Source organism: Thamnophis sirtalis, unplaced genomic scaffold (genome assembly GCF_051295495.1).
Source record: "Thamnophis sirtalis isolate CommonGarterSnake01/CBP01778 unplaced genomic scaffold, rThaSir2_p1.2 scaffold_3, whole genome shotgun sequence".
Taxonomy (NCBI): domain Eukaryota; kingdom Metazoa; phylum Chordata; class Lepidosauria; order Squamata; family Natricidae; genus Thamnophis; species Thamnophis sirtalis.
In genome coordinates this window covers 167198801-167342979 of record NW_028261383.1, presented here as the reverse complement: position 1 = coordinate 167342979, position 144179 = coordinate 167198801, and the positions used below count along the sequence as shown (strand labels likewise).

Below are 144179 nucleotides of genomic sequence, written 5' to 3'. Positions count from 1 at the left end.
CCTATGAGAAAGCTACCCCACATTACAGCTAAGGGACGTGTTCTGAATTCTCCTTTTTAGTTTATGCCTGTTTCTATTTTTGCATCTCTGGCCAAAAGCTATTAGGAACCTCCGGTCTTTGGCACTTAAATTCATTAAGCATAAAGGGTAAGAGCCACTCTACATTTTCAGGGCAGTCACGTGGCACAATCCAGTTGGAAGGGTACCATTTAAGAAGTCCACAAGTGGAACAACGGCACCCTTAAATGCTTCCTGGGCTGATGGTACACTGATGAAAGAAATGTCCTTCTGGGTTCAGCTCCAAGTGGGGAAAAAGACACTGGAGACATGGAGGCTGCTTGGAAAGATGGTTTATTGGTGGACAGGACCACATGGCTTGAGCCCTGAACAGAAAAGGTGATCACATGCTTCAATGTTGATGGAGAAGAAGAGAAGGGCGGAGGGAGGCGCTTGCTAGGCTCTTTATAACCTGTTCAGTCCCACCTCTCTGTTTCCTGTTCCTGTGTAAGAAATGTATTCTGATTGGTTGTCAGACTCCCATGGGCCCATGCAGGGGCAACTCTCTAGGCTGCGTTTTGAATCCAGGTTTGGCTGAGTTCTCAGATGCCATGTGGTCAGTGGGGGCCAATATTATCATGTTTTCCTGTAGCTGAGGTGGAGAAGTCTTTATTATGTAAAGTGGACTAGATTGGCCTTCTTAATGGCCCATTAACAAAGTGGGGATGGGCAGGAAGCTACAGGCAGCTATTCTGTCTTTTAAAACCTGTTTCTTTCTTTTCACATCCAGAGAAATATTCTGCCTTTTCAATATTTCCTAGGATATTTCATTTTTCTGGGAGAGGGCTGGGTGATAACTTCCTACAACACGGTATTCTTCAAGTCTTCTCATTGTCAGCTGAGTAGTGATTTAAGAGCTTTTTCTCTAGCCTCAATTAAAAAAAAAGTCAGCTTTGCTAATCATTCCGGAGATCTAGGCTGCAAAAATCCCACAATCACAGAAAACAGCAAAAGAGATACAAAGAACCCTATCGCTCACTGCAAATAAAACTGTGGGCAGAATGGAACCAACCAAAACTTCTCTGTTTTCCTGTTTTATAGCCCCCATGTTAGTCATTCCTGATCCTGGCCTTAGGACTTTTCCCAATGATTTTAAAATGCCCATTTCAGATTTTAAACGGTGTATCCACCCATGGAGAATGCTGATATGGCAAGGCTGCTCAAAAATGTTTCCTACCACATGGTCATTCTTCAGCAGCTTGATTTGATTTGATTAATTTTGATTTGATTTGATTTAATGAATTTATAGGCCGCCCAATCCCGAAGGACTCCGGGCGGCTTACAGAAAATAAAATTTAAAAAGTGAAGAGTTAAAAGAACGGAGGAAAACAGATTAAAAAACCACATCATGGACCCAGTCTAATCGGGGCTGGACCTCGGTCATGAGGTCAACAGCCCCAGGCCTGCCGGAATAGCCAGGTTTTGATAGCCTTTCGGAAGGCCATGAGAGTGGGTAGGGTCCGGATCTCTGGGGGTAGTTCATTCCATAGGGTCGGAGCAGCTACAGAGAAGGCCCTCCCCCAGGGAGCCGCCTGCCGACATTGTCTGGCTGACGGCACCTGGAGAAGGCCCACCCTGTGCGATCTTATTGGCCGTTGGGAGGTGTGCGGCAGAAGACGGTCTCGCAGATATCCGGGTCCTAGGCCATGTAGGGCTTTAAAGGTAATGACCAGCACTTTGAATCGCGCTCGGAGACCAATAGGGAGCCAGTGCAGCTCGCGGAGGATAGGTGTAATGTGGGTGTATCTTGGTACACCCAGTATCGCTCGCGCAGCTGCATTCTGGACTAGTTGTAGTCTCCGAACACTTTTCCGGGGCAGCCCCACGTAGAGCGCATTACAGTAGTCAAGTCTTGAGGTGACGAGGGCGTGAGTGACCGTTTGAAGTGCCTCCCGATCCAAATAGGGCCGCAACTGGTGCACCAGGCGAACCTGGGCAAAGGCCCCCCTGGTCACAGCCGACAAGTGATGTTCTAACATCAGCTGCGGATCCAGGAGCTTCCCTACCAGCCCCTCCCTCCGTGAACTCACCATCCCCGGCCACCTCCTGAATCTTAGAAGCTGTTGACTTGCAGCTCTTCTTACTGCTGGTGGTGCAGACGGAGGAAGTGGAGCTAATGCGCTGCTTCTTTGAGGCCTGGGGCTGCTGCTGCTTCACAGAAGCCTGAGGGGGAACCCCACAGCTACTGCTACAGGAGGCAAGGCGGAGAGGGACCTTCCCCTGTTGGGAAGACAAGCAGGCCGTAGTACTGCTGGCAATTGAAGGAGGAAGTTCTGCAACAAAATTGAAAAGAGGGCAGTGGTGGGTTTCAAAAAATTTTCGAACCTACTCTGTGGGTGTGGCCTCCTTTATGGGAGTGGCTTGCCGGCCATGTGACCTGGTGGGAGTGGCTTGCCGGCCATGTGTTTTCTCTCTCTCTCTCTCTTTCCTTCCTTTTGTCTCTCTGTCCCCTTTTCCTTTTCTTCTTTCATCTCTCTCTCTCTCTTTTCTTTTTTCTTTCTTTCTTTCTTTCTTTCTTTCTTTCTTTCTTTCTTTCTTTCTTTCTTTCTTTCTTTCTTCCTTCCTTCCTTCCTTCCTTCCTTCCTTTCTTTCTCTTTCTCTCTGTGAGTCTCTCTGTCTCTCTCTCTCTGTGTGTGTGAGTGGTGGGTTTCAAAAATTTTTGGAGCCTCTTCTGTAGGTGTGGCCTGCTTTCCGGGTCCACTGGTGGAACCTCTTCTAACCGGTTCGGTAGATTTGACGAACCGGTTCTACCGAACTGGTGTGAACTGGTAGGAACCCACCTCTGAAAGAGGGGTAGAGGTGCAGGGATGGCATCTGACCAATTTGTTATTCAGCTCATGGCAGAATAGCAGCTCAAACAGCAATTTCTTTTCTGTGGTTAAGAATAACTTTCTTGAGAAGTGGGGGGAAAATTTATAAACTTCCTTCCAAGCCCTTACTTACCTGGCAGGGGAGACACCATGATCACGATCACTTCCAAGCCCTGGTTCCAATCTCTACTTCAACCACTCTGATCAAAGTGACCATTCATATTTTTAAACAAAAAGTGAATTAATTCATGTCACCTGCTAATAATTACAACTAAGTTTAAATCAACATTTCAGGGAGTTGTGGGTTCAACACATCCCTTGTTGGGAAAGTATTTTATTTTATTTTTCTTTGCAAAAATCTATTAGCCGCCCATCTTACCTCCAGGTAATTCTGGGAGGCTTACAGTATTCTTTCACCACCAATGAGTAGTAGAGCCACTGCTCCTAGGATCCATTCAGAAGTTGGTAATAAAAGTAAAAAAGAAGAGAGAAATCCTCAAACACACAGGGACTAGTCAATTCAACCATGCTTAATTTAAATTTATATTAAACCAACTTTTGCAGGGCATTGCTTGGCACATCATAGAAAGGCCAAGTGGATCCTCTTGTCCCCAAACAACTTTGCCTATTGATGCTTTAAACAGGCATCATATATATATATAGATGAGCAATATAAATAGTGGTTGAAGAAAACATCTTGGAAACATTGATGTAGATCCAAAGTCGAAACCTCTGTACCTAAGCTTGGATCAATATGTATAGACTCCATAAATAATTGACAATCACAGTGGATTAAAGACCATTACAAAAGACCAATATAACTAAGAAGTCTATTTTGGGTTCTGCTTATTAGCTAACATTATTGATGTACTCCTTTTTTGCTCTTGTCCATACCATTTGAAAGGAAGAAGGACCAAATTTTCACTGGAGTTACACTCCTTAAACAAATAAATCTGGTTTTCAAGGAAAGATATATTCTCTAATGCTTTTTCATGCTCTGATCACTGAAAGCAGAAATAGCTACATCTCTCCTTTCATACAGACGTACGGATGTGGCTTTATTTGAGGAGAGGCAGAGTTCAATAATATCTATGCTACAGTCTTATATATACACTTAGCAAGAAACAGATCCCCTTGAATTAAATGAATTATTTCCAAAAAGACTATGTACAGAATTAGGACTGTGGGAAAGGAAACATTTACTGTGTGTGTTAGATCATGTAATTAGATCTCAAAACTATTTAGGTGCTTTTCATTGTAATATACCACAAGCAATCATAAAAAATGCTCTAGAATTGCACTGCAGTTTGGTAATTTACATTAGAGACACAACTTTGAAATTTACAGGGGAAGAGAAGGAAAGGGAAGGGGAAGGGGAAGGAACTCTGGGCAGTTGGTTTGTGTCCTCTTACTACTTATTTAGGCTCTTTTCAATTAAAAATTATATGAAATAAAGAAACATATGAAAAGATACTAAGGCAGCCCTGGCAGAGGACCTGCTATGAAGAGGGCTGTCTGACCTACAGAGCAACTGAAATTGACTACCTCTGGGTCACCACCAGAGGTGGGTTCCTACCAGTTTGCACCTATTCGGTAGAACCGGTTTGTCAAATCTACCGAACCGGTTAGAAGAGGTTCCACCAGTGGACCCGGAAAGCAGGCCACTCCTACAGAAGAGGTTCCAAATTTTTTTGAAACCCACCACTGGTCCTTGGATATGGTTATTCTACACTATCATGCTCATATTTATAAAACTCAGTGCCTCTTTAAGCGCTGCCTTGTCTCGCAGCCGGGGCCGCTCCGGGCCGCCGGCCGCTGGCACACGCTCCTGCGAGAGCCTCTGCGCAACGCCGGGAGGCCGCAGAGAAGCTTCGCTCTGCTTCTCACCCAGCCTTCCCCCAGAGGTGATCTGGGACTTCCAGCAGCGGAGCCTGGAGAAGCAGGCCGGGACAGCGGGCGGGCGGCAGCATCAGGGGCGGCGGGGCACTTTGCATCGCGGGAGCCGCCAAGCGCCCAGGTCTGCAGCAAAGAGCGAGCCTCCTCCTTCTCCCCCACTCCTCTCTCTTCTGAAGCACGCCCTCCGAAATAACCCGCCCAACGTAAGCGTGCTCAAGAAGACATGATTCGCTGCTTCCAGATCAGGAGGCGGGAGAATTAGTGCCTCTTTTGCATCTGAACTTTTTTGCCTTTTAACTCTTTCTTAACTTTTAGAAGGCGAAAAATTCCTTATGGAAAGGAGGCCCCGAGTTCTCTCGCCTCCTGCTTTGGTTAACACTAAGCAGACGCCAAGCCACTGTGACCTGGAATCTGGTAGCGACTATCTTGGCTTTAATTATTTAAAAAAATATATTTAAATTTCTTTCTTTTTCCTGAGGAGACTGGTGAGGCTCCGCCTCCCTTGCCTCTAGTGACTGCACGTCCCTGGTTCATGGAAACAGAGTGGTTTAAAACAGAATGGGAGAAATGACAGTAATGATGGGAACTCAGGAAATGAAATAGAAATGGCCAGGCTAAAGAATGAGAGAGAAATGGTTGAGGTAGAGGTTAGGTAATTCCCAGAAGGGGATCGGTATGCACAATATTCCTCTGAACGCACTACTTATTGCCCACCTGCATTCATAGTCAAAGCAACAGTTGGCAAAGCATTATGAATTTTATGCACCTTGACAATGTGGTAAGATGGTATCAACTTAAGGGAGAAAATGGTAGATGTCTGAAGATGTCTGGAGAGGGGGATCGAGGCTGTGAATGGGACCCCTTCTCCTCCTTTCTGCTGCTGCCCGCCCGCCCACCACCGAATAATTCTTCCTCACCGAGCATGTCCGGCTGCTGTGGGGAAGGCTGCTCCTACGAGATCCTCAGCCGGAGGACCAAATTTGGGGAGAGCCAGCAGGCTCACTTGGGCACTCCGTGCAGAGGCTGCTGCCATTGAGGTGCTCCTTCCGCGCCCTCCAAAATAACCCACCCAACGTAAGTGTGCCTTCCTCGTGGCTCCTCTTGACCAACAAACGATTTCTTTTTCCACAGTCGCTCAACTGCAAGGCATGATTTGCTGCTCCCAGATCAGGTGGCGGGAGAATCACGTGCCTCCTTTGCATACAGAATTTTTCGCTTTTTAACCCTTGCTTAACTCTTAAAAGGCGAAACATTCCTTATGCAAAGGAGGCCCATAGTTCTCTCGCCTCCCCCTACAGTTAACACTAAGCAGATTCAAAGTCACTATGACTTAGAGTCTGGCAGCAATTACCTTGGCCTTTTTTAATTATTTTAAAAATTCTTTCCTTTTCCTCATGAGACTGGTGAGGCCCCGGCTCCCCTGCCTCCAGTGACTGCACGTCCCTGTTTGAAGCCAGTCTCACGTATGGGCTGGGAATGGAAGTGAAGCGAATGTGATGAAAACAAGGCAGAGACTGAAGCAGATATACTTGCCTGAGCTTTGTTAAGGTGCAAGTGAGGACAGGGCACAAGCTCTCAGGAGAAAGTATACGCATTTTCTCCAAAGCAATATCGCAAGGGATTATGCCTCACACAACCTATAGAACCTTTCGGATATAACCTTGAAGAAGGAATGCAAGGGTGGCTACCTAAATATTAGCTCAGCTCTGGAAAAGAAAGATTGAGAACGAAATTCCAAAGGGCCCTGCCTTGATTCCTTTTGTATAACAGGAGAAAGAGAGAAGCTCTGTCAGGCTCTCAAGAGGCTGTTATTATACCTTGCGGCTATAAAGTAGAGTTCTACTAGTCCTTGTGGAGTATGTTTCCTGACCTGGTATATCTCAAGGGACTGACTCTACTATCCCGTGCACAACAAGGCTGAGATAGATCTCAAGCTGTGGCTAACCCTTAGTAGGACTAATGTGTTCTTCTAGTATAATTTAGCCCAGAGAATGCAAGCCTCTTGGTCTTTATTTCTACAGAAACTAAGGGACTCTGAAATAAATTTTAAAAAATGATGAGGGAACGAGTCCTGTTAATTGCAGCTAAGCCAGGGCAAAGCAACGTTGATGCTTAGTCATGCAATTAATAATATTTTTGAACGATAAGAAGAGAGGAGTGACTACTGCAGAGGTGGGTTCCTACCAGTTCGCACCTATTCGGCAGAACCGGTTCGTCAAATCTACCAAACCGGTTAGAAGAGGTTCCACCAGTGGACCCGGAAAGCAGGCCACACCTACAGAAGAGGTTCCAAGAATTTTTGAAACCCACCCCTGGTCCTTGGATATGATTATTCTACACTATCATGCTCATATTTATAAAACTCAGTGCCTCTGGGAAAGGTAAGGATGACTACTGCGTTTGTGGTGCAATCAGGACATTGCGTGTGTTGGAGTTGTTTTAACGCAAACCAAAGATGCCTTTTAAAAAACAAGTTTACATCATATTCTTATGCATGCCAGTGCTGTGTGTGAGGTAATTTAAGGTGGGTCTGACAAGTGTCATCGGCATCTTCATATCCGGTCACATGGGCGGCAAGCCACTCCCATCCAGTCACATGGGTGGCAAGCCGCTCCCACAAAGGAGGCCACACCCACAGAGTAGTTTCGAACAATTTTTGAAACCCCACCACTGGACTACTGGAATGGCACTGTGACAGGACAAGTGTTTAAGCCAATGTATCAATAAAGGAGAACATTTGGAGCTCAGGGTTGAAATGAGAGGTCCTTGATGCTCTCTGAGCTTGGTTGCTTTCTTGCAGACATTTCACTACCCAAACTAGGCAACATTATCAGTGCTAATAAGGAGTGAGGTTTATTCTCTGAGAGCACTGCTGATGTTACATTGTTTGGGTAATGAAACATCTTGCAAGAAAATACCCAAACTCAGAGAGCATTAAGGACTCTCCATTAAGTCAGTGTTTCTTCACCTTGGAGACTTTAACATCTGTGGACTTCAACTTCCAGAATTTCTCAGCCAACTTCCCCCCCCCCCCCCCCCACATCAAATCTGGATTTCTCCATTTTAGCAGAGATGCGCTACATGTCTCCAAGAACAGCAGCTTGTGGAAGAAGACTGATGGATTCTGAGAACAACATGAGGGCCCAGAGCCTCTAAATAATGGGGTGAAAAACTGGTTCCACTACAAATGCGCGCACAACAAAAGCGCGCCTGACTAAACCGCGGTGACAAAACCGTGCGATGAATGAGCGACTAATTAGCCCTAAAGCGCGCCGACAGAAGCGCGCCAACAGAAGCGCGCTGTAACGGAACCCTAAACCTAACCCTAAACCTAACCCTAAACCTAACCCTAACCCTAAACCTTACCTTAAATTAAAATCGCGCTGTTGTCGGCGCGCTGTTGTCGGCGCGCTGTTGTCGGCACGCTTTTGACATCGCGGTTTTAGCGCCGCGGTGTTGTCGGCATGCTTATGACGTTCGCGCTTTTGTCGGGTCACGGAAAAACTGATATTTGCTTGTCAGTTTTCAGCTCTTCCACACCACCCTGGGTTTTTTTTTTAAGGTGAATTTTATTTGCATTTCTTTCAGACGGGCTGTGATAATGGAAATAAACCAGAAGAAAAAGATGACACAATGTCCCCCCGGGGCCTCCCATTTCTGATTTTGCAAATGCCCTTGGGAAGTCCTTGTTTGTCCAGTCCTTCATGTCCCTGCCCTGAGGCCCAGCACAGACCGTATCTTTATGCCACAGCGCTTCCTTTTCCAAGGGAGAGATATCAGGAATGAAGCCTGCCAGGAAGCCATGTCATCTGAAGCAAAGCCAACTGATGCCAGCCATGGGCAAATCTTTTGTGTGAATGACAGACCAGTCTGGCTTATGGGGGACAGTAGATCAAGATGCACAATTGGATGGCTTGCTTTGATATTCAATGAGAGGAATGTATATGAGATTTTCACCTTCAGAGAAGGATGTTCACCACTCAGAGAGGACCCGCAATCTGGGCGTCCTCCTGGATACACGGCTTAGTTTAGAAGAACACCTGACGGCCGTGACCAGGGGGGCCTTTTACCAGGTCCGCCTGGTACGTCAGCTGCACCCCTTCGTGGATCGGGATGCTCTGTGCACAGTCACTCATGCCCTCGTCCTTTCTTGCCTGGACTATTGTAATGCTCTCTACATGGGGCTGCCCTTGAAGAGCACCCGGAAGCTTCAACTGGTCCAGAATGCAGCTGCGCGGGTTATCATGGGGGCACCTAGGTGCTCCCATGTTACACCCCTTTTAGGCGGCCTGCACTGGTTGCCGGTTGTCTTCCGGGTGCGATTCAAGGTACTAATTATGACCTTTAAAGCGCTCCATGGCTTAGGCCCAGGGTATCTGCGAGACCACCTACTGCCACCGGTAGCCTCCCATCGTCCAGTGCGATCCCACAGAGTTGGCCTCCTCAGGGTGCTGTCGGCCAGACAGTGTCGGCTAGGGGGAGAGCCTTCTCTGTGGGAGCGCCTTCCCTCTGGAATGAGCTGCCCCCGGAGCTTCGTATAATCCCCGACCTCCGGTCCTTCCGACGCACCCTAAAAAGTTGGCTTTTCCAGCAAGCCAGCCTGGCCTGAACAAAAGAAAATAAATTATTGATCACTGTTAATTTTAATTCGATTTTTTAAAAAACTGTCATTGTCAATTTTAATTGGGTTTGGGATATTCCATTTAATATTTTTTTAAACTCTTGTATTATGTGTTTCTTTTAATGTTGTACACCGCCCTGAGTCCTTGGGAGAATGGCGGCATATAAATCTAATAAACCTAAACCTAAACCTTTGATATCCCAGCCAATCCAACCATCCTATTTGAAAAGTACAACTCAGACTGAAGTATTCCCATGCAAGGGGGTTGAATGGCTCCTAGGTCAGATTGATTTATATTCCCAAATCATTGTCCCTCTTTGGCAGTTGAGCTATTTTCAGTTTCAGTTTTCAGTTTGCCGCCCTTTTCCCTGGGGGGACTCAGGGCGGCTCACAGTTCAAAGGGGGGGGGGAGGGCAAACAATTTACAACATAAAGACACAACATCATTTAAGAACTCAACAGTCATACAATTCGAGTAGGGGTTAGAGTCTTTAACCCCAGGCCTGCTGGGATAGCCAGATTTTAAGGGCGGTGTGGAAGGTCTGGAGGGTGGTGAGGGTCCGGATCTCCACGGGGAGTTCGTTCCAGAGGGTCGGAGCAGCCACCGAGAAGGCTCTCCTCCGGGTAGTTGCCAGTCTACACTGGCTGGTTGATGGAATTTGGAGGAGGCCTAATCTATGCGATCTTATCGGTCTAGTGGAGGTAATTGGCAGGAGGCGGTCTCTCAAGTACCCAGATCCAATACCATGAAGGGCTTTGTAGGTGACAAGTAGCACCTTGAAGCGCACCCGGAGATCAACAGGCAGCCAGTGCAGCTTGCAGAGGATAGGTGTTACGTGGGTGAATCGAGGTGCACCCACGATCGCTCGCGCGGCCGCATTCTGGACCAGCTGAAGTCGCCGAATGCTCTTCAAGGGCAGCCCCATGTAGAGCACATTGCAGTACTCCAGCCTAGAGGTCACAAGGGCACGAGTGACTGTTGTGAGGGCCTCCCGGTTCAGGTAGGGACGCAACTGGTGCACCAGGCGAACCTGGGCAAATGCCCCCCTGGTTACAGCTGACAAATGGTGTTCAAAAGTCAGCTGAGGATCCAGGAGGACTCCCAAGTTGCGAACCCTATCTGAGGGGCGTACAATTTGACCCCCCAGCCTGAGAGATGGAACACTTGGCCAATTCGTGGGAGGGAAGCACAACAGCCACTTGGTCTTTTCTTTTCAACTACAATGCAGGAGACTTTCGAAGCCGCTTTTCATCTGGAAATGCTGGACCTTGTGGGGGCTGTGGGAGGCTCTGTTGGTACTGGATTCTGGAAGGAATGCTTGCCTCACTCCTCCTCCTGATTCCTGAGCTCCAACTGCCCTACCTGGGCATTAAAGGGGAATCCTGGCTCAACAGCATTGCATCTTCTCAGTAGCCCAGAGTAAGGGGAGCAGGTGTGAAATTGACAAGATTCTATACTGTGTTCGGTCCCCTTTTAGCTGCTATAGACCAGTGATTTCAGCTCCCTGTTCTTTTGTGAGACAGGGAAGTATGAAGTATGTTCATGTGGAAGTTCCTTTATTTGTACTCTCTAGCTAGCAACTATCCTTGGGAGTATTTTTCTATACTAGTATACTATTCATTCAAAACCTGCCATATCGAAGCATTGCCTAAACACCAAAATTGTCATTTGTGATGACAATTACATGTCATACATGTCATAATAAAAGCTGCATTAACAAACAGAATGAATTAGAAATTAAAAGTCAATTTAAGGGACATTTAGCAAATATTTTAATTCATCTTAATTAAGACTGCAGGATTGTTTATAGAGAATAATGTCCTAGTAAAAATCTCATCAAGTGACAAATAATTACTTTAAATCTCCAAATCACTTATCATAAATTGGGTTCAGTGGATTCTGTAATCTGTAAGAAATGTATAGTTAAAAATAGCTGTGTAACATGGGCGTAATATTCTTCACAGCAGATTAACAACAGATTCCACCTCCCTCTAAATTGTGCTTTTGACCTCCGCATCTTTTAATTGGGCCATGGTATTTGGTTGTGTATAGTATTTTATTTATGTTTGTACAGGTTTTTTTTTATGATTATAAACTGCCCAGAGTTATCCTGAGGAATTGATGGGCAGCCAATATATATATATATATACATTTTCTCCCGCGTAAAATTGGAGATGTCTTGGCGACGTTTCGACGAAGTCTCATTCGTCATCTTCAGGCTTCTTCAGGCTTGATGCTTCCAGGAGCAAAGACATCTCCAATTTTACGTGGGAGAAAACCCGAATAACTAGAGAACTACATACTAACACCCGCGAAAACCTCAGAAAACGTATATATATATATATATATATATATATATATATATATATATATATATATATATATATATATATATATATATATATATATATATATCTATATCTATATCTATATCTATATCTATATCTATATCATCTATATCTATATCTATATCTATATCTATATCATCTATATCTATATCTATATCTATATCTATATCTATATCTATATCTATATCTATATCTATCTATCTATCTATATCTATATCTATATCTATCTATATCTATATCTATATCTATATCTATATCTATATCTATATATATATATATATATATATATATATAGATATACACATACATACACACACACAAACACACACACACACACACACATACTATATTGCCAAAAGTATTCGCCCACCTGCCTTTACTCGCATATGAACTTACTGTATGTGACATTCCATTCCTAATCCATAGGATTTAATATGATGTCAGTCCATCCTTGGCAGCTATAACAGCTTCAACTCTTCTGGGAAGTCTGTCCACAAGGTTCAGGAGTGCATTTATGGGAATTTTTGACCATTCTTCCAGAAGCGCATTTGTGAGGTCACACACTGATGTTGGGCGAGTTTACGTGGCCTACCACTTCGTGGCTGAGTTGCTGTCGTTCTGAAACACTTCCGCGTTCTTATAATACAGCTGACAGTTGACTGTGGAATATTTAGGGGCGAGGAAATTCCACCACTCCTATCACAGTTCCACGCCCGGAATTCACTGAACTCCTGAGAGCCACCCATTCTTTCACAAATGTTTGCAAAAACAGTCTGCATGCCTAGGTACTTGATTTTATACACCCGTGGCCATGGAAGTGATTGGAACACCTGATTCTGATTATTTGGATGGGTGAGCGAATACTTTTGGCAATAAAGTGTATATATTTACAATTAATTAATTAATTCCTAGCTAGCTAGCCTTAGTGGACCAATGTAGATGTCAGTCTGATTCCAACTCATGTGTTCTGTACAGCAATAAAACTGTTTCTTGAAAAACCAATTCATTTTAAAACGCCCATGTTCACTGGGGATTATAGCAGCTGTAAACCAATGCATCAGGACTACCTTTAATCCATGAGTATATCTCTCAATATCTGCCAACTTGATGTACTGTGATCTTTTGATAACATAGTTACCAGTGAAAGATCAGTTAAAGCACAGAGGCACTAGATAGTAGTACCCGTTCAACCTTAGCCATTGTCAAATAAAGCTAAGCAGAGTCAGTTCAGGTTACTATTTGAATGGGACACCAACCCTAGAATTGTTAGTTAAGCTGAAAAAAATCCAGCCTGGAAGAGGCAGTGGCCGACCATTTCCATATTATGAATTCAACTGAAGATAATTATTATTTTTTTTATAAGCATGTATATATTAACAATATGAAAAACAACTGAGACAGTGACATGTAAGGTAGAACTCTGGGGTATTATTGATAAAGGCAATACATCTGACATAAAAATCCCAGTAACAGAAGAAGCAAGTAAAATCTTACGTTTTGAAAAACACTAGCATGATTGCCAAAATGTCCAGAGAAATGCAGATGCCTTTACTTGGTGCCAAGAGGACTGTGGTGCCAGGCAAGCCTTTTGGGGAAGGGTGCTTTGCGTGATATGCCACCCCCCACCCCGCAATCCAGAGCATCACAAATCTACCTGCCCAGCTATGCCAACTGAAAAGCTCCACCTACACTAAGTCCTTCCCTTCTCCTCCCTTTTTTTTTTTTTTGTGCCTTCAAGTCAATCTTGATTCCTGGCAACTGTCTGGACAAGTCGCTGTATTTTGCTTGCCGAGATTTTAGAAGTGGGTTGCCATTGCCTGCTTTCCCGGGCTGAGAGGGAGTGTGTGGCCCAAAGTCACCCAGGTGGTTTTGTGCCTAAGGAAAGTGGGGCTACGGGCTCTTCCTTTTGGTATCTGGATGCCTTAACTCCTTTTGGCATCCGGATACCAAAAGGAAGAGCCCGTAACCCCACTTTCCTTAGGCACAAAACCACCTGGGTGACTTTGGGCCCCAACATTTTAGCAATAATAGCAATAGCAATAGCAGTTAGACTTATATACCGCTTCATAGGGCTTTCAGCCCTCTCTAAGCAGTTTACAGAGTCAGCATATTGCCCCCAACAACAATCCGGGTCCTCATTTTACCCACCTCGGAAGGATGGAAGGCTGAGTCAACCTTGAGCCGGTGAGATTTGAACAGCCAAATTGCAGAACTGCAGTCAGCTGAAGTAGCCTGCAGTGCTGCATTTAACCACTGCGCCATCTCGGCTCATAACATTTTTCTATGAGGGAGTATTAAACATTTGCCTGTGGAGAAAATGATGAGAAATAGAAATATATTACTTGGGCGATCCAGACCGTTTTTGCGCGACCCAGAAGGCTGTTATTGCTTAGTGTTGCCAGACTCACTCACCTGAATCAGGAGCGACCTGAATGGCACCCACTGTGTCCTTTATGGGTTCTGTATGGCTTCTGTCAATCCTGTCCAATACAAGGGAGTTCATGGCTGACATCTGGGAAATAAAAATGTGGAGCAGAAGAGAAGAACGCATTCAGAGGTGGGTTCCTACCAGTTCGCACCTATTCGGTAGAACCGGTTCGTCAAATCTCCCAAACCGGTTAGAAGAGGTTCCACCAGTGGACCCGGAAAGCAGGCCACACCTACAGAAGAGGTTCCAAAAATTTTTGAAACCCACCACTGGAGGAGAGAGAGAGAGAGAGAGAGAGAGAGAGAGAGAGACAGACAGACACGGAGAGAGAATCACATAGAGAGACATAGAGGGAGGGAGGGAGGGAGGGAGGGAGGGAGAGGCAAAGACACACACACACACACATAGACAGACTCACACAGAGAGAGAAAGAGAAAGGAAGGAAGGAAGGAAGGAAGGAAGGAAGGAAGGAAGGAAGGAAGGAAGGAAGGAAGGAAGGAAGGAAGGAAGGAAAGAAAGAAAGAAGAAAGAAAGAAAAAGTGAGAGAGAGATGAAGAAAAAAAAGAAAAAAGGGACAGAGAGACAAAAGGAAGGAAAGAGAGAGAGAGAGAGAGAGAGAACACATGGCCGGCAAGCCACTCCCACCAGGTCACATGGCCGGTAAGCCACTCCCACAAAGGAGGCCACACCCACAGAGTAGGTTCAAAAATTTTTTGAAACCCACCACTGAACGCATTGCATTACATTTAAGTTTGAACCATCCTGGGAAGGGATACAAAATAAAATGTCTCCCTTTGCAAAACTAATCTGATTGTCTGCCAAGGGAAAGATCAGTTGTTCCTGAAAGAAGAGGGAAGCAGGGGAAACAAAGGGGGTCTTTTTTTTTCTGGCCAGATTCCCAAATCTGACCTGAGATCAGAAAAGAAATCGGTGTATTTATACAACCCATTGAGTGGTAATTTAGACTGCAACCTACAAAGGAGCTCTCTGCTGGATTCAAATGCGCGACCTACTTCGCCATTAAAATGGACTATAACATTTGACAGTTGTGTGCAACTGGAAGCTGGGCCTGGTACAAATTAAAGGATGAAGCCAGGGTCCCCTGGGTTGCTGCTGCTGTTTCCTGAGTTTTCATCACACTCCTAACCAGCCCTGTCAGTTCAAAGCCCTTGGCGGGAGGGGGAAACAGGAAACAACAGGTCCATTAACCTCCCACCCCCGCTGGGGCTAAAATAACAGGAGGAGGCAACACAGCAGGAACAAAAGCGTCAAGAAGGCTGGACCCCTGGGTTTGGGGCACAGAGAACCACCTAGTTTTAGCAGGCAGGAGCAGAGGATAGTAGGGAGAACGAAGCCATTTGTACCGCCATCCCTTTTTCTTTTTCGTGGCAGGTCTGGGTCTTAAGAATTGATGTCTGATAGGCGGAAATTCAGGGCCAGCATTTTCTACAATATTGCGGAGAGAGGAAAAGCATCTGTGCTAAATGTTTGCTTACTGTTTTCATTTTAAAGTCCAATTTTGAATTTAGAGGGAAACAGGCAATCAAGTCTATTCTCTATCTATTCTAGTTAAATCCCTCATGCTTACTTCTCCCACAAACTCTTGTTTCCTAAAAGTGTTTATTTTTTTATGGTTTAGGCCTATTTCCAGATGATGCGGGGTTAACATTTCCACTGTTACTTTAAAAAGCTTCGCTGGTTATCACCTTTAAAGCCCTACATGGCCTAGGACCCGGATATCTACGAGACCGTCTTCTGCCGCATACCTCCCTAAGACCAATAAGATCGCACAGGATGGGCCTTCTCCAGGTGCCATCAGCTGGACAATGCTGGCTGGTGACGCCTCGGAGTAGGGCCTTCTCTGTTGCTGCTCCGGCCCTATGGAATGAGCTACCCCCAGAGATCCAGACCCTATCCACTCTCATGGCCTTCCGTAAAGCTATCAAAACCTGGCTTTTCCGGCAGGCCTGGGGGTCTTGACCTCTTGATTGAGGTCCAGCCCCGCTTAGACTGGGTGCATGTTGTGTTTCTTTTAATTTTGTTGTGTCTTATTGTTTTAATCCCTTTTTAATATTTCTTATTTCTATAAGCCGCCCGGAGTCCTCCGGGATTGGGCAGCCTATAAATTCAATAAATGGAAATGGAAATGGAAATTTTTGAAGACCAACTTGAAAAAAGCTTGTCTACAGGTAGTGAAAGACCCAGAGGTGGTATTCAGCGGGTTCTGAACAGTTCTGGGGAACCGGTAGTGGAAATTTTGAGTAGTTTGGGGAACCGGTAAATACCACCTCTGACTGGCCCCGCCCCATCTATTCTCTGCCTCCAGAGTCCCAGCCGATTGGGAGGAAATGGGGTTTTTGCAGTAATCTTCCCCTGGAGTGGGGAGGGAATGGAGATTTTACAGGATCCTTCCCCTGCCGCACCCATCAAGCAATGCCCACAGAACCGGTAGTAAAAATTTTTTTGAAAGAGCCACTCACTTTCTGAATTGTACTAAGAGGCAACTAAATTAAATGTAAAACAAGTGTTGTTTGCTGAATGTTTGTGTCCGAATTAGCCATTTTAATGTCTTCCATACCTTGACATATTTTGCATGATAGACAACAAAGAATTACTGTTTCAATCAAAGACTAGTATACAGTGACATAACCCTGTTAATATAAGGATTACAGATGTTTCAATAGTAAATGAAACATAACATTACAAACATAATGATTAAAACATTGCAGCTCTTAATGTATAAGTAAAAATTATTGCAGCATTACTAAGCTAGATAAAATGCAGTCTGTAATCTATAAGGATGTAAAACAGTTAATTACGACAAGAATAAAATTGTTAAACTGTCTAAGGCATTTCAAAAAATCAACATCAGTGTAATTCTAAGTAATATAATCTTTAATTCTAATCATTATACTCTAACGCATATAATAAAAATAAATGTATAGTCCTCTTTTACTTTTGGTCTGGCTTGTTCCTATTACTCAGTTTTTATTCATTATGACACACATTCACTATACTAGTCACCATGGAATTAGGAGAGATGGTGACGGCTGAAATAACATTTACCAATTAGCCAATGCCCTTTAAATTTGCAACGTTGTGGATTCTCATTGGTTATATTCAGATAGTCAAGTTGGAGCCATTTAGAATAAAACACAAAGTAAATCTCTAAATTTAGGAAGAAAGATGCAAAAAGAAAAGCAAAATGAGCAAAAAACTAAAAAAACCAACAACACAGAAGTGCTCCTCATTTATCAAAGACTGGGTCTAAAGTTTCAGTCTTTCTTCTAGTCTAGAACTGCATATCACACATCCTGTATATTTTTTTCCCCTGTTCTACTGCAAATCCTTTAAAAGGGGAAATCATATGTTAGGATCCACTTCTCAGCTAACATGAAATAGAAATGCATAATTGCGTGCCACTACAACATGCAAGCATTCCAACTTATATCAACATGTAAAAAAAAGCCAGAACGTTTCTTTTTTAAATAGCTGCTAGATGAACTGTTGCATATAAAAGGGCAGGATGCAAGCATTTTGAAAAATAGGCAACAGGCATTGCATATCTGTTGTGTATATGCACATCCACACATCCACTCCCACCTCCCACAAACCTCTGTCCTAGTGAGATCCCAATGTACCTGTTAAGGCAAGCAATTCACAGCTGCAGGTTCTCTTCAGAATTCCAGGATGCTTTGACCAGGCTCCCTGATTTACAAGCTGTGAACCTTTGCCGTTTGGGAGAAACTCTGTTCAATCTGCTTCATCCATCAGGGTCTGGCTGATGCTCCAATTTCTCTGTCGTCATCACATCCTGATTGTAGCTCAGCATGGTGGTTGGGGAGGAAAAACAAATATCGGGTCATAAAAAGTAGCCACTCCCATCCCTCTGCCTTACTATTGGGCTGGGCAGGGGTCCAGGGGAATGGACAGGAAACCCTTTTTATCTCTGCAAAATTCCACCAGACTGGAAAGTGTTCCACCTCCTCCTCACCAAGATGTATATTTTTTCATGTTATAGAATAGTTACATCTTGTTCCAAAATGAACATTTTACGGGCAGTCCTCAACTTACGACCACAATTGAGCCCAAAAGTTATGTTGCTAAGTGAGAGACTTAAGTGACTCACTTTTCCCCATTTTACGACCTTTCTTGCCGCAGTTGTTAAATTAGTAGCATGGTTATTCAGTGACTCTTGCTTCCCCATTGACTTTGCTTGTTAAAAAGTCCACAAAAGGTGATCACATGACCCTGGGACACAGCAACTGTCATAAACATGAGTCAGTTGCCAAGCATCTGAATTTTGATCACATGACCCTCAGAATGCTGCTATGGTTGAAAGCAGAGGTGGGTTACTCCCGGTTCAGCCCGGATCAGCCAAATTGGTAGTAGCAGCAGCAGGAGGCCCATCCACCTGGACGCTTCTACGCATGCGCAGAAGCATCGTGCGTGCACACGAGCGCGCGCACATGCACAAGCGAAACGATAGTAAAAAAAAAAGGACAACCACTGGTTGCAAGTGTGAAAAAACAGTCGTAAGTTACTTTTTTCAGTGATGTTACAACTTTGAATGGTCACTTAAGTGAACTGTTGTAAGTCTAGAATTCCCTGTATACCTTTGTTGTCTTAAATTGATTGTTGTCCCAAGCCCAATTCTTTTGCATGATTGTATAAAGTAGGGAAATTGTTCTTTCTTCGCATGATTTCTTGCCCCACATCACATTCAAGTGTTTTGGTTTTATTCTCCAGAATCATGTGTTAGAGAGGGGCAGGCATAAATGTTGAATGAATGAGTTAAGCAAATGTATAAATGAATGAGCAAATGAATGAATATCCAACTTTAATTCATTCTCTGTTTCTCAATTTGCTCTAAAGATCAAGACACTTCAGAAAGGAGAGCTGGACCTTGAAAATGCCAATCAGCTGTCAAAAGGCAGAGAGCCCAAATGATCAGGGAAATGAATAGTTATTGCCTTCTCCAGATTTTAAATTTCCATTTATATTACAGTAGTTACTGATATATATATATATATATATATATATATATATATATATATATATATATATATATATATATATATATATATATATATATATATATATAATTATATTTGTTATATTTATGCTGATAAATAAACAAAGGGAGACTAGTATAGATCTATTTCAAGCTATTTAGCTCTCATCAGCTAGCCATACCCAAGTTTTTGGGAATCGAACCATACTTGGGTATGGCTAGCTGATGAGAGCTAAATAGCTTGAAATAGATCTATACTAGTCTCCCTTTATTTATTTATCAGCATAAATATAACAAATGTAACAAAAAAGGCAACAGTAAAAAAAATATTGGGTTTCTGTCTGGATGGTCTCTTGTGACGAGCCTAATGACAGAGAGTGGAAGTGTGACCTTCCTCCCATACTTGGGCATACCAGGGGTTGTGACTTTAAGTATATAATTATATATATATATAATTACACATTACATAAGCCTGTATTTTAACTTCTTATTGTTTTATTAGACGATTTTTTTCCCCCACAGCTTTCATCCAAACCGAAATCCTACTGAAATCCTATGGTTTGTACAAACTACTCTGCACAATGGAGTTTCTTACCTCATCTTTAATCTTTCCTTCATGTAACAAACCAGAGCCAATAAGATTGTCAGATGAACCTTACATGGGCACTGCCAATAAGATGCCACCCTTCACCGAGTAGAGGATATCATGACCTCATCTGAGGACAACTCTTCAAAGGATGAGAGTATACACCAGAGGTGGTTTCCTACCAGTTCGCACCAGTTTGGTAGAACCGGTTCGTCAAATCTACTGAACCGGTTAGAAGAGGTTCCACCAGAAAGCAGGCCACACCTACAGAAGAGGTTCCAAAAATTTTTGAAACCCACCACTGACACACACAGACACGCACACACACAGACCACACACACAGAGACAGACAGACTCACACAGAGAGAGAAAGAAAAAGAGAAAGAAAGGAAGAAAGAAATAAAAAAAGAAAAAGTGAGAGAGAAATGAAAGGAAAAAGGGACAGAGAGACAAAAGGAAGGAAAGAGAGGGAGAGAGAAAACACATGGTTGGCAAGCCACTCCCACCAGGTCACATGGCCAGAAAGCCACTCCCACAAAGGGGGCCACACCCACAGAATAGGTTTGAATTTTTTTTGAAACCCACCATTGGTATACACTCTACACTAGTTGAACCAGGTCTTAGCACAAGACTTGGCTCAGAATTGTTCCCCACAATGAGGGCAACAACACAACTGCTGGATTGACTGTTGGTTTTTTTTTGGGGGGGGGGATTTAATTCTGTTGAAGTGAACCCAGGTATTAAGTGATTTTGCTGTTAAATGAAACTTAAGGAGACAAGCTGAATAAGAATATGGCTGCACCTTCTAGTGTAAAACTCTCTGAGAGTTTTTTATTACCGGAAGTTATAGCTGTTATAGGTTATACTTGAAGTTTGATCTTCAAAAAGGGATGGATCTTTCATTACCTAATCTTTCCTCCCAGACTTACAGAGTTGAAGGCCAACTTAGAAGGAAATGCAATAAGGTCACTCATAAATGTTGTTTTTTAAGCTACAATAGATACAATATAAATATTATTTCTTGTTTATTTATTTATATTAAGAACGTCAATATACAGCCTTAGTTCTAGGTTGGGGAAATGTCCTAGCAATGAGAACAATAGACCAGTGGAAACACTTGCCTTCAGAAATTGCAGGTGCTTTACAAATGGAGGCTTTTAAAAAGAGACTGGACAGTCATTTGCCTGAAATGGTATAGGGTCTCCTGCTTGAAGGTGAGACTAGAAGACTTCCAAAGTCTCTTCAAAGCCTATTAATCTGTTCAGTTAATCACAAATCAAAAGAAAATAGAAGAAGAAGAAAAACCAAATTCAGAAAAGAAAAAACAAAGTTAATAAATATATAACCTCCTCCTTTTCAATAGTTACATTATTGTCTGTCCCCTCATCTTTCTTAATCTTCAAATCCATAAACCATTAAATCATATTTTTCTTCTCTCAATAAAAAGTCCATATAAGGTTTCCAGTCTTTCAAAAAGAAGTTTTTGTGGTTGTTCTCTGACAAAACAGGTCAGTTTTGCCATTTCCCACATTCTGATATTTTCACCATCTAATCTTCCACCGTAGGAATTTCATTATTTTTCCATATAAAAGAACTACTTAGAATCTGTTACCCTACCATTTAACAAGAAGTGCTTTTCAGGTGACATCCAAATCTATGCAAAACCATTCACAAAAAAGTAACAACTGGATTCTTTTATATAAACTAACAAAACCTGCCCCTAGCAGATATTTAGATCCATTTATCTGAGTAGGTTATATGAAAAGAAAGGGCTTGACGGTGTATTCTGACACATTTGCAATTTTTGGAAAAATAATTCTATATGCCTATCCCATATTGGGACTGCAGGGGATAAAAGTGCAGTGGGTTTTTGTGAGTTATATCATCTTGGTCCACTGCTTATCCCGCACTCTGTTGCAGTATACGTGTAGGCATGCATAGCTGTGCTGGAACATGTATACAATAGAAGTAATGATTAACCATATAATTAGATCAGTAAAACAAACTGTTTAACTCTTAACACTAAGTAGATCAGTAATCACAGACTCTTAACTATGAGCGTTGATTAAATCAGGGGTTACAACTGATTAACTCTCAAACATTAATTAAGGATTAGAAGTTTGCATGATGATAAAAGATTTATTGACTATGAGTATTCTTTAAGTCTACATGGAAGTAAATGAGTTACCATATACCATAGACTTGTACAACTATGATTGGTCCACATAGACCATGTGAATCCACCCTTTCCTTATGTATGCTCAATAAAAGAGGCCTCCGGACTCTGTTCCGTGTCGGCCCATCCCGAGAGAGACCTGCCTCCGAGTCTTCTTTCATCATTGGCTTCATGGGCGACCCGCGGAGAAATCGCAGCACTCCCAATGTTTCTTATACTAATTTATATAAGTACAACCTTTGATGTTGACAAGCACTTATATCTTCAAGATTATATATATATATATATATATATATATATATATATATATATATGCTGATAAAACAGTGTTTTGGCTCCAAATCTCACAATACGTTCTCTAACTGTCATTAAGAAACCCAGTTTCAACACCATCATGACAACATGGAGCTAACACTTCCTTTTTCAATAAGATCTGTGTAAGAATAAATGAAAATGTTTGTGGGCTAACGATGTATGTTTTCCTCTTCATTCCCCATACAAGTCTGTTTTTCTTGCACTGCATCAACCTTGAGACTAATCCTCTATAATCTGAACAAATTTGCATACTGCTCAGAATACTTCACAAACGGTGATGAGTCAAACATTCTGATTATTATTTATTATCTACAAGAGCCTGCTCTTTAGAATATGTTCTAACATTGCGCTGTCAGACTAGCCATTAGGTCTCTTAAATGATCTGATGGAGCATGCCTCAGCCAGGCAGCAAAAGATTAATGGAAGATCCATAATTATGCAATGAAGTAAAGCAGAATAACAGAATAATAACAGAATAGCAGAGCTGGAAGGAACCTTGGAGGTCTTTTAGTCCAACCCCCTGCTCAGGCAGGAAATCCTATATCATTTCAGACAAATGGTTATTCAATCTCTTTTTTAAAACTTCTGGTGTTAGAGCATTCACAAGTTCTGGAGGCAAATTGTTCCACTGATTAATTGTTCTGTCAGGAAATTTCTCCTCAGTTCTAGGTTGCTTCTCTCCTTGATTAGCTTCCATCCATTGCTTCTTGTCCTGCCCTCAGGTGCTTTGGGGAATAGCTTGACTCTCTCTCTGTGGTAACCCCTGAAATATTGGAACACTGCTATCACGTCACCCCTAACCCTTCTTTTCATTAAACTAGACATACCCAATTCCAGCAACCATTCTTCATATAATTAAGCCTCCAGTCCCCTGATCATCTTTGTTGCTCTTCTCTGCACTCTTTCTAGAGTCTCAACATTTGGTTTCTATCGCGGCGGCCAAAACTGGATGCAATATTCAAGCATATGCATTTAATGCAAAATATTTAATTTCTAATATATTCCCAGGTAGGACTCAGTATCTGTTACATTTGTAATCCAGTTATATGCTCCAAGATCATGTGATAGTAACATTAGTATAGTAAGCCAATGCTCCTCCCTAGCAGATTCCTAGACTTTCAATATTTTCCACTGCTGAATTGAAATTTTCTACACCTTTTATGAAGTCCGCACATCTTAAAGTTGCCAAGGTTGAGAGATTTCGGTTTCAAGGTGTTCCCAACTTCCACCCCAGACCTGGACTTCTGAATCATATTTTGCCCTTTGAGAATATGGTTCTCTGCACAGCCTTCAACATTATGCTGGCATTTGGTGTGCCCATTACTAGTCCCTATACAGCCTCAGTTCCTCCCATCATTATAGTTCCCTGACTTCCCTCCAAGACAAGAGAAAGGCATGCAGATTTTATACACCTCAAGAATATCCTGGTATGCTGTCAAAAATGAGTTAGAAATACTACTATAGTCCAGAATGCAGCCGCACAAGCAATACTGGGTGTGCCAAGGTACACCCACATCACACCTATCCTCCGCGAGCTGCACTGGCTACCCATTGGTCTCCGAACATGATTCAAGGTGCTGGTTATCACCTTTAAAGCCCTACATGGCTTAGGACCTGGGTACCTACGAGACCGTCTCCTGCCACATACCTCCCTTAGACCAATAAGATCACACAGGGTGGGCCTTCTCCGGGTGCCTTCAGCAGGACAATGCCGGCTGGCGGCGCCTAGGAGTAGGGCCTTCTCTGTTGCCGCTCCGGCCATATGGAATGAGCTGCCCCCTGAGATCCGGGCCCTCCCACTCTCATGGCCTTTCGCAAAGCCATTAAAACCTGGCTTTTCCGGCAGGCCTTCTGATTGGGTGTTTGTTGCGTTCTTTTTTAACTTTTTGTGTCCTATTGTTTTTAAGTTTTTAAATTCTTTTTATTCTGTAAGCCGCCCGGAGTCCTTCGGGATTGGGGGGCATAGAAACCTAATAAATTCAATTCAAATTCAAATTAACACTGGAACAGCTGAGGAGGACTTACTGAGAGGAAGGCAATGTCATCGGGAAGGACAAAGCAAGGGAAATGATGTTTTCAGGGCACAGGGAAAAACTCTTACATGTCCATCGAAGGGAAAGTGTGCTTTTTTTTAAAAAAGTTGGAAATTTTAGATCATACATAAAATAAGCTGCTACAGATCACCAGCTATGTGCCAGCATTGGGCCATGCTCTTTCAGTATATATTAAAAAGTTTAGTGGGTTCTCACGTCCCCACCCGCAATGATAAAACTGCTTTCTTTTTTCGAGGGATAGTCTAGGGCAGTGGTGGGTTCCGGATCCCGATATGGTGCAACGAGGCCAGGCGGTGGGCAGCCACCACATGAAGGGGCACAGCACACGTGCACTTATGCGCATGCGTACTTACTGCCTGTGATGCTCCGTGCACATGCACATAAGCCCCAAAGAGGTTCCACAAATCTACAGTGCCATTTAGAACCGGTTCCAGCTACCTCCCCCCGCCCGTCCGCACATCATCATGATGAAGAGCGAGAGGAGGAATTCTGGGAGTTGAAGTCCACAAGTCTTAAAGCTGTCAAGTTTGAACACCCCTGGGGTTTTTTTTCCCTAAAGGGTTAGGGGTGGAAGGGTCTTGTAACTTGACAGCTTTAAGACTTGCGTGCTTCAAATGCCAGAGTTTCTGAGCCAACATTTTGGTTGCTAAGCAAGAGCGTTGTTAAGTGAGTTTCACCACATTTTACAAGTTGGCCACGCCCACCCAGTCACATGGCTGGCAAACCACTCCCACTTGGTTACATGGCCAGCAAGCCACTCCCACCCAGTCACATGGCTGGCAAGCCACTCCCACAAAGCAGGCCACACCTACAGAAGAGGTTCTAAAAAAAATTGAAACCCACCACTGGTATCCTCATACTATTTGTTTGTCAGCTGTCAACTGTCGAGTATTGGGGAATGGACATGAGGTTCTGGGCGAGCCAGTGCTTGGAAAAGTGGGAAGGATGGGGTGCCCTGTTTGTAGGCTGCCCCTGAGGGTTTGAACCTGGGCTTGGAGAAGAAAAGCCCCTGGTAAGAGTCGCAGAGCATCAGGAGAAGCCTCAGAGTTACTTCTCTTAAGGGTCCCTGAAGCATTGCCAGGAGCGCAGGGAGAGAATGTCAACTCCACTGCGAGCGAGTCTAGGACACTCCCATCATGCACCGTGCCTCTCCTGCCATTGTCCTCCCTCGATTGGTAAATGACTCATTTTGTCTCCATGGCGATGGATGCTGCAGAAAGCAAGATTGCAATAAGCGCATGGGGAAACGAGCGGGGGGGGGGGGGAGGACAAAGAAAGCACCAGGCTCAAGGGCGTATGCTTGAGATGATGATGATGACAAAGCAAGATCCCGTCTCTGGGTTTTTTCACGACTCCATCTTCAGCCCCCCTTCACCACCCCCTCCCCGGCACCATCTGTTGCCACCCTTCAATATTATAGTGAAGCTTTTTTCACTTTATAAAAGAAGCAATGAATGAGGTTGGAGACGGATATTTTTTAAAGCAGATTTTGAAATATATGTTTAGTTAAAAAAAATAAAATCTATGGGCCTTTTCACACTGGGTTTTAGTACGGAGTTGGCAAAATACGACCCTGGCATGGAACTTACTGTCCCCGGGCTGGCTGGCCATCCCTCTCCTGCCCCAGTCACCACAGTTTCCCTATTACCCTCCAAGGTCATAGGGGATCAAAGCTAACAGATGTGACACATCTGGAGGCTGCCCTTGGACAGCAGCAGCAGCCTGAGGGAGAAAATACAACTTTAACATTGATACCGCTGAGGATAACCGTAGGCCGTTCCAGCATGAGACTGACAAAGTCGACATTATGGGAACCTGGCAAGAAAAAGATTTTATTTATTTATTTAATTTATTATTAAAATTTATATGCCACCCAATCCCGAAGGACTCTGGGATGTTGCTAAGGGCATGTGGGTGGTCTGGTGAACTGCAAGTGGGCAATGTGGATTGCGTTTAAGTATTGATCCACCTTTCCAGCTTCTTCTTAATCAAAAGAGACATATTCATGTTACGAGACAGAGGTAGAACAGCAGGGTAGAGGTTAAGATGATGGACAGCAAAGGGGATTCGAATGTAGGACTTCATCCCCAGCCACAAATGCTCTTTGGGATAATTCTTCTTTGTCAGCCTAGCCTACTGTACTTCACAAGGTTGTTGCTGGGGGAAATAGGAGACAGGGTGGAACTGGAGCCCTTGAAAAGGGAGGATATAAATCTGATAAACCACTCAACAGATTGATTTGCAAGGTTCCAGTTCAAATATGATTACAGTCATGCTGGTCTAGAAATAATATTCTTTATAAACATGCACCTTTATCATGGATGATCTTTACTTCAGCTGTATCTTCACTAGAAAATATATTTACTAGAAATTTAGTTAATGATCTTTATTATAGAGTATATACAGTATATATAAATGCACCCTGGCTCTCTCTGTAATCTACTTTTAATCCTTTCCTATCTGCAAGCTTTCTGTGATTTGTTTCTCTTCAATCCAGCAATTTATCTGCATTAAGGTACAAATTGCTACGTGGAATGAGTTGTACCTCGACTTTTTCATCACAGCAAGCACACAAAGCTAAGCAATTTCTGGAGATTCAAATGATTATTTGCAGGCAGAAATAATCATTCTGTTTGTAGCCCACTCCCAGCCATCCATATGCCCCCTCTCTTTGCACACCTTTAGAATCTCTTTAAACATTGGGGTTTTCCCTAGAGCTGAAGCTAGAAGTTTTGGGGTTCCCTTCAAGGGACCTTGAAATATGTTGTTTCCCCTGATGCCAAATTGGTATTTTATATTGTGCTTTGTATTATTTTATGCAATAAGTTGTTAATCTTATGAAGTCAGTCATTCTGAAGCTGGACTGATTAGAAATTTGCCAGATAAATAAATATAAAGCAACCAAAGGAAGACCTTACAAGAACAAGACAATTGTATTTCTTTACAGAAACACTAAGCTATTTTTTATCTAGTCAAGGATTCAATCCAAATGAAAAGTTCTCCGGTTCTACATGCCAGTAAGAGCCAAATCCCAAGTCGCAATAGGGCTGCCCCAGGATATTTGCTAGCCAAATTAGGACCAAAATGCTCCAACTCTGAATTTCCCATTTCTGATCTGAATAGCCTGACACACAAACTTCTCTCCAAGACAGCATCCTGCATATATATCTGTGGCCAGCAGATTAATTAATACAGAGAATGGGAGCAAAATATACTGTCAAGTATCTAGCGCACACTATTCTGCCCTTTCCATCTCATCTCATCTTCTGATTTATCAATATGTAGTCCTCAATTTACAACCACGATTGAGCCCAAAATTTCTGTTGTTAAGAGACACAGTTGTTAAGTGAGCATTTGCTTCCTTTTATGACCTGTCTTGCCACAGTTGTTAAGTAAATCACTGCCATTGATACGTTAGTGACCCGATTGTTAAATGAATCGGGCTTCCCCATTGACTTTGTTTGTCAGAAGGTTGCAAAAGGTGATCACGTGACCTTGGGGCACAGCAACGGTCATAAGTACGAACCAGTTGCCAAGCATCTGAATTTTGATCACATGACCCTGGGGATGCTGCTGTGGTCGTAACTAGAGGTGGTATTCAGCCACCGAACCGGTAGTGGAAATGGGGGGTAGACCTGCCCACCCACCCCGGCTCTATGCTGTGCTATTTAGGCATGTTTTCAAGCCAAAGTGCATGCATGGAAGGCTGAGCACATGTGAGCGAATAGCAACAGCAATAGCAATAGCAGTTAGACTTATATACCGCTTCATAGGGCTTTCAGCCCTCTCTAAGCGGTTTACAGAGTCAGCATATCGCCCCCACAATCTGGGTCCTCATTTTACCCACCTCGGAAGGATGGAAGGCTGAGTCAACCCTGAGCCGGTGGGATTTGAACCGCTGAACTGCTGAACTAGCAGTCAGCTGAAGTGGCCTGCAGTACTGCACTCTACCCACTGCGCCACCTCGGCTCGAAGTTAGCACGCGCATACGCACTCCCACATTTGCAAACCAGAAGGGAAGGGAATACCACCCCTGGCTGTAACTGTGAAAAATGGTCATCATCAGATACTTTTTTCAGTGCCATCATAACTCTGAATGAACTGTTGTAAGTGGAGGACTACCTGTATATCATTAATACATAAATATTACCAAAATAATGACACGCTATATGCTACATTTTATAAATGAATCTGCTTCAAACTGAGACTTTTCTGCTTGGTGCTTAATTCCTGGGTTGGCCTGATATGAAAGCTTCTATATCCTGGTAAAGTAAGGAGCAAAGCATTATATATTTGCTTCCCAAGCAGAAGATGATCCTGCTTTCATCATTTTGTATTGAAATTGGGTGATTCAGGCAGAATGAATAGGTTGTCAATTATTGTCTGCTATTTCTTGCTTTCTCTGTGACCCATATAGCAACATCCATTTAGAGCAATCAGAAAACTAACCACAAATGGAAATGAAATCAACAGATACGGATTATTTTTTTATGGGCTATGCAGCAAACCGAGCAGTGGTTTAAACATGAATGCTCTTGATATTTCAATCCAATTTTCCCAAGCTGATGCCCTTCAGACATGCTAGAGTATAGGTTGCATCATTTCCCGCCAACATTACCAGTATTACTGGGAGATTATGGTTATTGATGCTTATCACATCTGAAGGGCATTACAATTGCATTGGCTACAATTCTTAGTGAAATAAAGGCAGAATTAGGATAATATATTTGGAAGGCACTGATCTATATTAAGACTAAGCACTTCTGATGTAAAGTGAACTTAATCGGAAACTGAAAATCTACAAGCTGTTCACTTTTCAGTTATTAGTTCATTCATAAATATTGTTTATTTAGCAATATGTTGAGAAAGAGATTATCATTGAGGCTTGCCTATGGAACAGTATAAGAAGTAACTGTAGTGTGAACTGAATCCTTTCGTTTCCCCCCCCCCCGCCCCCAATATGGGGAAATGCAAGGGCCTCTGAACCAACATATAAAACGGGAAACCAATTAATACCAACATTAATGGAATAATTGCAACATTCTGTGTTTAGAAATACTGTAGGACACAGGATGGGAGAGTCAGTTTTCTTTCATGCTCTGTTTCTCTTTTTTTATGTAGGTGGAAAAATATTTTCCATTTTAAAAAAAACAAAAAAAAAACAAGCCCTGCCTATCATCAAGAGAGATGGAGAGAACTTGGATCCATAATTTGCGGGTAAAATAGAGTTTGCCCTAGCACAATGTGAAATAAAAGTCATTTCCTGGATCTTTGATGACATAGATAGGGCCTGCTTTAGGAAGGACCTCCTGTCTCCCATAGTATTTGCCCACCCAATTTGAACTGGGTTCCTTTGATTGAACAATGCTATCAAAGGAGACAACAGAAGCGTGCCTTTTTTGTTGTTGCAGTGCCTGCTTCTGGAATGAAGTTTGCCCCAAGATCAGGATGGACCATACCAATTTTGAGTAGTTCGGAAAACTGGTAAATACCACCTCTGACTGGCCCCGCCCCCAAGTCCCAGCTGATCAGGAGGAAATGGGGATTTTGCAGTAACCTTCCCCTGCCACGCCCACCAAGCCACGTCCACAGAACCAGTAGTAAAAAAAAATTGAATCCCACCACTGGACCACGTCCTTCTGGAGGGCTTTGAAGACCTTTGATGAAAAGTCCCTTTGAGTTGTGTGTGTTTTTTCATTCTGGTCAGTGCATCCATCCTTTATTCCATAGTTTAGATAGATAGATAGATAGATAGATAGATAGATAGATAGATAGATAGATAGATAGATAGATAGATAGATAGATAGATAGATAGATAGATGATAGATAGATATATATAGATATATATAGATATATATATATATATATATATATATATATAGATAGATAGATAGATAGATAGATAGATAGATAGAGATATAGAGATATAGAGATATATGCTTAGTGGTTAATACAACTGCCTAATATGTAATACAGCACAGGTTCAAATCCCAGTAAGGGTATGGCTAGCTGATGAGAGCTAAATAGCTTGAAATAGATCTATACTAGTCTCCTTTTATTTATTTATCAGCTCAAATACAACACAAATGTAACAAAGGCAACAGTAAAAATATTGGCTTTCTGTCCGGATGGTCTCTTGTGATGAGCCGATAGACAGAGAAAGGAAGCAGTATGCCTCCTCCCATATTCGGGCATACCAGGGGTTGTGACACTAAATACATACCTATTTCCCTGGCTCAGCTGATAAAGGAGGAGAACCTTGTGGCTTAGTGGTTAACACAACTGCCTAATATGTAATACAGCACAGGTTCAAATCCCAGTAAGGGTATGGCTAGCTGATGAGAGCTAAATAGCTTGAAATAGATCTATACTAGTCTCCCTTTATTTATTTATCAGCTCAAATACAATATGTATATGTATATGTATATATTTCTAGTTTTCCATTCTTTTTACTTGCGAACTGTCAATTTTTGGTATCCAAGGGGTACAATGAATGAATGAATGAATGAATCTAGCTCAATAGAAGAAAGATACCATTGGCTGAACAATTTAAGGTAGAAAGTGGAAGCAGGACTTGTATGTATGTAAAAGACTTACATTTTAGTGCCATGGCGGCTTAATTCCAAAAAGGGATTGGATGATCTTCAACCTATTGCTAAACAACAATTCAAATTCCTATTTCTTAAGGTAGCTGAGGCTGCCGGTTGATTCAGCCATATCTGGAGTTCATAAGTTCCCCATTTGAGATGCATTACAATCATTTAAATTAACTTATTGAGAAGGAAGAAGGCAAGGAAAAGTTAAATTCAACCTTATGATTACAACCACTGGCTTTTAATAGTGTCATGGATGGTTAGAGTGCAAGGATAGAAGAGAATTAGGAACACAGATTCAAGCCTCCTCTCATTTATAAAGTTCATTGGGTAGTGTTGGTCTGTCTTAATTTCTTAGCTTAAGATGAGCGTGGATAGGGAGATGTCTCAATTTTTTTTTTGCAGTAAATATTACAGTTGTTATAAACGCAGCTTGTAATTTTTCTCTGGCCTCTTCATTTCTCTTTCCCAATTCCCTGACTTTTCTCGAAGGCAATGAGTGATGAGACAGACCAACAGATTTTTATTTTTTTTTGGTGCTACCCTTACATGATGCCAGAAGAAAGAAGGAAATGCTATTTTAACTCCAGCACAGCTAAGGACGACTTCAGCCTTTCTCACCCATGAACTGGGGGATGAGATGAAGTGGTGAATTGCCTGGGGACAAAACTCACATTATCAGCACTTGCCTGTAGTAGCGAGCGGGGAAAAAGGCCTCAAGCAGCCACCCACGCCAGACTGTTCAGTGGGAAAGGAGTGCACTCTGCACGTGCCCAGGAACAGTGCTTTCTAGATGGCAAGCAGGGAAAAAGGCCTCAAGGCAGATTGCTCAGTGGGAAAGGAGTGCACTCTGCACGCGCCCAGGAACAGTGCTTTCTAGATGGCAAAGCAGGGAAAAAGGCCTCAAGGCAGATTGCTCAGTGGGAAAGGCGTGCACTCTGCACATGCCCAGGAACAGTGCTTTCTAGATGGCAAGCAGGGAAAAAGGCCTCAAGGCAGATTGTTCAGTGGGAAAGGCGTGCACTCTGCACGTGCCCAGGAACAGTGCTTTCTAGATGGCAAGCAGGGAAAAAGGCCTCAAGGCAGATTGTTCAGTGGGAAAGGAGTGCACTCTGCACGTGCCCAGGAACAGTGCTTTCTAGATGGCAAGCAGGGGAAAAGGCCTCAAGGCAGATTGCTCAGTGGGAAAGGAGTGCACTCTGCACATGCCCAGGAACAGTGCTTTCTAGATGGCAAGCAGGGAAAAAGGCCTCAAGGCAGATTGCTCAGTGGGAAAGGAGTGCACTCTGCACGTGCTCAGAGTTCCAAGAGAAAGATACAGACCACCACCCGGCTCCTTACCTTCCCGCCTCCATCTGCCTGCCCGCTGCTGGGGGGAAACTGAGTAATGGGTGTGGGCGGAGCCAAAGCCGGCGGGGCGGGGCGATTGGGTGGAGCCGCTGGCACTTGTCTAGCGCGGTCCGCTGGGCTGGTTGCACACCGCGCTCGGCTCCGTCGTTCGCTTGCTGTCGCCGCCGCCGCCATCCGGGCAGCCTCTACCTCCCGAAGGGACTCGGGAGCGATGGGCCCGGCGCTGCTGCTCGCGCTGCTTTCGAGCCTCGGAGCCGCCAAGGTAGGTAGGAGATGCGAACTCAAAACGCGTTGACTTGAGTCCGACGCGCAGGCTGGCCGTGTGAAACGCGATTGCGCTGAGCTATGCATTTATCTGCGCTCAAGGGAGCCAAAGATAGAAGGGGGAATTGTTTCCCCGGCAAGTAGCCCCTACTTTGGCGGTAGGCTAACGGGTGATTTCTCTTTTGTTTCCCTCCCTCATTGGGGGGGGGGGGGCTTAGTAATCGTCCCTAGTTTGCGGCTTGGCTTCCTTACTTGAGTCGCCTGTCAGCCTCTTTGTGGCGCATCTGTATTCCTGCTTCTCCTAACACGCTTCTGTCCAGATTCCCAGGATTCGATCTGGGGGATTGAGCGTAGCAAAATAAAGTGGAGCAATGCTGGAGGGTCTGTTAAACCACATAGTCCCCAATTCAGAGCTGGGCTCATCAGAAAGTCTCAACCAAGGGAGACTTCCACGTTGTGATGGGTGACTGAAGTCCTGATTTTTCGGAGGAAGCAGGAATTATGGAAGACCAGACGCCAGTCTACATACAAGATATGTCTAATACTTCTCTTCGAGCCATTTCAAACTGCGAAGGACATCTAGCTGCCCCTTCTGTGTATGAGTGTGTGTGTGCGCGCCTGGACCTTTGTCGTAGGAAAGTATAAAGCACCGTGAATCATAAATGTCTGTTTTTCACCCACCTACCCGGTGAAGTCACTGGTTGTGCAAGGGATTCACACATGTGCCTGTGGGAAGCCGCTGGGTTATGTTTCACAGGGCTTCCGAGTGTGGGGTACTTGCGGGTGGGAGGGCAAGCAAAGTTTACCAATTATCTGTGTGGCTGTGCCAGGATTGAACTGTGTGTGGGGGGGGAGGGAGGAGGGTGTTTGCAAAACAATGGTGCAAAGCACTCTCATATGTGCAAAAAAAGGGTGAGCCTTTATTTATGAATGTATTTGACTTCTAGAGTTGCCCATCTTAACAAGTGACTCTTAATTGGGCGTTAAAGGGGGCAAATTGTGAATACATCCGACTTTTATAGAAGGGGCGTGACAGGCGACTATGTAAAAAGCATTGTGTCTATAAGACCAATGGGTGCGTATATTTCCCTGATAAGGGTAAGGTATCCAGGCGTGTTAATAGAAATAGGCGTGTTGTTTTTTCAAAAAAGGTGCAGCATGGAATACATATGTGTGATGGAGGAGCAAAGAGACATGTTCTGCGATGCCGTCATGGATGCTTTATGTAAGCACCGAGTCCCTTGCCACCATCCCTCCTCTTGGCGTCATGACTGATTCATCTTCGCCTTGGATTGGGGTGGGGTGGGGGGGGAAACCAGAGCGGCTGAAAGCAAAGGCAGATTGCTGAGTGGTAGCAAAACATCAGCTTGATGCGTGGAAGGCTGGCTTTTACCCTGAAAGGTCAGGACCACGTTTGATTTAACCATGCAATCCTTTGACGCGTTGATTTAACCCAAGGTTTCCTAATTTTCCCTCCTGCCGGCGGGTGGGTGACTAAACCCTGCAGGAGGACTGCAGAGCCTCCTTGGCGTCCTCACAGATTTCTACATGATTCTCCGCAGAGATGCCTGGCTGTCCTTTTGTGGGAAAAGGACTTCCTTCCCCGTTCCCCCAGATGCTCTCTGCCCGGCTTTTCTTTTCATCCCTGCTGGGCTGAGGCTCAGGTTAATTTTTCCGATTTTAAAAAAAATTGACAGCTCTTTAGATGCAAATAGCTCAATGGATCAGGACATTTCTTTTATTTTCAAAGGTCTTGGAGGGTTTGTCGTGACTTTGGAAGAATCTAATCAGACTTAACTCTACAGAAAACTGGGCCACTGGATACAGAGAGGAAGATGATAAATGGGAAGGATAATAATCAGAGGCTGAGAGGAGAGTGTGTTTTTCATAGATCATCTTGATATTGTTTGAGTGGAATCAGGCTGTGTTTCTACAGAGTTTACATGTGTTTGTGGCCATGTGTTTTGTGTGTGTGTGTGTGTGTAGAGAGAGAGAGAGAGAGAGAGAGAACAAATGGTTAATAAGATTAAGCTCCTTCTCTCTCCCTTTCTCTCTTATTGTATTTGTATTTTTTAAAGTCTTGATAACATCAGTAGAACTTCAGTTATAGGGTTGTTTATAAATTGTATAATAAATAGACAATACACCTCTGTCAGTGACGGCCAGTCTTCATCATGATGACCAATTAAAAATGATTACAAAAATTAGCGTTTGCCATAGAAATACTTACATTACTAAAGCACTGAAAAATAGCTTTTGTTTTGCATTTCTGTGACTATATGTTAATATGTGCAGTCATTTCTCTGATTGTAAGTCACTACAAACGTTAGAATAAGCCAACTATTATCTATTATGCATGAGATTGATTTTGAGGTGTCTGTATGTTTAGTTATGTTTCTGTCCATCCATCCTTCTGTTCATTTATTTAAAATTAAATAAATGTGGTTCCTTTTTCCAGTGATTACTTGCAAGTCCTCCTGCTGGGTCCAACTGCTAGCTCTTGGTCTAACCTACTTCAAGAGAATAAAATAACAGTGGAATCTCATGCCATTTTAAGCTCCCTGGAGAAGGATAGAATTAAAATTCATGTGTATATATAACAAAGATAAAAAAAAATAGCGATTTATTTCAACAAGCAAATTAAATGCTCTTCTCTGGCAAAATCAATAAGATTTAAAATGCTTTCCTGCGATCAGATTGAAGCTTGCCTTTATTTTTAATTACACTTCTTGTGTGCTGAGCTACTTATGCTCAGTATATGATGGGGATGTTTTCTGCTGTTTTATATTGATGTGTAGTGAATCCATTGCCAAAGACCCAGCTCCGAGTCCACAGCAGGAATGATCTAATTATCTCCCTCCCTGCCTGGCCCCAGCCTGATTGCTGCCTGTCCATATTTATTCACTTCCTGTCAATCATCTTCCCTGTTTTTTGCAGCCTCTGCCCACCACAGGTAGCTCTCATGGAGGGATGAATCACAACCTGCCAGGGGGGGTCCGGCGGGTGCGCCGTGAGCTTCAGGGGGCACCATATGAGGCCGTGGAGAACGCCTTGGCCAATGAAGTTTATTACCCGGAACTGGTTCAGCTGGCTGCCCTTGAAAGGGCCCTGTCGACTCCGGGTAGCCAGCTACAAGAAGATCACTTTGCCCAAGCTTTGGAACGAGCGTTGGCTTCTTCCGGGAACCAGCTGGCGGATGAGCGAATGGCCCAGGCCCTTGAAAGAGCGGTGTCCCCACCTAACAACCAGTTCCAGCCAGACAAGCACCTGGCCCGTGCTTTGCAGCGCCTCCTTCAGGATGGGCATCGCCGGGACCAGGAATCTGTCTACCTGGCGAATCTGCTGAGGCTGTGGGATGAAGCCAAGGGGGCAACCTTGTACCCCGAGTACGATGAGACTGGCTTGGCAGGTGGCTCCTCTCCACCCAGAGCACTGCCGAATCGTTATTGGGCCCCCGAAGGAGGATTCGAACCCCAAGAAGAGCTGGGCGCAGAGGAGGAAGCTGCTGGAGAGGTGGACCCTGAGATGCTGAGGTAGCCAAGAGATGAGGAAAAAAAAAATCAGGGTTTGCTTTGAATAAGGATTTAACTCTCCACTGTTCAGAATGCGGTCATTGAGCTGTAGAACATAGAGTAGGATGTGCCTCTGAGCATGTGTCAATTCATTTTCCACTGTTGAGTAAAGTCAGGCCACTCTCATACCTTAATTGAATCAAACTTTTAAAAAGAAAACAAAATGGTTGATAATCTCTCAGGGAGTAGTTCACAAAGGAAGCATAAACGAAACGAAAAGAATATTTTCACATTTGCAGCTCTTCCTCCTGCACTGAGAACCATCCACTCTCTGGAATAAATGCTTAAGAGAGGGAGTGGCTGCAGAGGGAAGAAAGGAGGAGTACTGTAATTCTTCTCCCACCCTGCATTCTTAGAAAATTTTCCTGATAATAATAATTACGATAATCATTATTTCATCAATAGAAAGGTACTTTGAACCAATAGGATATATTTTATTTTATTTATTTATTAAAACATTTATATCGCTGCCCAACTCATACACAGTGACTCCGGGCAGCGTACAACATTTTAAAAAAAAACCCGTTCAATTATGATTGCATTCAGATTTATTATTTTTTGCTTAGACCGGTGACGATTTGCTTTTGACGGGTAAATCTCCAGTCTGGGTTAGTTTAGGAAGCCTAGTTTGTCCCATGATTTTCTCTGCAGCAAAAGATTTTGTGTGATCTTCTGGGGCAAAGGGATGGCAAGGAGCTGCAGTTAAGGCTCAAGCCATGTTTTGTGAGAGCTGGCCCAATACAACTGGTCGTCTTGTGCTAAAAGAGCCGAGGTGGCGCAGTGGTTAAATGCAGCACTGCAGGCTACTTCAGCTGATTGCAGTTCTGCAGTTCGGCTGTTCAAATCTCACCGGCTCAGGGTTGACTCAGCCTTCCATCCTTCCGAGGTGGGTGAAATGAGGACCCGGATTGTTGTTGGGGGCAATATGCTGACTCTGTAAACCGCTTAGAGGGGGCTGAAAGCCCTATGAAGCGGTATATAAGTCTAACTGCTATTGCTATTGCTATTGGTGCCCCGAAGTTGGAAAAGACTTCCTTCTTCATACGGCCATCAGGAATGTAACAATCTCTCCAGAGGAAAATCAGTGGGCAGTGAGTTCATGGGTCAAACTGTATGTGGGATCTTCAGGGAGCAGCCCTTCTCAATTTCCGCTCACAATAAAGGTATCACTGACGAGCTGGCCGAGTTACCCCTTTGCACACATTCAGACATTTCCATCCATGCTGGTCCTCTCCATTATGCAGCTCCAGCTACATTGCAGACAACCACACCATACTAATGGGGAGGTGTCTCTTCACTGATGGCACCAGTGTGATTTGGAGAAGGGAAGGCTTGGTGCCCAGCGAACCCATGTTCGGTTCTCTGTCTGAATGCATCAGCTTAACGGGGAAAGGACCTATGCCCCCAGTCCTCAGTGCACATGTAGATTTTTCCTGGATTCTGTTCTTGGGAAGGAAAGAGTTGGGATCTGTGTCTTCTTTTTCATGGGGAATTGTAACAAGCTAGTGAAAGGGAGCCGAGGTGGCGCAGTGGTTAGAGTGCAGTACTGCAGCCACTTCAACTGACTGCTAGCTGCAGTTCGGCGGTTCAAATCTCACCGGCTCAAGGTTGACTCAGCCTTCCATCCTTCCGAGGTGGGTAAAATGAGGACCCAGACTGTGGGGGGCGATATGCTGACTCTGTAAACCGCTTAGAGAGGGCTGAAAGCCCTACGAAGCAGTATATAAGTCTAACTGCTATTGCTATTGCTAAGGGAGGTGGGAAACCTTCTAATGCATTAAGCGTTTTGCTTGGCTCAGAATGAAGTGTGAACGTGGCTGTTGTAGTATGCAAGCCATGGTTTAAGAATATGCAGCAGCCCAGCCATCAAAGCCCTTTTAATAAAAGCCATGTTTCATAAATCATAGCTTAGTATGAACTGAGTCTTCAAGTCAATACCTGCAAAAGATGCTTGCGGATTAAAATGGTGGCATGAGTGGAGTGGTAAGCCCCCCAATTCTACCTTTCTCTGTCCTTTTCAGGTATCTGATTGGCAGGATCCTGTCGGGAGCAAGCAACCTGCCTTCACAGCGCCTCCCACTGGCCCCCCGGCGCCTGCGTCGTGCCATTTTTGATGGAGGAGACCTCCCGGACCCCCCCAATCTTCTGCGGGTCAAGCGTCTTGGTGGGGAGAGTGGGGACGAGCTGCAGCGAGTCAAGCGGACGGAAGGAGAAGGGGTGGGTGGGAGACGGAGTATGAGTGGGGGCACCCAGAGGCTTCGGTATCTCTCTGAGTAACGAGAATTGGTTTCTGTGAAAAGAAACGCTGGGAAGCCACCTCACTGACGAGCCCCCCCTTTGAATGTCAATGGACTGTGAGCGACACCTTGTGTTCTTTCCTGCCTCTGTCCTACCTGTGACCCCAAAATACTGGGAAAGAAGGGGGATAACCTTGGACTGGGATCCCCAAATCCCAATTATGTTCTATAAAGTGTGTGAAGGGGAGGGTCACTGTTCTCTTCACTGACCTTCTCAGTGCGCTGATGGAAAGGTCTTTTCAGCTAAGGAGATGGCTTTTCACCGATGGCTAGTAGTTCCTACTTCCCTCCAAAGCCAGAGCTAGGTATCACCGGCCTCATCCTTCTCACATCTTGGCTTTTTTTTTTTTTTTTAAAGTGGCTTAAACAAATTTCCAGCTCCCCCCACCCAACTTCCAACTGCCTTAATATTCCTCCTTCATTAATGGGTGCCACCACAAAACCACGGTAGACAAAAGCGCGCTCGATGAAAGCGCGTACGTGACGTCATCACAGCGCGACGAAAACATCGCGCTGTGAGCGGTAAATTTAAAATTAAAGCGAAAACCTTACCCTAACCCCCCCAAACCTCACCCTAAACCTAACCTTAACCTAACCCTAAACCTAACCCTAAACCTAAACCTAACCCTTAACCTAACGCTAAACCTAACGCTAACCCTTAACCTAACACTAAACCTAACCCTAACGCTTAACGTAACCCTAAACCTAACCCTAACCCTAACCCTAAACCTAAACCTAACCCTTACCTTTATGTGAATCGGCTTGCTTTAATTTAATTTTAATTTCAATTTAATTTATTTTTAATTTTTTTCGTCCCGCTGCTGATGACGTCAAGTACGCGCTTTCGTCGAGCGCGGTTTTGTCTACCGCGGTTTTGACGGGTCACGCATTAATGCTGCCTCTCACCCCTTCCTCCCTTTTTCCACCTGCTTGTTTCTGTCTGGTTTGTAAGATCCCGTGTGTTCAAACCTCGTTGGCCTACATAAAAAAGTTGCCCTTGCTGATTTGTTGCCATGTTCGATCATGCTTGTGGCGAGAGTTTTCGTGTTGATTAATTACTGAATAAAAAGTCCCACCAGGTATTTTATTGTAGCAGTGGTCTTGTTTGTGTTGTCCTGTGGAAAATCTTTGGGGAACCTTGGATGTGGCCCTCCGAACTCCTCCAGAATTTGCCATGAAATTCTAACTTATAGAATGATGACGACATGCATGGGGAGGCATCATATTTCTTATATTTAGTTAATTAATCTTCAAATGTTTTGGTTTCAGCTGGCCCCCCACCTTTCTGCTCAAAAGGTCAAGAGTAACTAAGTTTGAAAGAAGTTGGGCATCCAGAACTGGGTGAAGATAGACTGTTACTTTTAACTCCATTCTGGGGCTCTAACTCCACCAGTATTAAAAATAAGTTGATAGATCCAGACAGTAAATCTAATCAAATTGTCAACCTAAAAGTTACTTCCATGTTTTAGGTTTTACGGACACCCCTGTTTATTGGGCTCTTCAATGAAGAAAAGCCACAGAATAAAACAAAAATCCTTACACTACAATTTGATCAGTGGTGGGTTTCAAAAATTTTTTGAACCTACTCTGTGGGTGTGGCCTCCTTTGTGGGAGTGGCTTGCCGGCCATGTGACCTGGTGGGAGTGGCTTGCCGGCCATGTCTGTCTTTCTTTCTTTCTTTCTTTCTTTCTTTCTTTCTTTCTTTCTTTCTTTCTTTCTCTCTCTCTCTCTCTCTTTCCTTCCTTTTGTCTCTCTGTCCCTTTTTTCTTTTTTTCTTTTTCTCTCACTTTTTCTTTCTTTTTTCTTTTTTTTTCTTTCTTCCTTTCTTTCTCTTTCTCTTTCTCTCTCTGTGTGTGTGTGTGTATGGTGGGTTTCAAAAAATTTTGGAACCTCTTCTGTAGGTGTGGTCTGCTTTCTGGTGGAACCTCTTCTAACCGGTTCGGTAGATTTGACGAACCGGTTCTACCGAACTGGTGCGAACTGGTAGGAACCCACCTCTGAATTTGATGCTAAATCTAGAAAGGCCTAACTGGCCTAGAGGGTACTATTAGAAGAAAGAGGTTGGTGCTGAATAAACAGTCTGGGCTTTCAAAAGTCAAGAATCTTCAAAAACAATGATTTCCATGTCAAACTATATTGGTATTCTATTAGTAGACTTGCCTTAAACAAAACAAGAAGTTCTGACAAGAGAGATGGTGATCAATCCACAGGGTACCACGAGTTTTATCTTTGTAAGCCTCTGGGAATCACTGAAGGTAAGTAGGGTGGCCGTATACATAAAGAGAACTTCGTTCTCTTCCGGATGTCATATTGAATGAGGAGTTCAATGCAACTTGGACATCAAGAGAGTCTTCTCCTGGAGGGACACACCTTCTCCCCAATTCTTTTCATGTCATAGAGGACTCTGACAACAAACAATTTCAGGAATTGGAAACTTTTGGGGAACTAGGTCTTTTTTTCATTTTCGACTGCATTTTTTCATCCACCAAAGGCCTCGGGGAATATGGCGGTCTTGACAGATCTGAAACCCTCTGACCTTTGTTTCATTTTGGGGAGGTGGGGGGACTTGGGGATTATTTTAAATACTAAAATTTAAACCTGCTAATGGCTTTACCTGCTGTCATTTCCTGCTGAACATCACTTGGAAATCATCTTACTCTATATAACTTGCTGGCAAATTTGGACTCTCTGACAGTTTCGACATGCAAAAGTCTAGAATTAGGAGGCCATATATTGTCTGTGAGCTTTTTGCTGTCCGGCTCTGAATGAGAGAAAAGGGTTATGCAAACAATTTCAAAAAGCCATGAAAGATTCTAATAACTAATAACTAATAAGACACCATCACCATCAGCGTTTTCTAAAATTTATTGCAACGGGTATAGTAAAACCGTGACGTATCCAACTCTGGAGAATGTCTGCTGGTTGGGATCAGTCTGGAGTCAGCGCTGAAGTCACACCTAAGCACGTACCACAAGCAGAAAAGGAGGACACGATAAGATACGTTCTGAAATCTGCGATGCCCAAGGCATTTGGGGGTTTTGAAGCAAAGTCCAGCTTCTGTACCCACTCCCTCTAAAATAGCACTAAAACCAGGGATGGGTTCCTGCCAGTTCTAACCTCTTCTATAGAAGAGGTTCCACAAATCTACAGGGCCGTTTAGAAACCAGTTCCAGCGCCCTCTCCCCCCCGCCCGTCCATCATCAAAATGAAGAGCGAGAGGAGGAATTCTGGGAGTTGAAGTCCACAAGTCTTAAAGCTGCCAAGTTTGAACACCCCTGGGTTTTTTTTTCCTAAAGGGTTAGGGGTACGAGGGTCTTGTAACTTGACAGCTTTAAGACTTGCGTGCTTCAAATGCCAGAGTTTCTGAGCCAACATTTTGGTTGCTGAGCAAGAGCGTTGTTAAGCAAGTTTCACCACATTTTACAAGTTGGCCACGCCCACCCAGTCACATGACTGGCAAGCCACTCCCACCCGGTCACATGGCCAGCTAGCCACTCTCACAAAGCAGGCCATACCTACAGAAGAGGTTCTAAAATTTTTTGAAACCCACCACTGACTAAAACCCACTTAAAAATACTTATCAACCCTAAAAAGGATGCATTATGAGGAAGGAAGGAAGGAGGGAAGGAAGGAGGGAGGGAGGGAGGGAGGGAGGGATGGATGGATGGATGGATGGATGGATGGATGGAAAGAAGGAGGACACTCACTTGTGGGGTACAGAATGAGGGCTAATCACCCAGTCAGACAAAAGTGCTTCGTTCATTTCCTGAAGTGTGTTTTTTGCAGATAATTGTACTTTTTCTTTAAAAAAAAAATGTGTTAGGCCTGATGTTTTGTCCGCTCCCTTGGTAGTCATACGCGCACCTGCGTGCAAGTCCTTCACAATGCATGCACGTTGAAGAAGAAAGGGAATATTGAAAAGCTGGGAGTTTCAGCTTCGCCTTTTCTGACATGGTTTCTCAATTTACAGGCAAATGTTAAGCCAGCTGTCTCCAGCTGAGGGCCCTCCAGATGCCCTGACTTTAGCTGCCATCATGCTTGAGCGATAATTAACCTTGCAGTCCAAGGAATTTTTGCTGGCTCTTTGAAGCTTTACACGCCAATCAGTCATGTGAGCTTCCCACAGAGCACTCTGCAAACTTGAGGGATGCCAACATCATGTTCTCTATCCTTAATAAGTCTTTTTTTTTTTGGCAGACGTAGCAACAACATTTTAAATTGGAACAAAATCGTGCCATTTTAATTTCCTATAATTGTCCTGACATGTCAGTCTGTACTAGTAAAATGGAAGATTAAAAGGCCAGCAATTGGGTGTTTGACTCTTATGTGAATTTCTCAACTGTTTATCATCCAAATGAGCCCTAAATAGTATACAAATGTATGTATATATTTTAAGTAAGCCTCACTAACCTGCTGGTATCAGCTTTTGAGATATACTTGGGATTATCGTATCTGGGCTGCAGAAGATCAAAGAGGGGGAGAAAACTCCAATTCTTCATTTCTATCAAATAATCATCTGGATTTTTTTTTCCCAGCCCAGCTTTATTAGTCCTAACATATCCCACAAATCAAGGCTAATGCAAGCCCACCCCGAACAAATTAGTCTGGGCTTCCCGTCGTAGCCAAAAAGGGGAGGGAGGTGAGACAAATACCTTGGGATTTGCCCAAAACCATTTAGTCACAAGAACAGAATGCTTCCGTATCTCTTCCAAAGACTAGCATAAATTGAAGAAGACACAGGTTTGCAGCTCCCAGTTTTTTAGGGAGCCTTTGCACATAATTTGTATTCCTTGAGATTTATCCAAATTTAATTTTTAAAAAATTATTATTTTGCACGTGGAAGACAAAGGGAGGGATATTTGTAAGAGGCAAGAAAGAATGCACTTTATTCACATCGCAGTCAGAACGACAGTGGCAGGACAGTTTCAATCCCAATTGAATTTGGGTGTCTCACTGCCTGTAACTAAGCAACGACTCATGTGGCTGCGCTGGCTTTGTCAAAGAAGCATCCGTTGGCTCCATTTGTTACCCAAGACAGAAGAGGCACAAGATGTGCCCATGCTTACCTCTTCCCTCCCGGGGTGGTGTGTAGCCTGCAGGCAAAAGAGCATCCTGCCTGTTTCCCAGCACAAAAGCGAGGGTGGCCAGAACCAACGCATCGGCGATGCCCAGCAAGGCGAGAGTAAAGGCCCAGTGGATGGAGCAGGTACCCAGGGTGTAGCTCCTGGCCTGGGGCCCACACAGAGCCCTCACCTCTGGCGCTCCCCAGCCATCTGGGAAAACCAGGCAGCCCAGAGCCTGACACGTTGCTGCGAGACGGAGAGATGGGCAGACAAAGAGGAAAGAGAGACAGAATTAACAGAGTCCATACAGACACTTCTTGTGGAATACAACAAACCCACTGACTTTTCCCAGGCTTCATATCCTCCTCCCTGTGGTTCAGTTCACACGAGATGCATAACTAGGTTCAAGAAAACAAGGAATGCTTTAGGCAGAGGTGAGAACGCAGTCTCCTCTAGAGCAGGAGAAAGTTGGTTTCCACTCAAGGGAGATCCCCAAGTTGGTTTGGGGTTGAACGGCCTCCTACTGCGGGAAGTTACCATCCAGCCCTCTCCCAGAAAAATGAAATACCCTAGGAAATATTGAAAAGGCAGACTATTTCTCCGGATGTGAGGAGAAAGAAACATGTTTTAAAAGACAGAATAGTTGCCTGTAGCTTCCTGCCCATCCCCACTGTTAATGGGCCAGGCTAGTCCACTTTACATAATAAAGACTTCTCCACTGCAGCCCCAGGGGGGGAGGGGAGTAAAGGCATGATAATGTTGGAACTTTACTCAACTGGCCTCATGGCATCTGAGAAGTCATCCATACCTGGATTCAAAACACAGCCTAGAGAGTAGCCCCTGCATGGCCCCATGGGAGTCTGACAACCAATCCGAATACATTTCTTACCACAGGAACAGGAAACAGAGAGGTGGGACTAAACAGGGTATAAAAAGCCTAGCAAGCCCCTTCCTCAGCCCTTCTCTTCTTCTCCACCAACATTGAAGCATGTGATCACCTTTTCTGTTCAGGACTCAAGCCATGTGGCCCTGTCCAACAATAAACCATCTTTCCAAGCAGCCTCCATGTCTCCAGTGTCTTCTTCCCCACTTGGAGCCGAACCCAGAAGGACATTTCTTTCAACACTACAATCAGCCATGGAGATGGAAGATAACAAAGAAGCTTCCACTGGGATTACTAGCCTCTTCCTGCTGCTGCACTGAACCCAGAAGGGAGAGTTTTCTTCTGCAAAAAATGAGTCTCAAACTCTCTCTTTTTTGGAAGCACATTTCCCACCGACAGGCATAAGGAGAGAGAAGGTGTCCAAATAAATCTCTCCCCCTCTCCCAGCTTGCATCCATGGTGGCTCTAACCTCATTAGCAGGCTGCAGATTTCTATTTTAATTTCTACATTGTCCGTCCCTCCCCCAGCCTGGCCTGACAAAAACAGGTGAAATTTCACTATGCCTGCTGTCAAGGTAACGGGCAGCTTCATATTTGCTTGTTCTCTTCTGCTGTTTTAACAAATATATCAGCAGGCAGTGTGATTGCTGACCGGATGAGTGTAAATAACCCTAAGATATATACAGGTAGTCCTCATTTAATAACAATTGGAACTGGCAACTCAGTCATTAAGTGAGGCTGTCACTGATTGCAACTGTGACCATCCTAAAGATCTTACTTCAACTGTCCTTTTCTTTACAGATCGGGGAAGATCACAAACGTGTGGATTGGCTGCAAAGTTTCTGTAGTAATAATAGCTACAAATGGTCGCTAAATGAGGCAGGACTGGATGCCTGCTCTTTTGCAGCAGAATCCCAGGTGGGGAAAAAACAGTTTGGTTGAAAGCAGGTATCCTCCAACTTTGCAGTGCCGTGACTCCTAAAAGTGATAAATGGTTTAAGGTTTTTAAGGTTTTGATGGATTTGTATGCCGCCCAATCCCGAAGGACTCCGGGCGGCTCACATCAAAAACAATTTTAAAAAAAGTTTAAAAAGTTAAAAATACAAGACAAGCGAATTAAAAAGGACACAACATGCACCCAATCTTAATGGGGCTGAAGCTCAATCAAAGATTAGCAGCCCTAGGCCTGCCGGAACAGCCAGGTCTTAATAGACTTTCGGAAGGCCGAGAGAGTGGGGAGGGTCCGGATCTCAGGGGGTAGATCGTTCCATAGGGCCGGGGCACCTACAGAGAAGGCTCTCCCCCAAGGAGCCGCCAGGCGACATTGTGTAGTCGATGGCACCCGGAGAAGGCCCACCCTGTGAAATCTTATTGGGCGCTGGGAGGTATGTGGCAGGAGGCGGTCACAGAGATATCCAGGTCCTAGGCCATGTAGGGCTTTAAAGGTGATAACCAGCACCTTGAAGCGTGTTCGGAGACCAATAGGGAGCCAGTGCAGCTCACAGAGGATAGGTGTAACATGGGTGTATCTAGGTACACCCAGTATTGCTCTCGCGGCTGCATTCTGGACCAATTGTAGTCTCCGAACACTTTTTAGGGGCAGCCCCATGTAGAGCAAATGAATGACAGTGCCACAAATACCTGAGGTTGTACAAGAAAGAAACACACCATTTACTGCACTTTCATCACGAGATTTTAAACTCTATATGAAAACTGTTATAGAACCTTGCAACTTAATAATATAAAATATTTTCATTGCAAGTCAATAATACTTCCCTGTCACATTTACAACCATATTTTGAACAAAGTTTGGCCTAATTCCTGAAATCTGGATTTTATTTCTGAAAGAGAAATTCCTGCTGTACATTCCACATTTATCTTGGATTTATGTTTGAAATGAAACAGCAAATCCCAATTTTGCTTATACAGGCAGTGAGGGGATAATAGGTTTTAACACTGTTCCTTTATAGTGTGCACAAGCCCCTCAAACATGCTCTTGACCACACAGGGAGTTGAAAAACCCGGTTTACAGAGTTGCCAAGAGGGCTTCTTGCATGCCTTATGGGCTCTGAGGTACCTTTCCCAGTCTGAATCTGAATTAATGCGGGACCTTAGCCACGTAGAACTCATATCTTTTCTTCCAATGTTGCATTTGAAAGGAAACAAAAACGATCATTTACAATAGCAGTAGACTTATATACCGCTTCATAGGCCTTTCAGGCCTCTCTAAGCGGTTTACAGAGAGTCAGCATATTGCCCCCAACAATCTGGGTCCTCATTTTACCCACCTCGGAAGGATGGAAGGCTGAGTCAACCCTGAGCCGGTGAGATTTGAACTGCTGACCTGCTGATCTAGCAGTAGCCTGCAGTGCTGCATTTAACCACTGCGCCACCTTGGCTCTACAAGTGCTCTTAGATCACCAGAATTTTTTATTTCACACAGAAAACTCAAGACAATTGGCTTCAACCTGTGGAAGTTCCTATCCCAGCATTTCCAAGTTAAAAGGGGCCATTGAAGATGCTCTCTAAAGGGCCCACAATTCTGAAGCCAGCGGGGAGAGATAAGAACTGGTTGCTTTTCAATTCGATCGGCCCCGACATGTTTTGGCATTTCAGAATAACAAGAGTTGGAATGGACCTTGGAGGTCCTCCAGTCCAATAGCAAATAGCAATATAGCAATAGCAGTTAGACTTATATACCGCTTCTTAGGGCTTTCAGCCCTCTCTAAGCGGTTTACAGAGTCAGCATAGCCTCTGCTCAAACATGAAACTATCTACCATTTCAAACAAATGCTTGTTCAATCTCTCCTTAAAAACCTCCAGTGTTGGGACACCCACAACTTCTGAAAGCTGGGGGTACTCCATCATTACCTCCCAAAGACCCATTAGATCACACAGGGTTGGCCTCCTCCGGGTTCCGTCTACTAGCCAATGCCACCTGGCTACTACCCGGGGGAGGGCCTTCTCTGTGGCAGCTCCGGCCCTCTGGAACGAACTCCCCGCAGGGATTTGGACCCTCACCTCTCTCCAGGCCTTCTGAAAAGCCGTCAAAACCTGGCTTTGCCGGCAGGCCTGGGGTTGATGAGTTCCCCTCCCCTCTCGACTTGTGTGGTTGTGTGATTCTTGCTTATTTTAATTATTTTTATTCTGTTCTATGTTCCCCTTTTCAACTTTTGAGTTGTTCGCCGCCCTGAGTCCTTCCCGGAGAAGGGCGGCATACAAATAATAAAATTCAATTCAATTCAATTCACTGGAGGTTTTTACAAAAAGATTAGACAACCATTTGTCTGAAATGATATCAACATCTATGGCACTATCCTCCTGCTAATTAATAAATGATCCTGTCCATCAAGAACTTATCCTACCCTACCTTAATTGAAAGGAACGAGACTTGCAGAAAAGCACTTCATTCACTCAGGACTCCTGAGCTCATAATTCAACTGCCAAGTTAGCATTCATTTCTAAACCAAGCCAACAGCCTTTATTGCCACAAAGAATGATTGAAAAGAGTGGGCAGCGGCCTCCAAAACAGCCCCTCCCCAGCCCTGCATGTTTTCTACAGCCTTCTATATACTATTATACAAACAAATCAGGGCACACCCCCACAAAAAAAGTGAACACAACAAACGCACAAATATTCATTTGCAAAACTCAGACCAGTTTCAGAGTTTAGCTTGTTTAGAATGGCGTCTGGGTTTGCCCTTGTGACCTCAAGACTGGATTATTGTAATGCGCTCTACATGGGGCTGCCCTTGAAGAGTGTTCGAAGACTCCAGATGGTCCAGAACGCAGCCGCGCGAGCGATTGTGGGTGCACCCAGGTACACCCACGTTACACCTATCCTCCGCGAGCTGCACTGGCTACCTATTAGTCTCCGAATCCGCTTCAAGGTGCTGGTCGCTACCTATAAAGCCCTACATGGCAACGGACCTGGGTACCTGAGAGACCGCCTCCTGCTGATCACCTCCCATAGACCGATTCGATCACACAGGTTAGGTCTCCTCCGGATTCCATCTGCCGGCCAATGTTGGCTGGCGACTCCCCGGGGGAGAGCCTTCTCTGTTCCAGCCCTCTGGAACGAGCTCCCCGTGGAGATCCGGACCTTTACTACCCTCCCGGCCTTCCGCAAAGCTGTTAAGTCCTGGCTGCTCCAGCACGCCGGGGGGGCCTTCGATATATCCAGCCCCCCCGGAGATTGTGATTGTTGTATATTTTAATGTTGTTTGTGTATTATTCCCCCCTCCCTTGTTTTATTGTAAGCCGCCCGGAGTCCTTCGGGAGTGGGCGGCATACAAATCAATAAAACTATAAACTATAAACTATAACTACCTGGATGCAGAACTAACTTTTGCTTCACATTGTGCCTTACTCATGGATTGTATTCCACTCTCTCTGACTTGGTAACTCCAAAGCCTGGTGATGGGAACCCCCTTCATTCTCAAAGCCGCTATTGCCGATCAGAGCAGGAGAAGAGTTTTGCCGCTTAAGATCCTCTTAAGGTGAAAGGCCAGGTGTGCAGTGTAGCTTGATGGAGGTAGGATCCCTGATAGTGAGGGACCTGCAGGCTGACTCGGATGTAGAAAACAATTTCATTGCAGCAAGGAAAGAACAATTGGCATACTCGGGGACACTGATGGAAGGGAAACATGGTTCCACCACAAAACCGCGGTAGACGAAAGCGCGCTCGACGAAAGCGTGTACGTGACGTCATCACAGCGCGACGAAAACAGCACGCTGTGAGCGGTAAACTTTAAATTAAAGGGTAAATCTAAACCTAACCCCCCCCAAACCTAACCCTAAACCTAACCCTAAGCCTAACCCTTAACCTAACCCTAAACCTAACCCTAAACCTAACCCTAAACCTAACCCTAAACCTAACCCTTAACCTAACGCTAAACCTAACGCTAACCCTTAACCTAACCCTAAACCTAACCCTAACGCTTAACGTAACCCTAAACCTAACCCTAACCCTAAACCTAACCCTTACCTTTATGTGAATCGGCTTGCTTTAAAAGCGCTTTTTAAAGCGCCCTTTTTTCTCCGCGGTCGTATTTGTCGCGCTGCTGATGACGTCAGGTACGCGCTTTAATCGGGCGCGCTTTAGTGGACCGCAGTTTTGATGGGTCACGGGGAAACATAACCTTTGCGTCTGAACATTCCTATTTATTCTGAATGAAGCCTGCATGGTTTTGTCTGAATTCGACTGTTTCTCTTCCTCAACAAGAAGAGACCAAACTTTGTGTTTTACAAATGCAGTTGCTAAGTTTACAGCGTGGCTTGTGTAAAGACTTGAGCTTCGGCAGCATCTCTTTTTGGAGGCTCCTTCCCTATCCCACTCCCATCCTTCCCTCCTTCCACGTTTCTCCCTTGCCTTTTCAAAAACGACAACCCAACCCGGGTTCTCTTACCTGCTGAAAGCTGCTGCCAGGCGCACACCTTGTAGACGGTCCCTGCACTGCAGACCCAGAAAAGACCCAGGGAGGCCACACTGCCCATCACCAGCACCAGGGCCATCAGGACAAAGACAGCAGCTGCTTTGAAAGATGGGATGGGGGTTAGGGTGACCAGCGATCCCTCACACTGGAGGACGCCGTCCTGCTCCGTGCAGACTTGGTAGAGGCCGAAGGAGCCCACGGCGCTCATGCTGGGATCGGAGAGGGCCCCGGAGATTGGCAGCTGGTAGGTGAGGGGTGCTGTCTGCACCCATGCTGGCTGGATAAGCACCACCACCTCCAAGATGCCAAAGCAGAGGCTACAGCCAGCCCAGAGAGCGCCCACTGCCCTGGCGTTGCGCACAAAATCGGTCTGATAGAGGGCTGCCGCTTCTCGGGCTGCCAACATGGTCCAACGTCTCCTCTGAGGGACCTGCTGCAAGTGTCCTTTTCTGCAAGAAGTGTTTTTCTTTTCCTTTCTCCGGGGAGCCAAATCCTACGAGAGCATTCGTGCCTGAAGCCAGTCGATGCACCCCTTCTCTGGCCACTCTCCTCTCCTTGGCTCAGCTCCTCCTCCTCCTTTGGGAAAAATCACTCTGCATACCTCTGCTCCAGGCAGCTCCACTTCTCCACTGAGTTGCTCAGGTTCTCCACCCCTGGAATCTGGCAGCAAAGTCTTGTATCCCCCCCTCCCTCTCCCTGTGCCTCGTAGGGATCTCCTGGGGTGACAATTGCTAAGCTCTTTCCCTCTGCAGCCTCGGCACTCCTCCGCTGATGGTGATGGAGGAAGGAGGGGGGGAGCAGTGCTACATTGCCTCCTTCTCCAAGATTGGCTTCCTTCTTTTCCTGGGTGCTGGGGGGGGGGGGAAGGGGAGGGAATTGGTTTCTGTCCCTTGCCAAGCTCATCACTCCCTCCACTGCTTTTTACTTCTCCTGCCCGGGCGACAGAAGCAGCCACTTGACCAAATGCCCACTGGCCTTTTCCCTTCCTCTCCTTCTGTCTTTCTGAGCAACAGCCATTAGGAAGGAATCGGGCTGGATTCAGAGCATCTGCTGCCCAATTCATCTTCCACACAAGAGGACGGATGCCGAGGTTCGCCAGCTCTCCACTGCTAAATTGTGCCCTGGCTTGATAGAACTGGAAAAGGAGACGAAGGAAAGACGAAGGAGACTCGGGTGGGGGTAGAAACAAGGCTCCCTTTCTCCTATTCGCCCCAGGCGTGAGTTACAGGGACGCAAATGCCAGGGAAGGCATTAGAGCTTCCAGCAGGAGGCAGCAAGCACCTTTAAATAACATGTGACTGGTGCCATCCAGAACTGCTCTATGTCAGTTTGTTGAAGCAGTGATTATCTTTGCCTGGGCTATACCACTTCACACTCACTGTTTGCGTGATGTGTCGCATAGAGGGGGAATAAGGGAGATGAGCTGCAAGCTCAGAGCTATCTGCTGCTCTGCTCTGAAAGGACATTCAGCCTCCTGCCACCTGCACTGATATATATGGGCATATATGCCAATATAGACCTATTCACTGCAGCGAGAACTATATCTGAAAGACTGTCTGCTAATCTACCTTGCAAGGTTCTTCTGCCAGAAATTCAGGGGGGGATGAGAATAAGCAGCATCTTTCTGCTTCTTTCACTGGCACCGTAGATGTGATGATTCTTAACTACGTTAGAGGATTTTTGAATGCATCACTGAGAAATGTTTGGAATGCTTAAAGCTCCCGATATAATGAATTTGAAACCTACTCCCTCTAGTGAAGTGTTTCTCAACCTTGGCAACTTGAAGATGTCTGGACTTCAACTCCCAGAATTCCCCAGCCGGCTGGGGAATTCTGGGAGTTGAAGTCCAGACATCTTCAAGTTGCCAAGGTTGAGAAACACTGCTCTAGTGAGTGTTAAGCATCAACAGAACAGGAGCATAAACGATGCGCCTGAGAAACATACACGGCCAAGGAAAACTCAAGGTTTGCTGAATTAAAGAAAATGATCATGGTTGAGGGAATGAAGCTTTCCCTCCAAACAGACCAAAAAGGACTAGGGCTGCTCGTTGGCACGATCTGCTGCCATATTGCTCAGCCCACCAGCAAGAGAGATACCCTTACTGGACTGTCTTTTCTCAAGAAAACAGGAACCCTACGAGTTATGGCAACTGAGAAGAGTGAGGAGAAGAACACTGGGATCAGGAGGCAAAAAGATATTGAGAAGGATGAAAGGAAAGGAAATGCTTTTGTTAACATTAGTTGGATGGGATCAGACCAAAAAGGGGAGATTCAGGAATGGAAAATGCCTGCAGACACCTGGGAAGAGAATGAGGTGGGATGAGGAAATTAAAAACAAGCAACAGAAAAAGCTATCTGTGAAGAGACGTGATTGTACACTTGTCAGGTGCGACTTCATTTAATAACCAGGAAAGAAACACCATTTGTTTGAAATTAAGTGTACTTTTACTAATTACAAACGAATAGTAGCGAAGAGACGTGATTGTACACTTGTCAGGTGCGACTTCATTTAATAACCAGGAAAGAAACTCCATTTGTTTGAAATTAAGTGTACTTTTACTAATTACAAACGAATAGTAGCGAAGCAAAGCTGAATCTGGTTAATTAGGCGCGAAAGCAAAGAATATCATGTATAATTCAATCCCCTCCCCTTGGCACCCCAGCCCATAGTCCAATTATAATTCACCCAACTGTCAGGTGGGAGATGTCTTCAAAAACTTCACCAGAATGGAATGCTGGACAGTTCATCTTGGCGGGAAACTCCCTTCCTCCACAATGAGATGGTCAGGCCAGCGTCTAGAATCTTCCACCAGCACATAAGGATTCCCTTCCCAAATACCATGCCCCCCCCTCCCCGTTTCAATGGCAGCCAAAGCAGCAGCAAAGCAAAGGCTGACAACACTATATATATCAAAGTGAGCAGCCTGTGGCTTCAGACAAAAATGCCACTCCTAAATTACATGGAATCCACTTACTTTTTCCACTGGCCAGTTATCTTTAGCTCTGTCCCCACTCCAATTATCCTAGCAAACTATTGGTTGTCTGCCACCTTTAGCAGAAGGTAAACCCTCAGCAGACCATGTCAGTTAGCAAGAAAACTGATGATGGCTAATGCTCACCAGTTTTTTTTTTAAAGATTTTTTATTAACAAACATGTAAAATACACACACACACACAAATTAGACGTACACCACATTTATACAATACAGTGAGAACAGGAACTTCCTGTTTTTTATATTAGCAATCAACAATCGATATCGCTCACCTTATATTATTTCCCCTTCTATCGTGTTTCATTTAGATTTCACCATTCTTAACCCTCTCATTTTACTCATAACTATTATTTTTGAGTGTTGTTATATTCTTTCATCGATTTTTGTTTCTTTCCTCCATCCATTTATCCCATATCTGGTAGAATTCTGATTCTTCGTTTCCCTGGATTTCTTTAGTTAGTTTGTCCATTTCGGCACAGTCCATAATCTTTCTTATTATTTCATCTTCATTTGGGGTTAATTTGTTTTTCCATTTCTGGGCAAAGGCAATCCTTGCCGCTGTAAGTATATATAGTATTAAATACTGGATTTCTTTTTTGTATTTCACCGACATAATTCCTAATAAAAAAAACTTCAGGTTTCCATTCTATTTTAACTCCCGTTATTGCCTCCAGCCTATTTTTGATCCTTTTCCAAAAAAAAATTGCCTCCTCACAGGTCCGCTCACCAGTTCTTACTATCAGAAAATGCTGGGGCAGGCAGCCAAACAAATCACATGGGACGTATCAACGTAATTTTGCTTCTCGTATCATAAATGATTAAACAAATCCAATGAATAGCCCAGCATTATAGGTCACAAAGAAAGGGAACAAGGGAAAGGGATTGATGCTTCCCAAATATTGGATGGAGGCAGTGGTGGGTTTCAAAAATTTTGGAACCTCTTCTGTAGGTGTGGCCTGCTTTCCGGGTCCACTGGTGGAACCTCTTCTAACCAGTTCGGTAGATTTGACGAACCGGTTCTACCGAATAGGTGAGAACTGGTAGGAACCCACCTCTGGATGGAGGGCATCATGTGGCTGCTGGTGGTGGTTTTTCTTAGCATTTGTCCCACAAAGTTGCAAGGCCTCCCAGTTTTTGCAGCCTGCTCTCCTAGTTCTTACAGCAAAGCTATCAATACCTGATGTGACAAGGGAGTTTTCTTTATCAGCCAACTTGCTGCAGTCTGATATGGATCAGAGCTGAGAGGGAGTAACTGGCCCAAAATCAGACAGGTGGCTTCTACGCCTAAACTGAGATTAGAACCTGGGCTTCCTCCCTCTTAATTCACTACTGTGGCCAATATGCCAACTAGCTCCCTCCTTACTGGGTCTACAGTATCATACTGTACTTTTTGAAATGTGTACCTGTTATAGGAAATTGGGAGGAAGTAGGTACTGGCAGAAAGTGAACGGCAGTGTAAACTCAGCTGCAAGTTGAGCCGAATTGTGGGATGAGGACAGATCAGTTCCTCCCTCAAAAGTTTAACACAGTACCTTTCTCTCCTCCAAGATCCCTCTAAATACAAACCCATCCCTAAATATACACACATATACAATTGCAGGCAGAAATGCACTTTATTTGAATTAGAAAGAGTACAAATCAAGTAGAAGAACATCCAAACATATATTTTTTGCAGTGAAAGCTTACAATCCAACTTAATGTTTCCAAGTTTCAATATCAACCCCATAATACCCTGTTCCCTCCCCCAAACCACCAGGGCCGGCCCTGGAAAAATGATGCACTTTCATGTGGAAATGGGTGCTCTTTTTTCAAACACACAGTGACACCCCTTCCCACTCATCTTTTTTCTTGCCACCCTCCCACACTAACCTTTTTCAACAAATACCCCTTTTTTCCATCAGTTTTCGGAACAGGAAGCAAATTGGTCCTCTTAAGATGCTTTGGACATAATAACATAATAATCCTTTAGAATTATTCCTTAATAATCAATTATGGACAAAAGAAGCTATAAACCAAAACACCCGAACAGCACCACCACGCTGGCTGCTCTTTTTTAAAGGCTAGGTGTGGTTACCAGTTCTCAAATAATCCCCCCTCCCTCCTGATCACTATTTAGCTTGACAGTAGAGAAGCTTGAAGGCTTTCCTCTTGTACAGCCCACCCCCACAGCCCTGCCACCTGGAAAGCGGCCAGGAAATCCAACCCAATCTTTCCCCCGTCATTTGCCAATGGCCCTTAAGGAAGGCCACCTTGCTTCTTGCTTAAGAAGCCAACTACACCAAGTTATTTCCATTAAAGCTATCAAAGCCCAATTCTCACATTCTCTTTTGCCACAGGCCGTTCTTATTTTTATCTGCAGAAAACAACCTGCACATAAATGCAAGCGTTGCCATAGTGGTTCAAATAATGCGATTCTAGAAGTGTTATGACTCATCATAACCAGAGGTTTGGCTGTCGTGCCTCAGGATAACCAGCTTCCTCTGGAAAGTGACGTTTCCCTTTCTCTCTTTTACTCGTACGTGCATATACATCGTGTGAACCTGGCCTTAAAATTACAACGCAGGTCCTTAACAAAGGCATACCAACATCTTGCCTGTTCACTCATCACATCCTACTCTAGCCTCAGAGGAAAACTTTCTCTCATTCACTCCAATGCTTTGCAGATTATTTTAAAATCAACACAGGCCTTTTCCCAACTGAGCAAGAAATCACTGTAACACAGGAGAGAAATGATTTAGAGGAATATACAGTAATATGGAGAGGAAATGCAGTCTTGCACAATCAGACACTGGAACAGTGAGTCCCTTGCAACTTTAATAAAAAAGAATTGGCACGGTATCTCTTCAGCATTGAAGAAAGCAAAGTACTTCTGAGTGGAAGCAAAGATATCCTTAGTGCGCTAACATTTGATTATTCCTCTTCATGGCTTGGACCAGAAGAGGACTTTTTTTTTGTCCTAGTGGAAGCAGTGAGGGTGCTGGTGGTTGATTTATGGCTGCTGGTGGTATTGCAATTGATGGTCGCTGGCTATTTTTGGCACATAAGAGCCCTTTTAAGGAGCCTGAGATTCACTTCAGTGAGATCAAACGATGGTTGATTGTGCTGCATTCAATCTTAGGCCTTCCCTCCAGACAAAGTCACCTTAGGAAGGCAGGTGCATGTCCTCGCCAAACTTCAGCTGGTGAGCCTGGCACTTGGCTTCAAGAAGGACCTGAAGAAAAAGAAACTCACACTGAACATCAGTATTTGGATTGGGCCACCCACCCTGTGCTTTTACTTGAGAGACCGCCTGCTGCCAATTACCTCCCAAAGACCCATTAGATCACACAGATTAGGCCTCCTCCGGGTTCCGTCTACTAGCCAATGTCATCTGGCTACTACCCGGGGGAGGGCCTTCTCTGTGGCAGCTCCGGCCCTTTGGAACGAGCTCCCTGCAGAGATTCGGACCCTCACCTCTCTCCAGGCCTTCCGAAAAGCTGTTAAAACCTGGCTGTGTCAGCAGGCCTGGGGTCGATGAGTTCCCTTCCCCTCTTGAATCGTGTGGCTGTTGGTTGTTTTTAAATGCCCTGTATTTTTTGTTGTAGTTTTTGTGTTTCCCTTCCCCTCCTTTGGGTTTGTGCGCCCTGAGTCCACTGGGAATAGGGCGGCATATAAATAAAATGAACCTTGAACCTTTCCTCTTTAGTGAGACTAATGTAGCAGCCTTACAATTGGTTAAAGCTGAGAGACAGACCTGTGCATTAGTGAGAGCTCTGAATTTAGACAAGAAGGGTTATTATATTTCAATTCTTTTTTATGAATCCTTTTTCATATATATATTTACTATGTGTGTGTATATATGTGTATGCATATATATGTGTGTGCGCGCACACGCACACAGAGTAAATGGATGCATAAGTTCTGACAGTGCTGCCTTATCTTTTTAATGAACACACCTTATTAAATGTTGTTCTACATCAGGGGTAGTCAACCTTTTTATACCTACCGCCCACTTTTGTATCTCTGTTAGTAGTAAAATTGTCTAACCGCCCACCGGTTCCACAGTAATGGTGATTAAATTAAATTAAACAAAACCAAAGTCCTTCAGTATCGGACAAAACTCCTACCGCCCACCATGAAAGCTGGAACGCCCACTAGTGGGCGGTAGGGACCAGGTTGACTACCACTGTTCTACATTGTTTGAATTTAATGTATTGTTTTTATATAAACCAATTTGTTTATTCATTAAGTCTATCCAGACTTTCATTCTCTGTCTCTCTCTGTCTCTTTCTCTCTCTCACACACACAAACACACAGACACACAAACACACACACACAGGGTGAACTTCTGTGATTGAGAGTGAACTAGTTTCCCTACTTGTGGTCTAAGTTATCGACCTAAAAAGCAATCTAAAGGCTTCCCTAATGAAGTGTTTTGCTGATACATTGGCTGGGGATGATGGGGTTTATAGTCTAACATGTCCCGAAACCACAAAACTGGAAGGAAACTGATAAATCAATGCAATAGGTGGTTGGGCTATTTGGCAAACTTAGATGAAGACTGTCTGACAAGTTGGGGGCTGGAGGATCGCCTGCTAAGCATCCATAATATACTGACTAGAACACTGTCTCTCAAACCATTAAGATGGCTTTCCTAGCGGCATTCCTCCCTCCTTCCCCAGCATGATGCTCCGGATCCATTGGATAACAACTAGTGCAGTGTTTCTCAACCTTGTCAACTTGAAGATGTCTGACTTCAACTCCCAGAATTCCCCAGCCAGCATTCGCTGGCTGGGGAATTCTGGGAGTTGAAGTCCAGACATCTTCAAGTTGACAAGGTTGAGAAACACTGAACTAGTCAGATGTCCTGGTGTTGTAATCCAAATTCTTCTGGAGAACACCAGAGTTGAAAAGTTTCCCCTAAATCACACTCTGTAGTTATTTCCTGTACTTCCCACCTACGTGCAATAAAATACAATAAACTCTTGAATTACTGACAGTCTTGATGGCCAACGGAAGAAGGAAATGTGGCATCTCTCTCATCTGATCCTCAGATGGGAAGTTCAATATTCAATTTGGGGAGAAGGAGAAAGAGGTGGTGGAGGTGGGAGGAGGAGGAATTACAACTCACTGGGTGATGGATATAGGCTTGGCAGTCATAGCACCAGGCAGAGAGATCTTGAAAGCTAAGCACCAGCGGATGCCCAGATTCCTTATTGTGATCCAGCATATGTTGATTAATGTAGCGTCCACAACAGACCTGAAACGAATAGAATATTTCAGGGGGGCAGGCATTCAACATTAAAGGCACAGAATGGATGTCATGATTTCTGTCCAGAAACGTTTTATTGAGGAGATGGGCAGCACATAAATTTAATCAATCAATCAACCAACCAATCAAATGATCTTAGCTCATCAATTTTCTTAAAGGTATACCCCCCACAAAGCAAATGGAGCATATTACAGAAAAGAAAGTAATGGTGGGGAACAAACTGTTTTTTTTAATATATATATAATAACATTTTTTATTTTCAGACAAACACAAACACACAACACATATAACATAAAAGCCTCTTCAATTACACACAGTGTGTCGATTGGTTACAAAGTCTTTCTGTGTCCTTTCCGTAGTCATCACTTGAATTTTATCGAAATTCACATATTGACAATCAAGATATCTTTGTATATACATTGTTATTATGCTTCCTCCTATTCTAAGTCATTCAATCATTTTAGCACTGGTAACATTCTCTAATAGTTTCCAATTCCATGTTTTCCCCCCATTATTAGTATCATCAATCTAATTAATATACATGTATAAAAATTGTTATAATTATTAAACATCAATTAAGCCAAGCTATTATTACATCCTTTCAACATAAGGCATATTAAATTTGAAGTAAATTTATATTATAACATTTTATTACATTATCCTAAAATCATCCAATGATATTACATCTTTATAATCTATTCTATATAGAATTGTTTATCTTTTATAAAAAGGCTTTTCAACATCATCGCCATGATCCTCACTTACAGTTTGTATAACAGTGTTTCTCAACCTTGGCAAGACGTCCGGACTTCAACTCCCAGAATTCCCCAGCCAGCGAATGCTGGCTGGGGAATTCTGGGAGTTGAAGTCCAGACATCTTCAAGTTGCTAAGATTGAGAAACACTGTTGTATAAGATTTTATATTATCAATCTAGTATATATAAATGCTTTGTTATCATTATTAATCATTTATTTGACTATAGCTGTTATTACGTTGTACATTGCACTCAAAATTTAACTACATTTAACTAAATTTATTGTGACATCATTCTATTATTTTAGCATTAATAACATTCTCTAATAATTTTCAATTCCATGTTTTTCCCCCATTATTAGTATCATTAATCTAATATACTTATATACAAATTGTTATATTAAACATCCATTAAGCCTAACTATTATTACATCCTTTCAACACAAAGCATTTAAATTTATTTAAATTTAAAGTAAATGTATATTATGACATTTTATTACATCATCCTGAAATCATCCAATGATATTATATCTTTATATTCTATTCTATATAAAATTGTTTAACTTTTATAAAAAGGCTTTTCAACATCATCTCCATATCCTCACTTACAGTATTGTATAAAATTTCATATTATCAATCTAGTATATATAAATGCTTTCCTATCATTATTAATCATTTATTTGACTATAGCTATTATTACGTTGTAGATAGCAGTCAAAATGTAACTACATTTAACTAAAATTTATTGTGACATTTCATTTCATCATCCTGTATCCTTCCAGAGATAGTGTAGTCCAATATCTCTTGCCATTTGTAAAATCTGTATTCTAAATGTTTTCTTGTTAATTCTTGTGGACTTCATTGTTCATTGCATGACATAAGAATTCGAAACCCTTTATCTGCTCTTTTTATCAGCTTCACTTTTGTTATCATTAGTGCTTTTGCCGAGATTACTCTCATTATTTCTGCCAAATTTTCTCTACTTTGTTCATCTATTTTCTGACATCCAAAATGAAGATCCGGTTCATCAATTTCTCCTTTCCGTATTTCACACTTGTCATTTCCCTCCACTCTCAGTTTGCTGTCAGTGTCAACAATTTTCTTATCACTTTCATATGTCTGTTATTTTTTCAGCTCTGTCCTCAAACTTCCTCGCTGTCCCTGTACTTTCTGTATTTTGATCTATAATTTCAAGTCTCTTTTCAATTCTCTGTAATTATTAAAACTTTTTGAATTTCTAAGAAAATTATTTGCAAAGTTAGTGCCTTTTCTTCTTCACGTTGTGCCATTTTCCAGGTTATAAACACTGCCAAAACACCCAAGACTCTTTCGGTCAAACAAATTCAGTGGAGTTTATCAAATCAAAGCTTTCTCTTTCCTTCAAAGGAACACCTGTATCAACAAAACGTTTTCCACTGAGCCTTTCAGTAAACAAAGCTTATAGCTTTATCAGATATTGCCAAGCCTCACCACTAGATGGCAGTGTTACCTCTTTTCCATCTGTTTCTGCCTCTCTGTCCCAGAGAGGAAAAGAAAAAAAAGTGTAAAAATTACGCTCTGTCCAAGCCTTACGAGAGAAGCTTTTAATCCACGAATACAAAAAATGGAGAAAGTATAGAGGAAGAAGGGGAAAAAAGAGACCAGTCTACTTTAAAAGTAAAGAGTCCGTCCATATAAAACAAACAAAGTTAAGGTAAAAAAGATAACACGATCGTCTTAAACCAGAGTTAATTCGCTGCTTATTTTCTTCTGTTCTTCAATTTTATTTTAAATTCCAATTCTTTTGGGTTTTCCCTTCTCCAATAATAAAAAAAATTCTCACCAATTCGACACACTCCTGTACTGATTCTGTTTCAGAGGCCTGTCCCAACCTTCGGCAGCCATTTTGGTTGCTTCTCTTGTAGCTGGTAAAAAGAGCTTTCCCCTGGATCAATCAGGGGCTTTGCGATGCCCCTGAGATCAGCAGGACATGCTCTTCTCTATCACTGTTCCTTCAGAGCAGTTTAGGTCCAAAAGGACCGTCCAGAAACAGAGATATCGACAGCAATCCTGGAGACCCAAGATTGCATGTTGTGTCATTGCGATGTCAAGACCCGCCCTCAACAAGCAAAACTCTGTTGTTGAGTTATTTCATTCACCCCAGTCAAATTGGGAGGTGATAGAAGCTGGTCAATGAAACGCCTAAAATAGCTCCTGGCCAAGACCACATGGAGGAACATCTCCTTGCCCACCATAGAGACAATGAGCCCTTGAGCCAGAACTCAAAACTAGCAACTCCAGAAGGAAGTAGTGTTGGAGTACAAAGAGCCACCTTATAACATGAGCAATCTCCGCACAGTCAGCTCTTTCTTTTTCTTTTTTTAACTCCACAGAGCTCTCTAAATTGGTGTGAGTTTCTGCCAATTTGGATGGTAAAACTAAAGAAAACGGGCATCATGTGCCCTCAGAGCAATGGTGGGATTCAGCCGGTTTGCACCTATTCGGGAGAACCGGTTGGTAACTTTCGAGGCAGTTTGAAGAACCGGTTGTTGGAAGAAATCTCCTTTTGTTTTTCCCCACTTTACAGGGCTAATCCTGTAAGGAAGGCAGGAAGGAAACATTCTGGTGTTGTTTCTAGCCTCATCTTTGTTGACCTGCTTACAGAAACTATCTCTCCGGTTAACCCTGATTGCATTGTAAGAACTAAGGCGAAGCACCCATCGACGGGAGTGACGTTGAGTTGGCCACACTCACCCAGTCATGTGACCACTGAGCACCACCTACCCAGCTGACCATTAGGGCAGAGAACCGGTTGTTAAATTATTTGAATCCCTCCACTGCCTCAGAGACTTAACTATAGGGAAAACTAAACATTCCCAGCAAAATAGAGAATGAACTGAACATGCAGTTTTCTTTGATGACATTGTTGCATTACTGCTCCATCAGCAGCAATGTGTAGTAGAGACCCCAACTGGTGGAGGATGACCTCCCTCTACCAAAAAATTACCCACCCTAAGCTATACACTTCCTTCCCAGATCCCATTCCCGACATCGTCCTTTATCAAGCAAAGTCTTTTTTTTTCCTTTCTTTTTTTTCCCTTTCCTTTTATTTTTCTTTTCTTATAATTTTAGTGTTAATTACAAAATGAATAGACCAATGAATAGTAAAAATACACCGAAGTGAGGAGTAGAGGGAAAGAAGAGGGAGGAACTAAGAGGGAGTGAGAAGGGAATGTAAGGAGGGTGAGATGGTGGGAAGGGGAGAAAGGAATGGTTGAGGGGGAGGGGAAGTAGAAGAGGGGATTGTTGGAGGGGAGAAATGAAAGTTGGAGGGGTAGAAGAAAGGGTGTATGAAGGATAGAAGTGTTATGAGTTGTGTTTATTGCTTTTTTTAACTGCACAGTATTTAAGTGATTGTATAAAGGAAAATGAAAATGAAATAAAAGATGTTAATGGAAATTTAAAAAAGCTATACACTTCCTTCAAGAATAGGAAGAGTTCATTATTGGCTCCAGGCTTATCAAAACCTAATTACTTCTAGCCTCTAACCCCCAAAGCTGTACCTTCAGGACTGATATCCTTACCTTATAGCACACCAGACAAACCCAGTTCTCCATCTTGCTGCCACATTCTGCACAAGGCTCCCAGACATTCAAGCCCACAGGAGGCACAGGCAGCACTGAGCTGAGGTGGGGGCACCAGGGTAAGGGAGTCACGGCGTAAAAGAGACCCTGGAAAGAGATAGCAGAAGAATCGCTCGATCCTGACATCCAGCCCAGAGCAATGATGGATAACCTTTTTCTAAAGGTGTGCCAAAACTGTGTGCGTGCGTGCTATAGTGTGTGCATGCCCTGTAACATCTGTGTATGCCCACCCACATGTGCACGCGACCCCCCCCCCCATTGCACATGTGTGAGCAACCCCCGCAGGGGGGAATTTTCACCCTCTCCAGGCTCCAGAGGCTTTCTTAAAGCCTAGGGAGGATGAAAACGGCCTCACCTGGGCCTCCGGGGAGGCCATTTTCACCCTCCCTAGGATTTAGGAAAGCCTCTGGAGCCTGGGGAGGGTGAAAAGCAGGCCCAACAGGCCAACTGGAAGTTCATTCCCAAACTTTTGGTTGGGCCGTTGGGCCTGTTTTTCACCCTCTCTAGGCTTAGGCGGCTTTCCTGAAGCCTGGGGAGGGCGAAAACGGCCTCCTCTGGCCCTCCGAAAGGCCGAAAATCAGCTGGTCAGCGCGCCGAGCTGAGGGCTGCCAGGGGCTATCGTGCCGGCAAATATGGTTTCTTTGGTACCATAGATTCACCATCACGGGCCTAGAGGCTGTCCCTTATGAGTCTTCGTGGCACAACAAAACCGCGGTCCACTAAAGCGCGCCCGATTAAAGCGCGTCACTGACATCATCAGCAACGCGACAAAAAACACAGCGGAGAAAAAAGGGCGCTTTAAAAAGCGCTTTTAAAGCAAGCCGATTCACGTACAGGTAAGGGTTAGGTTTAGGGTTAGGGTTAGGTTAAGGGTTAGGGTTAGGTTTAGGGTTACGTTAAGCGTTAGGGTTAGGTTTAGGGTTAGCGTTAGGTTTAGCGTTAGGTTAAGGGTTAGGTTTAGGGTTAGGTTAAGGGTTAGGTTTAGGTTTAGGTTTGGGGGGGTTAGGTTTAGGTTTACGCGTTAATTTCACCTTTACCTCTCACAGCGTGCTTTTTTCGTCGTGCTGTGATGACATCAGGTACGCGGTTTCGTCGAGCGCGCTTTAGACGACCGCGGTTTTGTGGTGGAACCATGAGTCTTGACTTTTTCTCTTCAAGTTAGACTCCTCCCCTCCCCTGTTCTAAAACTTTTGCTAAACTCAAAAATTCCCTGTTGTGTATCTTCGGCTCCCTGGGCTGTTAAATATTCCCCAGGCACTTCTATCACCCTCCCCTCTTATCTCAGTGGTTTTAATTCAGAAACTGATTGGGTTTGATAAGAGTTTGCAAGTGCTGTTCAAGGACCACTTCTTCTATTGCCTCTGTCCTGGTTCTGAAGTCAGGCTTTAACTTGGTTTAATTCTAGAACTAGCGACACAGATTCTCGGTTCTCTAACTCCTTGGAAGGAACATTTCTGAAATCTTTGCTGGTATACATATGGAGTTATATCACATCCATGTAATCGTGGCATGACAAAACCGCGGTCCACTAAAGCGCGCCCGATTAAAGCGCGTCACTGACGTCATCAGCAGTGCGACAACAACGACCGCGGAGAAAAAAGGGCGCTTTAAAAAGCGCTTTGAAAGCAAGCCGATTCACGTTAAGGTAAGGGTTAGGTTTAGGTTTAGGTTTAGGTTTAGGGTTAGGTTAAGGGTTAGGGTTAGGTTAAGGGTTAGGTTAAGCGTTAGGGTTAGGTTTAGGGTTAGGTTTAGGGTTAGGTTAAGGGTTAGCGTTAGGTTTAGGTTTAGGTTAAGGGTTAGCGTTAGGTTTAGGGTTAGGTTAAGGGTTAGGTTTAGGGTTAGGTTAAGGGTTAGGTTTAGGGTTAGGGTTAGGTTTCGGGGGGTTAGGTTTAGGGGTTAATTTTAGCTTTAGCGCTCACAGTATGCTTTTTTCGTCGCGCTGTGATGTCAGGTACGCGGTTTCGTCGAGCGCGCTTTAGTCGACCGCGGTTTTGTGGTGGAACCCCATGTAATATCCCTTTCACTCTATATAGACTCCTCCGTCTCTTAGTTGAAAATCTCATGTAAATACTCAAGGCTTTTCCAGTGAGACTACAAGCCAATGGTGCCGTTCACTCTTCCTTAGGCCACCAACAGGCTATTGCGGCTCTATCAGACACAACTTTCTCTAGACTCAAGAAATCTAATCCCGATCTCTTCCCAATAATCTCTTCCCTTCCCGATACTCACATTGCCAGCCACATCATCCCCACACTTCTCATCAAAGGAAGAACAACCCCCTGCTGCTTCATCCAACAGGACGACCTCAACATTAATTGGGTGGTGATGCTGAAAGGAAGAGGGGGAAAAAAAGAGGGGTGATTGAGATGATATGAGGTGATATTTTTCAGAAGTCCTTGAAATGTAGTTATTTAATAGCTGAGTTGCAGCTTCCATATCTATTGTTCTCACGAACAGGGCCTGTTTTATGGGCAACGGGAAGGTCAAGCCCTGAAGTTGGCAGGGCTGAAGCCATCTTGGAGCTTCAGTGATGTCACACTGGAGCTGAGGGATAGGGAGAGGGAGGGGGGGATTAGAGATAGCTGGGGTTGCGTAGTCAAAATAAAACACTTTCTCTTGGGAACCGAGGATGTTCTCATACCTGGCTGGAGGAAAGAGGAGCGATGTCACCAGACAGCGACTTGATTGGACCACGTGACTGATTACATGGGGTTGAGGGAACTATTTTTACTTTTAATTAGGTGATAAACCGTGCAACCTTTCAGAGTCGGTTTTCACCAGATCTGTGCCAATATATTTCCAATAAAGCTATTCTTTATTCGAGGGGCTCAGTTATCTCTTCCCTGATCGCTTCCCAACCTAAATAGCTGAAATATTTCAATTGGGTTGAGCAGTTTTTAACTATCTGAATTCTGAAATGAGTTGCCTTTGTTTAAAGACATCATCTACATCAGCTTGACTTCCTTTAAATGTGGACTACGTCTTCCATTCTCCCAAACAGTATCACCACAAAATGTTGGCTGTTAGGTGGTAATAAAGAGCCGAGGTGGCGCAGTGGTTAGGGTGCAGTACTGCAGGCCACTTCAGCTGAAGTGGAAGTGAGATTAGAACTGCTGAACTATCTGCAGTTCAGCGGTTCAAATCTCACCGGCTCAAGGTTGACTCAGCCTTCCATCCTTCCGAGGTGGGTGAAATGAGGACCCAGACTGTGGGGGCGATATGCTGACTCTGTAAACCGCTTAGAGAGGGCTGAAAGCCATGGTCTGTAAGGAGAGAAACTGGGATACTCACTTTTGTGCCAGGAGCCGTCGCGTCCTCAGAGAAGCCCTCTGCCGATACACCTTCCCTTGGTGCATCCTCTGCCGGATCCACTTTCTTAGGGGATCCACCGACTTTTGTCTGAGCTTCCTCACCCACTGGACTAGAATCAGGAGAGAGAGAACTCGAAGCCGTTTCGGCCTCTTCCATGAGATTGTCTTCTAGCTGGAGGGAGCCCAAGCCCACCACGGCATCATCTATCGCTTCGGCTACGGGCTGAGCGGGCTCAGGGCTTTGGAGCACTTTCTGAGGGGCTTGTTCAGGGACGACGTTTGGAACGGGAGTTCCCTTCCCAGACCGAGTCCTGGGCTTCTCCCACAGAGTGGCAGGCACTGGGGAGGAGGAAAAATAAGAGCCGCCTTTCAGATGCTTAGTTAAAAAGGATGGGAACGGTGGGAACGGGAATCCATGGAGTTACTACACGGGCAGGCACTCAATACAACTCCGACCTCCCTTTATCTGCGCATTTATTCCCCTGCGTCTTCCCCGATTTCATCTTATTCCCCTTGTCTAAATTCTTCCATCGGGTCTCTCCTGCTCCCTCCCGGCCTTTCCTTGCCCTGTTTTGCTACAGGGCAGTGCCAGTGCTTTGTAGGAAAAAGCCTTTTGCGACATCAGCAGGAATTCAACCAATCTCTATCCCTCTTTTCCTACACTGTCTAGTTGCTAGGCAACCTCAAAACATCAAGTTGAAAGGCCTGTGAAGATCAAATGTCTTTTAATGCAGGGCCCCCAACTCTCAGCCGTGGACCGGTACTGTTTCGTTAGGAACCGGGGCCCCCCCGGCTGAGGGGAGCGGCGGGCAGGCAAGCAAACTTCATCTGTATTTGCAGCCATTTCTCAGCTTCCCTATGAAGATTAACTTTTGTAGCCTCTTGTCCTGGGAGGATTTGTTCTTTTTGCCTTCTCTCTGAACACCATTTATGTGATCTTCACCTTGATGAGCCTTCAAAGGAGGAAGGCTGGCTTCCAGTCCTTTTACCTTCCTCTCCAGCAAGGAGACAAGCCCGCAGATGTAAAAAGCAAGCTCTTCTGATAAGAAGAGAGAAATGCCTTGCAAGTCGTACAACGCCACCTTCTTCTTTTGGGCAGAATCTGGGTTTGTTCTTTCCCCTGCTAAATAACCTCCAAAACTTCCCTCTTCTGATTTGCTCTGTCCCCTCTCTAAAGAACATCGTTTTGAGAATAAGCTCTCAGCTAAGAAATTGCTCCATCCACTAGCTGGTCACCTGATCGGGAAGTCTGCTAAGAGCCAAGGTGGCGCAGTGGTTAAATGCAGCACTGCAGGCTACTGCTAGATCAGCAGGTCAGCGGTTCAAATCTCACCGGCTCAGGGTTGACTCAGCCTTCCATCCTTCCGAGGTGGGTAAAATGAGGACCCAGATTGTTGGGGACAATATGCTGACTCTCTGTAAACCGCTTAGAGAGGCCTGAAAGGCCTATGAAGCGGTATATAAGTCTACTGCTATTGCTATTGCTAGCTGTAAGCTTCCATACCTCTTATTTAGACTGTGTGGAAAACAAGGAAGCACACAATATCTCAGCCAGAAAATTACACAAACCCCACACAGTCGGCCTGCTCTGTAATTCACAGGCTCCCTTGCAAAACGCTCTTGTTGCCTCCCTGTGGCTCACTCTGCACAAGACTATGGCACATTCCCATCTTACAAGTGTCTGTTCTGACCTGGGCTTCCTTAAAAAGCATGAAGCAGAGTCTTGGTCCCGGCAAAAGCCCTTTTATTTACATGACTGTGAATTCCTTTCATTCACAGTCAGCAAGGCTTGGCAAAGAGTCTTCCAGAGGAATGTTTATCAACACGAACCTTATCTTGCTTGGAGAGCTGCCAGATAACTAGTTTCCAAATGCAGGGCAAGGCAACACTCGGCACAGAGTCTCTTATAGTCACAAACAGAACTTTCCACTCTCGAAACGACCAAATGAATGAATGGTTTCCTGCAAAAGGAAACCATTCACTCCACTTCCCGTTCGCTCCACTTGTTTCCTATGGGAGGGGCCAATCACCCTCCAAGATGTGGCTTTACTCCCAAGTTGAGCCTGCTTTCCTAGTTGTTCTTGTCTTCTGACAGCTCTGCGCATGCGCACACTGGGAACAGGCTCCAGCTCTTCCTCAGCCTCATTGCTGTCTAGCTCCCTGTCTCCAACACAGAGCCCTCATCTGAACTTTCCTCACCCCCCAGGACTGGCCCATGTTCCTCCCCAACCTCCTCACTGTCTAACTCTGCTGGTTACCAGCGGGCCACAACAGTGCCCCCAATGCATGATTCAATAGTATTAGCCTCTTATGGAATAGCGGTGGGGGCAAACTATGAGAAATACTGACACCGCAACTTCACAGCAAGAGGTAAATTGCAGATTTTGTTTTGGTGTACAGTCACGAGGGCTGTAGCTGTTAGGAATATAATACTAACCGTTGGGTTGGCAATATATAAACCATGTGACAATGTTGTAACTGTTTCTTTAAACATGCGGTAAAATCTGATTGGTTGCTGTTTTCCTCAGCCATAAGAGGGAGCCAGAACGGCTGTTAGTTCTCTCTCTGTTTGTTAGATGCTGGGCTGATCTGATCTGAGTGTTTTGGAAGCTGGCTATTAGAAAGTGCCATGAGCTATTGTAAGTTTTGCAACTGTTAGCAAACTTAGTGTACCGGACTGTTTGTATGATTATGGACTATGTTATTTGGATTATCCCTTAACTGAAAGACGTTGATGACTGACTGTCTTATCCGTGTATGACTTGGACTGTTTGATATACTGATACCTCTATTTCCACGAAAGTAAAAGCCTATTTAAACTGCAGTGTCTCTGTGTTCTCCAACACAACTCTCACAACGCTTCGCTGAACTTACTCGCTCCCCCAACGGGGAGCTTACCTAACGCTAGCCATTGTCATAAAGTGCCGCGGCCCAGACAGAGCAGAGATACTTTAGATAAAAAGAGAATTATTCACCTTCCAGTCGGAGGCTTGCCCAATATTTGCGGTGCACAGCAGCGACACGGGCCAAGGACTGCAGGGCACTCAGATGGGGAGGCTTTAGGCGTCCGAGTGGGGGCGGAGGATCCCCCAGGAGGCTGCGCGTGCACATGGTCATGCACTCTGAGATAGATTCTAGGTTGTAGCCACCCTGAAGGGGAGAAAAATACAATTACTCTGATGTCAAAGTAATTGGTACCAGCCTGCATGCAGGAACAGAGACTTGCTACTGCAAAAATTCTTCATTGCAATCTCAAATAGAAACAAGCAAGCTTCTAGTCCTCAAGTCTATGCTTCCAGACAACAAAAGTGACTCAGCCTCTCCATGGCACATAAGCTACCAATCACAGTTGGGGCCTTCAACTTAACACCAAGTCTTGCCTATTGGCAAAGGATGGAAGATTTTGGAAGAGAGGGAATGAGGAAAAGAAGGAAGAACGGCAATTAACATAGGGCGTGAGCACTCACAATTCACAGACAGGTAATCCTGGCTCAACCTCCCCTTCTTCAGCAATTGTTCAAGTTACAAGAGCACTGAGCGAAGGGGACTTACAACAGATCCTCATAACATAAGAGCCAAGGTGGCGCAGTGGCTAAATGCAGCATTGCAGGCTACTTCAACTGACTGCAGTTCGGCTGTTCAAATCTCACCGGCTCAGGGTTGACTCAGCCTTCCATCCTTCCGAGGTGGGTAAAATGAGGACCCGGATTGTTGTTGGGGGCAATATGCTGCCTCTGTAAACCGCTTAGAGAGGGCTGAAAGCCCTATGAAGCGGTATATAAGTCGAACTGCTATTGCTATTGCTATAACTGCATGAAGTTTACCTAACGATGGAAACTGGAACCACCAGAACGACCATTGTAAGCTGCTGCAGTCACGTGATGTCACCTCTTCTGGCTGCATCACTTACCCATGGAGGATCCTTGTCCCAATTACTGATGGTAAATGAGGATCGCCTAGACTATACATATTACTGTCAGTTGGGTGACCTCTGTTGACACATTGACAACTCTTTTTTTAAATTATTTTATTTTATTTTAATATAAACAATCCATTTTTCATTAAACAATGTGCCATAAAATTTACCATCATATTCACTATTTAATCTATTCTTAGCTTAATTTCCAATACTTTAAATTCCTAATATTAGAACAATCCTCATCCTGATTTATTTAACTCTATTAACTATATGAACTATTAATACATTTTCCATATTTTACACAACTTCTTCTGCTATTGATTCTTATGTCTATTCTCTAACCTTCGGTAAAATGATTCCCAAAATGTATAATAATCACTTGGTTCTTTCTCATTGTTAGCCAGGGTCAATCTACTTATTTCTGCGCATTCTAGGATTTTCCTAATCACATTCTCCTCTGTAAAGATCTCTTCATTTTTCCAATTTTATGTGCAAATACAATCCTAGCTGCTGATTATCCATAACATGGATAATCAAATATATATTTTCTTTACTATAATTGTCTGGTAAAATCCCCAACAAAAATATTTCAGGTTTTAAGTCAATATGTTGCTGTATCATCGTTTCCAGCCACGTATGAGAATATGTCGTGGGCCTTCTCATAAAAAGTGTTTCAGCAGAGTTGGCAACTGTGCTTGACCATTATGGCTAGACTCTACGCTCCAATTTAACAGACCGCAAGCTTGCAGGGATGCTGCTTCGTGATAGCTTTCCAGGATATTCTCCCCCTCTTTGATTCATCTTTGTTATCTCAGCAGGTCCCCTCTTTCCAAATAAAGCACAGTATGACAGTCACTGTGCTTTTTCCTTGATCAGAAACCTTCTGCAGCCTACATGGAGCCCAAAGGCATTCTTGCAAGCAATGGTGACAGGAGAACCTGGTGCTTCATAGCTTGCTGGCTTCTGCTTCATTTAAAATGATAGCAAATAAAAAAGTTAATATCGGGGCTGGGTGACAGCATTAGGGTTGGAGGGTTATCTGAGGGACCAACTCTTGCCGGTCACATCTACCTAATCCATCCGAGCAGGGAGGCAGGGAATACTGTGGGTGCCAACCCCGAGAGAGTTACACCTGTAGGACCCAGAAGAGCCTTCTCCATGGTGGCTCCCTCTCTCTGGAACATCATTCCCCCAGAGATTAGAACGGCCCCCCACTCTAGTACTCTTCCGGAAGGCGCTGAAGACCTGATTCTGCCAGTGGGAACCCAAAACGGAATGGAGCCCATTAAATAGCTTGTGTGATCTGCTGTTGCCTGGTGATGGTGGTTGATTTTATTATGATTTTATTATACTATATTAATTTATTTGATTCTTTTTATTCTTTTTATTGTTTTAAATCTGCTTTTATATTCTGTAAGCCACTTTGAGTTGCCGTGGGTGAACAGGCAGCAATATAAATTCAATAAATAAATAAATAAATAAAAGTTCAACACATTTCAATAGCAATAGTTAGACTTCTATACCGCTTCATAGGGCTTTCAGCCCTCTCTAAGCGGTTTACAGAGTCAGCATATTGCCCCCAACAACAATCCGGGTCCTCATTTTACCCACCTCGGAAGGATGGAAGGTTGAGTCAACCTTGAGCCTGGTGGGATTTGAACAGCCAAACTGCTGAACTGCAGTCAGCTGAAATAGCCTGCAGTGCTGCATTTAAGCACTGCGCCACCTTGGCTCTTTCTCCTCTTCCTTGCAACAAAATTGTTTTCAAATGCTGCATTTGAACTTTCCTCATAGAAATCGGGATGTCTGTCCCTCTGCAGCTCTATGGCAATTATAGGTTCTGTAGCCTTTTTCTTGCTTTGAAATGGAGAACAAAAAAACCAAAAAAGGAGTGGAGGAGGATACAGGTAGTCCTAGATTTACAGCGGTTCAACCATTCAAAGTTACAACGGCACTGGAAAAAGTGACTTACAACCATTGTTCACCCGATCATTGCAGCACCTCCATGGTCACATCAAAACTCAGACGCTTGGCAACTGGTTCATATTTATGACGGTTGCCGTGCCTTGGGGGGAGTCATGTGATCAGCTTTGGCGACCTTCTGACACGCGAAGTCAATGGGGAATCCCGATTTGTTTAACAGCCGTGTTATTAATTTAACAACTGCAACGATTCACTTAACAAAGGTGGCAAGAAAGGTCATAAAATGAGACAAAACTCACTTAACAAATGGTTCACTTAGCAACCTAGGTTTTTGGCTCAACTGTGGTCGTAACTCGAGGACTACCCGCACTTACTTTCCCCCCTGAAACTCCAGGCCCAACTTCCTCATGATTTCTCACTCTGTGTACTTAGCCATACTCAAAAGTAGCCTCCCAGATAATAAAGACAAGATTTCTGACCTACCTCTAGCACAACGGCTACTTTCCCTCCTGCCAAACCCAAGAGGAGGTGGGTCATGTGGGCGTAGCATTCTGGGGTCACGAGACACCCCCCCAATGGGTCCCCTCGAGCAGCATCAAAACCTGCCGACACCAGGACCAGCTCCGGGTTGAACTAGAAAAAAACACACAGGGTGACTGATTGAACCTTCCACTTTTCCTGCTAACTTATCCCCTTGTCCGGCCAGCCCTTTGTACCTCTGGAAGCCAGGGGCAAGCAGCTTGGTTCTCTTCGGATACTGTGACTAGACCAGTGGTAGTCAACCTGGTCCCTACCGCCCACTAGTGGGCATTCCAGCTTTCATGGTGGTCGGTAGGGGTTTGCTGTAACTCTGCTTTATAAATTTTAGAAAGTAAAGTTACTTCCCTATTTTATAAATCACCATGACTGTGGAACCGGGGGGGGGCGGTTAGAAAATTTTACTACTAACAGAGATACAAAAGTGGGTGGTAGGTATAAAAAGGTTGACTACCCCTGGACTAGACAATCCCAGAATCCTCAAACATAAGCCAGGATGGGTTCGGTTCTTGAGAACTGTAACCCAACCGACCTAGTGGCTACCCAGTTATCTTAGCCAAATGGAACAGGCCTACAACCTCTAGATCACTAGCAAGAAATCTCAATGTCTGTATGTCCCTGCAAAAGACTGTTTGGGCTGTTAATTGCTGCTTTTATTGCACACCAGCTAAAGTTACTTGTGTGAGATGGGTGAGCATATACATTTGATTAAATAAATAAATGAGCACTCCATAACTATCTCCACCCTCGTTGTTTTCTCTCTCTTTTAATAAATATTGAATAATAGTTAATAGATGGCATCTAATAATTGCAATCATGGCACAATTCGAGCCACTCCTAAATTTCCCACCAGGAAAATTCAGTGCCTACCTCATAGCTAACAGGCATGATAATCTGATGGAAGGCAGCCAGATACTCAGAGTCTCCCATTCGGGAACAGTTCCAAGGCACATTAAGGGTGAAGCCTTCCCCAGGTCCCACACCCACTCGGTCATAATCTGCATCCTCAGAAGTGGGGAAGAAAGTGCCGTTGTTGTACCGATGGAGGGAGATGTACAAAACACTAGAAGGGAAAGGAAAGGTGATCAGAAAAGAAGGTGCGGAGTGGAGGCAAAGGCCTTGCTCCTCCTGATCAAGATGTTGAGAACTGCAGGTCACAATTACATACTTCGGCTACTCAAGACTTGCTGGTTCTATTCTCCCTTCTTTCCCTTTCTCTCCCATTAAAACCTTGAGCAATTCATAGAACAATGGCTTCAAGGAGTTGGAGGACAATGTCTGCCTTGTCTTGTCTTAGTTTATAATATTATCTTGTCTATTTCTTTCTTTCTTTCTTTCTTTCTTTCTTTCTTTCTTTCTTTCTTTCTTTCTTTCTATCATCTATCTATCAATCTATCTATCTATCTATCTATCTATCTATCTATCTATCTATCTATCTATCTATCTATCTATCTATCTATCTATCTAATCTGTTGTGGTCCAGCAGGAGCCGTTGGAGCTGCCACCAGACTCCGACAGCAAGGGGCCCTATGAGTCGGCTCTGGAGGATGTGGAGGACCCTGGACAGGGTTCCGACTCCGAGCAGGGCACAGAGAGGCTGGTTGGCCACCAGGAGGCACCTGAGCCTTGGACCAGTGGGGAGGAGACAAGGGAGAGTGAGCCGGAAGCCAGTAGTGAGTTGTTCCTGGATGCACAGCACCCAAGAGCTAATAGGCGTCAGAAACAATTGCGCAGTTACAGGAGGTAATTGCACTCAGCTGGTGGTCATTAGGCTCCTCTCTAGACTATAAAAAGACTACTTGTGCACATGCCCTTCTTGCAGAAGTCAACGCAGGGACAAATGTCGGAGAACATTATTATGAGCTTGGCAGGCTGGATTGCTGCCAAGCCTTATCTGTGTTTATTGCTGCCCAAGCTTGTCTGTGCTGGTTTGCTGCCAAGGACCTGTCTGTTAATTAAATGCCGTAACTTATCTTTGGCTCGGAGTGTGCTTGGGTGTGGAACGAGGGGGGTCAGAACACTAATCTATCTATCTAATCTATCTATCTAAATACTTCCCTACCTGCATCCACCCACCCACCCACTCACACCACACACACACACCTTACCTACCTACCTATCTTAAGGAGAAGAACAACTCTTGAATAATTGCTACTTGTGATCACAACAAAGCTGCTGACATCTGATGTTATTTTAAATAACACTAATCTTTTTGTTCTAGCAGCTGGTTATTCCAGATCCTTAGTCAGAAAGCTGCCATTTTCAATGGCCTCCTAGACACTGCAGTGGCAACCAGGGAGGGAAGGAAGAAGAAAGATAAGTCCTAGAAGGGCCCAGCTATTCTCTGCTACCAATGAAAGAAGAGGTTTAACTATTTTGGATTGTACAGATGGCAGGGAGAAACAATATTGGACAATTTGGGAATTAAATTGAATCGTTCTAACACAGCACTGACTGATCTTCAGATGATATACTACTTCTCTTGCTAGGTAGGTCTTGTGAAGCCAATCCCAGTCCAGATTTTTATGTTCACGGGAGAATTGAACGTACAGCCTTTCCATACAGAAATCTAATATTAGTTTCCCCCCCCTAAAGTTATCTTTATGTTAACTGCCAACGTTAAAAGCCAGAAGAGCAGACTATCCTTTTTATTTGATAACAGGCCACTAGAAACCCTTGTCAATTTTTTTTGCAATTTAACCCTCTATTCCTGTTTGGAAACATACCATCATGGTATGGCTATATTTCTGGAATTTTATAAGGAAGAATGGAGGCCTTTTTCAGCAAAACAATTCTACATGTTTTTAAAACTCTTTTCAGTCTGAGCATGCATCAAAATTAATGCAAGCACCACAAGCGTGTTTAATTTTACTCTTTGTTTTAGTTTGAGCGCGGGGGGAAATTGGTTTCAGGGTCCAATTTCCCTTCCCTGTTTTAATATACTTGTATCATTTCATGTCACAGAAAAAGGAAACATTTTGACTATGAAACGGGTGAGCGGGAAGGAGTATTACTGCAGAATATTTTAAAATGTCCCCCTTTGGTAAAAACTGATCCTTAATAGTGACCTCTAGCTGGGCAAAGGGAAAAGAACCTTGATTCCCTATTCCAGTGTTTTTCAACCACTGTGCCGCGGCACACTAGTGTGCCGTGACATAGTGTAAGGTGTGCCGTGGGAGAATTACTTTATATATAGTCAGTATAGGCACAGAGTTAATTTTTTTTAACATTTTCTAATGGTGGTGTGCCTCGTGATTTTTTTCATGAAAAAAGTGTGCCTTTGCACAAAAAAGGTTGAAAAACACTGCCCTATTCTATATAGGATATAACATCACTATTTCCTCAAATGGGGGAAAAATGATAGACAGCACCTGGGATCATCTTCAAATATGTGCTGTGTTCCATTGCCATGGTGAACATCCCAGTCTAGTATCATAACCCTGAGAAATAAAACCAAAATTAGATCAGTAAATCAAACTCCCTGGTTCGGTTCAGTTAAAATATATGTTAACTGTTATGGAGATCCCAGAATTACAATCCCCACTCCCAGGAGAACTCTTGGGGAAGAAAATTAAAGGACTAAATCTGCTTTAATTAGTCAAAAAAACCCATCATGTTCTTATTGAGTATATTCACCTCAACCGCCTCTGGACCAAGCGCTGGGCGTAGCGTGCTGCCAAAGCCACTGAATTGAAGAAGCAGAAGCCACAGGCAGCATCTGATTCAGCATGGTGTCCAGGTGGGCGGACAATGGCCACAGCATTATGAGTCTAGGGACCCAGAAAAAGAAACAATAGGGGATTGGTACTGTATTGAAAATTCAGGAGAGCAATGGGACCTGTGCAGAGAATTTCTGCCAAGCTAAAAGGGGATCTACAGAACATTCCCCTTGGTCAGTGGTGGGTTTCAAATTTTTTTTAGAACCTCTTCTGTAGGGGTGGCTTTGTGGGAGTGGCTTGCCGGCCATGTGACAGGGTGGGAGTGGCTTGCCGGTCATGTGACTGAGTGGGAGTGGCTTGGCAGCCATGTGACCGGGGTGGGTGTGGCCAACTTGTAAAATGTGGTGAAACTCACTTAACAACGCTCTTGCTTAGCAACCAAAATGTTGGCTCAGAAACTCTGGCATTTGAAGCACACAAGTCTTAAAGCTGTCAAGTTACAAGACCCTTGCACCCCTAACTCTTTAGAAACCCCCCCCCCCCAGGGGTGTTCAAACCTGACAGCTTTAAGACTTGTGGACTTCAACTCCCAGAATTCCTCCTCCAGTCATGTTGGCTTAGGAACTCTAGCATTGAAGTGTGCAAGTCTTAAAGCTGTCACGTTACAAGACCCTTGCACCCCTAACCCTTTAGTAAAAAAAAAACCCCAGGGGTGTTCAAACCTGACAGCTTTAAGACTTGTGGACTTCAACTCCCAGAATTCCTCCTCTCGCTCTTCATCTTGATGATGTGCGGACGGGCGGAGGGGAGGGAGCTGGAACCGGTTCTAAACGGCACTGTAGATTTGTGGAACCTCTTCTATAGAAGAGGTTAGAACTGGCAGGAACCCACCCCTGCACTTGCTAGAGCTAGGCCTGTCCAAAGGTCCTAGGAAAGCAACTGGATAAAAGGATATCATCTGCAGCAGACTGGCTGAATTAATTGCTGCTCTCTGCCGTGGCATTCACCTTCCCAGACAGCACAGCCTCTACTGCACTGAATGCAGACCCAGCCGCCAGCCGGGCACACTCATAGGAGCTGGCACAGATGTAGACAGAATTGTACTGGTCACCCTGGCGATGCAGGTCACGGGGTTTCATGGTGGCTGTGGACTTCAATGTCTCCACATAAGCCGGGCTGCAGAGAGGAGGAGAAGAGGCAATGAAGCAGCAGATTAAACAGGTTGGGCTTCAACCTCTAAAATTCTGTTAGCAGGTCTAGTTCTGGAGCTGAAACCCAATGCCTCTAGAGGGCACCTGGTTGGAGAACACTGCAATGTCCTTCTTTATATTTAAAAGAAGAAAAAGAAGAAGGTGAAGCTTCGGGCATCATGGATGGGCACCACTCCCAACCCTGCTTTGTGAGACCTCCCACTCCTCTCCTTGTTGAAAAGGCAGTTGGAATGGAACTCATCAGAACCTGTGGCACATTCGTAGCTCTTCTTCAGAGGCAAGACGGGCTGGGAGCCGGCAGCACCTTTCTGTCAGATGCAGCTCCCTGTGGCGCTGGAAGATCCTGGATACTCTCTGAGGCAACTCTGGATGTTGCCTACAAAAGAAAGAAAGGTAAGAAACTAAGAATGACAGAAAGTCCCGATTCCTAAGGAACATTTTTATATGGGGGAAATCCTCTGCCTTTCCAACGACTTTAAGGACAGAGTCACACTAGGTTTCAAAGATGCTTGGGGGCAATGTGGCTGAATCATTTGATAATATCATTTGATATTTTGGGGTTTTGGTGAATATCTTAGAAAAGTGCAGCCCTTCAAGTCTGTGTTTCCAAAAATAATTAGATGTTCCCTTGAAAGAAACTCAAGTGAGAATCAGAGTTATAACCGGGGAACTGGTGCTGTGTGTGCTTAAAAACATTCTCTTTACCAGCTGGTTGGTTCATGGGTTATATTTTATTCTTCTACACCAGCTGAAGCCAAACCTCATGTATGAATTATACATAGAGAGAGAGAGAGGATGGAGAGATTCAATTCAACAAACCTAGACAACGTCTGAAATTCTTACCTGTCCCACATATTGTAATGCTCCATCATTTTCTCATCATAGACTAGCCCAGTGCAAGAAGGGGGCTGAGACTGTATCAGTTCAGCCACTGAGCCGGAGAGGAGATCGGCTACAGAGAGAGGGCTGGCTGGTGGCCAAGCTATGCTGAGCTTGCCATCCTCCTGGGGCACATCAGCACCTGAATTGTGCAGAAGAGGCAGAGAAAGATTCCGTGAGTGTCCTCTGCAGTCCCAATTGTCTGACAGTCAATCAGAGTGGAAAGGAATTGAGAGGAAAGATGCCCCCCACCGACTAGTTGCTTTTGAGGAATGGGGGGAAAAAAGAGAGCTACATTCACTCACTGATCCTCCGTAGGTGCTTCCAGTACTTGCTATGAATTGCAATGGTCTGAGACACTGAACTGAGAGCACTGATGGGAGGAAAGGAAGGTGCTTTAATCAGACTTTTGCTTGGAGGAGAAGGTTGGATTTGCTCCAACATGCTGATTCTAAAAGCACCCGGCAGCAGGGAGCTGTGGTTCAATATCATTCTTACCTGCTACATGGGAGGAAAGGTGAGTCCATCCGTGGACAGGGATCTCCTAGAAGAGTCTTAAGGACCATGCAGGTTCCCTCGGCCAAAGACTGGAGATTATACCCACCCTGTGATAGTGAAAGGAGAGGAGCTAGGTGGCTTCCTTAAGAGATAGCCCAACCCTGTTCCCCAGCCCAAAAGTGGAAAGTCACCCACCTCCAGAGATAAAACCAGCTTGCCTCCAGCCAGTGACTTTAACAGGTGTGTCAAGTGAGCAAAGCACGCTGGAGTGGCAGCCATCTCCCCCTAGAACGGGCAAAGATTGATTTCACTCTCGGCACAAGGGAGCAAGGCATGAATCAGGGAGGGGATACATTAAATTAAATGGGGGGGGGGGAACCCCACAAGGCACTATCAGAGAAATTAGTTCTATTGCAGCAGACTCCCGGAAACATCTCTAAGGCTGCGACAAGAGAAATGGGAATGTAAAAATTCCTTGTTCCTCAAGGTTGGTGGAGCGGTTTCTGCATTGCCTAATTGAAGCTCTAGGGTTTCTTTCTAGAAAAAGATCTTAGGTCTGTCCTTGTCACCGGCAGTCCCACACTTCAAAGTCCTCTTTCTAACTCAGGTAAGTCCAGCCCTCATTCTCAGTAAACCGCCCTGTGGTTTCAGGGGTTCACAAACAAATGCGTGCCGACAAAACCGCACCTGCCATCAACAAACAACATAGTGGGACGCAAAAACAATGTTATAACCCTAACCCTTTATAACGTTGTCCCACTATGTTGTTTGTTGATGGCGGGCGTGGTTTCTTCAGCGTGGTTTTGTCGGCGCGCATTTGACGGGTCACGGTTTCAGGGATGGTCTATGGTGGGCAGCCAGCTTAATCATCTACTTCATCCAATTATTCATCAAAGCTACCATCAGGTACCACACCATTCATAAAGTTTAAGGTTAAAGGCATGATTAGTCATACAACCTTGTTTTACTCCTCTTACACCAACCTGGAGGTCTTACAAGCAGGACAGGGGATTAAACATTGTCAAACTCCCCCCCCCCCATCCAAAAATATTAGCTATTAATCATTCTTTTTTGTTGCAGAATTGGTCAAGCAGGTTTATCAAGAAGACAGCTAAGTGAGTTTTGTCCTATTTTACGACCTTTCTTGCCACAGTTGTTAAGCGAATCACTGCAGATAGTAACATGGTTGTTAAGTGAACCAGCTTTCCCACTGACTTTGCTTGTCAGGAGGTCACAAAAGGGGAACACGTGACCCTGGGGCACGGCAACGGTCGTAATATGAGTCAGTTGCCCAACATCTGCATTTTGATCACGTGACCATCGGGATGCCGCAACAGTCACAACGGCGTGAGAAACGGTCGTGTCACTTTTTTCAGTGTCATCGTAATTTCAAACGGTCACTAAGTGAGTTGATGTAAGTCAAGGATTTCCTGTACTTGCCCCCTGACACCTGATGCAAATATGCAAGTGGTGGCAGGGGTGTGAAGTTGCCACGGAATTGCAATTTTAATCTGTCAAAGGGGAATTTATTAAAAACACACAAAGAACAATCAAATTAATGTCTGAATTATTTTTTTTATTGAATTTCAATTAACATTAGTATTTTCTTATTTCTTGCCTAGTCTATTTCTTTACCCTAAATCTCTACGGTACCCGGTTCCCCAAAGGTTGCCTATCACGGCTCCAGAACGTAATTGTGACTTTAATCTAGAGCAGTGTTTCCCAAACTTGGCAACTTTAAGACTTGTGGACTTCAACTCCCAGAATTCTCCAGCCAGCAGAGCTGGCTGGAGAATTCTGAGAGTTGAAGTCCACAAGTCTTAAAGTTGCCAAGTTTGGGAAACACTGATCTAGAGTACCGGGAAGAAAATAGATTGTAATATCTAAAAATTGCTGAGAAAGGCTCTGCAGGGAGAAAAAAAAGAAATCATCTTACCTTAGGGTCACCAATTACAGCATCGAAACCCGCAGCAACCAGGACCATCTGGGGCTGGAACTGCAAACAAAACACAGTGGAGCCAGAATAAATTATCCAATTGGGAAGCCAAGGGAACAAATGCCAGGAAATTCCCAGAGTTTAAGAACAAGACTGAGGGAGTAGCTCTATGCCAAGGATTGTTTGTTTTGTGATACTTTTATATAGAACAATGTTCGCTGGGTTTTTGTATTATGACTTGACAAGAGTATGAAACTGCTTCAGGAGACTGCAGTGGACAGGGGAGAAGGAGAGGGAGGAGGGGAAAATGCTGACTTCACCAAATTTCTGCTCCATAAAGCAAGAAGAAAACTTGGCAAAGGATTTGGGCAGACCATACAACTCAAATGGATGACAATGCCACCCTCAAATGTACACAGGCCGTAAATGAGCTGTCAGCTAGAAGAACAGAATGGCACACACACACCAAAAGAGATTTTAAACTGAAGTTGCATTGGCATCTGTCAAAAGATTCTCTGATGGATCCTGCACTGAGCAGAAGGCTGGACTAGATGACCTCTAGATCAGTGTTTCTCAACCTTGGCGACTTTAAGTCCGGTGGACTTCAAGTCGCCAAGGTTGAGAAACACTACTCTAGATTCATTCCAACTCTATGATTCTACAAATTTCCCATAAACACTTCCCAATTCTGCACAATCTCACCTGTGTTTCAATTAAAGCAGAAGATTAAGCATTTTTTAAAATTAAGTTTCTACACCACCCATCTCATCTAAGTGACCCTGGATGGCTTTAATACAACCTACTATTTTAGATAGTCTGTTTCTATAACAAGAGAAAGAGGAAGGCAGGAAGGTCAAGACCAGCTCTTGAATATCGTACTAACAATGTTAAATAGATCTCACAGGGTTGGCCTCCTCCGAATGCCATCTACCAGCCAATGCCACCTGGCTATTACCCGGGGGAGGGTCTTCTCTGTGGCAGCTCTGGCCCTCTGGAATGAACGCCCTGCAGGGATTCGGACCCTCACCTCTCTCCAGGCCTTCTGAAAAGCCATCAAAACCTGGCTTTGCCGGCAGGCCTGGGGGATGATGAGTTCCCTCCCCTCTCGACATGTATGGTTGTGCGACTGTTGTTTACTTTTATTATTTGTATTTTGTCTTTTTATGTTCCCCTTTTTCCCCCTTGAATTGTTCGTTGCTCTGAGTCCTCCCGGAGAAGGGCGGCATACAAATAATACAATACAATACAATACAGTACAAAATAGCACGTCATCCAGGAAAGGATTAAGAAATGCTTCCATCAGCATTTCCTATTGTATGAGCCTGGATTACAACAAGCTGTTTATGATCCTTGGATTACTTTTTTGGACAATTTATAACTATACAAATAAAAAATAAATAAACCAAGGGATAGACTGGATTGCCCATACTTTCAAAATGCTGTATGCCCCATTGCTTACCTCCAAGGCCACCGGTAGTAGGACATGTAAAAAGGCAGAGAGGTAGTCAGCATCCCTCATTCCTGTCTAAAACGATAGAAGCAAACATCAAAGGAGTTTGAAGCAAATCCCCAAGGAATATCTTTACATGCACACATACAGCACGGTCATTCTAGCTAAGATAGCAGCTACTGTTGATGTCACATAGGAATAGTACGGAAGGTCATAAACTTTGACGGATCTGATATTACGTACGCTAAAAGAAATCAGACCTGAAACGTCTGCTTGTTTGTTTTGATGTGTGAATCCATCTTAAGAAACTAAGCTGTAATCTGTAGTCATGATTTGTAATAGGTTTCTGAATCTGAGCTCATTTCTAGATTCTAAAACACGGTGGATGGATTCACGAAATATACCGGGGGGGGGGGTCAAACCCGTGTTTTCACGTTGTCCTATCGTGACTCCCCCCCCTTCACTAAAACCAGGTGGGCGTGGCCAGTGCATGACACATCCAGCCCATGGGCCACGGGTTTGACACCCCTGAACTACACTAAACCATCACCCAGCATGCCAAACCACAATGTTTTAATGTTGGTTTACTACACTGAAAAAAGGACACTGTATTTGAGAATGAAAACTTGATGGTTTACTATTCAGTGTGAACCAGTGGTGAAATTCAATTTTTTTTTTACTACCGGTTATTTGGGCATGGCTTGGTGGTGGGGTCCTGTGACTGAGTAGGCATGGCCAACTCAATGTCACTCATGGCCACACCCACTCAGTCACATGGTCCCCACCACCACCAAGCCACGCCCACAGAACCCAGTAGGAAAAAATGTGCGTGTGAGTCCATTCACAATGGAGCTGCTGTTCCCTTTATGGTCTCCGCTGGCCCCCTCCCTCCCGTGGCTCGAAGTACCATGGACAGGCTGCAGCAGCTCTGCTGTGAACGGAGGGAGAAACGTTCAGATTGTCTCTGCCGCAGAATTCAATGTTAAATGCAGCAGAGACAATCCGAACGTTTCTCCCTCCGTTCACAGCAGAGCTGCTGCTCCCTTTATGCCCCCCCCCAGCCCCCTCCTCCCGGGGACTATCTTAAAGGGGCAGCCTGCAGCAGCTCTGCTGTGAATGGAGGGAGAAACGTTCAGATTGTCTCTGCTGCATTTAATGTTGAATTCTGTGGCAGAGAGAATCCAAACATTTTCCCTTCCATTCACAGTGGAGATGCTGCTCCCTTTATGGTCTCCCCCGGGGCCCCTCCCTCCCTGGGTCTACCTTAAAGGGACAGGCTGCAGCAGCTCTGCTGTGAAGGAAGGGAGAAACGTTCGGATTGGGTGAGCGGGTCGAGCGGCTGGAAGAGGTGAGTGGTGACAAGGGTGACCAGGCAAGTGTGGGCGGGGCCACCAGGGATTTTTGCCACTGGTTCAGAGAACTGATGCCAATCATCCCTGCCGGTTCAGCCGAACTGGGAGGTTTTCACCCCTGGTGTGAACCCAACCAAGATTTATTCAGGAGCTTCAAGAACAAAGTTTGGAGTGATATGTGAACTTGGTTTATCAGCTGTAAGAAGCTGAGTAGTACTGGGAGAGCCTATAGTAACAGGTCCTCATACCAGTGGCTACTGCAAAGGGAAAAGGCCATTTCCAAGCAACTGCAGAGGATGGGGAGATTTTTCTAATCTGAAGCCTACCTTACCCCCTAAAAAAGCTACATCAGAATTTGAACTTATCCACGTACAACTTGGATTCCCTCTTGTAACTAGGCTACTATATATACTAGCAAAGTCAGGGATCTGCCTATTTGTAAAAGATTTTCAGCTCCTCCCACTTTTTGCCCCAGCAGCCAGGAGAGTCATTGGGAATACTGAAACCATATTAGGTAGGCTAGCCAAAGGGCTCTATTTGCAACTGCTCTCAAGAAAAAAACAAGGCAACATGCAAGCAACTTTAGCCAGAATGGAGAACTGCCAAATTATCAATCCCGACAATCTCAGCCTACCATGTCCCTACCACCTGGGAAGAGTTCCCTACTCTTCCCTACCTGGTTCCAGGGCACGTTGATGTTGTATCCCTCTCCCCGACCTCTGCCCACTGCGTGACTGTCAGATTCTGGAAGGTGGGGCCAGAAATTCCCTCCTTCGTAGCGATGGATGGAGAAATAAAGGACGCTAGGAAAAGCAGTCACGGCAGATTCAGGCAGTGAAGAGAAACAAAGCCACTAGACCAGCCCCAGCCCCCTGAACCCAATCTGGGCGCAGCCTGTATTTAACCCCAAACTGATTTGCTCTGCTTTTGCCAGCTCTCCACATCCACTATAGAAATGTCCCAAGTTCTCCAGTTAAATAAAGCTCGTCCCTCGATTAGTCACCTGGGATTGTCCTCAAAGAGGTATTGAAGGCCTTGCCCATGGTGCACATCCCAGTCAACGATAAGCACCCTGGAAGAGAAGGACATGCAAACGTAATGAACGAAAAAGGAAGTAGATGAAATATGCAGCATCTGGAAAAGTCAGCTAGCATCAATCCCATTGCTAGCATCTCTTCAAGGAGTCATGGGAACTGTAGTCCTACGGTGGGCTGGGAGACATCTCCGCTCTCTCACTAAACTACTATTCCCAGGATTCCTTATAAAAGCAGTGATATTGTCAAGACCACTGATACAGGCATGGATTTCATGATTTAAAGTTCTAGGGGCAGTAACAGAATAGAAATGATTGTTTAGTAGATGTTCAATGGAAGACCAAAGTGGATTGTAACTGGGTAATGAGACACATCCTCCAAAAAATTAGCTGTGTGGAATGACTAGGACTAGTTGTTCAAATAACTAACACTTTGTATTTATTCAGCACCTTGGCTTATCCATCCATCCATCCATCCATCCACATAATGTAGAGGAATGGAAGAACATTGGCTCATGCTTGTGGCAAGCTGTCCAACAACCAGCCTTAACTGTTATCTTTCCTCTTCATAGCTACTCACCGCTCCACCCCCAATTTCTGTCGGGCATATTGTGCTGCAATGCCTACATTGTTGAACATGCAGTAGCCATTCATCTTGCTGCGGTGAGCATGGTGTCCAGGAGGCCTGAAACCCAAAAGATACAGTGGCTTGATGTAGAATCAGAAAATCATAGCCCAGCCATTCAGGAAAAAAAGAAAAGAAGGCCTAAATGTTAGTGTGACTACAGTGCGAGTTATTGATTGCTTTTTGCACCTTCTGCTCTGAATGCGAAAGAAACCATGCTTGGGCCACCATTCCCATACATCTTCAAGGACACAAAGTTTAAAAATTGTGAGGAGTCACTCTGGATACTTTCATATAAGGTTCTTACAATACGGTGTAAGTGAATATATTCTCATATGGAAAAAAAATAGAGAGATTAAGGTATCACTTCTTTTTGATTCAATCATTATTTTTCTCACATCCTCTCACCTTTTCATTAAGAGAGGAAGACAGCAATACAATGCTTTGGGTTGTTAATTTTAAGATGGGTGAATTCCATCACGTATTTTCCTTCTGGATCGGCTAGAGGGGTAGTCAACCTTTTTATACCTACCGCCCACTTTTGTATCTCTGTTAGTAGTAAAATTTTCTAACCACCCACCGGTTCCACAGTAATGGTGATTTTATGAAAACCTAATGAAAATGTTTTTAAATAATGCTATGAATTTTTTTTTAAAAGTCAATTAAATTTTAAAAAAGGAAAGTCCTTCAGTATCGGACAAAACCTCTATCGCCCACCATGAAAGCTGGAACGCCCACTAGTGGGCGGTAGGGACCAGGTTGACTACCACTGGGCTAGACTATCATGTCCATCCTCCATAAACAAGCACATGTATACACACGAAGAAAAGACATTGACAATCCTGCCTTTACAGATATTCCTCCACTTACAACCACAACTGGGCCCAGAAACTTGGCTGTTGACCAAAGTGGTCACTGAGATGCCACATAACCGCTTTGCTTAACGACCACCATTCCAGCTCTCCCTGCTGCAGTCATTAAGCATCCCCTGCAAATGGGAAAATGCTAACAACCGCCAGTGCTGTGAGCTTTTCAGAATGCTAGCATTCACCAGCATTTTCACCAGATTTGAAGTCCATTCCTCAAGGCACATGGGAGGATTTCACCTCTCCTGGATGGAAGGGGGAATCCCTTGGCTTGCCAAGGGAATGAACCTCAAATCCAATACCAGTTCCGCTTACAACCTGCCTGCTTTCCCGCTGACTTTCTGGACAAGTAAGCAGAGAACATTGCAAATTATAATTACATGATCCCAAAGCACTTAATAATCACTCATAAATATGGATACGTTACCAAGTATCTGAAATGAGGTTATGTGACCAGAGGGGCAGAAACACAATATTTTACAACGGCTAGAAGTGCTTTACATTCTGATGCTGTGGTGACAGTAAATGGTTGTTAAATGATCGGCTGTAAGTCAAAGTCTCCCTAAGCTGAGTTATCCACCCTGATTTTTCTTTTCCATCTGCTTTACTGTAGTTTTACCCTGTTGTTATTTAAAGCAACCTTCACCATGTGAGGCCCTCTGGATGTGAACTGGCTCCCAGAATCCCTAGCCAGTATGGTCAACCAGATTCTGAGAGTTAAATCCAACACATCTGGAAGGCAGCGGATTAGAAAGCCTGTTTTGTAGATAAGTGAAATCTCTTCTCTACTGGCTAGTGGGCAAGAAATAAAAAGATAGCAAATACAAGTTATGTTTCTGGGCTGGTTGTGTACACAAATCACTGTGAGAATGTGCCCCTTCCCTTACTGCCAAGGGGGCTGTCAAATGGTATATATACCGTCTGACAGGCATGGCAAGATTAAGATTAAGATTAAGATTAAGATTTAGTTTATTTGTATGCCGCCCTTCTCCGGGAGGGACTCAGGGCGGCGAACAACTCAAGGGGAAAAGGGGATACAAACACAATACACGTAATTAAAATACACAAGAGTCATACAACCATACAAGTTGAGAGGGGAGGGGAACTCATCGACCCCAGGCCAGCCAGGTTTTGACGGCTTTCCGGAAGGCCTGGAGAGAGGTGAGGGTCCGAATCTCCGCGGGGAGTTCATTCCAAAGGGCCGGAGCTGCTACAGAGAAGGCAGGCCCTCCCCCGGGTGGTAGCCAGATGGCATTGGCTGGTAGACGGAACCCGGAGGAGGCCGACCCTGTGCGATCTAACGGGTCTATGGGAGGTAACTGGCAGCAGGCGGTCTCTCAAGTACCCAGGTCCAATACCATGAAGGGCTTTATAGGCAAGGGGCACTGCATTGCCGTTTTGAGTCAAGCAAAAGTGAAAATAATAATCTATTTGCACCTTACCTGACCACAGCGAGACCGTTACGGAGTTCTCCGGACCACACTTTCTCCACGAGTTGCAAGACAGAACCAGCAGCAAGGCAGGCACAGCGGTAGAAATTCTTTGGCAGGAATTGAAAATCAGGTTAGCAAATATTACTGTAGTATCAGGGTTTCTCCTGATGCAGAAGAACAGATGGAAACTCAGAATCCCATTAAATTGCTTGTCTTTAGCTCCACCCCCATCCCCACCCCTTCAGAAAAAAACAAAACAGGACATGGATAGATCTGTTTATCTGGAGGGGCAAAGAAACAAACAAACAAACCAAGAAGCCCCAAATCCAATAGCAAGTTATACTTAATAATGTATAATTAGCAGTGGAGGAAATTATAGGATCTGAATAATTTATTGTTCGAGCTACTATACTAATTTTTTTAAATTCCAGAAATGGGTTTAAAACACCCCCACTCCCCTCTTTAAGTAACGTTAGAGGAAAAATTACCTAGAATGGAGAACTTTATTTACAAGGATCAGAAAATATATAGCAATGGAGGGAAAAAAAGATATGGAAAAATCTTATAATATCATTTATATTTTTCCCTGTTCCCAGATCTCCCTTTCCCAAAACCGTGATGCCTTATTTCTGGAGAATTTCACTCCACGTGCCCATTTCTACAAGAATCCTCCATAAGATGCCAGAACATAGACTTCAACACATTGTTCCATCAGATGTACCGCTATGCAAAGTATTTATACAGTATAATTTATACCCATTGTCTTGGTTTTCCCCCGAGGTGGCGCAGTGGTTAATGCAGCACTGCAGGCTACTTCAGCTGACTGCAGTTCTGCAGTTCAGCTGTTCAAATCTCACCGGCTCAGGGTTGATTCAGCCTTCCATCCTTCCGAGGTGGGTAAAATGAGGACCCAGATTGTTGGGGGCAAAATGCTGACTCTGTAAACCGCTTAGAGAGAGCTGAAAGCCCTATGAAGCGGTATATAAGTCTAACTGCTATTGCTATTAGGCAAGGATATGTGTAACACAGCCTTAGAATGAGTGACATTCCCCAATTCAGTGCTGCTTGTAGTTCAGGAAAAAAAATCACTAGAAGTTTCCAAAGAGTATAGCCTGCCAAAAGTATTTTAGTTACAAAAACTAGACGTTTCTGCCTTTAAACATAACTCTGAAGATACTCACTGGATGCAGGTAAACAGAATCAAAGGTATCTGCCAGAGACCTTAACTCAGTCTCGCTCATTGTTTCAGTCAATTTCATGCTGGTCAAGTATTCTTGACTGTTAAGAAAGAGATAATCACATGTTCAGCTGCAGCTCAGTCACTGCCTCTCCACCCCTCAGCTCTGCAACAACTCCAAGATTTGCTTTCACCTGTGAGCCAAGAGAATCTCCTCCTCAGAAATTTCTCGGCCCTGCAAGGAGAGATAATAATAAAAATATTTCATTCTCTGCTGATTGCTTCTCACATGTTCATTCCCCGACTTCTTCAAGGACCTCAGGACATGTTGTAGATGTCTAACATTTTTCTCCCCAAACATTGATTCTCTAAGCTGGAGTGGGAATTTTTTGGTGGCTGGGGGCAGCCCGCTTTGTTAGATGCTAAATTTAATTTATTTATTTAAAATGACTTATCTGTTAGGGGAACCTGGCTATTTTTTATGCCTCCCACCTCACAATATCAAATACTTTGGCCACTTAATGAGAAGGAAGGACTCACTGGAGAAGAGCCTAATGCTGGGAAAGATTCCAGCAAAGGGGCAAAAGAAGAATGGGACGGATAGAGAATGAAGTGGCTGGATGGAGTCATCGAAGCAGTAGATGTGAGCTTAAATGGACTCCAGAAGATGGTAGAGGACAGGAAGGCCTGGAGGACCCAGAATGGATCGGACGTAACTTTGCAACTAACAACCTCCCAATAAAGAAAGAAATGGAGTTCAGAGGACTAAAAAAAACCCACGTTGGATAGAGCTGCAGGTTGCCCACTTCTACTCCAATTACTGCATCACTGCAATCTATCCTGAATCTGTCCACAAATTCTTGCTTGTTCTCATCTGCTCCCTCTCTTACCATCACTGGGACACATCGTTCCAACAGTTCATACTGAAGCAATTTGTCCCGAATGGTCACCAGTCGTTCTGGGCACTCTGGGAAACTAAAAAAAAAAAAGAAAGACAACAAAGGGCACATGTAGAGACAGATCAACAACTCATTAACTCAGAGGCAAGTAATGGAGTTGAGATGGTTTGGAGAAGAAAGAAACAAGGGTGGGCAGGCAGTCTTTCTCCAGAACCCATTCTTTATCTGGATAATTCAGGAATGCAGTAAAGCAAGGGAGAAGGGAGAAGTGTGGACTGTGGTTGCAGTGGGAGAATGGCAGAGGGCATTTAAACCATTGTAATGGGTATCATCATAACAGGTGGAGCAGAATTAAAGGGAGGAGGAACAGGAGGAAATAAAGTGGAAGGGAGACAGTTAGGGATACAAATGTTAGAGCTAGGGAGCAGAAGCCGCATTCGGGAAATAATGCGGGAATGCTTGCGAGAGCAAAGCCCTTTGAATCTGCATAACCGAGATTGTGCAAGAGATCCTAATTTACAGAGGATCTGGAAGTTCACACACATATATTAACAGGGATGAGTTTTCCACACTGAAAGAGTTTCCAGAGCTTATGGTGAAGATGCACTGTTTTGGGAATGCCCTGAAGCCACGTATATAGCTATTTCTCTATGACTTCTGTTGTGGCCCAGCAGGAGCCGTTGGAGCTGCCACCAGACTCTGACAGTGAGGGGCCCTATGAGTCGGCCCTGGAGGATGTGGAGGACCCTGGACAGGGTTCCGACTCCGAGCAGGGCGCAGAGAGGCTGGTTGGCCACCAGGTGGCTCTTGAGCCTTGGACCAGTGGGGAGGAGACAAGGGAGAGTGATCCAAAAACCAGCAGTGAGTTGTTCCTGGATGCACGTCATTGAAGAGCTACGTAATTACGCAATTACAGGAGATAATTGTGCTCAACTGGTGGTTATGAGGCTCCTCTCCAGACTATAAAAAAGACTGCTTGTGACACGCCCCTTTTGCAGAAGTCAACACTTTGACTAAAGAGAACGTTAACTAACTTGGCAGGCTGGATTGCTGCCAAGGTTTGTCGGACTTGCTGCCAAGTTCCTTATCTGTTTGTTTGCTTGGCTTTCAGCCACCGAGATTCTGGTCTTGCTATTAAAGGACAGCCTAATTAAGCTTGTCTCGGCTTTCGTTACTGGACGGAGGAGGGGGGTCAGAACAGACTTCTATGGATAAAGACCTTCTACACAATTGGCTGAGAAGCTAGCTCTGCTCTTTTCACCCTTCTCTTCCTCAAAACAAGTAAAAAACCACGGTAGAATCACGTTCATCTGCTGCTTATGCAGCACTTACACCAACACAGTTTCCTTCAGAGGCAGAAGAGCAAGACAGCTCAGAGTTTCCAGACCATTTTACTGGAGGCAATGTTGAACCATCCTAGCAGAATAATCCTAACAATTCTAAAGGACGACATATTGGGAGAAACTGCTCTATAGAATTTCTGTGCTCTTGTCAAGCACAACCACAGACATTTGATTGGTTGAAAGATCTGGGAAAATCCCCTCCTAAAACTGACCTAGCTAGGCATATTTTCAAAGCATGGTCCAAGCAACAGGCAAAATCTGCTGTGGCCTTTGAATTGACAGAAGTTGTGTGTGCTTATTATAGCGGCTGTGAAGCGGGGACATTATTTATTTATTTAGAAAATTTATATTGCCGCCTACTCGCACATGGCGACTCAAGATGGCTTACAAGGACATAAAAAGACAACATGAAAATAATAATAAAAAAAGAAAAACAATAAAATAATAAGCATTAGCTAAGCAATCCCAAGCAATAGTGACAGAGTCTTCATATATTGATAGCGCTGTCCTTTTTTAGATTTTCCATGGAAATGAAATTTTGGAAGTAGGCCTGAAATCAAAAGATTTATACTGCTAAAAAAAAAATCACGAAATTGAAATTACTATGCCAAAACTGAAAGCTAGCCTCACTGAATGCAATAGGAACAATTCCTGCTACGTTAGCTAGGAGTGGAAGCCACTTCATGTTTAGCCAGCAATTCTGTATGCGCTATGTGGCAGCTTTAGCGTGCATCCTTTCAATGCTCGAGTGGACAGAAAAGTATGTCAGCATAATTTGGGTTGTGCCAATTGCCAAGCAATAATCTGCATCAGTAATAAAACTGGTGAATAGTCCTGCCCTCAAGAGCCCAGGTGGCGCGGTGGTTAGGCTGCAGTACTGCAGGTCACTTCAGCTGACTGTTATCTGCAGTTCAGCGGTTCTAATCTCACCGGCTCAAGGTTGACTCAGCCTTCCATCCTTCCAAGGTGGGTGAAATGAGGACCCAGAGTGTGGGGGCGATATGCTGACTCTGTAAACCGCTTAGAGAGGGCTGAAAGCCCTTTTATGTTGTAAATTGTTTGTCCTTCCCCCCCCCTTTGAACTGTGAGCCGCCCTGAGTCCCCCCAGGGAAAAGGGCAGCATACAAATAAAGTGAAACTGAAACTGAAACTATGAAGCGGTATATAAGTCTAACTGCTATTGCTATTGCTATTTATTGGAGGAGAATTTAAGGACAATGATTGATGGATTTCCTGGCTAAGTTTCCTCCCGCACACCCGGCTGGTAGGAAAAAACACCACCAGTTTTCTTAATGGGAACTGAGCCTGGGTGACTGTGAACAATGGCTTGGGACAGAGGTTTTAATCACCTTTCATAATGTCCGACTCCCTGATGCATGCCACAGATGTGCCCACCTCAGTAACCCATCACTCAAGTAGTTTCTTAATATGGCCTGCTGGTCTTAACATATGCCCAAAGGTAGCCTCATGGCATGAAAGAAGGATGTGAAGTGGAAGAAGGGAGGGAAATTAGAAGATACCTTAAGACAGTTCTCTACATCTTCCTCCTTCTCCCAAGCCTGTTAATCAGCTTGATTTTTTAAAATATATTTTTATCAGTCTTCTAGAAAGCTAGTAGATCTAAGTTTTGACATAGATTGGGCGAGAAGTATCTTTAAAAAAATCATACAATGTCACTGGAGTAGGTAACTGGTACCTCCTACCCAAAGTAATAAAAGCAATAATAAGAAGTATGGCCACACACAAAAGTTTTTGTCAGCAGAAGCATTGAGAAATCTGTAATGTACTCATGAGGTTCAGAATAAGACATACAGCTGGTAGCCAAGCTCACTTCTCTGATTAAAATCAACCTTGCATGCAGAACACATTAGCTCTGTTTTTTTAAAAACAGGTTTGCTAGTCTTTCAAAAGAGCAGTAAAATATATATATTTTTTTTTAAAGAAAAATCTGTCACTCTTCCAGAAGAACACTAGCCTTACGTTGATGCGTCATGAAGCACCGGTCAAACATGAAGCATGCTAAATATGGCAGCAAAAGAGAGCTAGATGGTTCTCAGCCTCGGATCATGTCACCTCAAACATGGAAAATGTGTTAATGCAGAATATTTGCATGGTAACATTTGTGTCGAGAGAGAAAGAAAAACACGACTTTAAAATCAGAACAGCTAAATATGAATGCTAGCTATCTCCACAGGTGACCAAGAGAAGCATCTTCGTGCTAAATTTCGGAACTTAAGGATGGGTCCTCTCTTGTATGCACCAAAGCAGACTTTTTAGAAATATTTCTAGACTTGTCAAAGTCAATTCTTCCTAAGCTGATGCTCTACAAATATTTGTAGATAGCATGTGGTGATAGCTGACTGGGAAATGATCGAAGTTGTCCGATAAAACAGTTTGAAAAGGGCTGTTATAGGGCTTGTAAATGTAGATCACGAATTCACTGATATTATGAGGAGAGAGGAAGAATGATTTAGAGCTGTACAGGGTGGAAACAAAGAGTCAACTGTTATTGCAAATACAGAAGTGCTGATACAGTGTTCTCACAAATTTAGAACACCTATATATAGAAAGGAACATTTAAAAGGTTATTAACTCCTTTCCTATTCCAGTGAAGATAGCATTTTCTAGAAGCAGGGAAATTCTTTTCATTTATACTTTGGGTCTATTCATGCTTGCAAAGGACAAAATAAAACCTGAAGTATATTATTTTAAAAATCATTAATATAATCCCTTTGCTTTGTTGATTTTGCAAAAGGACTCTAATATTATCAGAATGGAATAGACATCACTTTCGCAGGTTAACCCCTATGCTTCTCTAATGCTTTCATAAACTCTTCCTCTAGATAGAATCTACCCATTTTATACAATGTGACTAGGAAAAGATGCTATAGGTGCCCACTCCTAGAGAGATCCACCAGGTGGAGACCTAGGAAGGGCATTTTCAGTGGTAGCTCCTGATTTTTGCTTACCCCTTGATCTCCAACTAGTTCTCACCCTATCATCGTTTAGGAAACAAACTGAAGCCATCCTCTTCTGTGGGCATTTGGGAACTGATGTGTAATGGAAGATAGCAGCAAATATTTTAACATTTAAATATCAGCCCTTTGAGATAGTCCAGATAGGAAGCCAATGTCATGAGTACTAACATTACCTTTATTACAAAAAGTAAGTATGAAAGCACATTTCTCTCCCCTCATCTTTACAGTCAAAGAAACTAGAGGAAATTTCTTCAGAGTCACTTGTCCTTTCCACATTTCTTCTGTGGGCTTATCTGACTTTTCCCTGGCTTCGGTTCTTCCTTCTCCCATCTTTCAAGGACATTCCCACAGACCATTACATCAATCAATATTAAATTTATGGATGTTTTTAATGTGACTGGTTGTAAGCCACAAATAATCATTCAAATACACAGCGTATTATGATTGATCAATCTCTCTTGTTGCCCATTTTGAGCGAGTCTCTTCTGCTTCACGTTCCCCATAATACTATTAAATTAGAAAGGGCACAATGGATAGGATCTGTATAGTAAAGTTAGATTCTGAGTCTACTTAAGTGTATCGAATCCTGTTCTAGGTGAAAGTGGATAAGATCCAATGCGAACTTAAGGTGAAGTGAATTTGTTTGTGTTCATTGGGGCTCCCTTTCACGTAACAGGTGAACATTAGGACTCCAGCATTACCCAATGGCGTTTCTTTTTCCAAATTTAAGGATGATTGCATTTAACAAAGAAGAATGAAGGATTTTAAGATGGAAACTTCACAATGAACAAGGATCAAGGGTAGAGGGCTGCTATTTAGGGCTGGAGATGAAGAATCCAATGAGGAATCAGGGAAGAAATAAAAGGATTATGGTCATCATATCCAGGGAATTACACTGAGATTACACGGAAAAGTGAGCCAAGTGGGTGGAATAAACACACACACCACAGAGTTACAGGCAGCACAAAGGGAAATAAGAACAGAATTATATATTTACCCACATCCAAACCAAGGTTACTCTTCCTCCCTCTGCCAGGAAAAAAAATCAGTGGTTTGGAATGATGAAACATATTCACTTCAGACTTTAATCCTGCTTTCAATTGATTACAAAAGGGAAAAGCAGTCCAGCAGGAACACAGACTATTACATCGCATTTCCTGCCACGTGATTTTACACAAGAACCTTTCTTCCATCCTATTTTCTTACAAAATCCAGAGTATTCATCATCATAAGGCAGGTCAATACTACAATATGAGTGAACCGAGACACCATCAAAACTAAGGATATGCTTTCTGGAAGTGCACTCACACACTGGCAATCCTCGGGTTATGACGACAATTGAGACCAGGATTGCCATCACTAAGGAATGCAGTCTTAAAGCCTAAAATGTGCTCACCCAAAATATGCAGGTCATTAATTGGGAAGAGGCAGAAGTCCCAGGTAAGCAGCAAGAGCATTTGGCAAAGGGGCTGGAGGAAACTGAGGGATGGCCTGGGAGAGCTGGCAAGAGGCTGTGCATGGACTGGGCAGGACTGGAGGAGATTGGTGCAGGAGGGAGAAAAGGTGAGAGTAACTTACCTGAGTAACCTCTCACTTTCCCTGCTGGCTTTCTCGCTTACTTTGTGAAAAGCCAGCAGGGAAGGTTGCAAATGATGATATGACTCCAGCTCCCTAACTGCAAATGAGACACCCGAACGCCCAAGATTGCAATCACATAACTGTGGGGATGCTGCAATATCAGGAGCTTCAAAGATTGGCTGTACATCCATTTTTTTCAATGGCATCATAACTTTGAACAGTTGCTCAATGAACCGAAATAAGCCAAGGATTACCTGGACAGTATTTTAGTCCAGGTACATAATGGTGTATCCAAGACAGAATATTGAGGAGGAGGAGGAGGAGGAGGAGGAGGAAAAATCTACCATCATTTGCAGCATTTCAAAGGATTTATTAACCATTCTAATCCAAGTCTCTGATCTTGAGAAATCTATCTCCTATCCATATCTTTTGATTATCTATTGAGAAGAGAGTTCCACTGCCTTCATGGGTATTTCAAGTAGGCACCATATGGCAGAAATCACCAACTCTGGAAGCTTGTAGGAACCTTTAAACAGGTACCCAAAGCAATCACAACATGAGTTCAGCAACATAAGAATAAATGAGATATTGGTTTTGGCAAGGGAGGTCCCACCCCTCATTCCAATGACTAGAGAAAAATATCGCCATGATCTAAATGGAGGGAATCCTCCCTTTGCAAAAAAGATCCTTGAGGGAGGAATTCTGCAACCACTTTTCACCACTGTTATTGGTTTTTATTTTTCAAAGCAAATAAAAAAATCCTCCATTCAGTATAAGAGTCATAGGAAAGCACGATAGTTACAAACACCATGTTGGTGTCAGCCTTTTGAGATAAGCCAGGTGTGGGGAAAATCAGTTTTTAGTTGAATGGAATGGGCTAAATCAAACTGATAAGAGTTACAAGGATTTGGGCTTTGAACCATAGCCTGTTATCTTATTCAAACAATTCCCATTGATTTATCCTTAAAGTACTAATGGGAGATGTTTTCCTTTTGGTATCTGGCATTCCCAAAATTGCCTCATCTTGATTTATGGGAGATGCTTTCCTCTCCTTTTATTGCTTTATGCCTACTCTTTGTTTTATTAAACAGGCACAGGAAGTAACTTGCAATCCAGTAGTTATGAATATGCATCATGATTTTATCTGTTGCTTACGCATTACATTTTCTCTCCTTTCTGAGAGGTATAAATAAAAGTGGGTCCCCTTTAGCATCTTTCTCAATATTCTTTAGAGGGAGTGCCACTAAAACATGCTGCTTAATAAACCCTGTAGTGATTCTTGTATTTGCTTTGGGTTTTGTGTTGAAATCCACACAGGTCAGGAGTTAGCTGCCATAAAATTACCGAAACTTTACATGGTTGTTACATGGATAGGATATTAGGATACAGGATATTATAATAGAATCCTGACACCCTGACAGTTTCCCTCTCTTTTTCCTCTTATACTAAAGACAGTCAAGGTGGGAAAATCTGGCATTTTTTCCTCAACCCCTCCTGTTTTTCCAGGTTATGATGTCTTCATAATGGCTGTCACATACCTCTTCAAAGGGTTCTACCACAAAACCGCAGACGACAAAATCGCGGTCGACGAAAGGGCGTTTGTGACGTCATCACAGAGCCAAGGTGGCGCAGTGGTTAAATGCAGCACTGCAGGCTACTGCTAGATCAGCAGGTCAGCGGTTCAAATCTCACCGGCTCAGGGTTGACTCAGCCTTCCATCCTTCCGAGGTGGGTAAAATGAGGACCCAGATTGTTGGGGGCAATATGCTGACTCTCTGTAAACCGCTTAGAGAGGCCTGAAAGGCCTATGAAGCGGTATATAAGTCTACTGCTATTGCTATTGCTATTGCGACGAAAAAGATCGAAAAATGTAAAAATAAAGCTAAAACCTTCCCCTAACCCCCCCAAACCTAACCCCAAACCTAACCCTAAACCTAACCCTAAACCTAACCCTTAACGTAACGAAAAACCTAACGCTAACCCTTAACCTAACGCTAAACGTAACGCTAACGCTCTAACCCTAACCCTAACCCTTAACCTAACCCTAACCCTAACCCTAACCCTTAACCTAACCCTTACCTTTATGTGAATCGGCTTGCTGTAATTTAATTTTTATTTCAATTTTTCGATCTTTTTCGTCGCGTTGTGATGACGTCACATACGTGATTTCGTCGACCGCGCTTTTGTGGAACGCGCTTTTGACGGGTCACGCTTCAAAGCCATCTTAATATTCCTCTACTTCATATTCCTCTTGCTATATTAGCAGTGGTTCCCAAACATTTCCTTCATGTTTAGCAATATATCATAACTGATTTTTTTTCTAAGTTATCATGTAAATCAAGAATCAGAAAGACACTACTAAAGTGCATGGGCAAAGGTCCCACTTCTTAAATAAAATTAAAATTACTTCATTACTTAAAATTTATGTTTTAAAATAGCTAAATTTCATGGCACTTTGATTTTCCCACTGAATATCGTACAAGAATTTTGGTGAAAATCTCATTTTTTGCCCCCAGGGCTTTGAGTGAGATTTCAGAATCTCACAAGATATTGGCCACTGTAATAAACATTTTTATTTTGGCATGTACAGCATAGGTTACCCGCAGTAACTTAGAAGAAATTCAAGGGAAGTATTATGACTTGAAAGGCAATGGCAGAAGTGAGGCTGACTCTGCAAAGTGAGTTTTTAAGCATGTCTACATGTACTACAAATTATATTAGGTTTTCTGAAAAAAAACCAGAACAGAACAGAAAAACCAGGACTAAATGAATGGTTCAGAGAAACTACGAGGGCTGGAGGCAGTGATTAAAGCTAGATGTCAAGGTTCCGACAGATGCCCTAATTAATTCATGAGTCTCGAGGCAAGTTTCAAAAGGAATCCAATGATTTATTAGGAGCAACATGTCGGGCATCTACTCCAGTGAGGTCTCCTCTGGTGCATGTAAGTTACAGCCCAGCTTTGACCTGTTCTCCCCCCCCCCCCCCAGTGGTGGGTTTCAAAAAAATTTGGAACCTCTTCTGTAGGTGTGGCCTGCTTTCCAGGTCCACTGGTGGAACCTCTTCTAACCAGTTCGGTAGATTTGACGAACTGGTTCTACCGAATAGGTGTGAACTGGTAGGAATCCACCTCTGCCCCCCCCCTTTCAGTCTGTATCATAAATCACATTCTCCAATGAGGTACGCCTCACAACCCGGCTTTGGTAAGATTCAAAATTTGAAGAAAGTATGTGTGGAAAGTGTTCCCCCTTGCTTCTAATGGCAACTCGAGAGCAGACTAGAAATGCTTTTGCGAGCTGACACTACAACAATATTTGGTTCCTGACCCATCATTTGGTAAGGATTTCCTGTCATACAACAGGTTTGGATAAACCTACACCAATGGGGACAACTTGATATTCTGATTTTGGACTATTTTGGTTATGCTGGTTGAGGCAGACGGGACAGGAACTCTGAAACTTATAGAAGGCATCAGGTGCCTGGCCCTACCTTGCTTGCAGGAAGCAGGAAGATTACGTGGCTCTTCCTCACTGAATTGAGACATTTTATTCACACAACCAATGCATTTTTTAAAATTTAAATACATCCTGAGCAATTACCCAGTACAATTGATCAGAAACAAAACAAAAGCTCCAAATCCATGATTACCTACTGAAATGAGGTTCTACGTTAGAGAAAGTATGTATTTGCACCTTAGAAGAATTTATGAAAATCACCAGCAAATCATGTTCACTTCCATCCTAACTGTATTGATTAAGAGAGCTCTGTTAAAGTGAGTGCTGATGAAACAGACAAATGTCAGTGCTTGTTCCCAGCACTTGCTCGCTACCTGCCTGGAGGAAATTCTGAAGCAAGATAGAAAGGTAAAATCCTTTTCATTTCATTTAACTTTTCAGAATGTGGGATTCTAAAGCCCATTGTTTCTGAATATGGCCATCCTGGAACCAGGTGGTTCCTTGTTGAGCTACCAATCCTTCATTAATTTGTCTACTAAAAGTTGTTTAAAAGCAGCCAACTGTACTCCAAGAAGATTCTTGATGAAATATTATTTCATCAAGCAATTCATTTTATTTGTAATCTCTGGGTCAGATACTGTTGAGATTTTCAAATACTCGCTATTCTTTAAAAAAACTTTAAAGATTATATAATGAATTATTTATTACTATAGAGTAGAAATTATTTATTACTATAGAGTAGAAATGAAAGGCAAATAAAGTATTTTAGGATTAAGCACATGCAAAACAGAGATTAAGAGACTGTAACCTTGAAAAAAAAATCCTGAAAGTTAAAAGACCTAAAAATTAAAATAATACATCTCAGCTATTACACTTAAGGCTCAAAACCCCATCCTTTCCCCCTAGATACCTTTCATCCCACGGGCAGCAAAATTCCGTCATTCGATTATCACAAATCAGTCCAGTTCCTAAGGGAGCAGCACATTCTGAAGTAAGATCCTATTTAAGAAAGAACAACACAAAAAAGTGGTGCATGCAGGAAAAACATTCTAATCTTAACTGCCCCAATAAGGCCATACCTTGATACTCACTCTCTCTTTCTTGCTCACAGGAGCACAATTAGATACGATATAATATCCTCTATTAGCTCTTCCTAACCTGACACTCTCCAAATATGTTGGACTAAATGCTACGGGGTATATGGGTACAATAGTTTGACAGTTTACACTTTCTGGTAGAGAGAAGTTCCCTGAGGATGGGCTCCAGTCTGATTCCAAAAACTCAGAAGAGTAAACTCTGGTCCCAGTGACCGAGCTAGACTGGATCTTGCAATATTATCCTGGGACACGTATATTTGCCTTCATTCGCAATAGTTTGAATTCAATACGTTCAGGAAAAAGAGAACGTGCCAAATGACAATATAGGAGTAGAAGAGGGTAAATTATTATGATGGATGGTATTATTATGGAAGGTTGCACAGTCAGCATATTTAAGTTTAGACTGGATTTGGCATTTTTTATCCACCTACTGTACGGGTGTCAAACTAGATCGTGTCACGTAACACATTGTGATTTTTTTTTTGCCTTTGTAGAGCCAAGGTGGGCGTGGCCTGCGTGTGATGCATCTGGCCTGTGGGCAACCAGTTTGACAAGACTGACCTACTGAGTCTGTCCCAAAGACATGAGATAGGCAGATGTTATTGCTTCATGGTGTTAAAGGTATCATTGCAGTGATGGTAGAAATGAAGTTATCACGAGTGGCATTTTTAAATAGTTGAGGATCTTTCGTAACTGAATTGCTGAGAGAGGAAAGTACCCCTTAAGTTTTGTTAAGATGAATGGCTAAGTCTTAAAAGAAGCTAGGACTAGGCTAGAGCCGAGGTGGCACAGTGGTTAAATACAGCACTGCAGGCTACTTCAGCTGACTGCAGTTCTGCAGTTCGGCGGTTCAAATCTCACCGGCTCAGGGTTGACTCAGCCTTCCATCCTTCCGAGGTGGGTAAAATGAGGACCCAGATTGTTGTTGGGGGCAATATGCTGACTCTGTAAACCGCTTAGAGAGGGCTGAAAGCCCTATGAAGCAGTATATAAGTCTAACTGCTATTGCTACTGCTATTCCTGCATCTTCCAGTTCTCTCCTAAGAGTGAATGAAGAACTCATAGCTGCTTTTTCAGTCCAGAACTTGGGAATTGAAGGGATCTACCTACCAGTTTCTGCAGGACCAAAGACAAATCCTCGGCATCTTTGTTCATCTTTTTTGCACGTCCTTTCCGCTTGGCCTCTGGAAGCCCTCCCTTCTTGTTAGCCTTTTTCTAGGGAAACCAAGAGAACATTACTTTGATACACTGACCTGCCACAGAAGTAGCAAAGCTCTCCTCTCTTCCATGGGACAGAAAGGGAAGCTAACCATACTCCCAGTGAACTATTGATTCCCACAGTCTCCATCACAACAACTGGTTTACTTTACCAATGGAGCCTGAATGTCCAAAGTAGGCACAGATATGGGATCCAAAACTGAGGCATTTCCCAAATCAGAAGCCATTGAGCTACAATCCTATGGAAGAAAACCAAACACATGTTACAGAAAGTTCCATAACAGACACTAGAGCATGGCTGTAAAAATTGTGGCCCACGGGCTGGATGAGTCATACACTGGCCATGCCCACATCCTGTTTAGTGAAAGGGGTGGGGGGAAGTCCCGATACATCACGTGATGCCACCATGATGACAGAAGTTTGACACTCCTGTGCTAAAGCATTCAATTCTAAAATCACCCTATGTCTAAATATCTTGTTCTATGAAATAATCACCAAGAAAGTAGTTGCTTATGCAGGGGAAAGCTGTCAATGAGTAATTTCTCTTGACCTATGAAGCCCTTGTCAGTTGGTATCTAGTTATATTCAGGGTTACCTACTCTAGTTGGAAATGAATAACAAATAATGTCATCAAGGAAGTAGTTTCTTGCTTCCAGTAATAAAGAGCTGCTGGGGCTAAACATGCTGCTTTTCAGTAGCAATGCTGGTTCTCAGGAACAGCCTTGCAGTGGGAATTAGACTAGTCCTCTCCTTAATTTCATTTTTTTAAAATGAAAACAAACACAAAACTGACTCTTTTGCAAAGTATTCACAACTTAGACCTAACTGTTTATATGTGGCTTAACGCCAGTGTGTACTTTGCCTATCATATCTATTTTGATGTTTTTTTTTAATTTTAGATATTTATAGTTTAGATTCACTGGTGATATTTCAGTTACCTGCATGTGTCATACAAACTTTCAACAGTTTTGTTTGATTTAGTGGGATATAAATATATTATTAATAATGAGGGATTTACTCTTTGTGTTAAGCCATAACACAATTCATTCATTCTAAGCATAGCATGTGATATGAATCCAGCCACTGTGGTTTATAAACCATTGTCTATGGCTTATTATCTGTGCAAAACAGTTATGGTTTATTTAATACACTGTAATTAACAAAATTATGATTGATGAATCCAGCAATACCCGAACTCCTAAGTGTAGGCTTAACAGTTAAAATGCAAACTGTGCCCCTATTTCTACCCAAACATCTGGCTGGAATCAGAACCAAACAATGGTCTTTCTCCCATTGGCATCATCCTCATTCTCTCATTTTCCTCACTAATAACGTTCTTATTTTGCCTTGGAGCCATCAGCTTCATTTTGACAGAACCTTTCTCCAGCTATCAGTATAGGGCAGGGGTCCCCAAACTTGGGAACTTTAAGACTTGTGGACTTCAACTCCCAGAATTCTTCAGCCAGCTGGCTGGAGAATTCTGGGAGTTGAAGTCCACAAGTCTTAAAGTTCTCAAGTTTGAAGACCTCTGGTATAGGGAGACTGCAATTCCACAGGCTTGCCTACCTGACTGTCAAACTGGTTGACCCGAGTGGGATTTACTTCGGGGTAAACCTGGGAGCACCGTCAGAAGCAGATCTGAGGTGGGGGACGGAAACCCAGCCTCTTTACAGGCACACCCCCTGTGCTGCTCACAACCCCTTCTCCGACCCTTCTGATCCCCCCAGATCTTGTTTGCAGAAGGCATGGCAAAGAACAACGCAACCCCGGTAGAAACACGTGCGGTGGACGCTGCCTTTGGAGGAACCCCCCCCCCCCTAATCTGTCCGCCTGTTACCAAGGTGACAAGGACCACACCCACCCACCCACCCTCCAAACCTGCAACTGAAAGGACCACTTCCCCACCCTTGGAAGGGTCCAGTCCACGGCGGCTCGGGAGGGAGGACGCGGCAACCCGCCGCCGCTTCGACTGCGGGCTGCGGTGACCGACTCAAGCTGGAGCCGAAGGCAATCAGGATCTTGCGGGAAGGCAGCAATGTCGGATCGTCCGCAAAAAAAAAGGGGGGGGGGGTTGAAGGAAGGCAGGGCTCGACTTGGGCGGGGCGATCACCACGCTCCTCAGGATCACCTTGCATCCCCCCCCCCAAAAAAAATGTCTCCAACTTACCTGGCGCTAAAGCTGACCGGCCACGCCCTCCCCACGTCCTGAGCCCGGTCTGTCTACCTCTCTCTCTATCTCCTAGGGCGCCGCCTGATGCTGTCACTTCGGCGCCACTCCCCCTCCGCGAGGGAAAGCATTCGCCGCCCTCGGCAGAAAGTGGGCGAGACCATTCCGTTCGGGCCGGGTGGGTGGGTGAACCAACTGGCGCGAACCATTGGGCGGGGCCGCTGGAGAGCGGTCTTTCGGCCAGGATCACAGGAGGGGGGGGGGGTTAGGCGAATCCACTTGTCTTTGGGGCGGGGGGTAGAGAACGGGTTAAAGGAGGTGGAGGCGCATAGGCTCCTGCATTAGCGTCCCTTTTTCTTTGTTTTCCTCAATGTGTGTCGCTCTTCCTCCACTCAGGCACGATTGTGATTCAGGGTTTAATTGAGAAGCGATGAAATACTTCCAAAAACAGCCTTCCAGGCGGGGCAGCCTGGCTGCTTAATTTTTGGCCGTGGGCACACACACACTTGGACTGCTCTGAACATGTGCTCAAATTGTGACATTAGGAACTGCGCTGAGAAGCTGTTAGATGGGAAAGTTTGGGCTGGAGGTGGAACGCAACCACTGAGCATCCCTTTGCTGCAGGGCAAGCTGTTATACATAAACAGGCGACAAACACCACACTCAAGTCGCCCTCAAGTCTTTCCCTAGTTGGGTAATGAAAAATCTGCAACTAAATAAGCTCAGCGAGTAGCAAGGACTCCGCAGTTCAACCCTGAGCTACAGATATTCTCTTATATATTTCATGTATATATGGTAACTACCCACACTTTACACACAGATAGACTGTGGCTTCAATGATTAAGACCCCCCCATCCGCCTCCCTTGATTATTTGCCCAATAAAACATAAAATATTAAAATAATTTAGCCCAGTTTCTCTTACATTAATTTTATTATAGTGTAAGTGTTAATGGACAAAACTTGGGGGGAAATCTGCTTCTGCCTCCCAGCAATTTGTCGCCTTGCAGCAAACAGCAAACAGTACAGACAATATACACATTTCAGTTACATTGCAGACTATACTTGTACAGATGCTGTTAAAATTGATGTGGCTTCCTGGAAGTATACATTATTCTCTGCTGTTTAAAAGAAGATACAATAGCACTGGGCCTCTTCAGACCAAGCATTTATTTTAAAAATCATCTTCATCTCGTTAAGCTGTCTAGAACAATAATAAAGCAGTCTTTAAAAAATAAGCCTAATAATTTGAACATTCTATAGGCATTTATAGTTATTGACTTAACTTCCTTGCAGGAAATAGCAAACAGCCTGATTAGCACAAGAAAGAAAAATCTGCTTCTGCCTCCCAGCACTCCTGGAGCAAACAGCAAGTTGCACTTTCGGTGCTTTCCCAGCAATTTGCCTTGTGGAGCAAACAGCAAGTTTCACTTTCAGTTTAAGATGTCCTCTCGATCATCAGCTATTTCAGGCTGCAGGGATTGCTATAGCTCAGTGATGGCAAACCTTTTTTGGCTCGTGGATCACACCCATAATGGTATGTGTGTTACCCTAGTGCGCATGCACGCACGAACAGAACTCCCCCCTATTTTTAGTGTGCTTTTTTTGCCCTTTGCAGGCTTCAGAGGCTTTATAGGAGCCTGGAGAGGGCGAAAATAGCGCTCCCCCAGGCCCTCTGGAGGCTTCAGGAGCTTCCTTGAACCCTCTGGAGCGTGAAAAACTGGCCCTAAGAGCAAACCAGACTTCTAGGGCCGGTTTTAGTCCTCCAGAGCCTTCAGGGGCCTTTAGGAGGCTTCCCTGAAGGCTCCAGAGGGCTAAAACCAGCCCTACGAGAAAACTGGAAATCACTTCCAGTTTGCGTGTAGCATCGTTTTTTTCCCTCTGGAGCCTTCAGGGAAGCCTCCTGAAGGCCCTTAAACACTCCGGAAGACTAAATCCGGCCCTATGAGCAAACCGGAAATAACATTGTTTTTTGCCCTCCAGAGTCTTCAGGGAAGCCATTGCTGAAAAATAAAAAAAAATTTTTTTGTCAAAAGGTCACCCCAGGACACTGAAACCAGCATAAATACGAATCTGTTGCCAAACCAAATTTTGATCACGTGACCATGAGGATGCTGCAACGGTCGCTAAGTGTGAAAAATGGTCGCAACGGTCGCTAAGTGTGAAAAATGGTCATCAGTCACTTTTTTCAATGCCATTGTAACTTTGGTCACTAAATGTTTTCCCCCTCCTCGAGACTCCTCACTTAGCGACCATCAGAAATACGAATCTGTTGCCAAACATCAACATTTTGATCGCGTAACCATGAGGATGCCACAACGGTCGCTAAGTGTGAAAATGGTCGCTAAGTGTGAAAAATGGTCATCAGTCACTTTTTTCAATGCCATTGTATCTTCCTGATTATTAAAAGTGCAAATTCACTCAGTGTCAATCATGACTCCTGAGTCCATTTCAAAGTATTGTGCATAGAAATTTTTTAAAATGGCTTGTTTCAATTTATTTTGGATAGAATCTTTTTTTAAATAGTCTAAGACAATTTAAAAAAAGAATCAACACAGAATACCACTATTTTAAAAAATCATATGCACAATAAATAAAATATTATTTTAAAATACATTGAGCCTATACTCCTTACAGTAAATGACTCATCTGGAAACAAGCCAATAGCAGTTTTGTGCTTTAAAATTTACAGATTTTCCAAAATCAGCTTAAAGTCCAAATATTTAAAGACCACCCCCCTCAAAGCTATCTTACCAGAGCTTTAAATATCTTCTGGGGAGGCCCTGCTAGTAATCCCATTCATGACAAAGGTAGGGCTTTCTCAGGAGGAAGGTCTCAGCTGGTGCCCATCCTTTGGAAACCTCCTCCAGAGCAGGGAGCCCTAACCTGCTGTCCATTCAGGAAGGCTGTACAAATTATTCTGTCTTCTAGAATCTAGAGCCATTGGGATTTAATATGGTTTTATCACTGGATTTTCTTTTTATTGTTTTTGTGGAATTGTTACAATGATTTTATAATAATATAATTTTATTTGGCATTTTTGTTGCTGTAAACTGCTGAAAGCCCCTGATAGAATACAAATTATTTAATAATAAATTAGGAAATGTGTAGCTGTTTTCTACACATTGGTTTGTTTGAACAGCTGAAATCAAGCCTGTTCACCCAAGGCAATTCTAGAGTAACATGTGCTTCAGGACAACCTCCCTCTTAGACTGCTTTTTAAAAATGAATTATGCCTTGCTTTTCTATATTATCTTCACTGACACTGTTAGTTTTATTGTTTTCTTGAAGAGATATTTTATTATTCTTTTGTAAATCCTTTTGGATTTTTTCATGAAGAATTCCAGTATAAAAATAAAAAAAACAACACCATAGAGTAAGCTATCTTTTTCAAATACACTTGCAGTGGCAACCTATTACATATTACCTGGCAAAAGAAATCAGTGTTTCTTAAAATCTCTCCTTGGAGTCCAGAGGGTCAGACCCAATCAAGGGTACTCAAAATTCAAATTTGCCAGCCTATGTTGAAATCCCATCAAACAATTGTGAGAATCCACAGTAGCAGTGAATACTTAGATTTCAATATTTAATGCAATACATATTGATAAATATAACCCATACAAACAAATACCATTTTGGGATCCTGAGAGAAAATTTTTAAAACAAAGACAGTAATATAGATTCAGGCGGCTAACACATACAACTGTAATGTTTTGAACATATTTTTCTCTCTACACTATACAGCCTTCTGATGCATGAAATGAAACTCTTACTCTTAACTCTATAGGCACACAATCTTTCCAGTAGTTCACATACTAGTTGGTAACATCTTAATTTGAGGCTTGATTGGAACATTATACAGTTATTGAAAGACAGTAAAATGGACATCAACAATCTCACACCCTGCTCAAAGTTGTGACAGCAAGTTTAAATTTTTGACCTTAACTATCAAGAAAAAAAACAATTTTAAAACTGGCATGTCAGTGACTTCTTAAAAGTCAGGATGCCTGGTCAAGATTAAATTGCAGGTAGATTTCTTATCACTTTCTAAAAAGAGAAAAATTCAGAACATAACAAATAAAAGGTTGTGAATTTCACAGATGAGACAGAAAACCACAAATGGGCAAATATGACCTACAAAGGCATGAATCTCCCATATTATGGGAATCCCATAAACCCTGCAGATGTTCATAATGAAATTATATTTAACTATTTGGGACAGAAAGACAACACAGACTATTTTTTTTAAAAATTCACCAATATCACACCATAAGATTCTTTATCTTTTCTTTGCAACAATTCCTAATGGCACAAGAAATCTCCATCAATATCTATCCCCAAGAAGAAAACTGTTCTTTAACAGCAAAATAATGTAGACAAATTACAAACAATAACTCTTTTCAGCTTTATGCACCACCCCAGTAAACACAAATGTTTGATCAGAAAAAATATGTCCAAGATAGGAGCAATAAGCTATACACCATGATTTAGGAGTTTGATTTTTTTCAAAAATAAATGCTAAAATACTAAACTGTATATATGCACATTTAGGTAAATAGTGTTCTGTATACCCTCTCGGAGGCGGCGATGGATCCCAATCACGAACGGACGCTGCCAGCAGATAACTTCCACGCGATTCAGGGGCTTTTGCCAGGCGGCGGGACCCCCGAAAGCGAGAGGAAATTGTCTGCGGGCAGCTGGCAGCGCCCCAACCTCTCCTCCTGCCGCGCGGATCCATTTTGATTCACGAACGGATTCCGCGGCAGTTCAGGGGCTTATGCCGGGCGGCGGGACCCCCGGAAGTGAGAGAGGAAGTTCCGGAAGCGAGAGGCTGCCCCGGCGATCGATCCCAATCACGAATGGACGCCGCCCGCAGATAACTTTCCATAACTTTCCGGGCGGCAGGACCCCCGCACGACGTTCTGTGCGGGCGGCAGCCGCTGCGCCCATGCTCTCGGAGGCGGCGATCCCATTCATGAATAGGCAGCTCCTCGTGGGCGCAGCGCCTGCCGCCCGCACAGAGTGAATTTAATTGGGATCGCCTGCGGCCGCGAGGACCCCTGCACAAATGGATTCCTCGCGGCCGCAGGCGATCCCAATTCACTCAGCCGGGGCGGGCAATTTCTGCACGAACGGACTACTCCTCGCGGCCGCAGGAGGAGAGGGGGGAGGAGGGGGCAGCCGAGCCGCCCGCACAGAGTGAATTCAATTGGGATCGCCTGCGGCCGCGAGGACTCCTACACGAACGGAGTATTCCTCGCAGCCGCAGGCGATCCCAATTCGCTCAGCCAGGGCGGGCAATTTCTGCACGAATTGCCCGCCCCGGCTGAGTGAATTGGGATCGCCTGCGGCCACGAGGAATACTCCGTTCGTGCAGAAATTGCCCGCCCCGGCTGAGTGAATTCAATTGGGATCGCCTGCGGCCGCGAGGACTCCTCACGGCCGCAGGCGATCCCAATTCACTCAGCTGGGGCGGGCAATTTCTGCACGAACGGACTACTCCTCGCGGCCGCAGGAGGACAGGGAGGAGGAGGGGGCAGCCGCCCGCACGCGGTTCAGGGGCTTCTGCCGGGCGGCGGGAGCCCCTGAACCGGCCGCGGGCGGCTGCAGCTGCCCCCACCCTCTCCTCCTGCCGCGGCGAGCGGAAAATTCGATTAGAATTAGATTACTCACCAGTCAGCGCAGCTGCAACCTCTTTCGTCTTTTGTAGAAAGGAAATGGAAACTCGCGCAAGCGTGCTGAAAATTTCCCATCCCAGCCAGCTCACTGATTGGCTGGAGTCCAGGCCAATCCAATCAGTGAGCGGCAGGCTGGGCTGGCTTAAATTTGTAGGTAGTAGGTAAAAGGCTAAAAGCACGCTTTTTTTGGCGCTCGCAGCTCCCGCCCATCAGCTGCTAGCTTGCTGGGCTGGCTCATCTGGTAGGATAGAGAACAGAACGATGAGCCAGCCCAGCAAGCTAGCAGCTGATGGGCGGGAGCTGCGAGCGCCAAAAAAAGTGTGCCTTTTAAAAAGGCGGGCGGGACGCGGGAAAATGCATTGGAAAGCGGGTGTGTCCCGCCAAAAGAGGGACGTCTGGTCACCTTATTCATGACCCTCGTCCAAGTCTGGTAGGTTTCATCCGCTGAGTCTGCCAGAATCTGTCTTCAGGAGAGACAAGTCCCTATTTCACCGAAGGTCAATGACCCAGCGGCTACTCTCAACCTGGTTTAGCCAGCCTGTCGAAGCTGTTGCCCGGGGTGTGGCCGCTGCGCATGCTACAGCTACTAGGAGCCACAGGTGAGAGCTGAGTGACAGGTGGGGACCAAAGGTGGAAGAGCTGCCCTAAAAGGACACGACATGCCCCTACACCAGAGGTGCTACCCCTCCCTGAACACCCCATACACCCCTTAATTATCAGTCAACAGCCACGCCTAGCCTTAAAGTGGGCCATTGAACTGTTTTCTGGTTCTAAGAACCATGCCATGGCCAAAGTTACGCCAGGCAAGAAATCTCTAAAATCTACTAACAGTCAACAGCCACGCCTAGCCTTAAAATGGGCCATTGAGCTGTTTTCTGGTTCTAAGAACCATGCCATGGCCAAAATTACGCCAGGCAAGAAATCTCTAAAATCTACTAACAGTCAACAGCCACGCCTAGCCTTAAAATGGGCCATTGAGCTGTTTTCTGGTTCTAAGAACCATGCCATGGCCAAAATTACACCAGGCTAGTAAACTCTAAAATCTACTCACAGCCAACAGTCACGCCTAGCCTTAAAATGGGCGGTTGAGCTGTTTTCTGGTTCTAAGAACCATGCCATGGCCAAAATTACGCCAGGCAAGAAATCTCTAAAATCTACTCACAGTCAACAGCCACGCCTAGCCTTAAAATGGGCCGTTGATCTGTTTTCTGGTTCTAAGAACCATGCCATGGCCAAAATTACCCCAGGCAAGTAAACTATAAAATCTACTAACAGTCAACAGCCACACCTAGCCTTCAAGTGGGCCATTGAACTGTTTTCTGGTTCTAAGAACGATGCCATGGCCAAAGTTACGCCAGGCAAGAAATCTCTAAAATCTACTAACAGTCAAAAGCCACGCCTAACCTTAAAATGGGCCATTGATCTGTTTTCTGGTTCTAAAAACCATGCCATGGCCAAAGTTACGCCAGGCAAGAAATCTCTAAAATCTACTCACAGCCAACAGCCACGCCTAGCCTTAAAATGGGCCATTGAGCTGTTTTCTGGTTCTAAGAACCATGCCATGGCCAAAATTACGCCAGGCTAGTAAACTCTAAAATCTACTCACAGCCAACAGCCATGCCTAGCCTTAAAATTGGCCATTGAGCTGTTTTCTGGTTCTAAGAACCATGGATAACATTAAACCTAGGATGGAATGTAGAAAGATATATGCCATAAAAGCAACTAACAATCCAAATAACTCATGAAATCTCCCTAGTTTCACCAGATATTGACAGACTTAACCCTAGTTTCAGTCTGGAGACTCACAGCATGCCAAGACATTAGGAAAATTCTAAAAGTCCAGCAACTCTTTCCAATTAGCCATCACGCAACACTGTCTATAATCCTTCCACAAGAGACAATCAACAAGTCCAAAAGGAAACAAATTGACCCAAGATTCACAGATCAATGCAGTAAATAAATAGCTCAACCAAAGAACCTCCAAGACTCCTTCCACCAACACTGAAACAACAAGCCACTAAAATGCAAGTGGAGAGCAAACTCTTTCCCTCCTAGCACTTCACTTGTCCTTCAATGAAACATCTGCAAGAAGACCAAGCTGAGAGAGCACCAGAGACAACTCATTTCAAACCTCAGCCACAAATCCTGTCCTGCATTGCATACGGCATCGCATTAAAATGCATCACCAGGTTTACTTTCAGGGCTAAGAAGTCTGGCTGGTACTGGTGTTCTTCCTAAGGGAGTGAAGGGGGTCCGAAAGGATTCCCTTCCAGTCGGAGTACTGGGGGGTCCTCAGGGACTGGAGGAGGCAATGCAGCTGAGCGCTCTTGACTCCTCCAGGCTGATTCGCCCTCACTGCTCGCTCAGGGACTGGGAAGGGTCACCCAGTGGGACCCCCGGAAGGCCATTCAGTGTGAGTCTCCAGTGTGTGTGTGCAGGGGGGGGTTGAATGAGACAGGCAGAGGCCCACTACCAGGCTCATTCAGTCTGGACGCCGGACGCTGGAAACTCAGGGACCGAATGGCCTCCAGGGGGTCAGGGCAGGGGGTCAGATAGAAATCTAAGTTTTAGAGACATTTATCGCATTATTCATAGGTGGTTTTTGCCATAACAAATCTCATGTTGCCAATAGTACCTGCCAGGCTTCTTGGCTAAATGCAGCACTGGATAATTCATGAAACCAATGTCCTACCTTTGATGTCTTCAGTTTTGACTGATTTTACTCAGTGAGTGTCTCTGAAATAAATAAAAACTCAACATCAGCAAATGTCCTCCTGGTGCTCAAAGACTAGAAAAGTAATTCAACAATTTCACAAAGGAGCTTTTATCCCATTAGTGAAAAAAGCAAGATACAAAGAATAGGAATGTTGGGCCCTTGAGAATAAACTTCAGAGCAGATTTTTCTCCTGTTCCCAAAGACATGGCAATTTTAGTTAACTTTTGCCTTTAGTTCATTGAAGATGCTAGTCCCCCACATTTTTTGCTTTTTTTTTTACTCCTAAGCATAGTTTTACTCCCCAAAAAAAACATTTAAGAATTAAAACTACCAACGGTGCTATCCTTACTACCCTAGAATAAGTGTATTCATTAGCACCCCACTTCACAGAACTTCTAAGTCTCCACTAGAATTACCTTAGGATGCGAGAGGCCGCCAGTCGCGTCAAGGAATGAAGTCTTCAGCTGCGGAAGCGCAGATGGGAGAGGGGCTCCCCCCCCTCTCCTGCGCACTTGCAGCGGCGTCTCTTTCGAAGGCACAAGAGACGCAGCATCTCTGGAGAGTCTCGGTCACCCAGGTCAGGGTTGTGTCCCATGCCATGGCCAAGGTTACGCCAGGCTAGTAAATTCTAAAATCTACTCACAGCCAACAGCCTTGCCTAGCCTTAAAATGGGCCATTGAGCTGTTTTCTGGTTCCAAGAACCATGCCATGACCAAAGTTACACCAGGCAAGTAAACTATAAAATCTACAAACAGCCAACAGCCACGCCTAGCCTTAAAATGGGCCGTTGAGCTTTTTTCTGGTTCCAAGAACCATGCCATGGCCAAAGTTACGCCAGGCAAATAAACTATAAAATCTACTCACAGCCAACAGCCGTGCCTAGCCTTAAAATGGGCCATTGAGCTGTTTTCTGGTTCTAAGAACCATGCCATGGCCAAAATTACGCCAGGCTAGTAAACTATAAAATCTACTCACAGCCAACAGCCACGCCTTGCCTTAAAATGGGCCATTGAGCTGTTTTCTGGTTCTGAGAACCATGCCATGACCAAAGTTACGCCAGGCAAATAAACTATAAAATCTACTCACAGCCAACAGCCGTGCCTAGCCTTAAAATGGGCCGTTGAGCTGTTTTCTGGTTCTAAGAACAATGCCATGGCCAAAGTTACACCAGGCTAGTAAACTATAAAATCTACTCACAGCCAACAGCCACGCCTAGCCTTAAAATGGGCCATTGAGCTGTTTTCTGGTTCTAAGAACCATGCCATGACCAAAGTTACGCCAGGCAAATAAACTATAAAATCTACTCACAGCCAACAGCCGTGCCTAGCCTTAAAATGGGCGGTTGAGCTGTTTTCTGGTTCTAAGAACCATGCCATGGCCAAAGTTATGCTAGGCTAGTAAATCCTAAAATCTACTCACAGCCAACAGCCACGCCTAGCCTTAAAATGGGCTGTTGAGCTGTTATCTGGTTCTAAGAACCATGCCATGGCCAAAATTACGCCAGGCTAGTAAATCCTAAAATCTACTCACAGCCAACAGCTGTGCCTAGCCTTAAAATGGGCCATTCAGCTGTTTTCTGGTTCTAAGAACCATGCCATGGCCAAAATTACGCCAGGCTAGTAAACTATAAAATCTACGCACAGCCAACAGCCATGCCTAGCCTTAAAATGGGCCGTTGAGCTGTTTTCTGGTTCTAAGAACCATGCCATGGCCAAAATTAAGCCAGGCAAGTAAACTATAAAATCTACTCACAGCCAACAGCCACGCCTAGCCTTAAAATGGGCGGTTGAGCTGTTTTCTGGTTCTAAGAACCATGCCATGGCCAAAGTTACGCCAGGCAAGTAAACTATAAAATCTACTCACAGCCAACAGCCACGCCTAGCCTTAAAATGGGCGGTTGAGCTGTTTTCTGGTTCTAAGAACCATGCCATGGCCAAAATTACGCCAGGCAAGTAAACTATAAAATCTACTCACAGCCAACAGCCACGCCTAGCCTTAAAATGGGCCATTGAGCTGTTTTCTGGTTCTAAGAACCATGCCATGGCCAAAATTACGCCAGGCTAGTAAACTATAAAATCTACTCACAGCCAACAGCCATGCCTAGCCTTAAAATGGGCCATTGAGCTGTTTTCTGGTTCTAAGAACCATTCCATGGCCAAAGTTACGCCAGGCTAGTAAATCCTAATATCTACTCACAGCCAACAGCCACGCCTAGCCTTAAAATGGGCCGTTGAGCTGTTTTCTGGTTCTAAGAACAATGCCATGGCCAAAGTTATGCCAGGCAAGTAAACTATAAAATCTACTCACAGCCAACAGCCACGCCTAGCCTTAAAATGGGCCATTGAGCTGTTTTCTGGTTCTAAGAACAATGCCATGGCCAAAGTTACACCAGGCAAGAAATCTCCAAAATCTATTAACAGCCAACAGCCTTGCCTAGCCTTAAAATGGGCCATTGAGCTGTTTTCTGGTTCTAAGAACAATGCCATGGCCAAAGTTATGCCAGGCAAGAAATCTCCAAAATCTATTAACAGCCAACAGCCTTGCCTAGCCTTAAAATGGGCCATTGAGCTGTTTTCTGGTTCTAAGAACAATGCCATGGCCAAAGTTACACCAGGCAAGAAATCTCCAAAATCTATTAACAGCCAACAGCCTTGCCTAGCCTTAAAATGGGCCATTGAGCTGTTTTCTGGTTCTAAGAACCATGTCATGGCCAAAGTTACACCAGGCAAGAAATCTCCAAAATCTATTAACAGTCAACAGCCACGCCTAGCCTTAAAATGGGCGGTTGAGCTGTTTTCTGGTTCTAAGAACCATGGATAACATTAAACCTAGGATGAAATGTAGAAAGATATATGCGATAAGAGCAACTAGCCATCCAAATAACTCATGAAATCTCCCTAGTTTCACCAGATATTGACAGAATTAACCAGAGTTTCAGTCTGGAGACTCCCAGCATGCCAAGACATTAGGAAAATTCTAAAAGTCCAGCAACTCTTTCAAATTAGCCATCACGCAACACTGTCTATAGTCTTTCCACAAGAGACAATCAACAAGTACAAAAGCAAAGAAATTGATCCAAGATTCACAGATCAACATGCAGTAAATAAATAGCTCAACCAAAGAACCTCCAAGACTACTTCCACCAACACTGAAACAACAAGCCACTAAAATGCAAGTGGAGAGCAAACTCTTTCCCTCCTAGCACTTCACTTGTCCTTCAATGAAACATCTGCAAGAAGACCAAGCTGAGAGAGCACCAGAGACAACTCATTTCAAACCTCAGCCACAAATCCTGTCCTGCATTGCATACGGCATCGCATTAAAATGCATCACCTGGTTTACTTTCAGGGCTAAGAAGTCTGGCTGGTACTGGCGTTCTTCCTAAGGGAGTGAAGGGGGTACGAAAGGATTCCCTTCCAGTCGGAGTACTGGGGGGTCCTCAGGGACTGGAGGAGGCAATGCAGCTGAGCGCTCTTGACTCCTCCAGGCTGATTCGCCCTCACTGCTCACTCAGGGACTGGGAAGGGTCACCCAGTGGGACCCCCGGAAGGCCATTCAGTGTGAGTCTCCAGTGTGTGTGTGCAGGGGGGGGTTGAATGAGACAGGCAGAGGCCCACTACCAGGCTCATTCAGTCTGGACGCCGGACGCTGGAAACTCAGGGACCGAATGGCCTCCAGGGGGTCAGGGCAGGGGGTCAGTTGGAAATGTAAGTTTTAGAGACATTTATCGCATTATTCATATATGGTTTTTGCCATAATAAACCTCATGTTGCCAATAGTACCTGCCAGGCTTCTTGGCTAAATGCAGCACTGGATAATTAATTAAACCAATGTCCTACCTTTGATGTCTTCAGTTTTGACTGATTTTACTCAGTGAGTGTCTCTGAAATAAATAAAAACTCAACATCACCAAATGTCCTCCTGGTGCTCAAAGACTAGAAAAGTAATTCAACAATTTCACAAAGGAGCTTTTATCCCATCAGTGAAAAAGCAAGATACAAAGAATAGGAATGTTGGGCCCTTGAGAATAAACTTCAGAGCAGATTTTTCTCCTGTTCCCAAAGACATGGCAATTTTAGTTAACTTTTGCCTTTAGTTCATTGAAGATGCTAGTCCCCCACATTTTTTGCTTTTTTTTTTACTCCTAAGCATAGTTTTACTCCTAAAAATAAACATTTAAGAATCAAAACTACCACCGGTGCTATCCTTACTACCCTAGAATAAGTGTATTCATTAGCACCCCACTTCACAGAACTTCTAAGTCACCGCTAGAATTACCTTAGGATGCGAGAGGCCGCCAGTCGCGTCAAGGAATGAAGTCTTCAGCTGCGGAAGCGCAGATGGGAGAGGGGCTCCCCCCCCTCTCCTGCGCACTTGCAGCGGCATCTCTTTCGAAGGCACAAGAGACGCAGCATCTCTGGAGAGTCTCGGTCACCCAGGTCAGGGTTGTGTCCCATGCCATGGCCAAGGTTACGCCAGGCTAGTAAATTCTAAAATCTACTCACAGCCAACAGCCTTGCCTAGCCTTAAAATGGGCCATTGAGCTGTTTTCTGGTTCCAAGAACCATGCCATGACCAAAGTTACACCAGGCAAGTAAACTATAAAATCTACTCACAGCCAACAGCCATGCCTAGCCTTAGAATGGGCCATTGAGCTGTTTTCTGGTTCCAAGAACCATGCCATGGCCAAAGTTACACCAGGCTAGTAAACTATAAAATCTACTCACAGCCAACAGCCGTGCCTAGCCTTAAAATGGGCCGTTGAGCTGTTTTCTGGTTCTAAGAACAATGCCATGGCAAAAGTTACGCCAGGCTAGTAAACTATAAAATCTACTCACAGCCAACAGCCACGCCTAGCCTTAAAATGGGCCATTGAGCTGTTTTCTGGTTCTAAGAACCATGCCATGACCAAAGTTACGCCAGGCAAAAAAACTATAAAATCTACTCACAGCCAACAGCCGTGCCTAGCCTTAAAATGGGCCGTTGAGCTGTTTTCTGGTTCTAAGAACCATGCCATGGCCAAGGTTACGCCAGGCTAGTAAAGTCTAAAATCTACTCACAGCCAACAGCCATGCCTAGCCTTAGAATGGGCCATTGAGCTGTTTTCTGGTTCCAAGAACCATGCCATGGCCAAAGTTACACCAGGCTAGTAAACCATAAAATCTACTCACAGCCAACAGCCACGCCTAGCCTTAGAATGGGCCATTGAGCTGTTTTCTGGTTCCAAGAACCATGCCATGGCCAAGGTTACGCCAGGCTAGTAAACTATAAAATCTACTCACAGCCAACAGCCACGCCTAGCCTTAGAATGGGCCATTGAGCTGTTTTCTGGTTCTAAGAACCATGCCATGGCCAAGGTTACGCCAGGCTAGTAAACTATAAAATCTACTCACAGCCAACAGCCACGCCTAGCCTTAGAATGGGCCATTGAGCTGTTTTCTGGTTCCAAGAACCATGCCATGGCCAAAGTTACGCCAGGCTAGTAAACTATAAAATCTACTCACAGCCAACAGCCACGCCTAGCCTTAGAATGGGCCATTGAGCTGTTTTCTGGTTCCAAGAACCATGCCATGGCCAAAGTTACGCCAGGCAAATAAACTATAAAATCTACTCACAGCCAACAGCCTTGCCTAGCCTTAAAATGGGCCATTGAGCTGTTTTCTGGTTCCAAGAACCATGCCATGACCAAAGTTACGCCAGGCAAATAAACTATAAAATCTACTCACAGCCAACAGCCGTGCCTAGCCTTAAAATGGGCCATTGAGCTGTTTTCTGGTTCTAAGAACCATGCCATGGCCAAGGTTACGCCAGGCTAGTAAAGTCTAAAATCTACTCACAGCCAACAGCCATGCCTAGCCTTAGAATGGGCCATTGAGCTGTTTTCTGGTTCCAAGAACCATGCCATGGCCAAAGTTACACCAGGCTAGTAAACTATAAAATCTATTCACAGCCAACAGCCACGCCTAGCCTTAGAATGGGCCATTGAGCTGTTTTCTGGTTCCAAGAACCATGCCATGGCCAAGGTTACGCCAGGCTAGTAAACTATAAAATCTACTCACAGCCAACAGCCACGCCTAGCCTTAGAATGGGCCATTGAGCTGTTTTCTGGTTCTAAGAACCATGCCATGGCCAAGGTTACGCCAGGCTAGTAAACTATAAAATCTACTCACAGCCAACAGCCACGCCTAGCCTTAGAATGGGCCATTGAGCTGTTTTCTGGTTCCAAGAACCATGCCATGGCCAAAGTTACGCCAGGCTAGTAAACTATAAAATCTACTCACAGCCAACAGCCACGCCTAGCCTTAGAAAGGGCCATTGAGCTGTTTTCTGGTTCTGAGAACCATGCCATGGCCCAAGTTACACCAGGCTAGTAAAGTCTAAAATCTACTCACAGCCAACAGCCATGCCTAGCCTTAAAATGGGCCGTTGAGCTGTTTTCTGGTTCTGAGAACCATGCCATGGCCAAAGTTACACCAGGCTAGTAAAGTCTAAAATCTAGTCACAGCGAACAGCCACGCCTAGCCTTAAAATGGGCCGTTGAGCTGTTTTCTGGTTCTAAGAACCATGCCATGGCCAAAATTACACCAGGCTAGTAAACTATAAAATCTACTCACAGCCAACAGCCACGCCTAGCCTTAAAATGGGCGGTTGAGCTGTTTTCTGGTTCTAAGAACCATGCCATGGCCAAAGTTACGCCAGGCTAGTAAACTATAAAATCTACTCACAGCCAACAGCCACGCCTAGCCTTAAAATGGGCGGTTGAGCTGTTTTCTGGTTCTAAGAACCATGCCATAGCCAAAGTTACGCCAGGCAAGTAAACTATAAAATCTACTCACAGCCAACAGCCACGCCTAGCCTTAAAATGGGCGGTTGAGCTGTTTTCTGGTTCTAAGAACGATGCCATGGCCAAAATTACGCCAGGCTAGTAAACTCTAAAATCTACCCACAGCCAACAGTCACGCCTAGCCTTAAAATGGGCCATTGATCTGTTTTCTGGTTCTAAGAACGATGCCATGGCCAAAATTACACCAGGCTAGTAAACTCTAAAATCTACTCACAGCCAACAGCCACGCCTAGCCTTAAAATGGGCCATTGATCTGTTTTCTGGTTCTAAGAACGATGCCATGGCCAAAATTACACCAGGCTAGTAAACTCTAAAATCTACTCACAGCCAACAGTCACGCCTAGCCTTAAAATGGGCGGTTGAGCTGTTTTCTGGTTCTAAGAACCATGCCATGACCAAAGTTACGCCAGGCAAATAAACTATAAAATCTACTCACAGCCAACAGCCGTGCCTAGCCTTAAAATGGGCCGTTGAGCTGTTTTCTGGTTCTAAGAACAATGCCATGGCCAAAGTTACACCAGGCTAGTAAACTATAAAACCTACTCACAGCCAACAGCCACGCCTAGCCTTAAAATGGGCCATTGAGCTGTTTTCTGGTTCTAAGAACCATGCCATGACCAAAGTTACGCCAGGCAAATAAACTATAAAATCTACTCACAGCCAACAGCCGTGCCTAGCCTTAAAATGGGCCATTGAGCTGTTTTCTGGTTCTAAGAACCATGCCATGGCCAAAATTACGCCAGGCTAGTAAACTATAAAATCTACTCACAGCCAACAGCCACGCCTTGCCTTAAAATGGGCCATTGAGCTGTTTTCTGGTTCTAAGAACCATGCCATGGCCAAAATTACGCCAGGCTAGTAAACTATAAAATCTACTCACAGCCAACAGCCACGCCTAGCCTTAAAATGGGCGGTTGAGCTGTTTTCTGGTTCTAAGAACCATGCCATGGCCAAAGTTATGCTAGGCTAGTAAATCCTAAAATCTACTCACAGCCAACAGCCACGCCTAGCCTTAAAATGGGCTGTTGAGCTGTTATCTGGTTCTAAGAACCATGCCATGGCCAAAATTACGCCAGGCTAGTAAATCCTAAAATCTACTCACAGCCAACAGCTGTGCCTAGCCTTAAAATGGGCCATTCAGCTGTTTTCTGGTTCTAAGAACCATGCCATGGCCAAAATTACGCCAGGCTAGTAAATCCTAAAATCTACTCACAGCCAACAGCTGTGCCTAGCCTTAAAATGGGCCGTTGAGCTGTTTTCTGGTTCTAAGAACCATGCCATAGCCAAAGTTACACCAGGCTAGTAAACTATAAAATCTACTCACAGCCAACAGCCGTGCCTAGCCTTAAAATGGGCCGTTGAGCTGTTTTCTGGTTCTAAGAACCATGCCATGGCCAAAATTAAGCCAGGCAAGTAAACTATAAAATCTACTCACAGCCAACAGCCATGCCTAGCCTTAAAATGGGCCGTTGAGCTGTTTTCTGGTTCTAAGAACCATGCCATGGCCAAAATTAAGCCAGGCAAGTAAACTATAAAATCTACTCACAGCCAACAGCCACGCCTAGCCTTAAAATGGGCGGTTGAGCTGTTTTCTGGTTCTAAGAACCATGCCATGGCCAAAGTTACGCCAGGCAAGTAAACTATAAAATCTACTCACAGCCAACAGCCACGCCTAGCCTTAAAATGGGCGGTTGAGCTGTTTTCTGGTTCTAAGAACCATGCCATAGCCAAAATTACGCCAGGCAAGTAAACTATAAAATCTACTCACAGCCAACAGCCACGCCTAGCCTTAAAATGGGCCATTGAGCTGTTTTCTGGTTCTAAGAACCATGCCATGGCCAAAATTACGCCAGGCTAGTAAACTATAAAATCTACTCACAGCCAACAGCCATGCCTAGCCTTAAAATGGGCCATTGAGCTGTTTTCTGGTTCTAAGAACCATGCCATGGCCAAAGTTACGCCAGGCTAGTAAATCCTAATATCTACTCACAGCCAACAGCCACGCCTAGCCTTAAAATGGGCCGTTGAGCTGTTTTCTGGTTCTAAGAACAATGCCATGGCCAAAGTTATGCCAGGCAAGTAAACTATAAAATCTACTCACAGCCAACAGCCACGCCTAGCCTTAAAATGGGCCATTGAGCTGTTTTCTGGTTCTAAGAACAATGCCATGGCCAAAGTTACACCAGGCAAGAAATCTCCAAAATCTATTAACAGCCAACAGCCTTGCCTAGCCTTAAAATGGGCCACTGAGCTGTTTTCTGGTTCTAAGAACAATGCCATGGCCAAAGTTATGCCAGGCAAGAAATCTCCAAAATCTATTAACAGCCAACAGCCTTGCCTAGCCTTAAAATGGGCCATTGAGCTGTTTTCTGGTTCTAAGAACAATGCCATGGCCAAAGTTACACCAGGCAAGAAATCTCCAAAATCTATTAACAGCCAACAGCCTTGCCTAGCCTTAAAATGGGCCATTGAGCTGTTTTCTGGTTCTAAGAACCATGTCATGGCCAAAGTTACACCAGGCAAGAAATATCCAAAATCTATTAACAGTCAACAGCCACGCCTAGCCTTAAAATGGGCGGTTGAGCTGTTTTCTGGTTCTAAGAACCATGGATAACATTAAACCTAGGATGAAATGTAGAAAGATATATGCGATAAGAGCAACTAGCCATCCAAATAACTCATGAAATCTCCCTAGTTTCACCAGATATTGACAGAATTAACCAGAGTTTCAGTCTGGAGACTCCCAGCATGCCAAGACATTAGGAAAATTCTAAAAGTCCAGCAACTCTTTCAAATTAGCCATCACGCAACACTGTCTATAGTCTTTCCACAAGAGACAATCAACAAGTACAAAAGCAAAGAAATTGATCCAAGATTCACAGATCAACATGCAGTAAATAAATAGCTCAACCAAAGAACCTCCAAGACTACTTCCACCAACACTGAAACAACAAGCCACTAAAATGCAAGTGGAGAGCAAACTCTTTCCCTCCTAGCACTTCACTTGTCCTTCAATGAAACATCTGCAAGAAGACCAAGCTGAGAGAGCACCAGAGACAACTCATTTCAAACCTCAGCCACAAATCCTGTCCTGCATTGCATACGGCATCGCATTAAAATGCATCACCTGGTTTACTTTCAGGGCTAAGAAGTCTGGCTGGTACTGGCGTTCTTCCTAAGGGAGTGAAGGGGGTACGAAAGGATTCCCTTCCAGTCGGAGTACTGGGGGGTCCTCAGGGACTGGAGGAGGCAATGCAGCTGAGCGCTCTTGACTCCTCCAGGCTGATTCGCCCTCACTGCTCACTCAGGGACTGGGAAGGGTCACCCAGTGGGACCCCCGGAAGGCCATTCAGTGTGAGTCTCCAGTGTGTGTGTGCAGGGGGGGGTTGAATGAGACAGGCAGAGGCCCACTACCAGGCTCATTCAGTCTGGACGCCGGACGCTGGAAACTCAGGGACTGAATGGCCTCCAGGGGGTCAGGGCAGGGGGTCAGTTGGAAATGTAAGTTTTAGAGACATTTATCGCATTATTCATATATGGTTTTTGCCATAATAAACCTCATGTTGCCAATAGTACCTGCCAGGCTTCTTGGCTAAATGCAGCACTGGATAATTAATTAAACCAATGTCCTACCTTTGATGTCTTCAGTTTTGACTGATTTTACTCAGTGAGTGTCTCTGAAATAAATAAAAACTCAACATCACCAAATGTCCTCCTGGTGCTCAAAGACTAGAAAAGTAATTCAACAATTTCACAAAGGAGCTTTTATCCCATCAGTGAAAAAGCAAGATACAAAGAATAGGAATGTTGGGCCCTTGAGAATAAACTTCAGAGCAGATTTTTCTCCTGTTCCCAAAGACATGGCAATTTTAGTTAACTTTTGCCTTTAGTTCATTGAAGATGCTAGTCCCCCACATTTTTTGCTTTTTTTTTACTCCTAAGCATAGTTTTACTCCTAAAAATAAACATTTAAGAATCAAAACTACCACCGGTGCTATCCTTACTACCCTAGAATAAGTGTATTCATTAGCACCCCACTTCACAGAACTTCTAAGTCACCGCTAGAATTACCTTAGGATGCGAGAGGCCGCCAGTCGCGTCAAGGAATGAAGTCTTCAGCTGCGGAAGCGCAGATGGGAGAGGGGCTCCCCCCCCTCTCCTGCGCACTTGCAGCGGCGTCTCTTTCGAAGGCACAAGAGACGCAGCATCTCTGGAGAGTCTCGGTCACCCAGGTCAGGGTTGTGTCCCATGCCATGGCCAAGGTTACGCCAGGCTAGTAAATTCTAAAATCTACTCACAGCCAACAGCCTTGCCTAGCCTTAAAATGGGCCATTGAGCTGTTTTCTGGTTCCAAGAACCATGCCATGACCAAAGTTACACCAGGCAAGTAAACTATAAAATCTACTCACAGCCAACAGCCATGCCTAGCCTTAGAATGGGCCATTGAGCTGTTTTCTGGTTCCAAGAACCATGCCATGGCCAAAGTTACACCAGGCTAGTAAACTATAAAATCTACTCACAGCCAACAGCCGTGCCTAGCCTTAAAATGGGCCGTTGAGCTGTTTTCTGGTTCTAAGAACAATGCCATGGCCAAAGTTACGCCAGGCTAGTAAACTATAAAATCTACTCACAGCCAACAGCCACGCCTAGCCTTAAAATGGGCCATTGAGCTGTTTTCTGGTTCTAAGAACCATGCCATGACCAAAGTTACGCCAGGCAAAAAAACTATAAAATCTACTCACAGCCAACAGCCGTGCCTAGCCTTAAAATGGGCCGTTGAGCTGTTTTCTGGTTCTAAGAACCATGCCATGGCCAAGGTTACGCCAGGCTAGTAAAGTCTAAAATCTACTCACAGCCAACAGCCATGCCTAGCCTTAGAATGGGCCATTGAGCTGTTTTCTGGTTCCAAGAACCATGCCATGGCCAAAGTTACACCAGGCTAGTAAACCATAAAATCTACTCACAGCCAACAGCCACGCCTAGCCTTAGAATGGGCCATTGAGCTGTTTTCTGGTTCCAAGAACCATGCCATGGCCAAGGTTACGCCAGGCTAGTAAACTATAAAATCTACTCACAGCCAACAGCCACGCCTAGCCTTAGAATGGGCCATTGAGCTGTTTTCTGGTTCTAAGAACCATGCCATGGCCAAGGTTACGCCAGGCTAGTAAACTATAAAATCTACTCACAGCCAACAGCCACGCCTAGCCTTAGAATGGGCCATTGAGCTGTTTTCTGGTTCCAAGAACCATGCCATGGCCAAAGTTACGCCAGGCTAGTAAACTATAAAATCTACTCACAGCCAACAGCCACGCCTAGCCTTAGAATGGGCCATTGAGCTGTTTTCTGGTTCCAAGAACCATGCCATGGCCAAAGTTACGCCAGGCAAATAAACTATAAAATCTACTCACAGCCAACAGCCTTGCCTAGCCTTAAAATGGGCCATTGAGCTGTTTTCTGGTTCCAAGAACCATGCCATGACCAAAGTTACGCCAGGCAAATAAACTATAAAATCTACTCACAGCCAACAGCCGTGCCTAGCCTTAAAATGGGCCATTGAGCTGTTTTCTGGTTCTAAGAACCATGCCATGGCCAAGGTTACGCCAGGCTAGTAAAGTCTAAAATCTACTCACAGCCAACAGCCATGCCTAGCCTTAGAATGGGCCATTGAGCTGTTTTCTGGTTCCAAGAACCATGCCATGGCCAAAGTTACACCAGGCTAGTAAACTATAAAATCTACTCACAGCCAACAGCCACGCCTAGCCTTAGAATGGGCCATTGAGCTGTTTTCTGGTTCCAAGAACCATGCCATGGCCAAGGTTACGCCAGGCTAGTAAACTATAAAATCTACTCACAGCCAACAGCCACGCCTAGCCTTAGAATGGGCCATTGAGCTGTTTTCTGGTTCTAAGAACCATGCCATGGCCAAGGTTACGCCAGGCTAGTAAACTATAAAATCTACTCACAGCCAACAGCCACGCCTAGCCTTAGAATGGGCCATTGAGCTGTTTTCTGGTTCCAAGAACCATGCCATGGCCAAAGTTACGCCAGGCTAGTAAACTATAAAATCTACTCACAGCCAACAGCCACGCCTAGCCTTAGAAAGGGCCATTGAGCTGTTTTCTGGTTCTGAGAACCATGCCATGGCCCAAGTTACACCAGGCTAGTAAAGTCTAAAATCTACTCACAGCCAACAGCCATGCCTAGCCTTAAAATGGGCCGTTGAGCTGTTTTCTGGTTCTGAGAACCATGCCATGGCCAAAGTTACACCAGGCTAGTAAAGTCTAAAATCTAGTCACAGCGAACAGCCACGCCTAGCCTTAAAATGGGCCGTTGAGCTGTTTTCTGGTTCTAAGAACCATGCCATGGCCAAAATTACACCAGGCTAGTAAACTATAAAATCTACTCACAGCCAACAGCCACGCCTAGCCTTAAAATGGGCGGTTGAGCTGTTTTCTGGTTCTAAGAACCATGCCATGGCCAAAGTTACGCCAGGCTAGTAAACTATAAAATCTACTCACAGCCAACAGCCACGCCTAGCCTTAAAATGGGCGGTTGAGCTGTTTTCTGGTTCTAAGAACCATGCCATGGCCAAAGTTACGCCAGGCTAGTAAACTCTAAAATCTACCCACAGCCAACAGTCACGCCAAGCCTTAAAATGGGCCATTGATCTGTTTTCTGGTTCTAAGAACGATGCCATGGCCAAAATTACACCAGGCTAGTAAACTCTAAAATCTACTCACAGCCAACAGTCACGCCTAGCCTTAAAATGGGCGGTTGAGCTGTTTTCTGGTTCTAAGAACGATGCCATGGCCAAAATTACACCAGGCTAGTAAACTCTAAAATCTACTCACAGCCAACAGCCACGCCTAGCCTTAAAATGGGCCATTGATCTGTTTTCTGGTTCTAAGAACGATGCCATGGCCAAAATTACACCAGGCTAGTAAACTCTAAAATCTACTCACAGCCAACAGTCACGCCTAGCCTTAAAATGGGCGGTTGAGCTGTTTTCTGGTTCTAAGAACCATGCCATGGCCAAAATTAAGCCAGGCAAGTAAACTATAAAATCTACTCACAGCCAACAGCCATGCCTAGCCTTAAAATTGGCCATTGAGCTGTTTTCTGGTTCTAAGAACCATGGATAACATTAAACCTAGGATGGAATGTAGAAAGATATATGCCATAAAAGCAACTAGCCATCCAAATAACTCATGAAATCTCCCTAGTTTCACCAGATATTGACAGACTTAACCCTAGTTTCAGTCTGGAGACTCACAGCATGCCAAGACATTAGGAAAATTCTAAAAGTCCAGCAACTCTTTCCAATTAGCCATCACGCAACACTGTCTATAGTCTTTCCACAAGAGACAATCAACAAGTCCAAAATTAAACAAATTGATCCAAGATTCACATCACATCAACGTGCAGTAAATAAATAGCTCAACCAAAGAACCTCCAAGACTACTTCCACCAACACTGAAACAACAAGCCACTAAAATGCAAGTGGAGGTCAAACTCTTTCCCTCCTAGCACTTCACTTGTCCTTCAATGAAACATCTGCAAGGCGACCAAGCTGAGAAAGCACCAGAGACAACTCATTTCAAACCTCAGCCACAAATCCTGTCCTGCATTGCATACGGCATCGCATTAAAATGCACCACCAGGTTTACTTTCAGGGCTAAGAAGTCTGGCTGGTACTGGCGTTCTTCCTAAGGGAGTGAAGGGGGTCCGAAAGGATTCCCTTCCAGTCGGAGTACTGGGGGGGTCCTCAGGGACTGGAGGAGGCAATGCAGCTGAGCGCTCTTGACTCCTCCAGGCTGATTCGCCCTCACTGCTCACTCAGGGACTGGGAAGGGTCACCCAGTGGGACCCCCGGAAGGCCATTCAGTGTGAGTCTCCAGTGTGTGTGTGTGCAGGGGGGGGGTGTTGAATGAGACAGGCAGAGGCCCACTACCAGGCTCATTCAGTCTGGACGCCGGACGCTGGAAACTCAGGGACTGAATGGCCTCCAGGGGGTCAGGGCAGGGGGTCAGATAGAAATCTAAGTTTTAGAGACATTTATCGCATTATTCATAGGTGGTTTTTGCCATAACAAACCTCATGTTGCCAATAGTACCTGCCAGGCTTCTTGGCTAAATGCAGCACTGGATAATTAAGGAAACCAATGTCCTACCTTTGATGTCTTCAGTTTTGACTGGTTTTAATCAGTGAGTCCCTCTGAAATAAATGAAAACTCAACATCAGCAAATGTCCTCCTGGTGCTCAAAGACTAGAAAAGTAATTCAACAATTTCACAAAGGAGCTTTTATCCTATCAGTGAAGAAACCAAGATACAAAGAATAGGAATGTTGGGCCCTTGAGAATAAACCTCAGAGCAGATATTTCTCCTGTTCCCAAAGACATGGCCTCCAGCCCTGGAGATCCTCTTCCTCTCCAAGAAGAGGAAGACATCCCCAAAATTGCCCCAGGCCCTGGGAATTTACCTTCCTGCAAGAAAGGTGGGTCAGTTCCTGGACCTGAAGCAATTTTAGTTAACTTTTGCCTTTAGTTCATTGAAGATGCTAGTCTCCCAAATATTCTGCTTTTTTAAGGACTTGAGTCTTGGCTTAGAATTGCCTCAGTTCCCAAGAATTTACTTTATTCCACAAACCAAGATCAACTCCTGGAGCTGAAGTAATTGTAGTTAATTGCAGTTCTTTAGAATAGAATACTTTATTTGGCCCAGGAGTTTAAGAACTTGAGCCTTGACTAAAATTATACCTCAAGTCCCAAGAATTCATTAATTCCAGAGAGGAAGGTCACCTCCTGGGGGATTTTTACCCTTAAAAGTTATTTTTAATTCTTGCTAGTGGTAGTTTGGTCCTTTTAAGAGAACATGGCTTGTGATTACCCCAGTTCCATCAATATTTTACTCTAAAAACTTCAGCTTTGGCTAAAATTACCCTCCTTTAACTTTATTTCCAGAAAGTAAGGTCAACTCATAGACATAAAGTAATTTTACCTTTAGTTACTTGAAGTATAGCTGGTCCTCTGCATGCTTTGCTTCTTTTTCACCTCACAATCAAGAGGTTGTGAGTTCAACCCTAGGTAGAGGCAGATGTAGGGTCTCCTGCTTGAGCAGGGGGTTGGACTAGATGACCTGCAAGGTCCCTTCCAACTCTGCTAATCTGTTAGAAGAAACTTGAACCTTGGCTAAAGTTACCTCAAGGACCAACAACTTCACTTTACCCAAGAGAGTGAGCTGTTATTCCAGAGACTGAAGCAATTTTGCCTTTTTAAGCTGATTTTAACACTGAATTCACCTGCTGTGGTTTAGCCCTTTTTAACTGCCTAGAAAAACTGCCTCAGCTTTGTGCCTCCTGAACTAATTATTTTACACTTCCCCACCTGTGGATGATTTGGTCCTAATTTTTAACAAGGCACAGCTGAAATTACCTCAGGCTCCACCAAATATTTTATTCGACTCCTTAAAAACTTGGCTAAAAAAAAGAATTCAGCACCCAGAAGTTTGCCTCATTTCCCTGAGGGAAAAGCACTTTTCCTGGGACTGAGTGAGGTAACTGTGGTACTTTGGAGTCCTTTAAATAAGATGCAGAGATATTACCTCAGCCATTCCTGGCATTTTACTCCTAAGAGTATTTTTACTCCTATGAATGGACTTTTAAGAATTAAAATTACCATAGGTGCTATCCTTACTACTCGAGAATAGGCTATTCCTTAGCGCCCCATCCCACACCACCTCTAAGCCTCCGCTAGAATTACCTCAGGGCGCAAGAGGCTACGGCACCATCCGCTATGGCATTGAGCAAGGGGTTGGACTAGAAGACCTCTGGGGGTCCCTTTCATCTCTGTTCTGATTGATCTTGCTCTTAACCCATTTCAGATGGGTGACCTGGGCAATTCAAATGTGAAGCACTCTCTAGGCCAGTGTTTCTCAACCTTGGCAACTTGAAGATGTCTGGACTTCAAGTCCCAGAATTCCCCAGCCAGCATTCGCTGGCTGGGGAATTCTGGGACTTGAAGCCCAGACATCTTCAAGTTGCCAAGGTTGAGAAACACTGCTCTAGGCCACCTTTCAACGAGTTGTAAGGAGGCAGGTGCATGCATTCTCCTAGGAGTAAATGCATGTTTTATTACCATGTGTCTGCTGTGAGCACATTGCACATAAGAGCCAGACCCACGGTCCAACTTTTCAGGCCTATTTATATAGTTCTTCTACATATCAATCATAACATGATGCAGTTGCATAGAAACTAGAAATTTGAGTGTCTGCTGGCGCTGTGACTGCCACTGTAAAGCAATGGTGGTGGACCACTCATAATGTTTCCCATGGAGACCTGCTGGAAAAGACACCTCCTTAGTGATGTGAAGCTGCCTCATCCCAGTTCAAATGATTATCTGGCCAGATAGCAAATAATTCCCTAGTTAACTATCCAGGTTTCCAGGGAGATGTTGGTCATATCGCCTGCTTTTGCCTCTTTCCAAGCGGTGGTGAAAAGGCCTTCCAGACAGAAACCCCAAACTCCAGCTCAGTTAAGCAGCAATTATTTCTGTGTGCAAGTTTTGATACTAATATTTAAAAAATTAATCCCACCTTTATTACTTATGTCAAGGTGGCAATCATACATGTTTAGCACAAAACAACCCTGTGAGGGGGGCTGATCCAAAGTCACCTACACCTGCTTTCTTGCCTTAAGGTGGCACTAGAACTCACTGTCTCCTGGGGATTGGCCCAAAGTCACCCAGTTTCATCATATCTAATGCTGGACTCCATTGGCGAGGTCGGTTTTACTCTCCGAATTCAAGGGGGCCTAACCCTAAGTTGGTTTCCCCCCCCCCTATGGGATTTCCTTGTGTATTTCACCAGGAAGCGTAGAGTGGGGGTGGGGGGGAGCTGGAATAGTAATCCCCCTCCTAACCATACCAATGGGCTAGGAATCAGTTGGTGAGGTTGATTTTACTCTCTGAATTCAAGGGGGCCTAACCCTAACCCTAAGTGGAGTTTTCCCCCTATGGGATTCCCCCATGTATTTCACCTGGAAGCCATGACTGTGTTTACATTCGGACTTCACTTTTTCTTCGCTTTGTTTCCTGTGAAGCTTGTAAGGATTGGTGGCAAAGTTATTATTTCCTTATTGTTGTTCTCTATGTGCAAACAGTCACTTATTGGGGATTGTAACCAAAGAGGAAAGATTTTGGTCCAGGGGTGGGAAATGAATATCATTGAAAAAAGGTATTTTTTATGTCTACACATTTTGATCTTTTTGAGCCCATCTATAGCCACCTTGTTCAGATTTGGGTCGGGAAGTGTTCCTAGCAAGAATAAACAGGTTTCTCCTGCAATTGATCCTAATTGAGAATTTATCCCTTCGGCTTTGTCCTCTTACAGATCCTGGTGAATGGAACGGTGCTCAGCACTTTTTTTATTTCCAAGCCTAAGTAATACTTGGGAGGCAGAGAATAGATGGGGCGGGGCCAGTCAGAGGTGATATTTACAGGTTCTCTGATCTACTCAAAATTTCCGCTACCGGTTCTCTAGAACCGGTCAGAACCTGCTGAAAAATACCTCTGCAAGGGCAATTTTCCAACAGAGAGCTAGAAATGGGTTCCTGGATGGCCTTCTAGAGTAAGGTGACCAGATTTTCAGATTGGAAAAGAGGGACGCCCTTGACCGGGGGGGGGGGGGCTTGATTAAAAAAAAATTTTTTTGTCAAAAGGTCACCCCAGGACACTGAAACCAGCATAAATACGAATCTGTTGCCAAACAAAATTTTGATCACGTGACCATGAGGATGCTGCAACGGTCGCTAAGTGTGAAAAATGGTCGCAACGGTCGCTAAGTGTGAAAAATGGTCATCAGTCACTTTTTTCAATGCCATTGTATCTTCCTGATTATTAAAAGTGCAAATTCACTCAGTGTCAATCATGACTCCTGAGTCCATTTCAAAGTATTGTGCATAGAAATTTTTAAAATGGCTTGTTTCAATTTATTTTGGATAGAATCTTTTTTTAAATAGTTTAAGACAATTTAAAAAAAGAATCAACACAGAATAACACTATTTTTAAAAATCATATGCACAATAAATAAAATATTATTTTAAAATACATTAAAAAAATAAAAGAAAAAACCCAGCTCACTTACCAGCAGGCAGGCAGAGTCAGCAGATCTTCGTAGGGATGGATGGAAGCACACAGGGAGCCTATATATACGCAACTGCAGTAACAATGACAATGATGAAGGATTGGATTGAGTTAAAGAATAAAAGAATTCTGATCTTAGAAGGCCATGACCTGCAGGCAGGCTGGCATAATTTCTTATGGAATGAATGACAAACATAAAACGCACAAATACTTTCAAAATCATTTAATTAGAACTTTACTGCAACAATGGCTCAAAATTAAAAAAATCCACTATGTGAAAACCCCAAATTGGCTATCACCAACAGAAAGAACGACACACCCAAATTTTACAGATTGGAACAAAATTCTAAGATACAGAGATCTAATTGACAGACAGGGAAATTTAAAAACAATTGAAGAATTGGCAGATCAGAATATGAAAGGTGACTGGCTAACCTACCTCCAAATTAAAACTAAATACAATAAAGACACTAAAATATATGGTATTGAAACAGAACCACACAAATTGAATAAAATTATTCAAAGTCTGGACAGAAAGATGATAGGGAAAATATACAAATTCCTCTTGAAGTATCAAATGGAAGAGGAAATTGGAAACTGTAAAAGAACCAATGATAAAATGGGCACAGAACTTTGGCTATAACATTGAACTAGACAAATGGGAAAAATTTTGGGGAATAAATTTAAGAATGACACTATCAATCCCATACAAGGAAAACCTTGTTCTTTCAATCCTTCCAATATTTTTTTCCTTCATTCCCTTGTCTGTTTCAATATTAAGTACATTTCTTCCTTTCTTCCTATAATTTTTTCCATTTTCTTCCTTATATTATCTTTTCTGTTTCAACAGTCTTTGTTTCTTCCTTCCTTCCCTCCTTCCTTCCTTCCCTTCCTTCCTATACTTCTTCTTTCATTCATTATATTTTCTTTTCCATTTCAATATTAAGTGTAATTCTTTGTTCCTCCTTCCTTCTTTCAATCCTTCCAATACTTTTTCCTTCATTCTCTTTTCCTTCAATATTAAGTGCAATTCCTTCCTTCCTTCCTTCCTTCCTTCCTTCCTTCCTTCCTTCCTTCCTTCCTTCCTTCCTTCCTTCCTTCCTAAGTTATTTCCATTTTCTTCCTTATATAATATTTTCTGTTTCAACATAAAGTGCCTTCCTTCCTTCCCTCCCTCCCATCCCTTTATGTTTTCTTTATGTTTTCTTCATGCTTTCTTTTCTTTTTCCTCTGCTCTTTTTAAATCCCCCCCCTTCTTCTCCTCCTCTACATTTAGGTTGGATTAGTTTGTACAACAGTCATCAAACTTCTGAAGTAAAAATAAATAAATAAATAATATTTAAGAAGAAGAAGAAAAAGGAAGACGTTTTTAGTTAAGTCAAACGTTTTAATAAAAGTTTCATCTTTTAAGATTCGTCCAACACATCCAATTGTAACCTTAACAGTAAAGAATATCACCCCAGCTGCTAAAGGTTCAACCAGTCTGAGAACCATTGAAAAGACAACAGTGCAGCAAAATCCAAAAGACACAACTTCCTCACGACCTCACCGCCATTGCTTTGGTACCAAATCTTTAAGGAAGGGGCGCCAGAAAGGAGGAGGAGGAGGAGGAGGAGGAGGAGGAGGAGGAGGAGGAGGAGAAGGGAACCAAAGAGACGCTCTCGGAGGCGGAGATCCCATGCACGAAGAGGCAGGAGGAGAGGTGGGTGCGCTGCACGAACGGACTCCTCGCGGCCGCTCCCACGCTCTCGGAGGCAGCGATCCCATACACGAAGAGGCAGGAGGAGAGGTTGGGGCGCTGCACGAACGGACTCCTCGCGGCCGCTCCCACGCTCTCGGAGGCAGCGATCCCATGCACGAAGAGGCAGGAGGAGAGGTGGGTGCGCTGGCAGCTGCCCCGCAGACAACTTCCACACGCTTCAGGAGCTTCTGCCGAGCGACAGGAGCCCCGGAAGCGCGTGGAAGTGGTCTGCGGGCAGCTGCCGCTGCGTCCACGCTCTCGGAGGCCCAGAAGCGAGGGGACGTTCTCTGCTGGCGGCGCCGCTCCCCCGACCTCTCTTCCTTCCGCGGCGAATCCCATGGATTCACGAACGGACTCCACGGAAGGAAGAGAGATTGGGACAGCAGCGGGGAGGCCCAGAAGCGAGGGGACGTTCTCTGCTGGCGTCCACCGCTCCCCCGATATCTCTTCCTTCCGCGGCGAATCCCATGGATTCACGAACGGACTCCACGGAAGGAAGAGAGATTGGGACAGCAGCGGGGAGGCCCAGAAGCGAGGGGACGTTCTCTGCTGGCGGCGCCGCTCCCCCGACCTCTCTTCCTTCCGCGGCGAATCCCATGGATTCACGAACGGACTCCACGGAAGGAAGAGACATCGGGACAGCAGCGGGGAGGCCCAGAAGCGAGGGGACGTTCTCTGCTGGTGGCGCCGCTCCTCCGACCTCTCTTCCTTCCGCGGCGAATCCCATGGATTCACGAACGGACTCCATGGAAGGAAGAGACATCGGGACAGCAGCGGGGAGGCCCAGAAGCGAGGGGACGTTCTCTGCTGGCGTCCGCCGCTCCCCCGATATCTCTTCCTTCCGCGGCGAATCCCAGGGATTCACGAACGGACTCCACGGAAGGAAGATAGATCGGGACAGCAGCGGGGAGGCCCAGAAGCGAGGGGACGTTCTCTGCTGGCGTCCGCCGCTCCCCCGATATCTCTTCCTTCCGCGGCGAATCCCATGGATTCACGAACGGACTCCACGGAAGGAAGAGAGGTCTGGTCTGGGCAGCACGCACAGAGCGGGAAAGGCAGCACCAAAGCCTGGCCGCGAGCGAGGAAGCGCACGGCGAGCAGCGACGCCGGGATGCTTCCTCCTCCGCCGCCGCCGGCGGCTGCTCCCTCCGGGGCAGGAGAGCTGGGAGCAGCCGCCCGAGAACTTCCACGTGGTTCCAAAGGTTTTGCCGCCCGTTCCAGCGCAGCACAGGGGCTGGCTGCAAACTCTGCAAGGGGGCTGTCTCCTTCCCCCAGCCCAGCGCCTCCCGATTCCCACGGTACCAAATTTAATACAAAACATGATTTACTCACCACCAGTGAGTAAGCGCAGCTGCCCAAAACAAAGACGAAATAAAATGGAGACTCGCGCATGCGTCCTCAGCTAAGGAGTCCAGCCAATCAGTGAGCTGGTTGGCCAGCTCACTGATTGGCTGAAGTCCAGCCAATCAAATCAGTGAGCGGCAGGCTGGGCTGGCTTAAATTTGTAGGTGGTAGCATAGAACAGAACGATGAGCCAGCCCAGCAGCTGATGGGCGGGAGCTGCAAGCGCCAAAAAAAGCGTGCCTTTTTAAAAAGCGGGCGGACGCGGGAAAATGCATCAAAAAGCGTGGGTGTCCCGCCAAAAGCGGGACGTCTGGTCACCTTACTGTAGGGGTGGTTTTTCACTCTGGAGGCTTCAGGAGCTTTCCTGAAGCCTCTGGAGGGCAAAAAAACGGCCCTATGGGCAAACCGGAAGTCCAGGAATGGACTTCTGGTTTGCATGTAGGGCTGGTTTTCATCTTCTGGAGCCTTCAGAGAAGCCTGAAGGCCCTGAAGGCTCCAAAGGTCAAAAATCGGCCCTATGGGGAACCTGGAAGTTACTTCCGGTTTGTCTGTAGGGCTGTTTTTCCCCCTCTTGAAGGCCCCTGAAGGTTCCAGAGGTTGAAAATCAGCCCTACGGGGAACCTGGACATTTGGGAAAGGTAACTTCCGGTTTGTCCGTAGGTCCATTTTTTGCCCTCCGGAGCCTTCAGGGAGACCTCCTAACGGCTCCGGAGGTAAAAAATCAGCCCTACGGACAAACCGGAAGTCACCATTCCCGAACGTCCGGGTTACCTGTAGGTCCATTTTTCACCCTCTGGAAGCTTCAGGAAAGCTCCTGAAGCATCCAGGAGGGGTGGGGAGTCTGTTTTCGCCCTCTCCAGGCTCCTAGAAAGCCTCTGGAGCCTGAGGAAGGCAAAAAAACCGCAACAAAAGTGGGGGAGGTTTTCTGATTCATGCATAGCATTATGGATGCGGCACGCTGACACATGACTCCCCCTGTGCTCCACCCACTTTTGGCAAGGCAAAGGAGGCAGATGCCAAAGGTTGGGGGACAGTGGGTGAGTGGGGCTACATTCAGTGTATAAGATGCACCCAACTCTTCACCCTCTTTTAGGGGGGGGAAGGTGCGTCTTATACTCCGAAAAGTATGGTACCTGTTTTTGGGCATCCAGCTAATTGCAGTTCCCAATAATTCCTACAGGGCAGGCTCTGTTCCCTTGGAGGAGCAAAGGGATTTGATTTTCCTATAAAGGTAAGCACTTCAAATCTGCGACTCTGTAGCCTATAGAGCTGCGCTGCACTTTATGCTGTCAAAATAAACTCAGCCCTTGCTTCAAATAACTTGTCCTGTGTGTTCTTTGGAGGAACCGGTTTAGATTCCAACCCAGAATTTTGCTTCTAACATTAGAAAGTTGTATCTTTTTTCAAGGAAAGGAGAGCCCGTGTCATTCCTTTTCCTCACTTTTTCAAAGTATCTGCAAATGGTATGGAAGTGAAATACGTTACTCCTTGGGAGTAATATGCTAGCCTTTAGAAAAGTGTTGGTGTGAATGAATACAGACAAGCTGATACAGACTGCTATATCCTGTTCTGGAAGGAAGGGAGGTGATAAGAATGGACCTAGGTGTGTGATAGCTGATTGTGAGCAGGTCTCACATGTTTTAAAAATAAGGCAGACCTGTGAATTGGGCGGTAGGCTGAGAGAATAGGTGAGAAGGCCAAATTGCAGTGAAGACCGTCAAAGGCAATCAGCTTCTCATCTTCCATCAGCTCAGAACTGAGATGATAGATTGATAGATAGATGATAGATAGATAGATAGATAGATAGATAGATAGATAGATAGATAGATAATAGAATAATAAAATTGGAAAATAGGGTTGTCTTTGAAGGGACTCTGTTGTAGCATAAGTGTAGGCATGCATAGCTATGCTGGAACATGTATACAACAGCAGTAATCATTTACCATAAGACCAGAGGTCACAAACTCTTAACTCTAAGCACTAAGTAGGTCAGAGGTCACAACTCTGGTTAACTCTCAGCACTAACTAGGGGTCAAAAGTTTGCATGCTGACTCTGCAGTATTAACTAGGGGTCAGAAGTTTGCATGCTAGTAAAAGATTTATTTGCTGACTATGGGCTAGGTTCAGAGGTCTACATGGAAATAAATGAGTTACCATATACCATAGACTTGTACAACCATGATTGGTCCACATAGACCATGTGACTCCACCCTTTCCTTGTGTATGCTCAATAAAAGAGTCATCCAGACTATGCTCTGGGTCGTCTCGTCCCGAGAGAAGACTCGTGTCCGTGTCTTCCTTCATCATTGGCCTCATGGGCGACCCGCGGAGAAATTGCAGGACTCCAAGATGATGAGCATTGTCTAAACACCGTGGTATTGAAATAAAACAATGTGCGATGTAAATTTTACAGCAATACTATAATGGAAAAAGTCAAGATGGCAGTTGCAATCAAAGCCCTGCCCCTATTTACTGTACACAGGTTGTGCCCTTTCCTACATAGGTCATGCATGCCCTATTTCTTTAAAAGAGGTGAAGGCTTTGATATTTCATGTATTCCACCTTTTTTTTTAACCATACCACCACATTTCCATGATGCTGCTGGAGTTGGACGGGACATTAGTATGTTGCCCTCAGTTACCTTATTTTTAAGAGTATAAGATGCTCTGAAGTATAAGACGCACTTAGTTTTTGGGGAGGAAAACAAGGGGATGAAATCTGCTTCTGCCTCTCAACAATTTGTCTCCTTGCAACAAAGAGCAAACAATACAGACAATATACACTGTTTGTAGTGTTACATTTCAGACTATACTTGTACAGATGCTGTTAAAATTGATGTGCTTCCTGGAAGTATAGTTATTTTCTGTTATTTAAAAGAAGTTACAATAGCACTGAGCCTCTTCAGATCAAGTATTTATTTTAAAAAGCTTTTTCATTTTGTTAGGCTGTCTAGAACAGTAAAAAAACAGTCTTTAAAAAATAAGTCTAATAATTTCAAGGAAAAAAAAATCTGCTTCTGCCTTCCAGCAATTTGCCTCGTGGAGCAAACAGCAAGTTTCACTTTCAGTTTAAGCATGCCTCCCGATCATCAGCTGTTTCAGGCTGCAGGGATTGCTATAGCCTATTGCAGCCCCTGCAAGCCCCATTTTCCCTGTTTGCTGCAAGGAGGTAAATTGCTGGAGGCAAAGGCCAAAGGATGGAGGACGGTGGGTGAGTGGTGATACATTCAGTATATAAGACACACCCAAATTTTCACCCTCTTTTAGGGGGGGGAAGGTGCGTCTTATACTCCGAAAAATACGGTGTATAAAATAAAACCATGAAAAAAACTAAGAATAAATATATTCCCTTCTGTTGAAAATATGCCCCCCAAACCACTCCTCAAAAGACTTATTCTCATCCCCAGATCATCTCTAGACTGCTGACCTTTACACCTGTTTTTCAGTCTCTTTCATTCCTTCTCAGAACTTGACAGGCTATTTAAGCTGGGTCCATCTACTGGATGCAATAGAAAAAGTACTTCCCCTAATGTGTATGTTTTTATTGATGCAGCCTAAATTTTGCAAGCCATATCAGACCAGTGACTCTTACTCCATTGTAATTAGATATAGAATCCAGAATTGAGGATATGACAGTTCTTTCCTAAAGGAAGACCTTTCATTTACATTTTAATTATTATTTTCAGCTAGCCTATTAGGATCGTTATTTTTTCTACCTTCTAAGACAGTGAATGGTGTTGGAAAAAATACTCCTGAGAATACTGTGGATAGCCAAGAAAATGGGTCATTGAAAAAAAATCAACCCAGAATTTTTAACTCGAGATACAAATGACCAGGCTCAAATTATCAAATAATTATGGAGAAATTATTTGGATACATTATACAAAGACCTTGAAGCCCTTTGGAGAAGGCTTTGATGATGGGTAAGGTAGAAAGATTGATGACCAGCAGAAAGGTGGATGAACTCAATTACAACAGCAATGGCTGCATCAGTGGAAAACATGAAGTAAAAAAATATTTTCACAGCCCTCTTTTTGACTTGTGCAGTATACAGGTCTTCAATGGAAGGCAGATTGGTAGCAATTGTTTTTTCTGCAGTTCTAATTATCCGTTGAAGTCTGTGGCTGTCTTATTTGGTTGCAGAGCCAAACCAGCCAAACAGTTACGGAGGTGCAGATGATAGAATCAATAATTCCTCTGTAGAACTGAATCAGCAGCTCTTTGGGCAGTCGAAGCTTTCTGAGTTGGCACAGGAGGATCATTTTTAATGTGCTTTTTTGAAGACGTTTTTGATGTTAGGTGTCCATTTTACGTCTTGAGACATGATAGAACGTAGAAACCTGAAGGTCTCTACTGTTGATACTGTGTTGTCTAGTATTGTAAGAGGTGATAGTATAGGAGGTTTTCTTCTAAAACCCACAACCATTTCTGCAGTTTTGAGTGTATTTAGTTAGCTGAAACTAACAGAATTTGAAGCAGAATTTGAAACTAACAGAATTAGTTGGCTGAAATTAACAGTTAAATTTGGCTGAAACTAACGGAATTTTACTTGTTCGTTTTTTAGGGCTTACTAATATTTGCAGATTTCTTCATAAAGGAAAAATGTATGCTTATAAAGAAATGGAAAAGCAAGAATGGTAGTTTTTTTGATTATTCATAATAAGAGTTTACTCCCAGGATTTATGTCTCTGCATTCATAATCACATTCACTGGCATTATGAAACATCCATTCCCACAGAGAGATGCAATTTTTAAAGAAACTGTGGAGAATGATGGCCTATCCTTCTCAACCAGCAAAGAGGCTATTAAATGTGCTTCCCTAGAAGCTGCACATATTCCCCACATTTCCACATTTAGAAGAAGATTTAAGATGCATCATTTTTGCTGGGCATATAATTTTTAATTAAATATCCATGCATGCTATTTTATATTGTTGTTATTTTGCTAACAGTGTTAATCTGGAATACTTATCTGAGCAAGAAAGCAAGATAATCAATCAATCAATCAATCAATCAATTATCTTGCTTTCTTGCTCAAGTAAGTACTTCAGGTTAACACTGTTAGCAAAAAAAGCACAATTAATTAATTAATTAAGTGATCATTTCTCCAAAGCAAGACTCAAATAGATGTGGTGATTTATCAGGAGTAGATTTTAAAAAATCAGGCATTGATTCTGGTCTCTTGGAATACATAGAACAGTGTTTCTCAACCTTGGAGACTTGAAGTCCTGTGGACTTCAACTCCCAGAATCCCCCAGCCAGCTGTGTTGGCTGGGGGATTCTGGGAGTTGAAGTCTACAGGACTTCAAGTCTCCACGGTTGAGAAACACTGACGTAGAATCTCTTTTACAGTTTTTCATGGTCTTGGATGTTAGCATTGTTTTAACTGCTGATAGCACTACCTGAAACATGATTCTGCTACTCGGATGATGGGAACTGAAGTCAATATATCAACCGTGCATGTCTTTGCATGCTGTCCTGTGTGCATTTTGCTGCTGTTTGTTAACTAGCTAGTGCTTGAGTTGACAGAGGATTTATGGTAATGACGTATGAGGAAAGTGGACAAAAATCTAAGTGTTCAGAGCTGCCTATGGGCACAGGCCTGGCAGGGTTTCTTCTTCTTCTTCTTCTTCTTCTTCTTCTTCTTCTTCTTCTTCTTCTTCTTCTTCTTCTTCTTCTTCTTCTTCTTCTTCTTCTTCATCATCATCATCATCATCATCATCATCATCATCATCATCATCATTATTTTCTAATCATTACTATTTTTCCTATTATTTATTAATACACTTCCTTCTGGAGGAACCCAGAGTGGTTGCATAAAACAAAAACAAAAAAAAAATGTTTAGTATTCTTAAAAGACTTTCAAAACCCAACATTAAAACAAGGTCCATTCAAGAACCACAAGTATACAGTTCTGATATAGGTGCCAAGTACTTACAGCACCTATGTCGAAATTGGACCCAACTCTGATTAGCAGGTAAGATCATGAATTTGTCCTTTCAAATCTTTTGGTTTCTCTAGCTAATTAACTTCCTTTGGTTAGAAGGATGCGCCTTAGTAAGGCAATACAACACAGCCGTGAACTTTGGCTGGCTGGATGAATGATGCTTATGTATGGGTGGGAGGCAGGAGAGAGGGAGGGGTGTCCGCCAATCTGCATCCTTCTCTGTCTTTTGCAACCCTGGGAACTTTGTTCCCAGTTGCTCTGCCAGCCCTTTATCCAAAAAGGAGAGGATTGCGTGGGGGGGACAAACAATGATCTCATAGTGACTTGATGGGCAAGATAAAATCCCACGGCCTCCTTTGATGGCTCTATTGAAGCATATGAGAAAAAGAGAAGCAGAGATGTTGGGTGATAAGACTCTTCACCACCCGTGCTTCATCTAGGGCTGTCTTTGGAGGGATTCTCCTAAATTTTAGTTACAACTTAAGGAAGTCGTCTCATGATCAAAGCAAGATGGGAATCAACAATCAAGTAAAGTTGCTGTACTTCCACCTCCGCAGTTAACTAAATGGCACATTCTTGAAGAATCAAAGCAGAAGGAGACGGCACAACCAATCTTGCAAGCCAAATCTGCCCCATTTGACAGCTCCCTAACTATCACAAAGCTAGCCAGGGTGCATGATTGTTACTTGGATAAAATAATTGCAGGGATATAAACTAGACTAGGAAATTGGGGGAGGGGGGAGGATATCCCTGAAGAAGTCTCTCAGACATCTCAAGCAGCAAGCAAAATCAGAAAGATTCAAGGAGCAAGTCTGTCTGAGCACAGATTAATAAGTAACATAGGAAAGGGATAACAACAAGGTTATTTTTAAGCTATTAACTCAGGCGTCCTGGCAAGTACTTTTTTATTTGAGAAAACTTTATACAGCAGAAACAAATCAAAGTAATTCTTATTGATTCTTATTCTCCCCCCCCTTTTTAAAGACCTATGGAAAGAGGCCTCCCATATGTACTTTCCTAAGCAAGTACAAATTTTGCAAATTCACATGAAGTCGGATTCTTTTTATTAGCTGTACCTGCAACATAGCATAAAAAGTAAAGTCTCCTTCAAATCAAGCTTGACCCTGACAACTTCATGGACAAATCCATGTGCCCTTCTTAACCGAAAGATCGAGATGCTGTCATTGTTTTCTTCCACAATGTTTCTTTAGCCTCTTGGTCCTCCTGCTGTGCTTACATTTTTAAGCCCATATACTAAATCTAAACAAGCAAATCCATCATTATTATTATTTGTTTAAAAACCTGGCACATGTGATTGTGATCAGTGGTGGGATTCCAATTTTTTTACTACCGGTTCTGTGGGCTTGGCTTGGTGGGTGTGGCGTGGCTTGGTGGGCGTGGCAGGGGAAGGATACTGCAAAATCCCCATTCCCTCCCGATCAGCTGAGACTCGGGAGGCAGAGAATAGATGGGGGCGGGGCCAGCCAGAGGTGGTATTTACCGGTTCTCCAGACTACTCAAAATTTCTGCTACCGGTTCTCCAGAACTGGTCAGAACCTGCTGAATACCACTTCTGATTGTGATTAATCAGTGATTCAGATGAAGACTTTTCATACATGCTCAGAAAACTCTTTCTTATGAAGATACATCTCAGTGCATTGAGAACTCATTGCAAAGCTGAACCCAATAACTTACACGTAGTCCTTGACTTACAACAGTTCATTTAGTGACTGTCCAAAGTTACAATGGCACTGAAAAAAGTGACTTGTGACCATTTCCCACATTTACGACCATTGCAGCATCCCCGTGATCAAAATTCAGATGCTTGGCAAATGATTCATATTTATGACGGTTGCAGTGTCCCGGGTTATGTGATCCCCTTTTGTGACCTTCTGACAAGCAAAGCCGATGGGGAAGCCAGATTCACTTCACAGCCGTGATATTAACTTAACAATTGCAGTGATTTATTTAACAACTGTGGCAAGAAAGGATGTTGTCAACTCCCAATGTTGTCATAGGGAGAGGAGGGGGAGTGCATTCCATGCATACTGTCGGCTGACGTTGGATCTCAGATTACCGCAACAGGCTTGGGAGGGGTGCATCTCCTTGGAGGAATGTGATTTATGACACAGACTGAGGGGAGGGAAGGAACAGGGTAAAACTTCATCTATAACTCAAACAAAGCTTAGACCTGGCTGCGAAAAGATCTTGCCTATGATGATGCTCCTAATAAATGACGAGTTTTGTATTGAAACTTGACTTAATACTCATGAATCAATTAGGGCATTTTTAGGAAACCTTACAGACAGTCAGGTCTAAGCTTTGTTTGAGTTATAGCTGAACTTTAACCCTGTTCCTTCCCTCCCCTCAGTCTGTGTCATAAATCACATTCCCCCAATGAGATGCACCCCTCCCAAACCTGCTGCAGTAATCTGAGATCCGACTTCAGCCAACAGTATGCGTGGAATGCACTGCCCCTCCTTCTCTCACTATGACATTGGGAGTTGACAGATGTACAATGGGGCAAAACTCACTTAACAACTGCCTTGCTTAGTACAGAAGTGTTGGGCTCAATTGTGGTCATAAGTCAAGGGTGGGGAAGGAAGATGCAGTGCATTTCAGTAAGTTCAGTTTGGATCACACTTCCAATGATGATTGTACTCAACAAAACTGAACGTTGAACTCGGCTCCCCTCTGAATTAAAGGAAAACCTGAGTTCTGGATTTGATCCTTGTTCCAATAAGCTGTATTTGCTGGATTCATTGCTGGGTTTCTGATCCTTTATTTTAGAGCTACCGTATGCCAATTGATATCCATCAAGCACAGCGTGGATAGTATTTCTCTGCATTTGCTCTCTGTGCTCAGGAAAGATCCTTCACCTGAAGAGCTATAGGCTGAGTGACCCCACAATAACTAGCACAGGGTTTCTCAACCTTGGCAATGTGAAGATGTCCGGACTTTAACTCCCAGAATTCCCCAGCCAACGAATGCTGGCTGGGGAATTCTGGGAGTTGAAGTCCAGACATCTTCAAGTTGCCAAGGTTGAGAAACACTGAACTAGCATGTTTTCCCACGTACCCAAACCAATTTAGCTTGCCAATAACATGATCACTTACCACAAATCAAGGTGTGCCAACTAACATTTTCAACCATCTCCCGTTAAATTTGCCCAAGGAGGCTGTCATTTAGTCAATTTTCTGCTGTTAGAATATCAAGGGATAGCATTCTTTTTGCATCACAGAGAAGAGAGCGAAAGAAAAAAGTACTTTCCATTTCCCCGTGAGATTTTATTTAAAACATAAAACATACATTTAATTTTCAAAGACACTTAAGCAACACTCATTCTTTGGGGGAACTTTCTTCATGTCAGGATGACGTTGCCTCTGAATAAATGCATTTCAACCTTGTCCCTCTGTTGTTAAACATAGAAGGGAAAGTCCATAGAAATATATAAACCCAGCAAATATGTAAATCTGGCAAAGAGATTGGAGAAAAGAAAGGCAAATCCTTTAAGTATCTTAGCCAGAACACAATATGTCCTCTTTTTTCCTCTACTGCAGTGGTTCACAGATGAGTATAGTAAAAATAACTCATCAAGGGAAGAATATAGTGATATTGGACAGATGTGTTTGGGAATGGGCTGGCATGATAATAGCAGTAATAGCAATAGCAGTTAGACTTATATACCGCTTCATAGGGCTTTCAACACTCTCTAAGCGGTTTACAGAGTCAGCATATCGCCCCCACAGTCTGGGTCCTCATTTCACCCACCTCGGAAGGATGGAAGGCTGAGTCAACCCTGAGCCGGTGAGATTTGAACCGCTGAACTGCAGATAGCAGTCAGCTCAAGTGGCCTGCAGTACTGCACTCTACCCACTGCGCCACCTCGGCTCTATAAGGATGAGAGAGAAGTCACAGAAAGAAAAGAAAGAAAGAAAAAGAAAAGGAAAGAAAGAAAGAAAGAAAGAAAGAAAGAAAGAAAGAAAGAGGGAGGGAGGGAGAAAAGAAAGAAGGAAGGAAAAATAAAGAAAGAAAGAAAGAAAGAAAGAAAGAAAGAAAAAGAAAGAGGAAGGAAGGAAGAAAGGAAGGAAGGAAGAAGGAAGGAAGGAATCTATAAGAGAATTTGAGAGAATTAGTTGCCAGCTAACTGTTGGGAGTTAAGATTCTTGCAAATAATCCTGAGTAAACTTTGGTCTACTTTATCTAAGTGAATTTTCTGTTCACAAAGAAATGGGCTAAAAAGAAAGAGCTATTATTCAGATTAGTTTAGTTATGTTTAAACAGTTAAGAAATGTTTCCTTCTTCATAGATTCAAAGCATACCATTGGACCTTTTAAAAAGAGCCACAAAAAGATCACCGATCCATTTCTTGGTTTAGAACTATTGCTGGGGTAAGCAGTTTTAAAGTGGAGCCCTATTTCAAATAAAGAAGGAACCAAACTCCCAAAACACACTGCTGGTGCACAAAATATGTATTTGACAAGCGAGTCCTTGGAATAAAAATTGTGAGGACAAATAAGCTTTAACCTTTGGGAGGGCGTTCCTTCAAAATGGTCATTCTGCAATGTCCAAGATTTGTCACGTATGGAGAATACCAGAGGCTTGATCATATAGGGAAGTTAAAATATAACCAAAGTGAATGTCTAAATGAAAAGGGCAGGATCAGTTCTCCATCGGGTGGTTAACTGGAGTCAGTAAGACCCTAATTTTCACAAGCAACAGACCGGAGTTCTGTATCTGTCAGCCTCCCAAACGTGAAGTAAATGGTGATGTTCAAAATGATGCTTCCTGCTGATATGATGGACCAATTCCATAAGCCAAGTGGTGACAATAGTGGAGCTGATGGTGG

The 144179-nt window shown here is 44.0% G+C and overlaps 4 protein-coding genes across 5 annotated transcripts in view; 1 reads left to right on the top strand and 3 right to left on the bottom strand.

Moving 5' to 3' along the window:
• The window catches only part of LOC148048351 (uncharacterized), a 19185-nt gene extending 4940 nt beyond the window's left edge, over positions 1-14245 (bottom strand). The window contains exons 1-2 of the mRNA XM_087707925.1: positions 14146-14245; positions 2088-2330 (exon numbers count right to left, since the gene is read on the bottom strand). Of these exons, the coding sequence (XP_087564051.1) occupies positions 2088-2330; positions 14146-14245 (343 nt within the window). The remainder of the gene's footprint in view (positions 1-2087; positions 2331-14145) is intronic.
• An 18094-nt stretch (positions 14246-32339) lies between these two features.
• PCSK1N (proprotein convertase subtilisin/kexin type 1 inhibitor) lies at positions 32340-38983 on the top strand. Its single transcript, XM_014055331.2, has 3 exons — positions 32340-32511; positions 35451-36046; positions 38107-38983. Exons 1-3 carry the CDS (start codon positions 32461-32463, stop codon positions 38360-38362), a joined length of 903 nt encoding a protein of 300 aa, XP_013910806.1. The 5' UTR covers positions 32340-32460; the 3' UTR covers positions 38363-38983.
• Positions 38984-41246: 2263 nt separating this feature from the next.
• Positions 41247-50744, bottom strand: LOC106555005 (LHFPL tetraspan subfamily member 5 protein). Of its 2 annotated transcripts, XM_087710796.1 has the most exons (3): positions 49737-50744; positions 43449-43691; positions 41247-41339 (listed from the first exon to the last, which is right to left on the bottom strand). In XM_087710796.1, exons 1-3 carry the CDS (start codon positions 50167-50169, stop codon positions 41311-41313), a joined length of 705 nt encoding a protein of 234 aa, XP_087566922.1. In that variant the 5' UTR covers positions 50170-50744; the 3' UTR covers positions 41247-41310. The 2 variants fall into 2 exon arrangements, with proteins under 2 accessions (XP_087566922.1, XP_087566921.1); XM_087710795.1 differs by lacking the exon at positions 41247-41339 and having other exon boundaries at positions 42549-43691.
• Positions 50745-54349: 3605 nt separating this feature from the next.
• HDAC6 (histone deacetylase 6) lies at positions 54350-100987 on the bottom strand. The gene is made up of 28 exons (XM_087710794.1): positions 100911-100987; positions 100651-100755; positions 99354-99442; positions 89083-89167; positions 88387-88427; positions 88197-88293; positions 87025-87122; positions 84672-84776; positions 84062-84130; positions 83735-83861; positions 81716-81781; positions 80257-80316; positions 78516-78605; positions 78321-78427; positions 78128-78195; positions 77787-77964; positions 77191-77319; positions 76740-76908; positions 75710-75843; positions 75445-75513; positions 72944-73136; positions 72020-72169; positions 68670-68844; positions 65675-66033; positions 64613-64711; positions 62324-62470; positions 57866-57994; positions 54350-55966 (listed from the first exon to the last, which is right to left on the bottom strand). The coding sequence occupies exons 1-28, from the start codon at positions 100983-100985 to the stop codon at positions 55898-55900; spliced, it is 3282 nt and encodes a 1093-aa protein (XP_087566920.1). The 5' UTR covers positions 100986-100987; the 3' UTR covers positions 54350-55897.
• Positions 100988-144179: the final 43192 nt, after the last annotated feature.

Coding starts and splice junctions, on each gene's coding strand:
- PCSK1N (XM_014055331.2), top strand. CDS start 32,461: ATGGGCCCGGCGCTGCTGCTCGCGCTGCTTTCGAGCCTCGGAGCCGCC. Junction 32,512..35,450: donor CGAGCCTCGGAGCCGCCAAG/GTAGGTAGGAGA, acceptor TGTTTTTTGCAG/CCTCTGCCCACCACAGGTAG. Junction 36,047..38,106: donor GTGGACCCTGAGATGCTGAG/GTAGCCAAGAGA, acceptor TGTCCTTTTCAG/GTATCTGATTGGCAGGATCC.
- LOC106555005 (XM_087710795.1), bottom strand. CDS start 50,169: ATGTTGGCAGCCCGAGAAGCGGCAGCCCTCTATCAGACCGATTTTGTG. Junction 43,692..49,736: donor CTGGCAGCAGCTTTCAGCAG/GTAAGAGAACCC, acceptor TCCGTCTCGCAG/CAACGTGTCAGGCTCTGGGC.
- HDAC6 (XM_087710794.1), bottom strand. CDS start 100,985: ATGGCTTCTGATTTGGGAAATGCCTCAGTTTTGGATCCCATATCTGTG. Junction 76,909..77,190: donor GAGCTACGAATGTGCCACAG/GTTCTGATGAGT, acceptor TCCTCTCTGCAG/CCCGGCTTATGTGGAGACAT. Junction 66,034..68,669: donor GGCAAGCCTCCGACTGGAAG/GTGAATAATTCT, acceptor CCTCCTCCCCAG/TGCCTGCCACTCTGTGGGAG.